This window comes from Oryx dammah, unplaced genomic scaffold, assembly GCF_014754425.2.
Source record: "Oryx dammah isolate SB20612 unplaced genomic scaffold, SCBI_Odam_1.1 HiC_scaffold_12, whole genome shotgun sequence".
NCBI classification, from domain to species: domain Eukaryota; kingdom Metazoa; phylum Chordata; class Mammalia; order Artiodactyla; family Bovidae; genus Oryx; species Oryx dammah.
Window position 1 is genome coordinate 15,856,151 of NW_024070196.1, and position 144,179 is coordinate 16,000,329.

At 39.2% G+C, this 144,179-nt stretch overlaps 1 protein-coding gene across 3 annotated transcripts; it reads right to left on the reverse strand.

The window, feature by feature from the left end:
* Positions 1 to 21,071: 21,071 nt before the first annotated feature.
* IL15 (interleukin 15) lies at positions 21,072 to 111,987 on the reverse strand. Of its 3 annotated transcripts, none has more exons than XM_040250460.1 (7): positions 110,243 to 111,987; positions 36,160 to 36,258; positions 34,961 to 35,058; positions 33,587 to 33,671; positions 26,542 to 26,586; positions 24,474 to 24,611; positions 21,072 to 21,476 (listed from the first exon to the last, which is right to left on the reverse strand). In XM_040250460.1, exons 2-7 carry the CDS (start codon positions 36,169 to 36,171, stop codon positions 21,366 to 21,368), a joined length of 489 nt encoding a protein of 162 aa, XP_040106394.1. In that variant the 5' UTR covers positions 36,172 to 36,258; positions 110,243 to 111,987; the 3' UTR covers positions 21,072 to 21,365. The 3 variants fall into 3 exon arrangements, with proteins under 3 accessions (XP_040106394.1, XP_040106395.1, XP_040106393.1); XM_040250461.1 differs by lacking the exon at positions 110,243 to 111,987 and adding an exon at positions 84,835 to 85,348; XM_040250459.1 differs by lacking the exons at positions 21,072 to 21,476; positions 24,474 to 24,611; positions 26,542 to 26,586; positions 33,587 to 33,671; positions 34,961 to 35,058 and having other exon boundaries at positions 36,179 to 36,258.
* Positions 111,988 to 144,179: the final 32,192 nt, after the last annotated feature.

Here is a 144,179-nt window from a genome sequence, read left to right on the forward strand (position 1 = left end):
TTGATTATATAACTCCTAAGTAATCGCCTCATTAGAGTAAAAGGAAACGACAAAGTACTCAGGGGAAGAGGGACGGAAGAAAGTTATTTCCTATCTACTCTGTACTGGAGTCAGCATCTAATAAACAACATTCCTGGTAGTCGAATAATATCGTTACTGCTTTCAGAAACAAGGAAAGAATCCCAAAGCAGCTAGGCAGCTTGCCAGGGCTCCAGTGACTGAGGCCACACCTGGTTCCGTGTCTCTCTAGGTGGTGTCCATTCAGTAATGGTGATGGCATTCTGGAAAAGCTCAGAGGCAAAAGCCCACTGATGTCAAACCCTTGTTTCTCAAAGGACAACCCATGAACCAACAGAATTGCATCTCCTGGGAGTTAATGAGCCAGGTTTTGCATTTTAACAAGATCCTGAGATGTACATTAAAGTATGAAGGCAAGTTTTACAAGATATAAAACTGCCTGACCCTTTGAGTTGATAGGGAGAAAAAGGGATTCTCAGAGGGGCATCTTGAAAACTTTGATTCCGGGACACTCTGTGAACCTGATGAACACTAAGGCCCTGCTCTTGAAAATAATATATGCATATGGATACACACTTAGATGTGGGCTTTCTTGGCAGTTAAGTGGTGAAGAATCTGTCTGCAATGCAGGAGACTTGGGTTCAATCCCTGGGTTGGGAAAATCCCCTGGAGAAAAAAATGGCAACCCACTCCAGTATTCTTGCCTGGTAAATACCATGGAAAGAAGAGCCTGGCGGGTTATCGTCCCTGGAGTCAGAAAGAGTTGGATATGACTTAGCAACTAAACCATAAGATCACACTTAGATTTATTTCCTGAGTGTTAGAGACCTCTGAAAATACACTCATGGGCAACCCAGTTATCTGTAGACTCCAAGGTCAAGACACCTTTGAGAGGCAATTAAGATAATGGAGAAATCAAAGCAATAATAAAGAATGCAAAAAGTGAAAAGCCAAGACAAAAGAAAGTCTGCTCTTTCAATCATCAACACTATATACAAACTGAACCACTTACACCTTCCTAGAAATTGGCAGAACATTTTCTTTAACTCATTTTAATGTGGACACAATGGATTTTCCTAGATATTTTGTCTCCATTTATTTCTCTCATTACTCACCTCTTCTCAATGAATTTTATCCATAGTTATTTGGAGTTTCAGTCCCAGGGTCAAGATCTTTCATATTGATAAACATTTTTTTTTTCTACAATGGTGTTCAGATATCACATTCTTAGACTTCTGGATATAATTTGAATTATGTTTTCAAAAAATAAATTTCAATTACCTCATAACTATCTAGTTAAATATAAAGCTGGATATTTTGGCTATTGTCTTAACAACGGAAGTCTGCAGCAAAAACAAATACTTCACTTACTTTGAATATCCTGATCAAGTTCTCAACCCCTTTCACCATTTAAAAAATATTTCTAAAGCCATAAAGTCATCAAATGTTGACTCCTTCCTTTGCCCTTTTGCCTTTTCCTTGGGCTTCAAAAAAAAGTTTGCTTTTATCCTGAAGAGATTCACTTCCCTCCAGAATAACTCTCAAGGCATTTGAAGCCAGTTCTGGATAGATAAAGGTACAAAAGTAGATTTTATCCATCCTCTCTTCTTTAATAAAGTTTTGATCCTTCCCAGGTCTTTCCTAGTGCTTTTGTATAGTCTTATTTGTCCTTTACTGGTGCCTTTCTCTTCCCTATAAAAAAAATATTCTTGTTGGTTTTGAATTTTGCTAATGTTTCTTTTCTCTTCCTTACCATCAGTGCCCCTAGAAAAGGATTCACTGTCAATGTAATTTCATATTGGTTATGGATCCCTCACATAAATTTCTTTACAAAACTCAGAATAACTATGAATCAGTTGCTGCTTTCACAGACAAAAAATACTATAAATAGTTATAAGTACCTCAAAATGTCTGGAGAAAAAAAAATCTACAGCTATTAAGTTGATTTAAATCTACATAACTGTTTAGTATTTGATTCTTTATTAACAATCTCATAAAATCACATTTTATGCAAATACTGACCTTACAATACAAAAGAGCCAGTTATTTTTCCAGCAAAACACTGGTTTATTTGGGAATGGTGGTGGTAGTGGTTTAGTCACCAAGTCATTTCTGACTCTTGCGACCTCACGGACTGTAGCCTACCAGGCTCCTCTGTCCATGGCATTCTCCAGGCAAGAATACTGGGGTGGGTTGCCATTTCCGTCTGCAGGGGATCTTCCCAACCCAGAAATCGAACCAGGGTCTCCTGCATTGCAGGCAGAATTTTTACCAGCTGAGCTACCAGAGAAGCCCTTATTTGGGAATAGAGTAATCGTGATTTGGGCCAGGCTGAGTATTGCGAACCATAGGTAAGACTAGGGAGCAGAGGGAAAGTCGTTGCTTTTATAGGGGCAAAGGAAGTTGGGAGAGGCCGTTTCAAACAGTTCAGTTAATACCATTTCTCATTGGCTGAGTACGGTGGTTTCTCATTAGCAGGCCTGTTGATGCACAAGGATAAATTCTTTTTTTATCCTGCAGAGACTCATAAAGTAAGCTTCCTCCTGTTTGGGATCTGAATGAGAGCCCCCTCATTAAGAATCCCTGACTCCATTTATTTTTTAATTTTTCAAATTTTTGGCTGTGTAGTGAGGCACGTGTGACCTTTGTTCCCCAACAAGGGATTGAACCCATATCCCCTGCTGTGGAAGTGCAGTGTTAACCACTGAACTGCCAGGCAAGTCCCTCCCCGACTCCATTAAAATGATGTTTCCTCTATTTATTTTCACATAATTAACTAATACTAATAATTAAATTTTAATAAAATAAATGTTTGCAAAAGATACAACTAATGAATCAAACCACAGATGGGACATTTTCTTTTCTTCGTTTTTTAAAATAATGTTAAATGGAATAATTAACAACTTAAAAATAGGATATTTCAAAGTTAAAGATACTGGTCACATTTAGTAAACTATTTCATGAATGAATTTGGGGAACTATTATGCTGCATGGCTTGTTCTCTTTTTTCAGTTTTAAGTGTTAAACACAAATCAAAATTGAGGTAAAATTTTTCTTCTTAATCTTTGCAATCACTGTGTTATCATTGTCTATTTCAAACTATTTAAAAAATATGCAAGATCAGAGTGGTGAACACATCAACTGTATGAACACGCCTGGACTGTTTGGAAGTCATGGTCAATTGAATCCACTGGGGTTGATGGCCAGCCATGTAACTGAGGTCTCCAAACTAACTTTCATGTAAAATACAAGGCTTATTAAAAGCTAAGAGGTAAATTTAAGCTAATTTTCAGGTTTTGTTGTTGTTGTTTAGTTGAACAGTCATATCCAACTCTTTGAAAACTCATGGACTATAGCCCATCAGGCTCCTCTGTCCATGGAATTCTCCAGGCAAGATTATTGGAGTTGGTAGCCATTCCCTTCTCTAGGGGATCTTCCTAACCCAGGAATCAAACCCAGGTCTCCTGCATTACAGAAAAATTCTTTACCATCTGAGCCACCAGGAAAGCCCAATTTTCAGGTTTCATGTGTATTATTACAATTATAACCTAAGCAATTCTTTGGGCTTCCCTGGTAGCTCAGCTGGTAAAGAATCCCCCTGCAATTCAGAAGACCCTGGTTTGATTCCTGGGTAGGGAAGATCCCCTGGAGAAGGGATAAGCTACCCTTTCTAGTATTTTTGGGCTTCCCTGGTGGCTCACACAGTAAAGAATCCGCCTGCAATGTGGGAGACCTGGGTTCGATTCCTGGGTTGGGAAGATCCCCTGGATGAGGGCATGGCAACCCACTCCAGTATTCTTGCCTGGAGAATCCCCATGGACTGAGAAGTCTGGCAGGCTACAGTCCATGGGATCACAAAAAGTTGGCCAAGACTGAGTGACTAAGCACAACACAGCACAAATAATTCTTTAAGACTTCAATTCAGTTCAGTCGCTCAGTCATGTCCGACTCCTTGCAACCCCATGAACCCCAGTACTCCAGGCCTCCCTGTCCATCACCAACTCCTGGACTCCACCCAAACCCATGTCCATCAACTCGGTGATGCCATCCAACCATCTCATCCTCTGTCGTCCCTTTCTCCTCCTGCCCTCAATCTTTCCCTGCATCAGGGTCTTTTCAAATGGGTCAGCTCTTCGCATGAGGTGGCCAAAGTACTGGAGTGTCAGCTTCAACATTAGTCCCTCCAATGAATACCCAGGACTGATCTCCTTCAGAATGGACTGGTTGGATCTCCTTGCAGTCCAAGGGACTCTCAAGAGTCTTCTCCAACACCACAATTCAAAAGCATCAATTCTTCGGCGCTCAGCCTTCTTTATACTCCAACTCTCACATGCATACATGACTACTGGAAAAACCATAGCCTTGACTAGATGGACCTTTGTTGGCAAAGTAATGTCTCTGCTTTTCAATATGCTATCTAGGTTGGTCATAACTTTCCTTCCAAGGAGCAAGCATCTTTTAATTTCATGGCTGCAGTCACCATCTGCAGTGATTTTGGAGCCTCAAAAAATAAAGTCAGCCACTGTTTCCCCATCTATTTGCCATGAAGTGATGGGACCGGATGCCATGATCTTCGTTTTCTGAATGTTGAGCTTTAAGCCAACTTTTTCACTCTCTTCTTTCACTTTCATCAAGAGGCTCTTTAGTTCTTCCTCACTTTCTGCCATAAGGGTGGTGTCATCTGCATATTTGAGGTTATTGATATTTCTCCCGGCAATCTTGATTCCAGCTTGTGCTTCCTGCAGCCCAGCATTTCTCATGATATACTCTGCATATAAGTTAAATAAGCAGGGTGACAATATACAGCCTTGGCGTACTCATTTAAGACTTAGATTTCCCCAATTATTTTTCAGGGAAGGGCATCACTGACTCCATGGACATGAATGTGAGCAAATTCTGAGAGCTAGTGAAGGACAGGGAAGCCTGGAGTGCTGCAGTCCATGTGGTCACAGATAGTCAGATACAACCGAACAACAACAACAGTTCTTCCACTGGCATTCCTTAGAATCAGTGGCATATCATGATCCTAAAGGCAGACAGACTTTCAGTCAGTTTTATTATTGTTTTTAGTTCTCTAAAGACAATGTACCCGCTTGAAGCCTTGGTAGAACACTGCTTGCAAATATTCATTCCCATGAACAGTTTATGTTTGTTGAAGATAAAATAAAAGATGATTAAGAAATGAGATGAATCCTTAGACAAGTTGGCTTCATTGAGAAAAAAAACAAAAACTGGCTTTATGGCCTCCTGGAAAGGCAAACTCCTTCAAACAGGAGAATTCCAAAGTCCAATCAGATGCCCTGGAGAATTATGATCTCATTGTGGTGACAAAGTGTTATACTTTGTCTTATTTTTTCTGGCTGAGAGTTCATAAGACCTTTCTGAGGGAGTAAAATTTTCTCTCCTTTGCAAAACTACACACTCTTAAGCAAAGGAAAAATCCCGTCTACTATGGCCATATCAAATGCCGTTCAACTGAGAAATTAAGAAATAGCATCACTGTGGTCATTTAGATGAAGTGTGTGGTTTCTGTTAACTTTGTTTTCAGGGAGAGCAGCTTTAGCAATACTCTTAACCTGAGAAACCCTGAAAAATCAGGGCCCAGCCACCAGCAAAGACAATAACCATTTAAGAGCACTGCTTTATGCCTGCAATTTGAATTCAGTGCCTCTTCTATAGAAAGCATGCTATTTTTCTCATTATGCTGTAATGTGGATAAGAGGTCTGTGGTTTTTCATTCTTTAATAAACTCTGGGACACCAAGAGCTTACATTATATTGAAGACTGGATTTCTTTTCAGATAAGATGTTTAAAGCAATGCTATTAATAATGCTGTGTATAACAGCTGCCTGTATTTATTCATAAATAGAGCATAAACATCTTACTTGTCAAAAGGAGAGGATTTTCTTTTACTATAAAAAGATAATTAATTCAGACTGAATAAACTTAATGGCGCATTTGCCATCTGGGCAAAGCAAACAAAACACCAGAATAGAATTGTGTGAAGAAAAAATAATCAAAATATGGAATAAAAATACATGCTTAAACTCTGTTTTGATTTCTTTAACAACAAATAATTTTCCACCTCAAGTATTATGCTCATGCCTCTTTGAAAAGAAATATAAAAGACAATAAGGCATAGAAAAATACACAGCTGAATGTGGACAACCTGAAGAATTTCAGGTTGATTTCTTTCCTTCTTTTTGGTCTTTAATATATTACAAACATAAGCAAAATCTTTCATAGGTTCTGCCTCTCTTCACCTATACCTATGAGAGTCAAAAACTCTTATCAAATAAGATAGTAAGATAAAAGTGCTTTGTGAATGTTTAAGCACCGTGTATGGATATGAGAGTTGGACTATAAAGAAAACGGAGCGCTGAAGAATTGATACTTTTGAATTGTTGTGTTGGAGAAGACTCTTGAGAGTCCCTTGGACTGCAAGGAAATCCAACCAGTCCATCCTAAAGGAGATCAGTCCTGGGTGTTCATTGGAAGGACTGATCCTGAAGCTGAAACTCCAATACTTTGGCCACCTGATGCAAAAAGCTGACTCATTTGAAAAGACCCTGATGCAGGGAAAGATTGAGGGCAGGAGGAGAAGGGGATGACAGAGGATGAGATGGTTGGATGGCATCACCGACTCAATGGACATGCGTTTGAATAAACTCCGAGAGTTGGTGATGGACCGGGAGGCCTGGCGTGCTGCGGTCCATGGGGTCACAAAGAGTTGGACATGACTGAGCGACTGAACTGAACTGAACTAAACTGAAAGCACCACGGAAGTGTAAGAGGATCATATTATTTCCAGTAGCATCCGTGTGTCCTTAAGAGGATAGAACCCATAGACCACTGGGGTGAGGGGTCTTTGACTTTATTAAATCAACTCAGAAAACTAAACCTGGCTGATGACCGTGATGTTTAAAACCCTTGAAAAGATGATACTTGTCATGTGGAACAATCACTGTACTGACATTCCTGGCTTACCTTTAGGCTCTTAACTGTCACTAAGATTCAGAAATGTTGCTTCTTTCATATTATCTCCTTTAAAAAAAATCAGCTTTTGTCTCTTCCAAGACACTGTACAGCCTGATCCCACGAGTCCCTTATTGCGTTGCTGAAATTGTGTGTTCAAAGATTCCTCTCTCTCCAGCTGGTCCTGCTGCTCTTGCTTCTTTCCACCTCTCGTTTTAACTGTGCCCTATTGAGTGCTCTCTTTATATCCTGGTGCCTTCCTCTACCCTATTTTTCTTAATGATAATGAATGGGCTCCATTCCCTCAAATAGTTTTCATTTTAAAAGGATGTAGAAAGTCCTTCTTTCGAGAAGCCTTCCCAGTGTTCATATTTGGACCACACATGACTGTCCTGGGATCCCAGTGCTAGACAGACTTGGTGCTAATCCTCATGACACTAGCCTCTTAGGTCAGAGGTACTGCAAACAGCTTTGTTGTTTTGGGCAGTGAACAATTACTTGCTAAAGTTGATTTCTATCAGCTGTTGCGAACAGTTCATTAAATGACTGCAATCCTGAGGCCCATATAAGATGATGGTATTAGAAATAATTTTATTATGCTGGAATTTAGTGATAAGGCAATTTTGACTCTGACTCTTCTTTCAAAGGCAGAAACAATGCCTCGTATATTTTTCATGTGTGTCTGAATAAGAATCCCCTTTTTTGGAGTATAATGAAAAACTGTATCAGAGCCTATGAGACCGGTTGATACTTATCTTACCAGCTTCTTTCAGTGCTTTCTCTGACCCTAAGCCATCTGGCCTTTCTTCTGCTCTTTAAACATGCCATCATCCTTCCTGAATGAAGGTTGGTCAGACTGTTTCTCTGATTGATTCTTTTTTTTTTTAATTAAAAAAATTTTTAATTTTAAATTTATTTATTTTAATTGGAGGCTAATTACTTTACAATACTGTATTGGTTTTGCCATACATCAACATGAATCTTCCACGGGTGTACATGTGTTCCCCATCCTGAACCCCCCTCCCTCCTCCCTCCCCGTGCCATCCCTCTGGGTCATCCCAGTGCACCAGCCCCAAGCATCCTGTATCATGCATCAAACCTAGATTGGTGATTCATTTCTTAAATGATATTATACATGTTTCAATGCCATTCTCCCAAATCATCCCACCCTCACCCTCTCCTACAGAGTCCAAAAGACTGTTCTATACATTTGTGTCTCTTTTGCTGTCTCGCATACAGGGTTATTGTTACCATCTTTTTAAATTCCATATATATGTGTTAGTATACTGTATTGGTGTTTTTCTTTCTGGCTTACTTCGCTCTGTATAATCGGCTCCAGTTTCATCCACCTCATTAGAACTGATTCAAGTGTATTCTTTTTAATGGCTGAGTAATACTCCATTGTGTATATGTACCACAGCTTTCTTATCCGTTCATCTGCTGATGGACATCTATGTTGTTTCCATGTCCTGGCTATTATAAACAGTGCTGCGATGAATGTTGGGGTACACGTTGTCTCTTTCAATTCTGGTTTCCTCGGTGTGTATGCCCAGCAGTGGGACTATTGGGTCATAAGGCAGTTCTATTTCCAGTTTTTTAAGGAATCTCCACACTGTTCTCCATAGTGGCTGTACTAGTTTGCATTCCCACCAACAGTGTAAGAGGGTTCCCTTTTCTCCACACCCTCTCCAGCATTTATTGCTTGTAGACTTTTGGATAGCAGCCATTCCGACTGGCATGAAATGGTACCTCATGTGGTTTTGATTTGATCTGATTGATTCTTTATAATTCATAGCAGAGCTCAGATATCACTGTTTCAAAGAAGCTCTCTGACATCTTGAATACAACTGCTTTTCTCTCCATATGCCCAACTGGTTCCCTTCCTAGAACTCAAAATACCTGAATAAACACTTGACTGATTAATTTGATAATATGGCTTTCCTGTTGGAATGTAAACTCCATGAAAACAGAGATAATGTCTGTCTTATTCACAGATGTAACTGCAGAACCCATTATAAAGTCCACACACAGTAGGTTTTCCATAAATGGAGTTACAACATGATTGATGGAATGAACTCCTTAATGATAACAATGATGAGGACAAAGTGCCTAGAGACTGACAAGGGATTCTCTGATGATCACTTTTGGGGAGTGTTGATATAATTTGTAAAAATTAAAGGTACAATTTTCAAATCTGCTTCTGTGTAACAATTTTCTTTTTAATTTCTCCAACAGTTAACTTAGTTTGAAATCCAGGATTAAAGTAAAATATAAGACAAAATTGTGACTCCTTATTAATGATTCATTAATTTTTCTTCTTTGTTGCATCAGAGAGATTATACAATTAGGAGAATTTTCAATAAAGCTAAAGTTTACCTTGCATAATAAATTCCTCAGTGAAGATGAAATTTAGTCATCAGATATTCAGAAGCATTGAACCATATCTCTATGGAAATGGGATTTCTTCTGGGCAAAATATTTATACATGACATGCAGATGTTAATCGTGACTCACATATGAATACAGAGAGCTTATACTAAGCCTGATATAATGCAGATGAAGGGGAAAATGCATTTTCAGGATAGTTGTGTGTGTGGGAAGAGAGGGATCAATCACATTCTTTGATTTTTATATCATATGTCAGTTTGAACTTAGAAGCCATTGACTTTGATGGATAGAAACAGTAACACATCAGAACATATAAGTCTTTCTCACAACATAACAATAGCAACAGAAGCAAAATAAAACAATCGCACAGATTCTCTAAGATAAAGAATGAGAGCCTATAAAACTAAACTTGTGACTGGGCTTTAAAATCTCTGGAATCACAAATTATATATTGGTTCTGTTTGTATTCCTTGCCCTCTGCCTTCTAGTCCTTTTTGCTTATTGCCAGGAAGAGTATACAAATAATATTCTCTCATGTATCTTTTTCTTTATCTGAAATTAAGAAAAGGCAAGAATGTAATTTATCAGTATGACTTTGGGCTGCAAACCTGATTTTTATTAGACTTGCTTTTACTATTTGAGATCCTAGGTCTACGAATTTGTGCTTTCTTTATTATATGTAACATAAGACAAATACCTTCAGCATTTAAGGCAGATGAGACATAAACATTGCATTCCAGTCAGGCAAATAGCATTGGGCTGGTTAATTAAGGAGAACGGCTCAAGAAAGGAAAGTTTTGAAACACAAATGAAAGACTAATTTGGTAAGAATACAAGCATGAGAAATAAAATTTAGATTGTTTTATGTGATTGCTTTCTTTCTTAAGTTAGCTAAGAATGTTTCAAGAAGTTTCACGTATATGCTTTGAGTTTCTTAAGATTAACTGAAGTGATCCGTATTAAGTAACTAATGTGGGAGGAATTCTAATTTTGAGTGCTGGAAAATGCCAAATTTTAAACCCACTCTGTGCTTATATAACCAGAATAGATGCCTGGTCACTGTAAACTGCTATTGGCAATGTGACCACCATTATGGTTTTCCTTCCTCCATCCCAGCAAGTGGTGAAGGGAGGCTAACCTTGACTGGGAACTTGCTGTTAAAAATGGCACATTTTTCTATTTTCCATCAATAAAAAGGCTAGGGAAAAAGATAAAACCTTAAGAATTTTTCATCGTATTGAGAGTAGACTGGAGCAAGCCCTCCCCTTTCATTCAGGCCAGGGAGCTGAGATATCCACCCACCGTGGAGCGTGTCTTCTGATCCTGCCTGACCAGAAGTGCTGGACGCAACTGGTTGTGCAGACCAGTGGCTCTTGAGCCAAGAGGCAGGTGGGCAGAGCTGACTTTGCCGAATAAAGCCAGCGTCCCTGCTCTGTAGAGAAACTTGGGGGTGTGGGTTAGCTTGAGTTAAGACAAACAGAAAAGAGCTTTACTGACTTTAGTGCTGATTCTCCCACTGCATCCTGGCAAGCATTCTAATTCATGGCTCTACTCATTGCTGAATGCAGCCTTCAGCCTACCCCACCAAGAAGCCTTAACCGGAGCACACAGGGAAGTGCAGAGCCCTTTCAACAGCCTGCGCTCAGTGGCACTTGCGCAGACAGCACAGCCCTTGGCTTCCCCAGTCTGCAGGGCGAAAGGAGCGGCCTCACCTGATTAGGGAATTCAGTGCACGCTTTGGCTTGATTTCAGTCCTCAAGCAATGAGCTGTGCAGGCCTTGGGTCCCATTCCGCTGTGAGGGTATGGAAACTAATTCATAACCTCATGTACTACTGACAATGGCACCCCTTCTGGACCATCTAGTAAGTCTGACTAGAGAATGTAGGCAACTGCAGAGCCCATTCTCCAGCCTCAGCTTGGTAGGAAGCCAAGTGAGTAGTCCTGTCCAACTGTTCTCAGCCAGTTACATCCCATCAAGCCCCACACTCAAAGTCGCCTTGCTCCAAAATAGACCGTAAAAGCAGCTCCTACCTGCTTAAGGACATTAGCAGCAGACACATCCAGAAACCCAATTTGAGCTGGTTGTTGAAGAACTATCTCTGCGAAAGCAACCTGTGCAACCTGGAAAAGGAGCTGTATTACTGAATGCACAGACACTAAATTAAAGAATCAAAGACCATGAAAAATCAGGGAAATACGACACTTCCAAAGGAAACTATTAAAGCTTCAATAAAGCCTAAAGAAATGAAGATCTATGAATTAGCAAACAATTCAGAATAATCCTCTTAAGGAAGTTTCAGTTCAGTTCAGTTCAGTTCAATCGCTCAGTCGTGTCCAACTCTTTGCGACCCCATGAATCGCAGCAGGCCAGGCCTCCCTGTCCATCGCCAACTCCCGGAGTTCATTCAAACTCATGTCCATTGAGTCGGTGATGCCATCCAGCCATCTCATCCTCTGTTGTCCCCTTCTCCTCCTGCCCCTAATCCCTCCCAGCATCAGAATCTTTTCCAATGAGTCAACTCTTCACACGAGGTGGCCAAAGTATTGGAGCTTCAGCTTTAGCATCAGTCCTTCCAAAGAACACCCAGGACTGATCTCCTTCAGAATGGACTGGTTGGATCTCCTTGCAGTCCAAGGGACTCTCAAGAGTCTTCTCCAACACCACAGTTCAAAAGCATCAATTCTTTGGCACTCAGCTTTCTTCACAGTCCAACTCTCATATCCATACATGACCACTGGAAAAACCATAGCCTTGACTAGATGGACCTTTGTTGGCAAAGTAATGTCTCTGCTTTTGAATATGTTATCTAGGTTGGTCATAACTTTCCTCCCAAGGAGTAAGCGTCTTTTAATTTCATGGCTGCAATCACCATCTGCAGTGATTTTGGAGCCTAACAAAACAAAGTCAGCCACTGTTTCCACTGTTTCCCCATCTATTTCCCACGAAGTGATGGGACCAGATGCCATGATCTTCGTTTTCTGAATGTTGAGCTTTAAGCCAACTTTTTCACTCTCCTCTTTCACTTTCATCAAGAGTCTTTTTAGTTCCTTTTCACTTTCTGCCATGAGGGTGGTGTCATCTGCCTTGGAATACGGAATGAAGCAGGGCAAAGGCTAATAGAGTTTTGCCAAGAGAACGCCCTGGTCATAACAAACACCCTCTTCCAACAACACAAGAGAAGACTCTACACATGGACATCACCAGATGGTCAACACTGAAATCAGACTGATTATATTATTTGCAGCCAAAGATGGAGAAGCTCTATACAGTCAGCAAAAACAAGACCAGGAGCTGACTGTGGCTCAGATCGTGAACTCATTGCCAAATTCAGACTTAAATTGAGGAAAGTAGGGAAAACCACTAGACCATTCAGGTATGACGTAAATCAAATCCTTTATGATTATACAGTGGAAGTGAGAAATAGATTTAAGGGATTAGATCTGATAGAGAAAGTGCCTGATGAACTATGGATAGAGGTTCATGACATTGTACAGGAGACAGGGATCAAGACCATCCCCATGGAAAAGAAATGCAAAAAAGCAAAATGGCTGTCTGGGGAGGCCTTACAAATAGCTGTGATTTAACATACACATACACAAATCAATCAATATGATATAGCACATTAATAGAATGAAATTAACCGTATGGCAATTTTAATAAACGTTGGAAATTGGCTTCAAAATTTAACATTCATTCATTCATGATTAAAAAAAAAAAAAACAAAACCTCTTAACAAATTAGGCATGGGAGGAACATATCTCAACATAACAAAGGCTATAAGTGACAAGTCCCCAGTTAACATCATACTCAATTATAAAAGGTTGAAAGCTTTTCCTCTAAAATTAGGAATAAGACAGGGTGCCCACATTGCCACTCCTGTTCAGCAGAGTACTAGAAGCCCTGCCTAGAGCAATAAGACAAGAAAGAAAAAGTTATCAGCATTGTAAAAGTGAAGTTGCTCAGGTGTGTCCAACGCTTTGTGACCTGATGGACTGTAGCCCGCCAGGCTCTTCCGTCCACAGGTTTTTCCATGCAAGAATACTGGAGTGGGTTGTCATTTCCTTCTCCAGGGGATCTTCTTGACCAAGGGATTGAATTCGGGTCTCCCAAATTGCCGGAAGACTCTTTACCATCTGAGCCATGGGGAGCCCCTTGAAATTGTAAAAGAAGAAGTAAAACTGTCTATGTTTGCAGATGACATGATTTTTTGTTGTTGTCGTTAAATAAACTTTTACTCTATACAGAAAAACCCCACAAACTCAACCAAAAAAGCTGTTAGACCTAATCAATGAATTCAGTAAAGTTCCAGGATACAAAATTAAAATACAAAAAAAAGCACTCTTGTGCTTTAAGAAGCACTCTTGTACTTTTGCACTCTCAGAAGTAAATAATTAATGGCTGAGAGAAATAAAATTATAATCTTTAGTTTGCTGGAAACAGAAAAGCACATTTGGAAAACATTTACTGGAATACAAAGAGGATGGATAAAAATCAATTTTGCCTGTTGTCTAGATAGCTGTTTCATTCTTCAGTTGCCAGCTTGAGCATAAATTGATACTCAAATTAGAAGTTTGACTTATCATTAATCAGAGAAATAAATACGACTTCATCTTGATGAAGTCTGGTATAAGAAATGAAAATTCAAATAAAAAATCATCCCATATGTGTCATTTTTTTTTGTAGGACCTTAATATAAACTTAGTCAATCATATAATAAATTTCTACAAAGGACACAAGCTCACTCATTCTTATTTTTAATGGAAATTTTCTGAAGAGAAAACATTAGTTTAATGTCACAAAAGTGTATTCCCATATCATTAGTAACACTTCCCATGATTCTGTGTTGTTGTTTATTTACTAAGTCATGTTCGACTCTTTTAAGACTCTGTGAACTGTAGCCTTGCCAGGCTCCTCTGTCTATGGGATTTTCCAGACAAGACTATTGGAGTGGGTAGCCATTTCCTTCTCCAGGGGATCTTTCCAACCCAGGGATCAAATATGTGTCTCCTGTTTGGTAAGCAGATTCTTTACCACTGAGCCCCCTGGGAAGTCCACTTCTCATAATATTCACATCTAAATTCAACTTAATTTTAATTTTAGGATAGCAGTTTACATCTGAATTGTAAAATTTTCCTTTTATGCATGTAGAAAATTTTTATTAAACTGTTTAGGGGACTAGAACCACTCCAGTTAATTAAGCTATACTACATCCACTGCAATTTTAATATATCAATAAAGGATTTGTTGTTATAGTTCAGTGACTAGGTCATGTCCGACTCTTTGTCACCCCATAAACTGTAGCACGGCAGGCTTCCCTGTCCTTCACTGTCTCCTGGAGTTTGCTTAAACTCATGTCCAATGAGTTTGATGCCATCCAAATAGCAGAGGAGGAGTTTGTCTCCTCCTCTGTTGCCCCCTTCTCCTCCTGCCCTCAATCTTTCCTGGCATTAGGGTCTTTGCAATGAATTGGCTCCTTGCATCAGGTGGCCAAAGTAAGCATCATTCCTTTCAGTGAATATTCTGGGTTGATTTCCTATAGGATTGACTGGTTTGATCTTGCTATCCAAGGGACTCTCAAGAGTCTTTTACAGCACCACCATTTGAAAGCACTCAGCTTTGGCACTCAGCTTTCTTTATGGCCCAGCTCTCACATTTGTACATAACCACTGGAAAAATCATAGCTTTGACTATATGGATCTTTGTTGGCAAAGTGATGTCTCTGTGTTTTAATACACTCTCTAGGTTTGTCATAGCTTTTCTTCCAAGGAGCAAGTGACTTTTAATTTCATGGCTGCAGTCACTGTCTACAGTGATTTTGGAGCCCAAGGAAATAAAATATATCACTGTTTCCACTTTTTCCCCATCTATTTGCCATGATGTGATTGGACCAGATGCCATGATCTTAGTTTTTTGAATGCTGAATTTTAAGCCAACTTTTTCACTCTCCTCTTTCACCCTCACCAAGAGAGTCTTTAGTTCCTCTTCACTTTCTACAATTAGACTGTTATTATCTGCATATCTGAGGTTGTTGATATTTCTCCTTACAATCTTTTTTTTAATTTTAAATTTATTTTTTTAATTGAAGGATAATTGCTTTACAGAATTGTATTGTTTGCCAAATATCACCATGAATCAACTATGTCAGTCTCCTAGCAATCTTGATTCCAGCTTGTGATTCATCCAAACCAGAATTTCACATTATGTACACTGCAAATAAGTTACATAAACAAAGTGACAATATATAGCCTTGACATTGTCCCTTCCCAATTTTGAACCAGTTTGTCATTCCATGTCTGGTTCTAACAGTTGCTTCTTGACCAGCATACAGATTTCTCAGAATGCAGGTACGGTGGTCTTGTATTCCCATCTCTTTAGGAATCTTCCACAGTTGGTTGCGATCCACACGGTGAAAGGTTTTACTGTGGTCAATGAAGCAGATTTTTTTTTTCTGGAATTCCCTTGCTTTTTCTATGATCAAACTGATGTTGGCAATTTCATCTGCCTTTCCTAAATCCAGGTTGTACATCCAGAAGTTCTCAGTTCATGTACTGCTGAAGCCTTGCAAGGATGTGAAATGAGTGTAATTGTAAGGTAGTTTGAACATTCTTTGGCAGTGCTCTTCTTTGAGATTGGAATGAAAACTGACCTTTCCCAGTCCTCAGGCCATTGCTAAGATTTACAAATTTGCTGGCATTTTAGAATTTAAATAGCTCAGCTGGAATTCCATCACCTTCACTATGTTGTAAAGAACAATATTGCATAGGAACCTGGAATATTAGGTCCATGAATCAAGGTAAATTGGACATGGTCAAGCAGGAAATGGCAAGAGTGAACATCGACATTTTAGGTATCAGTGAACTAAAATGGACGGGAATGGGCAAATTTAATTCAGATGAACTGTATATCTATGTATCTACTACTATGGGGAAGAATCCCTTAGAAGAAATGGAGTAGCCCTTATAGTCAATAAAAGATTCTGAAATGCAGTTCTTGGGTGCAGTCTCAAAAATGACAGAATGATAGACTGTGAAAAAAATTCAGTAGCATTCTGCACACTAACAACAGATTTTCTGAAAAAGAAAGAAATCAGTCTCATTCACAATAAACACAAATACTTAGTAATGTACACCCGTGGTGGATTCATGTCAATGTATGACAAAACCAATACAGAATTGTAAAGTAAAATAAGAAATAAATAAATAAATAAATAAATAAATAAAAAATAAATTCAACTGAAGAGGTGAAAGTACTCTGTAAACTATACCACACTGCTGAAAGAAACTGAAGAAGAAACAAATTCATGGAAAGGTATCCTATAGTCATGAACCAGAAGAATATTTTTTAAAGGCAGTACTACCAAAAGCTCTCTATAGACTCAATACAATCCCTCTCAAGATTCCAGTGGCCTTTTTTAAAAATAGAAATAGAAAAAACACTCCTACAATTTATATGGAATCACAGAATTTCCCAAATAGTCAAAGAAATTCAGAGAAAAACTAAGCAAAAGGCATCACACTTCCTGATTTCAAGTTGTACTATAAAACAATAGTCGTCAAAATAAAAGAATACTGGGATTAAAAACAATAGGCCAAAGAAATAGCATTGAGAACCCAGAAATAAAACCAGGCATATATAGTCAACTAATATTTGATAAGGGAGCCAAGAATACTCAATGGAGAAAAGAAGATCGTTTCAGTAAATGGTGTTGGGATAGCTGGATATTCACCTGTAAAAGAACAAAACTGGACCCCTATCTTACACCACTCACAAAAATGAAATAGAATGAATCTAAAACGTCTATGTAAGATATGAAATAATAAAACTTTCAGAAGGAAACATATGAACAAAAGCTACTTTACATGGGTTCTGGTAATGATTCTTTGGATATGACACATAATGGACAAGCAATAAAAAATTAAAAAATAAAAAGTTGGGACTATGTCAAAGTAAAAAGCATCTGCACAGTAAAAGAAACTATCAACAAACTGAAAAAGCAACCTATAGAACTGGGGAAAATATTTGTGAACTATATATCTGATAGAGGGTTCATATCCAGAATACATAAAGAACTCATCCAACTCAATAAAAAACAAACACAATAAATGGGATAAGGACCTGAATAAACATTTCTCCAAAGAAGATGTACAAAACCAACAAAGAGGCTCAAATCACTAATCATCAGGGACACCAATTAAAACCATAAGAAATTACATGCACATCTATTAGAATGATTTCTATAAAAAGACAACAAATATCAAGTGTTGGCAAGGATGTGGAGAAAAGGGAAATCCATGCATTGTTAGTGGGATTCTAAGCTGGTGCAACCACTGTGGAGAAAAGTATGGAGGTTTCTCAAAACGTTAAAAATAGGAGAACTGCCATATTATCCAGCAATTCTACTTCTGAAAACATATCCAAAGGAAACAAAAAGACTAACTTGCAAATATATATGTGCCCCTATGTTCATACTAGTATTACTTACAATAACCAAGATATGGAAACAACCTAAGATATAGATGAAGAGAGAGAAACAGAGAGAGAAAGGAATATTATTTAGCCATAAAAATTAGGAAATTCCACCATTTGTGACAACATGAGTAGAACCTGAAGACATTATGCTTAGTGAAATTAGTCACACAGAGAAAGACAAATACTGTATAATCTCACTTATTTGTGAAATTAAAGCAAAACAAAATTTAAAAAGAGAGAGAGAGATCAGACTCATGGTTACCAGCAGCAGAGTGCAAGGAGGGGAAATAGGAGGAAAGTGGTCAAAAGATACAAACTTCCGGTTACAAGATGAATAATTACTAGGGATGTAATGGACAACATAATTATGATAGCTGACATTGCTATATGTTATACAGGAGAGTTGTTGAGAGTAAATCCTGTAAGTTCTCATCTCAAGGAGAAAATTTTTTCCCTGTTTTTTCCTTTTTTCTCTTTATTGACAATCTATAGGAGAAGGTGATGTTAGCTAAACCTATCACATTAATCATTTTACAATATATGTAAATCAAAATTCACGATTGAACTTCTATAGTGATGTATGCCAATTTATTTCTCAATAAAACTAAAAAAAAAAAAAAAAAAAAACCCAAACAAACACACAAACAAAAACCTTCCAGGTGATTTTGATATCATCAGGTACACTTCAAAAATACATATTTATATTAAAGTAGCTAACGATTGCAATTACCTTTTTGATAGTCATATCAAACTGTCAACTTACACTGAGTTATTAGTGCATAAAAACCCTAAAATCTTTTTGGCTGAATCCAGCTGCATCCTCCTATTCTTTACTCCTGCAGTTCATTATTGTGGCCCAAGTACAGAACTCTTTGTATATCCTTATTAATTTTCATCTTGTTACACTGGCACTCCCTTCTAGCCTGAGGGAACTGTAAATCTTCATTGCATATTCCACAGATTTGATAAACACACCTATCTTTATCCAAGTCAAAGACCAAAATGTACCACAAGACCCAAAATAAAAATCTTAAATCTTGTATGGAGACACAAAAGACCCAAAATAAAACAGTGGAGGCATGATCATGGCTCTGTTTTACAAATGTCATCATTCCATCTAGAATATTTTCATCTCAGAGAAATATACTATCATGTTTTAGGCATTATTATTCACTTCTATGGAGACTCAACTAAAAACAGAATTCCTATAATGCATTGGGTTTTAATGAACATGGTAAAATTTCCTTAACATATTAAATGATTTGATCTTTAATGAATATCCAAACATCTGTATTTCAGCTTTTAAAATTTATGCTTAATACCTTTGATACAATAAATAAAACAATTTCCCTGTCAAAAAAATTCCTTTTCAGATGAAACTAAAAAAAAAAAAATGCCAAAAGCTCAATGGCTACCAAATATTATTTGTCTGGATTTAGGTCAAGGGACAGACTGAGAGCCAATACATGACTCTTTGAAGGTCAAATGGAATACAGATTTCTCCAAAACTATCTTGAAAGAAAATATTAAGCATACATTGACTGAAAGAATGAGATACAAGAGCATGGATGGGGCATTAGACTACTAAAGAATAATTCAATAGAGAAATGGTTTGCACTATGACATGGAAAGAAATCAAGTTCTTAAGATTAATTCCTACTCTTTGATCTCTCAGTAAAGTCTGCCAGAAGTGAACTAGAGGCAAGAAATCTGTGATGAGATGAGCATATTTCATTTCAGTCAGTTCAGTTTCAAGAGTTTGAAAATTATAGACAGTATACTAAAAAGTAATATAAACAATTATTTCATGCCACATCATGTTAGGTCTCATCAGCAGTTTTTTATTATACAAACATGACAAAAACAATGTAGGAAAGTAAAATACTTGTACATGAGGGAAGAATGAAATATAAACATTGTTGCAACCATTAGCTTTTGATACACAATTTCACCTATCAGTAAAGGTTTATTATAGCCACAGTAAAGGTTTATTATAGATGGACTGATGCATATTCCCTGCCAGGCACTTGCAAACTCTCTTCATAACAATAAGAGCTTTAGTGGTGCCTCAGTGGTAAAGAATCCACCTGCAGTGCAACAGATGCAGGCTCAACCCCTGGGTCAGGAAGATCCCCTAGAGAAGGAATTGGCAGCCCACTCCAGTATTCTTGCCTGGAAAATCCTCTGGACAGAGGAAACTGGCAGGCTACAGAGTGTTGTTGTTCAGTCGCTAAGTCATGTCTCTCACTCTTTGCAACCCCATGAACTGCAGCACGCTAGGCTTCCTTGTCCCTCACCATCTCCTGAAGTTTGCTCAAATTCATGTCCATTTAGTTGGTGATACTATCTGACCATCTCGTCCCCTGCTGCCCTCTTCTCCTCGTGCCTTCAATCCTTCCCAGCATCAAGGTCTTTTCCAATGAGTAGCTCTTTGCATCAGGTGGCCAAAGTATTGGAGCTTCAGCTTCACCATCAGTCCTTCCAATGAATATTCAGGGTTCACTTCCTGTAGGATTGACTGGTTTGATCTCCTTGCTGTCAAAAGCACTCTCAAGAGTTTTCTCTATCACAACAGTTTGAAAGCATCAATTCTTCGGTGATCAGACTTCTTTATGGTCCAACTCTCACATCCATACATGACTACTGGAAAAACCATAGCTTTGACTCTATGGACCTTTGTTGGCAAAGTAATGTGTCTGCTTTTTAATACACTGTCTAGGTTTGTCACAGTTTTTCTTCCAAGGAGCAAGCATCTTCTAATTTCATGGCTGCAGTCACTGTCTGGAGGGATTCTGGAGTCCAAGAATATAAAATCTGTCACTGGTTATACTTTTTCCCCTTCTATTTGCCATGAAGTGATGGGACTGAATGCTATGTTCTAGGGCTAAAGACTATGGGGTTGCAAAAAATGCTGGACACAACTTTGCAACTAAACAACAACAATAGCAAGAAGAAGGGCTTTGTATATCAATAATGAAATTATTGGTTTCTACCGAGTTCCTCCTTTCTTGTTGGTAGTCAATTCTCCTTCCAAGTGCTACACCTAAAGAAGAAGTAAATGAAGGTTGGTAGTCAATTTCCACATTGGTTGGGGCATCCTCTATGCCTATAGCCATAGTACCAAGTGGTACAGCTTGTTAAATAATGACTGTCATCCTTGAACCAAAAACACCCTCTATTTTCTTATAAGATGTAAAATATCAGTGCAATTTCAAAGGATAAAATATGTACACAATTTTATTCAACATTTTACATTATGCTACAGATATGTACAATTTCAGTAATAAATTAAAAATAAATGAACAAAATAAGTCTGTCCTTGGCAGACAATGTGGTCTCATTGCTATGTTTCAACTTTTACCGTTATGAATCCATCCCAACCAAGATCCTGAGCATCGTCTTGCCAGGAGAATTTGTTTTGGCAGCACATTTGAAATGCTGAGTGCTTTGTTGCCTCTAAGCCGTGGAAAGATGTTTGTTAATAATAGAAATGTGGAAAAGGATCAGCTGCAATCAAGAAGTGTTGATGAACATTTGCACAATATGTATAAAACTCTTCAAAAATTCTTTGATACTTTTTTCCTCCAGTTCCTCACATTCTTTGCATCCCAATTCTGTTTTATTCTGCAAATAAAAAGAAAGGATTAGATTGGAAAATCTAAAATATGCCTTTCCTGTGAATATCATATCATTTGAACCACATGGTGAGGTGTCCAGACATAAAATATTTGGCAGATTAATTACCATATTAGGAAGAACTAAGGGAAAAGAGAACTGGAGAGATTTGATAAGGACTGATTTTTTCCTAGAGTGAATTAAGGACAGTGAAAAATATAATTTTAAAAAAAGATCTATTGAACCACAAACTTCTTGCTTAGAGGCCTTCAGTAGTTTCTGGTCATCTACCCTAGCATGAAGTCCTTGGTCCCCTGCATGGCATGCCGGCCCTCCTTGAGCTGTTCCTTACCTATTTATTTCACTTTTTCCACAGCTCAAAGATTCAGCCCTAGGTACACTGGGCTCATGCCTTTTGGTCTCATACATACATCAACCTGTTAAGTGTTTTTTTTGCTGTCTTTGCTTTTCTCTCTTCCTTCCACACTTCAATTTTAGCTACAACCACTCACACTTAAGATCACTCAGGAGCTGTCTCCACTGGGAAGGCTTTTCTGAACCTGGGAGCTCTCGAGGCTGGACTAAACATCCCATCTGTTCATTCTTAGAACTCCGTATTTAGGCTCTCTCTCATATCACGTCATGTGTTAGGCTGATATTAAGGAGCTTTATGCTTCTCAGACCACTGTTTGCTCTAGGCTCTTCCAGGAAGTCAAGGCTATGTATTGTTGCTTCACACAGGGCCTGGCACATGATATTCAGCCAATTATTATTGGTTAATTTGAACTATTTTGATGAATACCATAAATTATTGTACTTTAAACACAGTTTCTACAAGTGTAGCAATCTACAAAACAAACTTTCCCGGGATCATCTGAACTGTGAAAGCTGTTTCAGGAAAAATCAAAATGAGAGTTTTCCATCCATTAAGCATTTAAAATTCAAATTCATCAACGTTTATCAAGCACATACCCTCTGCCAGGTGCTGTCATATTCCATATAATGCTGTCCTATTTGATTCTGAAAGTAATCATATCAGATAGGAAGGCAGAGATAGTAAATAACTCATTTAGTTGACACAATCAGTGAAATTCTCCACGTCCAGGTCTTCTGACTGTGCATTTGGGCCACACTATGTTACGATGAGGGGGACTATAAAAATGCACATTAAAGAGTTCCCCCATTGACATTTGCTATGAATTATCTGTTGCATGGCTCAGCCTTTCCACCAATAAAAGAGAGATAACATATCACAAGAGTATTTTAAACATCAATATATTCATTTCAGAAATAGATCAGCATTCTAGTACATGTCAAGCATTGTCCTAGGATTTGGGATACAGCACTAAAAACAAACAAACAAAATGGAAACAGAACACCTGCCCCTCTGAAGCTGAAATTCTAGTAGGAAAAATCAGACAATATCCAGCAAGTAAAATATATAGCATTTAAGATGGTGGGACATATAGAGAGGGGGGTGAGGCGTGCTCAGGTGGGGGCGGGATTGCAGTTGTGAAGAAGTGACATTGCTGAGAGATGGTGACATTGAAGTAAAGACCTAAAGCTGCTTGGTACTTTAGGGAAAATCAGCGGTGTCCAGCCACACTAGCTCAGGGTCTCTGCTCTTTCAGTTGCCTCTGACTGAACATACTTCCCCATGGCATCCTTGAAGCTCATTCTCTCTCATGTTTTTGCCAACTGTCAGCTTTGTAAGCAAACCTTCTCTAGAGTCTCAGTGTCCTTATCTGCCTCTTTTGTGGCCACTACAGTTATTAATAAACACCTGACCTACTATTTATTTGCTTATTGATTACTACGTGTTTCCTCCTTTTGTAAGAGCAGGAACAATATGTTTGTTTTAACTTCTGTTATCATGAGGGCCTACAATGGGTCCCAAAGCGTATTTGTTAAGTGACCAAATTATGATGATGGCTTTGTTTGTTTATGAAACTTTTTCTGTCCACTTTCCTTTGGTCACTGGTGTTTCGCCATGCAAGCCATAATCGTCTGTACTTCAGGGCCTTGCACAGCTGATGCTCCAGCCTAGCATAGGGGGTCCTGGCATTTGCTCTCCAGGAGCCCGATACTGCTCTTGCTACCTAGGAGTATACCTTATACTCCAAGTATTCAGATTTTTATGATTATTTTTTTGCAACATTTATCCTTTGAGTAGATAAGAAGGTAGACTCTGGAGAGAAATTGCTTGGGGATTCCTGGCTCCTCATTTTACTAACTGCATGAACTGGAGAGAGAGATGCAAGCTCCCAGAGCCCCAATTTTTTAAACCTCAAAACAGAAACAATGATAACCATATCTCACAGATTGATTGAGAGGATTCAACGAGTTACCATCTGACCGTGGAAGAACAGTATCTGGCACAGAGTAATAACACAAGTATTACTCTATGGACGCTCAACAATTGGGCATCAGACATAAAGAACCTTCCCTGTTGGCTCAGACATAAAGAATCTGCCTGCATGCAGGAGATCCAGGTTTGATCCCTGGGTTGGGAAGATCCCCTGTAGAAGGAAATGGTAATTCACTCCAGTATTCTTTCCTGCAGAATTCCATGGACAGAGGAGCCTGGTGGCTTATAGTCCACAGGGTCACAAACAGTTGGATAGGACGGAGTGACTAACACACACACACACACACACGCTTAACAATTATGTAACTATACCTGGTGATCAACACCTTGAGGTCAGTGACCTCTCTGTCTAGTTCACCTTTGTCATTTCAACACATTTCAGCACACCCCTGGTGCACTGAAGCACACACTGTGGAGCACGTAGGAAATGTTTGTTGAATGAATAAATCAAGAAAAAGTTTAGGATTCTGTGCACAGGAGTGATGGTGCAGCTTCTGGCAGCCATTCTGCTGGAATTAACTCCTTTTCCCAAGTGCTCCCTCCAAGGGTCTCCATGTCCATTCCCATCCAGCTAATGATTGCCCCCAGTCAATCCAAGAGCATCTGATGCAACTCTGGACAACTACTGGATAACTCACCTCAATAGAAGATAAATTGCTGTTTGCTAGCATAGTAAGATTTTCTATTATTTCATAAATGGTGGCATTTTTGGACTCGTGTAAAATAACACGTAACTCGAGGAGAAAGCACTGCATCGCTGTTACTTTGCAATTGGGCTAAAACAGAATTACAAAGAATCATTTTTGAAAACAATTATTTTCCCATTATTTCAGTTTCACACAGATGCAATTCTGATTTTGTAAAAAGTCAATTCAACTATTTTATAAAGAAACACAATACTCCTAAGACGTTTTACATAGGAAACAGCTTCACTTATTTTTCTCTTTTGGCTTTGAAATCAAAACAAAAATAAACTGAGAACAAAAAACAGTCAGGAAAGATGGGGATACTGTGCAGAAGAAGGAACATAAAACTAGAAAATGTAGAAATAATACGCCACTTTTTCCCACTAAGCACATTTCCTCTGTCTAAAGGGGTGATAATATTGACCTGGAACTCTCAAAACATGAATATAGATGGTGCATATGGAAGAATTTTTTTGAATCAGACTGTATGGTTAACATTTTAAATATTAGTAGCTGCTAATCATACTATTCCTGCAAGTTCCAGTGGCACACAGGATTCCAAGAAATTTCTTAGAAAAATCAAAGCAGGAGGCTGGCCAAATCAGAAAGGTACTTTTCAGGTCTCATAAAAATACATTTCCCAAGATGATTACTTTAACAAAAACCTAAACTTCAAACCAAAGTATTTAATGAGCATGTGGGGGATTTGACAGAGACTGTCTGATTTCTTGTTCTCAATGCCATGCGTAGTGCCTGGAGCTCTGCAGGCACTTGGCAAGTGCTTACTGAATGAATGAAGGAGGGAAGGAAGGAGAGGACACGGCCACCTGGCTGGCACTGGAAATACTCCTTATCCTCCCATAGCCACTGCTCTGGATTGAAAGGGTAAATACTGTCACCATGTCAATAAAATAAATAACAACTAAAATATAAATAATAAAACTGAGGTTCAGAAGTATTTAGTGTCTTCCGAGGCAACAAAGCTAGAAAGTGGCTGAGTCAGGGTTTAAATCTAAATTTCGGTCTCAGCTTCTTGCTAGCTACAACCCCAGGAGCAGCAAGGTTATCTTCTTACAAAAACAGCAGTCTCAGGATTCTGAGTGTTGGCAGTTAATTGACTGCTTTCTACTTTGAAGAAAATGCAAAGAAAAATGGAAAACATGTTGAAGCCAAAAGAGGAGCCTGTTTCTAGTGCAGCAGCACTATATCCAAGGATTGATAGATACCTGTCCCCCCTCTCCCCTAATTTCTGGCTGTGGCTTCTTTCCAAAGCTTAAGAAGTCTCGGTAGGGTAAACCTTCTATTTCGGAGAAGTTCTAATTAAGGAATAATAGAAGACTCGCTGTTGTGAATACACACAACACAGAGTTTGTTTTCCATGAAGAGAAGATGTCAGGGATTTGTGCCTTGGTTTTAGTAACCAATTCAGAGAGAATGGACCAGCAACTCAACAGAAATTCTATATGCCTTAAGCAATGTCAGCATATTAATGAAGCGATTTAAGATCATTTTTGTATTCTGATAGATTTTATGGGTTGTTTCTTTTCTCACATAACAAATAACCAGTCAGAATCCTTTTCTGACAACTGTAGAGATTCAGGCAAAATGTAGAACAGGAATATACTTAACCAATTTGTAAAAAATATGATTAAAAGTCATAGCACTGGATAAAATTGATATGTTGGATATTTTAAAATTGACTAACTTGATTCTTGCATCAATTGCATTATGTTTTACTTGCATAACAGAATAAATATACTATGTTTTGTTTGACATTGATAGAAAAAGGCTTATTCATGTCTTGATTTGACAAAGATGCTACAATGTAAATAGCATCTATATAGCTCTTTCTCCCTAAAGTGCTATAATCTCAACAATTGCATATAAAATTCATTGATCATATGAACACCCCAAACATTAGATTTTAAAACTATACATGTTCCAATAAATTTATAAAAATATATTTCCAAGCCTTTGAACATTGGAAAAGACAGCAATGTTGAAAACAAAATATACTCACATGAGCATCACTTTCAGTATATAAAGTGGCATCCATATGTATAGACTGAAAAGAAACAAAAAGAAGCAATATGAGAAACTATTCCCTGCTCGAGATATGATGGGAACAACCTACTGAAAACATGAAATTAAACTTTATAAATTAAAGTATTTATTTTGAGATAATTTTATTCATGTGAAGTTATAAGAAAAATACAGCAAGATCTTGTGTGCGCCTTCACCACTTCCTCCAGTGATGATGTTAGAAACGCTCAGTCGTTTCTAACTCTTTGTGACCCAATGGACTGCAGCACGCCAGGCCTCCCTGTCCATCACCAACTCCCAGAGCTTGCTCAAACTCATGTCCATCAAGTCAGTGATGCCATCCAGCCATTTCATCCTCTGTCATCCCCTTCTCCTCCTGCCCCCAATCCCTCCCAGCATCAGGTCTTTTCAAATGTCAGTCCTTCACATCAGGTGGCCAAAGTATTGGAGTTCCAGCTTCCACATCAGTCTTCCAATGAACATTCAGGTCTGATCTCCTTTAGGATGGACTGGTTGGATCTCCTTGCAGTCCAAGGGACTCTCAAGAGTCTTCTCCAACACCACAGTTCAAAAGCATCAATTCTTCGGTACTCAGCTTTCTTCACAGTCCAACTCTCACATCCATACATGACCACTGGAAAAACCATAGCCTTGACTAGATGGACTTTTGTTGGCAAAGTAATGTCTCTGCTTTTTAATATGCTGTCTAGGTTGGTCATAGTTTTTATTCCAAGGAGCAACCATCTTTTAATTTCATGACTGCAGTCACCATCTGCAGTGATTTTGGAGCCCCCCAAAACAGTGTCTGTCACTGTTTCCCTAATTATTGCACCTATTTGCCATGAAGTGATGGGACCTGATGCCATGATCTTAGTTTTCTGAACTTCGATTTTTAAGCCAACTTTTTCACTCTCCTCTTTTACTTTCATCAAGGCTCTTTAGTTATTCTTCACTTTCTGCCATAAAGGTGGTGTCATCTGCATATTTGAGGTTATTGATATTTCTCCCGGCAATCTTGATTCCAGCTTGTGCTTCATCTAGCCTGTATTTTGCATGGTGTACTCTGGATATAAATTAAATAAACAGGGTGACAATATACAGCCTTCACATACTCCTTTCCCAATTTGGAACCAGTCTGTTGTCCCATGTCCAGTTCTAACTGGTGCTGTAAGCCTGCATACAGATTTCTCAGGAGGCAGGTCAGGTGGTCTGGTATTTCCATCACTTGAAGAATTTCCCATAGTTTGTTGTGATCCACACAATCAAAGGCTTTGGCATAGTCAATAAAGCAGAAGTAGATGTTTTTCTGGAACTCTAGTGCTTTTTCAATGATCCAATGGATGTTGGCAATTTTATCTCTGGTTCCTCTGCCTTTTCTAAAACCAGCTTGAACATCTGGAAGTTCACGGTACACATACTGCTAAAGCCTGGCTTGGAGAATTTTCAGCATTCCTTTGCTAGCATGTGAGATGAGTGCAATTGTGCGGTAGTTTGAGCATTCCTTGGCATGGCCTTTCTTTGGAATTGAATGAAACTGACCTTTGGCCTGTGGCCACTGCTGAGTATTCCAAATTTGCTGGTTTATTGAGTGCAGCACTTTCACAGCACCATCTTTTAGGATTTGAAATAGCTCAACTGGAATTCCATCACCTCTACTAGCTTTGTTCATAGTGATGCTTCCTAAGACCCACTTGACTTCACATTCCAGGATGTCTGGCTCTAGGTGAGTGATCACACCATCGTGATTATCTGGGTCATGAAGATCTTTCTTGTACAGTTCTTTTGTGTATTTTTGCCACCTCTCCTTAGTATCTTCTGCTTCTGTTAAGTCCATACCATTTCTGTCCTTTATTGAGCCCATCTTTGCATGACATGTTCCCTTGGTATCTCTAATTTTCTTGAAGAGATCTCTAGTCTTTCCCATTCTATTGTTTTCCTCTATTTCTTTGCAATGACCACTGAAGAAGGCTTTCTTATCTCTCCTTGTTATTCTTGGGAACTCTGCATTCAAATGGATATATCCTTTCTTTTCTCCTTTGCCTTTACCTTCTCTTCTTTTCTCAGCTATTTGTAAGGCCTCTTCAGACAACCATTTTGCCTTTTTGCATTTCTTCTTCTTGGGTATGGTCTTGATCCCTGTCTCCTGTACAATGGCACTCTGTCTCTCAGATCTAATTTCTTGAATCTATTTCTAACTTCTACTGTAAAATTGTAAAGGATTTGATTTAGGTCATACCTGAATGGTCTAGTGGTTTTCCCTACTTTCTTAAATTTAAGTCTGAGTTTGGCAATAAGGAGTTCATGATCTGAGCCACAGTCAGCTCCCGGTCTTGCTTTTGCTGACTGTATAGAGCTTCTTCATCTTTGGCTGCAAAGAATATAATCAATCTGATTTTGATATTGACCATATGTAGATGTCCATGTGTAGTCTTCCTTTGTGTTCTTGGAAGAGGGTGTTTGCTATGATCAGTGCATTCTCTTGGCAAAATTCTGTTAGCCTCTGACCTGCTTCATTTTGTATTCCAAGGCCAAATTTGCCTGTTACCCCAGGTATCTCTTGACTTCCTACTTTTGCATTCCAGTTCTCTGTCAAGAAAAGGACATCTTTTTTGGGGTGTTAGCTCTAGAAGGTCTTATAGGTCTTCATAGAACTGTTCAACTTCAGCTTCTTCAGCATTACTGGCTGGGGTATAGACTTGGATTACTGTGATATTGAATGGTTTGCCTTGGAAACGAACAGAGATCATTCTGTCGTTTTTGAGACTGCATCCAAGTACTGCATTTCAGACTCTTTTGTTGACTACGAGGGCTACTCCATTTCTTCTAAGGGATTCTTGCCCATAGTAGTAGATATAATGGTCATCTGAGTTAAACTCCCCCATTTCAATCCATTTTAGTCCATTGCTTCCTAAATTATCAATGTTCCCTCTTGCCATCTCCTGTTTGACCACTTCCAATTTGCTTTGATTCATGGACCTAACATTCCAGGTTCCTATGCAATACTGTTCTTTACAGCATCGGACTTTACTTCCATCACCAATCACATTCACAACGGGGTGCTGTTTTTGCTTTCGCTCCATCTCTTCATTCTTTCTGGAGTTATTTCTCCACTGATTTCCAGTAGCTAATTGGGCACCTACTGACCTGGGGAATTCATCTTTCAGTGTCCTATCTTTTTGCCTTTTTGTACCATTCATGGGGTTCTCAAAGCAAGAATAGTGAAGTGGTTTGCCACTTCCTTTTCCAGTAGACCACATTTTGGCCTGCATAACATGGCACAATATCATAATCAGGAAACTGACATGGATACAGCCCACCGACTTTGTTCAGATTTCACCAGTTTTTGTGTGTATGTGTATAGTTCTTTACTATTTTATCAGATGTGCAAATTCATGTAACCACTGCCATATTTAAGATACAGAACAATCCATTACCGTAAGAAAGATTTCGTTACTCTTTCATAGCTGAATTCACTTTCCTCCCGAAACATTCATATCCCCCCACCGTCCTTCTATATACCTGTCAACCACTTCTCTGCTCTTCATTCCTATGAGATCAAGAATATTATATAAATGGAATCATACAGTAGGTAACCTTTTGAAACTGGCTTATTGAAAAAGTTAATAGATTTTATTTTTTAAGCGGTTGTAGGTTTGCAGGACATGGCCAGAAAAGTTCCCATATGGCCCCAGGCCCCTTCCCAAGTTGCCCCTATTATTAATATCTTATATTAGGGTGGTACATCTATTATACCTGATGAGTCAGGATTGAGACATTTTCAGCTAAAGTCCATAGATTATATTAGGGTTCACTGTTGGTACTGTACACCTACAGTTATTGAAATTGTGTAATGACATGCATGGATCATTATAGTTACATACAAAATTGTTCCACTGCCCTAAAAATCACCTGTTCTCCAGACTTTCATCCATCCCTTTTTCCTAACCACTGGTAATCACTGATGATTTTATTGTATCCAACCTTTTCCAGAATGTCATATAGCTGGAATCACATACAGTATGTAGCCTATTTTAATTGGCTTCTTTCACTTAGCAAATGGGTTTTAAGGATCCTCTTTACCTTTTCATGGCTAAGTAGCTCATTTCTTTTTATCTACTGAGTAACATTGCACTGTATGGATGAACTACAGTTTGTTAACCCCATTTACTATTTTTACGCAGTTGTGTGTGGATCTCCACTGAAACCAGCTGATCTGGAGATTCTATTTGGGGAGCTTGTGAATTCAAAGTATTTAATAGTTATAGGAGAGTTCACATTATCTATTTCATCTTGGCTACATTTTGATAGGTTGTGGTTTCTGAGAAAATTGTCCATTTCCTCTAAATTATCAAATTTATGAGACTCAAGTTGTTCATGGTTTCTCTTTAGTATCCTTTTAACGTTTGTGGGTTCTGTAGTAAGACCCCAATTTCAGTCCTGATATTAATGGTGTCTGTCATCTCTTTGTTGAGATTTCTAAAGGTTTATCAATTTTATTGATTCTTTTCCACAAGTAATGAGCTTTGTATTTAGTTGATTTTTCCCTATTGCTTTCCTAACTTGAATTTCATTACTTTTTGTTGTTGTCTTTATTACTTCCTTCCTTCTGCATGGGTTAGATTTATTTTGCTCTTCTTTCCCCAGTTTCTTGAGGCACTAATTTAGATTGGTGATCTGAGATCTTTCCTCTTTTCTAACGTAATCATTTAATTTTCTCAGTTTTCCACTCAGTAATGCTTTAGCTAAATCCCACAGATCTTCCTATGGTGCATTTTTGTCTTCATTCAGTTCTATATTTTAATATCCTTTGAGACTTGCTCTTTGACCCATGGGATGTTTCTAAGTGTATAATTTAATTTCCAAGTATTGAGATTTTCCCGTTGTATTTACGTCATCGACTTCTACTTGTGTTCACTGTGGTTGGACAACATATGCTGCATCATTTCAGGTCTGATAAATGTGTTCAAGTTTCTTTTATGGCTCAGGATATGTCCAGTCTTGATGAGTGCTGCCTGAGAAGAATGTTTATTAGCTGTTGTTGTGTGAAATGTTCTATCCATAACATTAGATATTGTTGGGAGACTGTGCTGTCCAGTTCTCTATCTTTTCTGATTTTCTGTCTAGTAATTCAATTTGTCACTGAGGAAGTGCTAAAATCAACTATAGTTATGGAATCATCTGCTTATCCTTTGGGATCTATTATTTGTTTTTGCTTCTTACATTTTGAGGCTCTGCTGTTTGGTGGGAACGCATTGAAGATCATTATGTTTTCTTGGTGATTAATCTCTTTTACCAAGGTGTAATGTCTCTCCTGACTCTAGTAATTTTATCTGCTATTAAGTTTACATTATCTGATATGAATAAAGCCATTTCTGATTTTTAAAATTATTGTGTGAATGACTGTGTGCGTGTGCCTCAGTTTCCTAGAGCTGCTGTAGCAAGGAACCACAAAGTGAGGGCCTTCAAGTAACAATTCATACTCTTACAGTTCACAGCCAGGGATTCAACTGAGCCTGTTCCCTCTGAAGGTACCAGAGAACTGTCACTCTCTCTGGCTGCATCACACCAGTCATTCCAATCTTCTTTGGCTGTGGCTGCCTGTTCTCACAGGGCCTTCTTCCCTGTGTCTATGTATCCTGTTCTCTTCTTATAAAGACAATAGTCAAGGATTTAGGGCCCACCTAACCTCACTGTAATCTCATCCTAACTGAGTATATTTGCAAAGACTTCTGTGGTCTAGGTGAATGTGAATTTAGGGGTGGACACTATTCAGTCTACTACAACATGACATATTCTTTTCTCTTTCTTAATTTCAACCTATCTATTTCCTTGTAGACAGCACAAAGTCAGTCTGTATTTTGTCAATGATTTGGCTGATCTATGTCTTTTCGTTAGTATTCTTTTTCTCCTCTCCTTCTAGGATGATAATGCCAGGAAGGCTGGATCTTTTATGGTCCCCAAAATCCCTGAGGCTTTATTTACTTTTTTCCAATCTGTTTTCTCTCTATTCTACCCTCGAGTTGACTGTCTTCCCTCTGTCATATTCATTCTGCTAATGAGCCTTTTCAGTATGTTTTATATCTCAGCTATTGTATTTTTCAGTTCTGTAATTTCCATTTGGTGTGTTTTTACATATTGTATTTCTTCGCTAAGACTTTCTGAGTTGTTTTTTATTTTCAGTTGTTCCAAGGATATCCACAGTTGCTTGCTGGCACATCTTCACAATGGCTGCTTTGAAATTCTTGCCAAATAATTCCAACATCTAATCCATCTCAGTTTCAGAGTCTGTTTCAGACTCTCTTCTTATTCAGGTTGTGATTTTCCTGCTTTTTGGTTTGAAAACTGAGTTTTCAATATAGTCTGGTATTTAGGATATCATGTAAGGAGACCCTGGTCCTACATAAGTCCTGTAGTTTAGCTTGCAGCCAGTCTGTGTAGGCTTAGCACAGAGGGGCTGACATGTTTGTATGCTGTGATTCCAATGATGGTTTAGTTTTCAGAATTTTTGTGGGGCAAATTTGGAAGGTATGGTACACCTGCTGCCCCTGGGATGCTCACTGGTCCTCTTGTGTTGCCTATACAACAATACAGCCCCTATTCTCTCCTCTACAGGTTCTGCCAGAACAACCTGTGTCTCCAGAGGGGGTTTTCCAGCCCATAGAACAGATAGTCCTTCCCTGGGTCAGCCTATTTCCCCTATAAGGGTCACCAAGTCACCTGGCTTTTCTGCTAATGAGCCTCTCCAGTCTGTTTTATATCTGGAGGATATATCTGTTATATATCTGACAGGAAAAGGGAGTCTCTCTGGCCTGTGGTCACATAGAGCTCTTCATGCTAGGCCATTCATAAATTGAGGTTTAAAGGTAATTGCTATCTGAAAATTCTAAATAAATGAGGCATACCAATTCTATTGAAACATGATTGTTTTATGTGAGATTTCATTAAGACCGACAGCAAAACACAGGGAGAAACAGACTCCATAGCAATTATATGAAATATTTTATGGAAAAATGAGTACTTACTTGAATAAGATGCTCAATTGTTTTCAAATCATGTATTACATACTGCCAGTTTGCTTCTGTTTTGGGAAGACCTGCACTGATACAGCTGAAAGCAAAACCAAAGAGCAAAGCATTGTGAATGAACATAATACTGTCTTGATGAATACTACAGGCAAAAGAGCAATCAAGACCTTTTCATTCCAACAAGTGAAAAAAGGAATCCTATCTTTGCCTTTGTGCCTCGGAGATGAATATAAACACTGAACATATAGTATAATTTTGGTGCTTTACTCTAGCTTGATGACCAACCTGGATTACAGAAAAATCTAATTCAGAGGGATACTTTATAGATAAGCTGGTGCAATTTATCACATCGAAATAAAAACATTGCTTGATATGTGGCAGTGCCCAGACTATGTTTTTGAATGAATTATTACTTTCCTTTAAGTAGAGGTCCCATCAGACTTTTAAGTCTAATAAATGGGTAAAATCATTTAATAAGCAATCACCTCACCTTTTTCATGTAAGGATTTTGACAGTAAATATATGCCCCTTACATGCACCTTATAGCAGCTTTCTCCATAAATGTTATGGACTCGGGCCTAGTCACAAAACTAGATCATACAACTTACTTAGTTTTGCAAAATGGAATTTAATATCAGGACAAAAGATACACACACTGACCAAGTAACTGCAGAATAATTCTTAGAGCTTCAGGAAAAATAGTTGCTCCCTGATGGATCCAGGAAAGAAGCATGCAAGTCAAAACTATTCTGTTTTTGAGAAGAGGAGTTACCTGCACAAATCTATGGTTCCCCATAACATGAAGGCATTAGCAGAATAAAACTGAATTGCAAATCAGATCACAAAACTACAAGTTGGGTGAGTGCAGTATATTAGTTTTCCTCTAACAGAGAAGGAAAAAGTTAATAGGCATGGAAAAATATGAATATTTATTAAGAGGAAAATCAAAAGGCTTAAATGAAGAAACAAATGTTTCAAACTGAACTAAGATAGGGCTCAAAGGATAGCAAGAGTCAATGCCAGGGGTAGATAAAAAAGTAACATTGGTAAGCCCTCAATATCTATTTTCTTACTGGTGTCAAAATCACACAGGATGTTAATAAAGAGTTTCCTCCCAAGTTAAGTCAGATACCAAGAAGTCCAATTTATTTGCAGGATGTAATAGTCATTTGGAATTTTATAAGAATATAGAAATTCTCTGTAGGATGTTTACCAAACCTCCTCTGAATCTCCATAATCTGCTATCATACCTCACATACTAAGAACCTAAAGATTTAAACAATGAACATGAACCAATTTAATAGAGAAGATATTGAAGAGCAATGATGCTGGTTATTAACATGATGATTCTATGCTGAAAAGTAAAATTACCCCAAAATGAAGACATGAATGCCAGCCTCTGTTAAAAAATGACTGTTCAGAAGTAAACACAAGTAGCATTGGATGGAAGTACTTCTCAAATATGGTTTCTGAAAAATAAAATTATAGACAAAGGGGTTAAACTTCTCAGTGAAAAAATGAGATTCAAAACGATACCTTAGCATATTTTTAGGTTCCAAAATATAAACATATCAAACTTTCAGAATTCCTTATTGGAATTAATGAAATTAGAATGTATCTTTTTTGCTTTCTCCCCTACCTTCAACTTTGTCTCCTACATGCAAAGTTCTTTAATACATATTTCTCCAGATGCATTTCAATAATAATGATGCATAGAAAATATGTATATTTACTAATTTACCTATATGGTAATGTAATTTGTTTCTATTATCCTTAACTTCCTTCTCATCCTTATTTCCTTTTTTCTTCTTTTTTTCTTACTTCCTTTTTAATTGTCCAACATATTTCATGTTAGTTATATGAATTACTAATATAGGTATGCTAGTTATATATTAATTTCATTTAACAATATGAAAATTAATTACATATTAATATCATTTGGAGACAAACTGAATAGAAATGGAACCAACCAAAGATACTCTATGCTATCTTAAGAGCTGATATATAATAAATTTTCTGGGTGATTTAGGAAGATTACTTATCTCAGAACTTCCTGGAGTTTTGATATTTCTGTCTGCCTCTTTCATGTGGTCAAAATCTTTATAGTTTCAGAGAGCAATGCTTTTTCTATTTTTTGGCCATGCAGCATCGTGGGATCTCAGCTCCCTAACCAGGGATCAAACCCACAGCCCCCTGCATTGGAAAGCAGAGACTTAACCACTGAACTGCCAAGGAAGTCCCCAAAGAGCAGTGTTGACTTAACCTCTAAGAATCTGTGCTCCGTGTTATTCACACTGAAAGAATGAATTACACAACTTATTGATTAGACATTTAAAGAACAAAACAGAGTGAGATAAGTGCAAAACAACATGAAGAGCACATCAAGGTGTTAATAGACTTTAAAAACCTAGTTTATTTATTTTCAAAGTAAGAATAACCCATATGTCAACAGACATCCGTGACATCCCAAAATCTCCAGAGAAGAGCCATATAAATTATTATGAAGTATCTGAGACACAAGTGACCTTTTAAGAAAAGTCCATATACTATCTTCATCTAATTTTTCTTACCAAAATTCTCATTACTCAATGCCAGAGTAAATCTTTCAGTATTGAAGAAGAGCTGGCTATGGCAGTGGGTTTCCAGCAGCCATCCATCCAGAATACTTCCTACGATACAACCCAGAGTAAAGATGATCCATTAACAACACAAGTGGACTAGTAGTGGGGAAGAAAGGGGAGAGAATTAACAGTTACTGAGCACCAACTTCTTCACAGTCACTCTATTAGTCACTCAGAAATTCGTGTCTCATTTAATCCTCAGAACACTCCTATGACGGAGGGTTAGCAACTTTCGGGTGAGCCGCCCAGGCCCCACAGGAAGTGCGAGACAGCCACGATTTGAGACCAGGTTTGTCTGATTACAAAGCCCAAGTCCTTCCCACTATATTAGGTTCTTGAATTGACTGAATTCCAAAGACATATTAATGAAAAGTTGAAGCAGCCAAATACCTTAACGCATATAAACTACTGGCTATTAATATAATTTACAACAGCAGTAGCTATTTCTATAGACATTGATAGATGTCTTCAGTCTTTATATCACTGTTAACTGAAACTCACTTGAGAATTTCATAAGTAACAAAATCCTGTTTTCTTTAATTCAAAGTGATGAAGTATATGAAGATGACACATTCCCATACCCAATTCCACTTTATTTAAAAAAAAAATAAAACCAAAATATATAAAATTTAAACAACTATTTTGGCCATCATTCTAAAATAGTATGTATTTGTCGACTTCCCCTTCAAAAACCAAAATCTGCCATGTCTCTCAACATAAGTATTCACTGAAATTAAGTTTTGTAGATTGAAATAATTATTTTCAGATGTTTTTGAAATGTAAAAATGATTACCTTATAATATATGATGTATAACTCTTTAAAAGAAAAACTAGAATTTAACTAAGTATTAAAAAAGAGAGTGTATTTCCAATAAAAATGCCATCTATTCCACAACAAAATATTAAGCCTAATCTTCCTATTACACATAATCTAAACCACTCATTCATCAGTTTAATTAAAGCAACCTCTGTTACTCTCATCTTAATCATTCTCTTTGTCTGTGTTATCTCACTGCTCCAAATTATTTGCAAAACTTTAAAATTATCTTCACCATTTCACTCAAACTCTTTTAAATTCCCTACTTCCTTTTTAGTTGTAGGATCCCCCACTCCACATTGTTCAAGAAACAGGATTTACTGAGCTGGGACCAAGCAGTACAAAGGGTGATACAATTGTTAATGAGGCCTCATGAAGCTGCTTGAGTAAGCAATGAGTATTTCAATCCTGGGCTTTTGCATCAGTGCCTCTGCACACGCGCAGGATGTTAAAATCTTACCAGTCAGACTTCCACTGTCCTGCCCACCCACTAGCAGCTGGTGTAAGTCAAGGACAACTAACAGCGTTAGTCAGAATGCTCCATGCCAAGTATGGTAGAATAAGTAGGAAATGACCTCAAAGACTTCTAAGAAATAATGATAATAAAAACCAGTGTTACTTGAGGATATTTTTACTGCTTTGTTAATTTGGCAAAAGAACTGATTTTCTAGCTGACAGAAAGACAGATTTTCATAACAGCTTTGGAAGTTTTGACATTCTATACTTCTGTGGATCAATAACTTTACTAAGAATGAGAGTGTGTATAATCCAGGAGAGTAAAGAAGATCCAAAAAGGTAAAATACTCTGTAACTTTCTCTTTGAGTAAGACTCAGTGTTAACATTTAATATAATCATCACTCACGATGGCAATACTAATTAAAGTAAGAATTGTTTACCAAGTGCTTTTAAGTCTACAAAATTATTTCACATACATTATCATATTCAATCCTGGCAATATCTTTATATGAGAGATATCACTCTTACTTTACAGTGAAGAAATTGAGGTTCTGAGAGGTTAAGTGACTTGCTTCAGATAAATGTCATACGTGTGGCTATCAAAATTCTACCTCACAATCCAGGTTGCATAGGTAGAAGAGAGATGCAAGAAATAATAAACTCTGGTTGAGAAGTGGAGGTCCTTAACTATAAAAAGCAGCTGATCCATCCCGTATGAATCATAAAAAGTCACTGCTCTCTGATAGTTTACAAACAGATCTTTCATTTGTGGTTGCCAAGGGGGAGGAAGGTGGGAGAGGGATGGACTGGGAGTTTGGAATGAATAGATGCAAAATAGTATACACAGAATGTGTAAACATCCCAAAGTCCTACTGTATAGCACAGGGAACTATATTCAATATCTTCAGGTAAACCATAATGGAAAAGAATATAAAAAAGAACATATGTGCTTATTTATATATGTGTGTATGTGTGTAACTGAATCACTTTGCTATACAGCAGAAATTAACAAGATGTTGTAAATTAACTGTACTTCAATAAAAAACCAAACGTTTCAAACTGTTGTGACATGAAATGAAACTCAAGTCCTTTCACAAACATCATCTCATTTGACCCCCACAAAGTACCTGTTAGATAAGTGACTGAAACCAGGTTAATTACTTTCTGAGAATAGAAGTGTAGTGATGAAATAAACTGTCCACTTCCTTATAATGTCATATTTGTGGAGAACTATGGAAGCAGGGTTTAATCTTGGCACACAGTTTGCATATGGTCATGAAAGGCCCTAACAATCAGCATCTTTGACGTGTCCTTCATTCACCTGCGTACCTAGATCCAGGAATAAAACAGACTAAATCCAAGCCCTACTCTCAAAGAGGTATCAGAGTTTAAGCTGATTTTCTTTGGATTCCTGTGACAGGGTCTTAGTGCAGGGCACTCCCTGAACTTATGGCAGCAATACTATCTATTTCATTGCCTAAGAGTTAGACATCATGAAAAGTGGACAATCCACACAACGGGGTGGCTCCAGTAGCTTTAATTCTGGAGTGACTTGTGAAAACAATTGTAAATATTCTGTGTGCTGAGTTGCTTCAGTTGCGTCCGACTCTTAGTGACCCTACAGGCTATAGCCTGCCAGACTCCTCTGTCCATGGGATTCTCCAGGCAAGAATATTAGAGTGGGTTGCCCTCCCTCCAGGGTATCTTCCCAACCCAGGGACTGAACCCACGTTTCTTAAATCTCCCGCATTGGCAAATGGTTTCTCTACCACCAGCACCACCGGGGAAGCCCCTATTCTATACCAATAGTAGTTTTTCCCAGTGAGGACAAACAATCGAGCATACTGCTGTTTTCTTTTGCTTTATTCTGTTTAATTATTTACCTGCCTAGTCACACATGCAAAATAAACTTAAATAGACTCTGCAAGAAAAGAAGGGCTATAAGTATTGGTTGATTTGGTACACATATTCAGCTAGTCACTCGAAAAAAACTAAAACCAAGGGCAGACCAAGGTTGAATGCTTATGTGGAATATAAAAAATGTAAGATTAGATGGCTGTCCTTAACCATTTTAGTATGCACTTATTGAGTACTTACTACTTGCTGGACGTTTCGGTATGACCAAGGGCATTCCTATTCACAAAGCAAATCAGTGAACACAGAAGCACCTTGGTTTCAGGAAGAAAGATGGACTATATATAGTATACATAAGTAAATGGATTATATATTTCATTAAAGAGTGGCTAAATGATACAGGAAAAAGAAAAGAGGTAAGAAGGACAAGGTTGCAACTTTAAGAAGGGTGATATTCTAGAAGTCAAGTGAGAAAAGTACATTCAGGAAAAGGAAATGAGGAGCATGTCAGATGTGCTGACAGGTCAAGGAAGACACCGATTGAGTGCTTAGCAACATGAAGGTCATGGGTGACACTGAAAAGAGCACTTAGAGGGGAGTAATGGAGGCAGAAGCCCACGTGAAATGGGCAGCAGAGAAAGGGAAAGGATTCTAAATTGCTAGTGCAGACAATTCATGGGGTCGCAAAGAGTCGGACACGACTGAGCGACTGAACTGAACTGAACTGAAGCGCAGACAATGTTTTGAAGAATATTGCTCCAAAAGGTGATAATAGATGGTAGAAAGTGAAGGAAATAACAGCAGATTTGTATGCTGCGGTAAAAGCTGATTATGGAAGACAGGGGAACAATTGTCAGAGGGACACTCTTAAACAGGGCTTCCTTGGTGGCTCAGATGGTAAAGAATCTGCCTGCAATGCAGGAGACCGGGATTCAATCCTTGGGTCGGGAAGATCCCCTGGAGGAGGGAATGGCTACCTACTCCAGTATTCTTGCCCAGAGAATCCCATGGACAGAGGAGCCTGACAAGCTATAGTACAAGGAGTCCCAAAGACTTGGATACAACTGAGCGATTAACACACACACAAGAGAGGGGAATGATTGTTAGAGTGATATTCTTGAATAGGCAAGTGAGGATGATATCTGGGGTATTGTGATTTATAATATGTATTTGGTCTTCATTCTCATTTCTGGCCCACAGCTCCTAAAACCCTAGGAATTTTCAGTGATGACAGTAATAAGGAGTCTTTGAGAGTGATGAGATCTTTTCTTATGATAATGAGGTGACTGATGTTTGGAGTCCATCCAAGGATGTGGGCTGGTTTCAGGGAGAAACCAACTGTGAGAACCAACTATGTGATCGGAGAAGGCAATGGCACCCCACTCCAGCCCTCTTGCCTGGAAAATCCCATGGACGGAGGAGCCTGGTGGGCCACAGTCCATGGGGTCTCTGAGTTGGACACGATTCAGAGACTTCACTTTCACTTTTCACTTTCATGCACTGGAGAAGGAAATGGCAACCCACTCCAGTGTCCTTGCCTGGAGAATCCCAGGGACGGCGGAGCCTGGTGGGCTGCCGTCTAGGGGGTCGCACAGAGTTGGACATGACTGAAGTGACTTAGCAGCAGCAGCAGCAGCAGCAGCAGCAACTATGTGATTAGAGGGTTGAAACTTTCAGTCCTATTTCTGCCCCCACCTCACGAGAGGAGAGAGGAACTGGAGATTGAGTTCAATCACCAAGGATCAGCGATTTAACCAGTCATGTCTATGTAATGAAATGTACATAAAAAAATCAAAAGTATGGGTCTGGAGAGCTTCAGGGTTTTGGGGGCCATGTGGAGGTGCAAGCAGAGGGCATGGAGCTCTGTGCCCTTGCTTCACACCTTGTCCTGTGCAGCTCTTCCGTCTACCTATTCCTGAGTTATATTTATTTCTTAAAAACCAATAAACTGGGGGTGTTGAGGACCTCTGATTTATAGCCAGTTGGTCAGAAGCATAGATAACAATTTAGACTTTCCACAGGCAACTGAAAGCTCATGATAGAAGGCTGGGAGGGGGCCAGTCTGAATGGCTGAACCATCAACCTGTGGGATCTGACTCCTCATTTGGGTAAAAAGTATCTGAATTGAGTTGAATTCTTGGACATCACCCTACCGGTGTCTGAGGATTGCCTGTTAGTCATAGGGCAAATCCATCCTCCTCACGTTGAAACTGAGTGCTCAGAACATCAAAAGAACATTTTATACACAAGGAGGTCCAAAATTGGTCACCTTTTCAATATGATCTTGGGAAGGAAGGCTGAGTAGAAGGAAACCTAGATGCACAGGCTGAGAGGCAGGTGGATGTGGTGGTGAAATTCTTGACATTGCTTCGATTTTCTGTTAACTAGGACTAAAGTCATCAACAGACAGCCTGGGAAGGAGGTGTTATGGGTTGAAGATAGGCGAATACATGAAATAGCTATCAACGCATAGAGGACAGTGCATAGATGTTAAGTATTTTACAAGAGCCTAGCCTAATGGACTTCCCTGGTGGCTCCGACGGTAAAGCATCTGTCTACAATGTGAGAGACCTGGGTTTGATCCCTGGGTTGGGAAGATTCCCTGGAGAAGGAAATGGCAACCCCCTCCAGTACTCTTGCCTTGAAAATCCCATAGACGGAGGAGCTTGGTGCAGGCTACTATCCATGGGGTCACAAAGAGTCAGGTACGACTGAGTGACTTCACTTTCACTAGCCTAATGAAAGTTCATGGCCATGAATGGCCAGAAAGTAAGATGAGTCAACATGCTTGTGTTTCCTACAGCCACATTACTACATACAAAGAATACCTAGGCTTGGAGTAGGTAGAGAAACGGATTTAGTCATGGTTGCATATGTCAATGGAGAAGGCAATGGCACCCCACTCCAGTAGTCTTGCCTGGAAAATCCCATGGCTGGAGGAGCCTGGTGGGCTGCAGTCCGTGGGGTCGATGAGGGTAAGACACGACTGAGGGAGTTCACTTTCACTTTTCACTTTCATGCACTGGAGAAGGAAATGGCAACCCACTCCAGTGTTCTTACCTGGAGAATCCCAAGGACGGGGGAGCCTGGTGGGCTGCCACCTATGGGGTCGCACAGAGTCAGACATGACTGAAGTGACTTAGCAGCAGCAGCAGTAGCATATGTCAAGCAAGTACAACCAAGAGAAAGGCAAGGGATTTTAGAGTATACGTAAAGGAGTATAAGAGACATGTGTCTAGGTAATATCGCTTTTTTATTATTGTAATTGTGGAGCTTCATAAAGGAAGGGTTAAAGGAATCATGGGGCTTTCCTGATGGCTCAGTGGTAAAGAATCTGCTTGCCAAGCAGGAGATGTGGGTTTGATCCCTGGGTGGGGAATATCCCCTGGAGAAGAAAATGGCAACCCACTCCAGTATTCTTGCCTGGGAAATCCCATGGACACCCATTGGGTTATCACCCATTTGATAATGGTGTGAAAGTAATGGGAGGAAACTGTAAACAAGACTGTCGCTATTGTATAAAGCAGGAGTCAGTAAACACTCTCTGTAAGGGGTCAGATAGTAAACATCACACTTTGTAAATCCTGTAGTCTCTGTTTCAACTATCTAAGGCTGACACAATGTGAAAACAGCCATATACAATGCATGAATGAATGGGTATATCCAATACAACTTTATTTGTCAAAATAGACTGCTGATGGATTTGACCCACAGGCCAGCCTCTGACACTTACGGATTTCCTGTTGCTGCTGCTGCTGCTGCTAAGTCGCTTTAGTCGTGTCCGACTCTGTGCGACCCCATAGATGGCAGCCCATCAGGATCCCCCGTCCCTGGGATTCTCCAGGCAAGAACACTGGAGTGGGTTGCCATTTCCCTCTCCAAGGCATGAAAGTGAAAAGTGAAAGTGAAGTCGCTCAGTCGTGTCCGACTCTTTGCAAACCCCTGGACTGCAGCCTCCCAGGCTCCTCCATCCATGGGATTTTCCAGGCAAGAGTACTGGAGTGGGGTGCCACCGCCTTCCCAATTTCAGTAGAATTGAGAAAGTGATATCTTTAACATCTTAAATTGTCCTGTCATTAAATGTACTGGCATTTTTTCAGTAATTTCTTTCAAGCTGATTTCAACTGACACCAATACTACGAAATTTTCAAATAAGAAATTTCTTAAACACACAATCTGTGTTCAATATTAAGGCTAAAAAAATCCAACGTGAACTATGTTACCATGAGTTACTACTGTGACTTTTAAAAATTACTTCCATTTAAAAACAAGACTTGGTGCACTGGGATAACCCCGAGGGATGGGATGGGGAGGGAGGTGGATGGGAGGGTCAGGATGGGGAACACATGTACACCCATGGCTGATTCATGCAAATATATGGCAAAAACCACCACAATATTATAAAGTAATTAGCCTCCAATTAAAATTAAATAAATAAAAATAAAAACAAGATTTGAAGTTGGCATTTAATTTTCATGACTCCACTCAGTATGTTATTAAGGCCTATGAATCACAACAGTTTATCAAAACAACAAAAATAAATGATTAAGTAAGATTATTTTAGTATTTAAAAAATGCTATTTCATATAAGACCTATAAAATAATATAGACATATATTTTAAATAAAACATCATGAAGTTCTTGGAATACTTAAGACAAATTGCTTAACTATACTGAAATGCTTCCAAACAAATCACAGCCATTTAAATATCACACTGCCAAGGACAAAGGTAGTTACGAAGTTTGGACACCTTAGTTACCATGACAACTCAAAAGGCCTTAACTAGACAGATGGTATTACAGAAAGTGAATATAGAAACACCTAAGGTAGTTTATCACCAAAGACAACAATGATGTATGTGTGTGTGTATGCACGGTAGCTGTTCAGTCGTGTCTGACTCTCTGCGACCCCATGGGCTGTAGCCCACCAAGCTCCATTGCCCATGGAAGTCTGCAGGCAAGAATGCTGGGGTGGGTAGCCATTTCCTTCTCCAGACAATGAAGCATATACGTAGCTAACGGGCATATACAAACGATGCTCTCACCACTCTTTGATAACAGTTCCACACAGCAATATGTTCATGTGCGTTTTTTATCATTTGGTGAAAGTGTTGTTGAAAAATGTTTTGGGTAAATGTTTTTGAGAAAGGCTAACTCTAGGGCAGGTGTAAGTAGACAGCTTCTGCAGAGAAGCACGACTTTAATACTTAACCTACTGTCCAGAAAAGGTCAATAAGATCTATTTCTCTAGCTTAGTTTCCAAAAGCACTTTTTTCCAAAATCTGGTGAAGATGAAACCGTAGTACAGAAGAACACTAGTATTTGAGAAAGAGGATAAAGAACATTCTTCCTACCAGACCTCAGAAAATTTAAAATCCACTGAATGTTTGTGAAATAATAATGTGAAAATACATTCTAGGAAACTAAAAAAAAAAGTTATCCAAGAAAAAGAAAAATATGGGATATAAGAAATCATGGAGCCCAACACATGTAATATTCACACTTGGGTATAAATAACAGCCACATTTTTTAAAGTTTTTTTTTTTTTATATAAATCTCATTCATTCATTTAATTTTGCAAAAATGTGAGATTCTTGTGGTAGTAACCTTGTGTATCTTGTTCATTACTGAACTCCAAAACAAAAAAACATACTAGGTACATAACAAGCACACATCACATTTGTTGGATTTTATTTTTCACTTCTTTACAATTACACTGCCCCCATAACACACACACACACACACACACACACTCAAAACTCAGACTCTTACCTGCACTTGCTTCCCTATCCAGCAGGTGTCCCAGTCGGCCACTGTAATACTATCCTAAAGAGACTCTAAATCTTCCTCCACCGAGTTTTCTCCACATTTCACCTTTCTGATACTTTTATTTTGCCAGTGTCCAATTCCAAGCTACATAGTATTGTTGGAAAAAATGTTCCCTTATAAATTTTTGAGATGCAATCTTTAATTGGGCCTTCTCTACATCCTGCTAATGATTTCTGGTTCTTTCTGACATTCCCCACTATACATTTAAAATCAGTTTTATTGATATAATTTCAAGGTGATAAAACATACCCATTTTAGGTATATGATATGCAGAGTTTTGATAACTGTATACACCCATGAAATTGCTCCACAACAACAGAAAACAGCTATAATCATCAAAATTTCTCCCATGACCCTTTACAGTCCCAACCTCTACACCAGGCAACTCCTGACCTAATATGTACTTTTCCAGATAGCAGTGTGGAAGGAAAATTCCATGTGGTAAATACTGTGAGAAAAGAAGAGGAAAACTCATGCTAAGATTATTACTTTATTTGGTGAACAGGCAGCACATTCATGATGATTAACTGCAGAAATCAAAAGTTCAATACAGAAAAAAAAAATCCTGGATATATTGTAATTTTCAAGCTTAAAAATAAAATAAAGTAAAATGAGGCAAAGAAAACCTAAGCAAACTAACAGAAGGTAATGGTAAGCATAAAAGGAGAAAATTAAACAAAGAAATCACAATAAGAAGTTTACACATAAAAAGTAACGTAGCAGTAGTAAATCTAAATATACGAGTACATTCACCCATACATGAAACGATGTGATTAGAAACTACATTTGATTACTAAAAGACACTCAGATTGAGTTTTAAAAATAGAGAGGCAGAAAGATAATAGATAATGTTTTTTTAATATGGTATTTGTAAAAAATTAAACAAAAATAAAATGTCACAAAAAGCTTGAAAATGAAAGTACAAGAAAAGATATGCTAAGCAAATATGAGTATAGTAATAATAATACCATAAAATTAGAATTCAAGGCAGAAATTCAATTAGAATTCTAAGCAATACAAAGATAATGGATATGGATGAAAGTTACAATCTGTAAGAGGATATAATAACCATGAAGCTTTATGCTTCTAAGAATATAGTTTCAAATATATAACAATATAGCTTCAAATTATATAAAGGAAAATCTAATAGAAAAACAAGGAATTATTTAAAAATCTTAAACTCTGCTCAGAAATTTAAACATAAAAAAAATGAGTAGGGCTGTGGTTTGGGTATGTGAGTTAGCTAATTCTCAAAACATCACCACCACCATCACCTTGTAGCATTTGCCAATTTCTGTTATGTAAGTACCTCACCATACTGATTTCAAGTCACAGTGTTTTAACAACTGGTTCACAAAATTTCTGCATATTTAACCATCGGCTCTCACAAGCCAATTAGAGCTGGCTCTAGCACACCACTGCCTGTGGTAAATTTTAAAACACAATGAACAATGTTTTATGTAGGGTGTATGTATATTAGATTAACTATAGATAGATGAAATATTCTACCTCATAGACACAGCACATAGAAAATAAATACATAGGACATTCCTAAGAGGTTGCTTATGACATATTCCTAAAGCATCAATGTGCTAAACTTAATGTCTCAAAAAAAATTACACAAAAATCTGAAATCAGATTCTATATGCCACATGCTATAAACACAAATCAATAATATCAATAATATTGGATGATTGAATTTAATATTGAATTAAAATAATATTAATGCTGTTGAATTAAAAAGCAATAAAAATAGAAAATAAAAAATGTATACACTTGAAAATGTAAATTACCCTTTTAAATAGAGCTGGTATAAAAGAAAATCAATTTGAAAATTACATGTCATTAAAAAAACATTATGGAAAAAGCATAACATATAGATTCTATAGATTCTCACAGAAAATAAGTAGATTGAAATACTTTACTATTTATTAATCTCAAGAATGTATAAAATAATTTTAAAAGGAGAATTAAGTATTACTAAAGATAAAAAGAGTAATAAAGTAGAAAAAGGTAATTAGTATAACTAAGAGATGTATCTTTGAAAAATAAATCTGACCAAAACTAAAAAGCAAAATGTCAGATTACATACATATGTATTAAAATACAAAAAGGCAATTAGTAGAATAATTTTTGTAAATTATGTTCATGCAAATCTATTTGAACACTGACTTTCTAAGAAAATTATCAAAATGGACTCATGAAAATAAGGAAAACTTAGTTAAAGATTGATCAAAATATATGTAATAAAAGGGGCTTTCTGGTGGCTCAGATTACTAAGGAATCTACCTGCAATGCAGGAAACCCGGGTTCAATCTCCAGGTTGGGAAGAACCCCTTGAGAAGGAAATGGCAACCCACTCCAGTGTTCTTGCCTGCAGAATCCAGCTGACAGAGGAGGCTGGTGGGCCACAATCAATGGGATTGCACAGTTGGACACTACTGAGTGACTAACACAGACATGTATTAAAAGACTGAATTCTTTATGAAGGTTTTTACCAAAAATTCAGGAAATTTACAAATCCTTATGGTAAGTACAGTATTATTCTAATTCATGGGCACCAAAATCTAACATCAAAACTGTGTAATGATAACCTAGGAAAGAAAATCATATAGCAATCTCTTATAGGAACACAGATACTAATTTCCAAAATATTAAATTTTACTAAGTAGAGAAGTTTGTTCTTGAAAAGATGGTCAGCATCAGGAAGTTTACTTGTGTGCATGCACGTGTGCTACGTTGCGTCGGTCATGTCTGACTTTTTGCAACCCTGTGGACTGTTACCAGCCCGGCCCCTCTCTGCGGGATTCTCCAGGAAAGAATACTTGAATGGGTTGCCATGCCCTCCTCCAGTACCTGCGTCTCTTATGTCTCCTGCCTTGGCAGACGAGTTCTTGACCATGGGTTCTTTCCCAGGGCGCCTTAGGAAGTGTGGGAAGCCCTTAGTTGTGTGTTCACGACATTAACAGATAAAAAGAGAAGAGTCATATGGTTGTCTTTGTAGATGGAAAAAATAATTTGAGAAAATTCAGCACAAAATTTTTAAAATATCAGAATAAGATCCAACTGAAAAACAGTGTCTAATACAAACCTGTAAGATTCCTATCTGGGGTCATTTACACAAAGTACAGGCCCTGAATGAGGAGACACACACTCAGGGCTGCCAGTCAACACTGACATGGTCACAACTATACAGGTTTGAATCCTCACATTTATACTCTAAGTGACTTCAAGACATGCAGATGCCTTAGTTCCTTTTTTTCCCTCCAAATCATCAAAATGGAGATGATCATAGAACATACCTCTTATGATCATTGTGAAGATTACTGTGAAGATTAAAATTTATATTTTGCACAAGGCATAGTAAGGACTCACAACATCATCTATGAATATTAACACTGGGATCTCATCAACAACTTTTGAGAAAAATATGGCAGGCACCATTATTATCAGCCTCTGTTCACAAAAGGAAGGGAGTAAAACTCAGAGAAGTGAAATCATCTGCCCAACATTACACATGGTAAGCAGAAACATAATTGGAGTTTATTCCTGGTTCCTTCATTCATTCACTCACACATTCATCAAAAATATATTAAGCCCCTACTATGTGTCAGTCATTATCCTAAGGACACAGCACTGAAAAAAGGAAAAAAAAGAAACAACCCAGGAAGTCAGGACATAACTAAAGGAGTGAAAATATATGTATATATGTATATGACTGACAAAACACAACTACCATGGAAAACAATAAATACAGTACTTGTGAGGTTAACCTCTATTTTACAAGAGATGGGCAAGAAAGACCTCACTAATAAGGTGACATTTATCCATCTAGTCAAGGCTATGGTTTTTCCAGTGGTCATGTATGGATGCAAGAGTTGGACTGTGAAGAAACCTGAGTGCCGAAGAATTGATGCTTTTGAACTGTGGTGTTGGAGAAGACTCTTGAGAGTCCCTGGGACTGAAAGGAGATCCAACCAGTCCATTCTAAAGGAGATCAGCCCTGGGAGTTCTTTGGAAGAAATGATGCTAAAGCTGAAACTCCAGTACTTTGGCTATCTCATGCAAAGAGATGACTCATTGGAAAAGACTCTGATGCTGGGAGGGATTGGGGGCAGGAGGAGAAGAGGACGACAGAGGATGAGATGGCTGGATGGCATCACCAACTCGATGCATGTGAGTTTGAGTGAACTCCAGGGGTTGGTGATGGACAGGGAGGCCTGGCGTGCTGCGATTCATGGGGTCGCAAAGAGTCAGACACAACTGAGCGACTGAACTGAACTGAACTGAAATTGAAGCAAAGTCCTAAAGGAAGAGAGTGAGACAGTGTCTGAGGAAACAGTTTTCCAGGCAGAGGCAACAAGGAATACAAAGACCCTTGTATGGAAAAAGCTTGCTGGGAAAGGCAAGGAGGCTCTATTTTTAATCCTTTTGACCTTGCTGCATGGCATGTGGGATTTTAATTCCCAGACCAGGGATCGAACCTGTCCCCCCACCCCCCCCCCCCCCCCCGCACCCCACCCCCTGCCTGCAGTGGGAGCATAGAATCTTAACCACTGGACCCAAAGAGGCTGTAATTCAGCCAGAAATTTAGGAAGTGAGGTGAGACGAGAGTAGGGGACAGTGGCAAGAGGTATGGACTTGGGTAAGGACTTGAGCTTTCACTGGAAAATCTATTTGAAACATATTGAGCACAAGAAGGCTGTAAACTGGTTTAGATTTTTATTATTTATTTATTTTTACAATTAATTTTTTTTTATTTTAAAATAATTTCAGAGTCACAGAATGGTTGTAATAATAACAGAAAAGATTCTTATTTACCTTTCAGCCAGTCTTTCCAAACAGAGGAAGGAACCTTTTACATTTCTCTACTCAAACACAATCTCCTCCCTGCTGCTAAATGTAACCACTATTCCATTTTTAATGGGAATAAGTTTGTTCCTTTTTCACTCTCCTATTTCTCTGTCTTTTAAGTCTTCTTTAATCTCCACCTCATCTCTTTTTGTTCCTAACCATTTATTTGCTGAGGCTGCAGAATTGTCCTTTCTGCTCTGGTTTAGATTGTTAAAGCTACACTCTGGCTACCATATTGAGAAAGACTTTGCTTGGGTAAGCACAGGCTTGGGGAAACGACTGGAATATTGCTACAGTAATCCAAGAGGACAGTAATGGAGAGAGGGAGAATGTATACCTTGAAGATACAGGATTTTCTGCTGAATTGGATGTTAGTTATAAAAGAAAAAGAAATGTCAAGGATGACATCGAAGATTTGGGCCTGAAATGGCAAGAGCCAGTTCACTGTTTATTCAACTGAGGGAGTCAGGGAGCGATGATCTAAGAGAAAAGTCAGGAGTTCAGTTTTGAAAAGATTAAGTTCCACAAGTGTTAAGTATCCAATTTTATCAAGATGTTAGGAAGAGAGCAAGAACTGGATTCCAGGACAAAGACCACAAAAAGAATACTGGGAATGTTGATAATACACTAAATAAGCAATAAAGTGTGTGTTAGTCACCCAGTTGTGTCTGACTCTTTGCGACTCCAACGACTGTAGCCTGCCTGGCTTCTCTGCCCGTGGGATCTCCCAGGCAAGAATACTGGAGTGAGTTGCCATTCCCTTCTTCAGGGGATCTTCCTGACCCAGGGATAGGACCCAGGCCTCCTGTATTGCAGGCAGACTCTTTAAATAAGTAAATATAAAGGGAACCAGAGAGCTGCTGTCTTCACTCTCCAGTTCTGTTCACCAGACATTTAGGGAGCATTCTCTGTGTGCTTGGCATTAAGATTACAGAGGTGAATAACCACAGTCCCTGTCTGTGAAGAAATCACAGAAAGCAAACATACTTTCCTTGGTGTTGTTTAGTCACTAAGTCATGTCTGACTCTTTGGCAACTCCATGAACTGTAGCCCGCCAGGCTCCTCTGTCCATGGGATTCTCCAGACGAGAATACTGAAGTGGGTTGCCATTTCCTTCTCCAGGGGATCTTCCCCACCCAGGGGTCAAAATCATGTCTTGCATTGGCAAGCAGATTCTTTAGCACTGAGCCACTAAGGAAGCCCAATACTGTAAATGCTAAACCAGTTTGGATATCCAGGTCTGTAGGTAGAGAAAGCCTCCTAGAGGAGATGACAAAAACTGATTACCTTACATGGTAATTAAAGTTAGCCAATCTTAGAAAGGGGAAAAGGGATTTTCAAGCAGAGGAAATAGTGGGGGAAGACATGGAGGCAAGAAATACTGTGAAGCATTCAGGTAAACTCCAAGCACTTCAATTTTACCAGCCCATCAAGTTGGAGAAAGGGGGTAAAAGTGGAATAATTGAAAGTTGCTCAGTCGACTCTTTGAGGCCCCATGGACTATACTATTCTGGCCTGGGGAATTCTCTAGGCCAGAATACTGGAGTGGGCAGCCTTTCCCTTCTCCAGGGGATCTTCCCAACCCAGGGATCGAACGCAGGCCTCCCTATTGCAGGCGGATTCTTAACCAGCTGAGCCACAAGGGAAGCCCAAAAGTGTTATGAAAGTGGTATGATCAAGGATAAATGAGTTGTCATGGAAAACCTTGCTTGATAGAACTTGCTGCTCACTGTATTCAGAAGTGCGAGGCACAATCAAAATTTGCATTTGATTTAGATATCTTGACCACCCTGAAGAGAATATATTTAAAGGAAGTAAGAATGAAGGTAGCAAAACAAATCAAACATTATTACAGTAGATAGTTCATGTGCTACAGTACATAGTTCACGTTTGAAGAAGCAGTAATAGGAATTCCAAAGTAGTAACAGTGTTACTTGGAGGAGGCAATGGCAACCCACTCCAGTACTCTTGCCTGGAAAATCCCATGGATGGGGAAGCCTGGTAGGCTGCAGTCCATGGGGTTGCAAGGAGTTGGACACGACTGGGTGACTTCGCTTTCACTTTTCACTTTCATGCATTGGAGAGGGAAGTGGCAACCCACTCCAGTGCTCTTGCCTGGAGAATCCCAGGGATGGGGGAGCCTGGTGGGCTGCCATCTATGGGGTCACACAGAGTCGGACACGACTCAAGCGACTTAGCAGCAGCAACAGTGTTACTTATTAGAGTAACATTTCCCAGAAAAATTGACAGGTTGCATTGACTGTCTGGTATGTAGAGGGAAAAAGCAGGAAGAGGCTTGAATGACTCACAGGTTTTGGGTTTGGAATGTCAGAGTAGTGGAGCTACTAATTGAGACTGGACATAAGACAGAGTTGGCTGGAAGGGAAGATGATTCACTCAGGGTGAAGCTTGGGAGGGTGGTGGGATAGCAAAGATAATGGTTTGGCAGACAGATGATATGCAAATTAGAATCTTAAGACATGGCAGCACTGAAGATATAATGCATGGGCTTAAAACTGAGTTCAGATCAAGCTAGGAGACCATATAAAGAGAAAACTGCAGTGAGAAATGGGAAGAATGATCTTTAAACTTTCTTCAGATGATAGCTTTGGTGAAAGGCTTCTAATTGCTTGGGGTTAGTCACAGCTAACATGATCATGGGACAATGGAAACAGTGACAGACTTTATTTACTTGGGTTCCAAAATCACTGCAGATGGTCACTGCAGCCATTAAAGAAATTAATGATGCTTTCAAGAAAAGCTATGACCAACCTAGACAGAATATTTAAAAAAAAAAAAAAAGCAGAGACATTACTTTGCAAACAAAGATCCATAGAGTCAAAGCTATGGTTTTTCCAGTAGTCATGTATGGATGTGAGAGTTTGACCATAAAGAAGGTTGAGTGCCAAAGAACTGATGACTCTTGAGAGTCCCTTGGACTGCAAGGAGATTCAACAAGTCAATCCTACAGGAAAGCAATCTTGAATATTCACTGGAAGGACTGATGCTAAAGCTGAAACTCCAATACTTTGGGCACCTGATGTGTAGAGCTGACTCATTAGAAAAGACCCTGATGCTGGGAAAGATTGAAGGCAGGAGGAGAAGGTGACGACAGAGGATAAAATGGTTGGATAGCATCACTGACTCAATGGACATGAGTTTGAGCAAGCTCCAGGAGATGGTGATGGACAGGGAAGCCTGGCATGCTGCAGTCCATGGGGTTGGAAAGAATAGGACCTGGCTGAGCGACTAAACAACAACCACAGCGTGATCCTGGGCTTCCCAGGTGGCTCGGTGGTAAAGAACTCCCCTGCTAATGCAGGAGACGCAGGTCCAGTCTCTGGGTAGAGAAGATCCCCTGGAGGAGGAAATGGCAACCCACTCCAGTATTCTTACCTGAGAACAGAGGAGGCTTGCAGGCTAGTCCATGGGGTCACAATAGAGTTGGACGCAACTTAGCAACTGAACAACAAAAACATGATCACACAGCCAGCAATTACAGCTCTCCTGTGGACTCAGCACAATTTGTTTGAATGTACAAAGCACATTTTTTCAATTCAAACATTTCTGAAGTAGGGTCCCATCTTATAAATGATCTCTAATCTCATGTCGAGAAAAGCTGATTTTCCAGGCGAGAGTACTGGAGTGGGGTGCCACTGCCTTCTCTAGTCAAAAGATAGGTGCTTCTTAAAGACAGTGACGGCATCTCAAGGCAAGTTCTCTGGGAAGGAGACTCTGAAACAGATTTACGTGCAGGATGTATATTGAGAAGTATCTTTGGGATCACTCTGGGGTAGGGAAGGAGAAATAAAGCCCAGTAAGGCCCAGTCTCTCTCTGGGCCCTGGGGAGCACTGAAGCTGGAATGGCCCTTGACGTGGTTGATCTTGGAGAAAACAGGGCTTTTGAAAGACTCCCCTCTCTGCAAAGAACACTGGGCGCGCAATGCCCCGGGGGTGGCTGTGACCTGGGCAATAAGAGGTTCTCCTAGAGAAGACTGTCCAGCAACTGGCACTCCCAACCATGCGGACAGCAAAGTCATCACTCCTTAAGGAAAATACAGCCATAGCATAGCACCCACTGCAAATGATTCTTAAGAATGAAGGAAAGACAGCACTTCTATCTCCATGTGATTTGATCTTAATAGGATCGTGAAGTTTCAAACATAAATATTCCTTGGAACAAGCCATTTTAAAATCTGTCTTAGTAAAAGGTTAGGTCACCTGGAATCCCATCCTGTTTGGCATAAAGTGTAGAAAGAGAATTACCCTGCAACATTTAAAGTAATATATAAGATTTTTTAAAGACATTCATTAAAAAATTCTCAGAGACTGACTGAAACATTATTTGGGACAAAAGACTAATAATGGTCAAGTTCTAAATTTCTGAGCACTTAGAATGAGGTAGATTTATCATGTAATTAGTAGCTCTGAAGTTCCAATGCTCCTATTTTACACGGCAAGGAAGGAACAACCCCAGCCCTGTAGTGGAGGCATGGAGGGTGACCTCAGCCTTGTGTCACATTCTGCCTCCTAGTTGGCATCTCAGGTTAACAGCAGGTCCTATCAGCAGGCAGGCTGCCAGCACTCCCCTCAAGCTACCTTGACTCCAATGACAGCCTAACCCCAGCAGACCTCATGGGGACCTTATCCATGACTCTCAAGGACCCAAATACCAAGCCTGGTGCCTTGATTCCTCAGGGCTGTCAGCTACTTTATATAGATAGTCTATTTGTGTATATTGCATGCTAAGTTCCATCAGTCATGTCTGACTCTTTGCCTCCCTAAAGACTGTAGTCTGCCAGGCTCCTCTGTTCTTGGGATTCTCCAGGTAAGAAATGTATTGCTATGCCCTCCTCCAGGGGATCTTCCAGACCCAAGGATCAAACCCATGTCTCCTCTGTCTTCTGCACTGGCAGGTGAGTTCTTTACCACTAGTACCACCTAGGAAACCCAGATGCTCTATTTAGATATGTGTTAATGAAGCAACAGTTAGAACTGGACATGGAACAACAGACTGGTTCCAAACCAGGAAAGGAGTACATCAAGGCTGTATATTGTCACCCTGCTTATTTAACGTATGCAGAGTACATCATGAAAAAAGCTGGGCTGGATGAAGCATAAGCTGGAATCAAGACTGCCAGGAGAAATATCAATAACCTCAGATATGCAGATGAAACCACCTTTATGGCAGAAAGTGAAGAGGAACTAAAGAGCCTCTTGATGAAAGTGAAAGAGGAGAGTGAAAAAGCTGGCTTAAAACTCAACATTCAGAAAACTAAGATCATGGCATCTGGTCCCATCACTTCATGCCAAATAGATGGGGAAACAGTGGAAGTAGTGACAGACTCTATTATTTTTGGGGGCTCCAAAATCACTGCAGATGGTGACTGCAGCCATGAAATTCAAAGACACTAGCTCCTTGGAAGAAAAGTTATGACCAACCTAGACAGCATATTAAAAAGCAGAGACATTACTTTACCAACAAAAGTCCATCTAGTCAAAGCGATGGTTTTTCCAGAGGCATGTATGGCTGTGAGAGTTGGACTATAAAGAAAGCTGAGCTCATCCGTACATGGATTTTCCAGGCAAGAGTACTGGAGTGGGGTACCATTGCCTTCGGAGGAGGTTAAAACTGCACTACTTCTGGTAATGCATTCTGAAGGTAAAGGAATACTTCCTAAACCATCAACCAAAAAAAAAAAAAAATCAATCTACTCTGCCACAGGAAATAATAACTTTTCCTTCTATTCTCCCTATAGAAAACATTAAGAATCATTACCACATAAAAGAGGAAATCTGAGTGTATGCAGACAAAAACCCAGCTTAGAGTATTGTTGTTCTTCCAAGGCCTCTGTTCTTTAGTTGGGTGCTTATTTTATACAAATTGAAAACATGAGCTCTTTAATTTCTCTTTTTTAAAAATGATCAATGACACCTTTAACATCTAAAAGCTATGCACTCTCTCCTCAGAAAAATGCATATAAACACATATCCAAAAATTTGGATGAAATCATATGAAGCTAAAACATCAAATCCTCTAAAGGTTTCAGAATACCTTTTTTCTAAATTGTTGGCTCTGCAAAGTGATTTTTTTAAAATGCATATACATAGCACATACATAAAATACATTCGTTTATCTCCTACAGTGCCTAGCATTGCAGTTAACACGATGGAAGTTTTAATAAATGTCCACTGATTTCAATTACCCAAGAACTAAGTAGTCAACAGAAGACAGAACCATCCTTGTAATTCTTTACCTGGTCATATCTTACGCTATATTATGATTTCCTTTTTTAAAAAAAGACATAATTATTGTTACTGTGGGTTCAGGTTTAGAGCAGACGTAAAATTAACATTAAACCACAAACTCAGTATGATATAACTATACATGCAATTAAAATTCACGTTTAGGTGAGGAAAGTACCTGTAACAAAGGCAGTACTCAATAAGTATTTGTGGATTATGAATACATGAATATATGAATAATAAATAAGACAGGAGAAAGGCTGCTGCCAATGGAGGTTTTTGGATGGTTGGGGGCAATTGAGGTTAGTACTGAAGAGTGAATATGATTTGAATAGGAAGAAGGAGGCTATTCCAGCTAATATAGCCCCAGCATAAATTATACCATCCAAGGATGAAAAAACTTAAGAGGAGTCACCAACTGGAAAGTAACGAAGGAAATCACAGGAAATACATTTGAATAGGTGAATTGGAGTGAGACTGTACACGACCTTCCAAGTCAAGGTGAAGAATCAGATATTTGTTCTGGACAACAGAATACAACTTCAGTTTCTTAAGACAGTGAAGTTACCTAACAATTATACTTTACAAGAATTAGTCAGTAATTAAACCCATAACTGAAGAGAAAAAAAAAATCATTCATCATTTTTTAACATCAGCTAGTATGATACTCAACCAAGTGTTTACTTATTAGACAAACTATTACCTTAATCTGAGTGATAGCTCTTCTACTTTAAAAAAAATTAGCTTTTGTTTCCTGGTCATCAACAATCATCCTTTTGTTCCAAGACAATAGAGACTGTTGATTATTAAAGAGTGAAATTTGTAGGTGATGGCATGCTGAACCACACGTTAATTATTAGAAGGGTAAATAGAGGACTGGGTCATAACTAGTTGAGATCCCAGCATAAAATTCTCCAGTCTTTCCATCACATATGCCCAATAGGAACTTCCATCTGGGTTGTGACTGTTGTCTCTCATAATATACATAATGTATTATATATACATCATTAGACTTATCAAGTATGCATGGTGTTTCTGCATTTTGACTGGCCTACTAAAGCCAGCCTTCATTCAATCTCTCTATAAATCCCTTCAGAGTACATTTGGTTATGGTCCTCTTTAGAACTCTAACTATTGATAAAAGTGAAAAGTAAACAATGTTTTTCTTTCCCAGAAAATTTGTACCACCCCCTCTCCAGCCAAAAACCTTATTCTTCCCCTTCAGCACCACCTTCTCCACTGGCAAAAAAAATATTATTTCAATGACTGAAAGTGGAAGTAAACTTGAGAAAGCGAAGTCGCTCAGTCATGTCTGACTCTTTGCGACCCTGTGGGCTGTAGCCCACCAGGCTCCTCCGTCCATGGGATTCTCCAGGCAAGAATACTGGAGTGGGTTGCCATTTACTTCTCCAGGGGATGTTCCCCACCCAGGGATCAAACCCAGGTCTCCCGCATTGCAGGCAGACGCTTTAACCTCTGAGCCACCAGGGAAGCCCCAAACTTGAGAATGCTGTCCTAATATATAGATAAGGACAAAAGTGAGCCATAAGTTGTTAAATAATTTTGGGTTCAATCCCCCGTTTAGGAAGATTCTATATGCCACGGAGCAAATAAGCCCCTGTGCCACAACCACCGAGCCTGTGTTATAGAGCCCTCATGCCACAACTACCGAGCCCAGGTGCCCAGAGACCGAGTTCTGGAAGAGAAGCCGCGGCAGCGAGAAGTGCACACACCCAAAGGAAGAGTAGCCTCCGATCACAACTAGAGAGAGCCCACAGAGAGCAACGAAGACCCCGTACAGCCAAAAAATAAAACGAAAGAAGTAAATATAGAAAAAAGAAAACACTCACAGTATGTCACAAACTATCCCTGAAGGAAGAAAGTACATTAAAAGAACTAAGTATTAACATTAATAATCTCTGTAGCAGAACATACCATTCAAATATATCTAACATATCTAACGTTGGCTTCCCTGGAGGCTCAGAGGTTAAAGCGTCTGCCTGCAATATGGGAGACCCAGGTTTGATCCCTGGGTCGGGAAGATCCCCTGGAGAAGGAAATGGCAACCCACTCCAGTATTCTTGACTGGAGAATCCCACGGATGGAGGAGCCTGGTGGGTACAGTCCACGGGGTTGCAAAGAGTCAGACATGACTGAAGCGACTTCTCTTTCTTAATTTTAAAAAATTGGGGACTTCCTTGGTGGTCTGGTGGTTCAGATTCTGTGTTTCCACCGCAGGATGCATGGGTTCTATCCCCGGTGGGAGAACAAAGATTCTGCATTCTGGATGCATGTCCAAAAAAAAATTAAGAGTTCAGAACAAAAATTCAGAAAGCAGCAGTGGAAAAAAAGTGTTTAAAAAAACTGAACAACTGTATAGAGGAATTAGTCTTCAGCATAAATTGCTTCAATATGAGCTGTAAATTTGTGAATTCTATTCAAATACACAATCTGCATGATGCCAAGAGAAAATAGTAATTCTTGGCCTCAGAAACAACAAAATGGATCACTTGATGTCAGGGAGTTTTGTACAACCAATGGAGATTAAGTTCTGCACTAATGATCTCTTATCAAGAAACTAATGACTTAACTTGAGCTCCTGAAGAGTCTGTGGATTATTATCTGAAAAGAAAGAAAGCCCCATAATAGGGTAAAAGGCCATGCAGAGTAACTGCCTTTGGAAGAAAAAAAAAAAAAAGCTTTCTCCGTTTCCAACAGAAACACATAAAACATAAATTATACGGGAATGCAAAATATGTTAAAAATCTTGTTTCTTCACTTCGATTCCTTCGGGCACCCATTATCATGCTTGAACTGAATATTTACATCAAGTAAACACCATTAGCAGAAAAGATGATGAAAGAAAATTCTTTCCCCACTCAGAGCATGTCAACATCTGGGCTACCATGGGTCATTAAGGAACAGGGAAATAGACCCTCTAGACGGCCACCTACCCTTTGATTTTTTTTTTAAAGGAAAATGTGAAGAAATATCTGTATTGTTAGATTCCATTGGGATACTGGACAACCTGTTTCCAGGCAAAGAAAAGATTACTGTGACTTCTATTAACCCTTTTAAAAAATGTCTTCATCTTTTAACTCGGGTTAATGAGACATGCCAACTCTTAAGAAAACAGAAGGAAAGGCACAGTGTTTCACAGTGCATCTCACGTAAGAGTTTTGAGCAACAATCAAGTGGTGTTCTGGGGAAAAGAGGAAAACGTACAGTGAGAGAAACAGGCATTCTCTCAGGCTTGGCTTAATTAAGGTAAAACAAGACCACTTAGAGTCACAGAATTATTGGGCGGGTGTTAAGGCTGAGCTGAGTACCAGAAATGTCAGCCAGTAGGATACATAGCCAGGTGACGTAACCACAAAGGGTAAGTGGAGAATGAGAAATTTTAATAAGGAAAAACTGGCATTAAAGTATGCTCATTTCAATGGAAAAACAAAACAAAAACCTCTCCAAGATGTTTAATTAATGCTCAGCGAGGATTTCCCGGTCTGAGGCACTTCTTAGGAGTTATGCCTAGAGTAATAAAAGAGGTGAATTACTGAACATAAATGATGTTTGATCCTTTACAGTGCAAATAGCCAAGGAAAGAACTACAAAAGCTTGATTCTAATGTACAGCAAGGATGAGCTGAACAAGACTAGAAGCACGCCAGCAACGACTGACCACCAGAGGCATGGCCGAGAGGGGATATCCCTCACCCAAGGTCAGGGGCAGCGGCCGAGAGGAGCTACCCCTCACCCAAGGTCAGGGGCAGCAGCCGGGAGGAGCCACCCTACGCCTGAGGTGAGAGGCGGCGGCCGGGAGGAGCAACCCCCCGTCCAAGGAGCGGCAGCTGCGTGGGCACACGAGGGTCTTAGAGGAGCTAATCCATGTTCAAAGTCAGGAGGGGCAGCCGTGAGGAGACACCCCTCGTCCAAGGTAAGGAGCAGCGGCTGGGCTTTGCTGGAGCAGCCGTGAAGAGATACCTCATGCCCAAGGTAAGAGAAAGCCAAGTAAGACGGTAGGTGTTGTAAGAGGGCATCAGAGGGCAGACACACTGAAACCATAATCACAGAAAACTAGTCAATCTAATCACACGGACCACAGCCTTGTCCAACTCAATGAAAGTAAGCCATGCCCCGTGGGGCCACCCAAGATGGACGGGTCATGGGGTAGAGTTCTGACACAATGTGGTCCACTGGAGAAGGAATGGCAAACCACTTCAGTAATCTTGCCTTGAGAACCCCATGAACAGTATGAAAAGGCAAAATGATAGGATACCAAAAGAGGAACTCCCCAGGTCAGTAGGTGCCCAATATGCTACTAGAGATCAGTGGAGAAATAACTCCAGAAAGAATGAAGGGATGGAACCAAAGCAAAAACAATACCCAGCTATGGATGTGACCAGTGATAGAAGCAAGGTCTGATGCTGTAAAGAGCAATATTGCATAGGAACCTGGAATGTTAGGTCCATGAATCAAGGCAAATTGGAAGTGGTCAAACAAGAGATGGCAAGGGTGAACGTCGACATTCTAGGAATTAGCAAACTAAAATGGACTGGAATGGTTGAATTTAACTCAGATGACCATTATCTACTACTGTGGGCAGGAATCCCTTAGAAGAAATTGAGCAGCCATCATGGTCAACAAAAGAGTCTGAAATGCAGTACTTGGATGCAATCTCAAAAACAACAGAATAATCTCTGTTCGTTTCTAAGGCATACCATTCAATATCACAGTAATCCAAGTCTATGCCCCAACAAGTAATGCTGAAGAAGCCAAAGTTAAATGGTTCTATGAAGACCTACAAGACCTTTTAGAACTAACACCCAAAAAAGATGTCCTTTTCATTATAGGGGACTGGAATGCAAAAGTAGGAAGTCAAGAAACACCTTGCTGCTGCTGCTAAGTCACTTCAGTCGTGTCCAACTCTGTGTGACCCCATAGACGGCAGCCCACCAGGCTCCCCCGTGCTGGGGATTCTCCAGGCAAGAACACTGGAGTGGGTTGCCATTTCCATCTCGAATGCATGAAAGTGAAAAGTGAAAGTGAAGTCGCTCAGTCATGTCCGACTCTTAGCAACCCCATGGACTACAGCCTACCAGGCTCCCTGTCCATGGGATTTTCCAGGCAAGAGTACTGGAGTGGGGTGCCATTGCCTTCTCCAAGAAATACCTGGGGTAAGAGGCATTTTGGCCTTGGAGAATGGAGTGAAGCAGGGCAAAGACTAATAGAGTTTTGCCAAGAGAATGCACTGGTCATAGCAAACACCCTCTTCCAACAACATAAGAGAGACTCTACACATGGACATCACCAGATGGTCAACACCAAAATCAGATTGATTATATTCTTTGCAGCCAAAGAGAAGAAGTTCTATTCAGTCAGCAAAAACAAGACCGAGAGCTGACTGTGGCTCAGATCATGAACTCCTTATTGCCAAACTCAGACTTAAATTTAAGAAAGTAGGGAAAACCACTAGACCATTCAGGTATAACCTAAATCAAATTCTTTATGATATACAGTGGAAGCGAGAAACAGATTTAAGGGACTAGATCAGATAGAGTGTGTGATGAACTATGGACGGAGGTTCATGACATTGTACAGGAGACAGGGATCAAGACCATCCCCAAGAAAACGAAAAGCAAAAAAGCAAAATTGCTGTCTGGGGAGGCCTTACAAATAGCTGTGAAAAGAAGAGAAGTGAAAAGCAAAGGAGAAAAGGAAAGATATAAGCATCTGAATGCAAAGTTCCAAAGAATAGCAAGAAGAGATAAGAAAGCCTTCCTCAGCGATCAATGCAAAGAAACAGGAAAACAACAGATTGGGAAAGACTAGAGATCTCTTCAAGAAAATTAGAGATACCAAGGGAACATTTTACCCAAAGATGGGCTCGATAAAGGACATAAATGGTATGGACCTAACAGAAGCAGAAGATATTAAGAAGAGGTGGCAAGAATACACAGAAGAACTGTACAAAAAAGAGCTTCATGACCCAGATAATCACGATGGTCTGATCACTCACCTAGAACCAGACATCCTGGAATGTGAAGTCAAGTGGGCCATAGAAAGCATCACTGCGAATAAAGCTAATGGAGGTGATGGAATTCCAGTTGAGCTGTTTCAAATCCTGAAAGATGATGCTGTGAAAGTGCTACACTCAATATGCCAGCAAATTTGGAAAACTCAGCAGTGGCCACAGGACTGGAAAAGGTCAGTTTTCATTCCAATCTCAAAGAAAGGCAATGCCAAAGAATGCTCAAACTACCGCACAATTGCACTCATCTCACACACTAGTAAAGTAATGCTCAAAATTCTCCAAGCCAGGCTTCAGTAATACATGAATCGTGAACTTCCAGATGTTCAAACTGGTTTTAGAAAAGGCAGAGGAACCACAGATCAAATTGCCAACATCTGCTGGATTATCAAAAAAGGAAGAGAGTTTCAGAAAAACATCTATCTCTGTTTTAGTGACTATGCCAAAGCCTTTGACTGTGTGAATCACAATAAACTGTGGAAAATTCTGAAAGAGATGGGAATGCCAGACCACCTGACCTGCCTCTTGAGAAATCTGTATGCAGGTCAGGAAGCAGCAGTTAGAACTGGACATGGAACAACAGACTGGTTCCAAATAGGAAAAGGAGTACGTCAAGGCTGTATATTGTCACCCTGCTTATTTAACTTATATGCAGAGTACATCACGAGAAACACTGGGCTGGAAGAAGCACAAGCTGGAATCAAGACTGCCAGGAGAAATATCAATAACCTCAGATATGCAGATGACACCACCCTTATGGCACAAAGTGAAGAGGAACTAAAAAGCCCCTTGATGAAAGTGAAAGAGGAGAGTGAAAAAGTTGGCTTAAAGCTCAACATTCAGAAAACGAAGATCATGACATCTGGTCCCATCACTTCATGGGAAATAGATGGGGAAGCAGTGGAAACAGTGTCAGACTTTATTTTTCTGGGATCCAAAATCACTGCAGATGGTGACTGCAGCCATGAAATTAAAAGACACTTACTCCTTGGAAGGAAAGTGATGACCAACTAGACAGCATATTCAAAAGCAGAGACATTACTTTGCCAACAAAGGTCCATCTAGTCAAGGTTATGGTTTTTCCAGTAGTCCTGTATGGATGTGAGAGTTGGACTGTGAGGAAAGCTGAGCACTGAAGAATTGATGCTTTTGAACTGTGGTGTTGGAGAAGACTCTTGAGAGTCCCTTGGACTGCAAGGAGATGCAACCAGTCCTTCCTAAAGGAGATCAGTCCTGGGTGTTCATTGGAAGGACTGACGCTAAAGCTGAAACTCCAATACTTTGGCCACCTCATGCGAAGAGTTGACTCATTGGAAAAGACTCTGATGCTGGGAGGGATTGGGGGCAGGAGGAGAAGGGGATGCCAGAGGATGAGATGGCTGGATGGCATCACCAAGTCAATGGACATGAGTTTGAGTGAACTCTGGGAGTTGGTGATGGACAGGGAGGCCTGGCCTGCTGCAATTCATGGGATTGCAAAAAGTCGGACACGACTGATCGACTGAACTGAACTGAACTGATTGAGCCCCCAAAGAAAGGCTGGTGGGACAGATATTCTGTCAAAGGAAGGTGGTCTGATGAAAGATGTGTCCAAATACACTGTGCAAACACAGCGCTGAGTTATGAACTTTTTAATAACACAGAGGGCAGAATTCATAAAGACAATTTCCAATCAACTTTTATGAGATTTCCTTTATAGCCAAGTTATAAGCCATCTCCATGCAGGAAGCTTTACTTTCCATCAAGTATTTGACAGAAACAGAACCATCTGACAAGTCTCTGATACTCAAAGAACAAAAAAATAAAAGCAGTGATACAATATTCATTCAGTAGAGTGAAGCAGATAAAACACAGGAGATAGCTCACTCTGGACATGATACTGGTGGCATTAGGCTTCCTGCCTCTAACGATTGTAGTCACACGCTCCCTCTAGCTATAATAAAATATTGTTATCCAGCTAGAAAATCAACACATTGGCTTCCAAAGCACATGGACTCACTAGTTTTCCTATCAGAATCCCACAGCTTTATGAAGCCATGCGCTGACAGAATGGCAGAGTAAAAAGAAAATAAAACCAAAAGAAAAACAGATAAACAGCTGTTTCCCCTTGCACGAAGGCATCACTGCAAACATATAGTAGTAAAGGTTCTTGCATTGTGAAAAGTCTTTTTGTTCCCTACATACTGAATGGGAGCACGAATGGTTTTGTTCTGTTTGGGTTGCTATTTTCCAAACTTTATTACCAGAAAAATCATTCCCTAGATGCATGTTGCTCATAATATCCTCCCCTCTAGGGAGAGAAGTTATAGCTCAGACCCCATTTCTTATTTAACCGTTCACTTAATTTTCTTTAACAGTTTAAAATGTCCTGTGGATGCTATGACTTGGGCCATCAATTTGGGGGAGAGCCTGTCAGAATGACACCAGTATTTCATATAACATATTTCACAAAGAAAGGCAAAAACAGCTTTGCTAAGACAATGTGTGATAACTATTCTGGCTCTGGTTTGCTATTATGATGCCTGTGTCTCAATATTTTGGTAATTTATCCTAGATAGCAGGAATATGAATGTCTCATCAAAGTGAGAATAATCATGCCTAGCCTGTAACCAAATAATAAAATAACCAGTATAAAAGATATGTCTGGTAAAATGGAGAAAAGGCAAAAAAAAAAAAAGAAAAGAAAGAAAAAATGAAACACTTGAGAAGAGCAGAGCATCAAAACTGGAAGCGAAGAAAGAGTTTCATTGTGTGAAGGAAGAAAAACAGTCCTATAACTTGTCAAACCCCACGTACATTCTAATCAATTTTATTATTATAATAGTCACACACCCACCTCCTACAGAAATGGAAATAAAAATAAACAAATGGGACCTAATTAAGTTTAAAAAAATAGTCACAAACATTTATCTGTAAATTTTCTTCATATGTTTTGTTGAGATCCAACAAACTGTAGGTAGTCAAACCAAAATAAATTAAAAGTCTCTAGCAACTTGGAAACTAGCCAAAGTAGGTTGTTCATTTTACAGTTGGGACAATGAGGTCCAGAGATGTCTACTGACTTGTCCCAAATTACTTAATTACTGAGTAAATAATAATTATTAAAGTAATTATTATTATGGAAATCCAGAATGCACACTGTTTCACACATAAACTATACTGCTCCTAATACAACTGAGCTGGTTCCCACAACTGTGAGGCTGGATCCAACCTCTAAATCATGGGGAAAAAATAAATTCTCTCATTGTCTTAATGGGGAGAAAAAACAAGATTCACAAGCAGTCAACAAAGAAATCAATAGTACTCTCAGAAAAAGTTACACTCAATAGCCTAAGTAGTATATATCACATATTCAATATAACACTGTATGCTGTATATGTGTGTGTATGCACCAGATCAAATATTCTACTCCATGTGGTCTCTAGTTAATGGTAGCTTGGTATCCTCAAGAGTGGGAATTTTCTTCATTGACTTTATATTTTTTGCAGTTCCCTTAGCACACTCTTAAAGGAATTATAGTCATTCACTTCAATTACCTCTGAAAAGAATATGAATAAAAAAGAAAAACTACAATTGCACTCTGATTTCCAAAAGAAACTGAAATGAGTTTGACTCAGTTAATCAAGTCTTTAAAGTGCATTTCTAAGATAAGCAGAGAGGAGACAGGGTGCAAGCAGAAACCACAGTTTGAAATACAACAGGGCAGATTAAACTGAAGTCCAGTGCAAATCATGGGAATATGCAGAGCATAACAAAGCCTAATTTAGGTTACTCTTGGCCATCTGGATATCCTATTTTGTAGGTCCAGTGCTCATGTAAAGCTTGTGCTGGCACCCTCTAATGCAGTACTTTTCACAGCAGTATGTAGAACCAACACAGTCTGGCTATGTAGCAATAATGTTGGTTCCCATAATGCCCGTGTATAAAATTAGGCCCTCTGATGAATGTGCTATGGGGACAAAGTTCTGTAGTTCAACCAAATCCAAGCTTGCCCAACTCTGTCAATTACTACTTTGGAGGAACAGGGCATGACAAGCAAAATAATATACCTCACCCCGCCCCTCACTACCAAATCCTACCTTAAAATGTGCATATGGTGAGGTACTACCCCTGTCATATGGAGATGTTATATGGCACAGTTGACCTTAACAGGGAGATTATATGAGGGGAAATGGGCAAGGAGGACAACTAATTTAATCACATGAGCTCAGAACGTTTTCTGGATGGTGGCACAAAGGGATGCCAGAGAGATTCAAGTCATAAGAAGGACTATACATGCCTTTGCTGGTCTCACGATGAAGGGAGTCATCTGAGAAGGGATACTGGTGGCTTCTAGGACTCATGTGTAGCCCCTGCTGACATCCAGCAAGGAGACAAGGACCTCACTCGTACAACCACAGGAACTGAATTATGCTCACAACGAATTATGCTGAATAATTAAATTTAACTTAAATGCTTGGCAATGGATATTTCTGGAGTTTCAAAGCCTCCACATAAAAAGCCCAGCCTAGAAAACACCTTGATTTCTACCTTATGAGACCCTGAGTAAAACACCCAGTCAAGCTTGTCTGGACTTCTGATCTACATAACTGTGATATAATTAATGGATGTTATTTTAAGCCACTAAGTTTGGAATGATTTGTTACACGGCATAGAAAACTACTACATAGGACAATTTACTTACCTCCCAAAGCTTGTAACAAGCAAAGATGACAATATAAATCATAAGAAGCTGTAATGAGGAGTAAAGAGATGATGCACGCGATAAACCTAGCAAAGTAAGTGAAAGTGAAGTGAAGTCGCTCAGTCGTGTCCGACTCTGTGTGATCCCGTGGACTGTAGCCCGCCAGGCTCCTCTGTCCATGGGATTCTCCAGGCAAGAATACTGGAGTGGGGTGCCATTTCCTTCTCCAAAGTAATTAGCATGCAATAAGAAATTAAGAAGCAATTACTGTACTTTTAAATATTTTATGACATTTCAAAGATATCTGTCACATTTTGGAAGTCAACCATTCTGAAATCCCCTGCAAAATTGTTCGGCTATTATTTCTGCCAAGGTCACCAATACCTTAAACAGACTTTACAGGCATGTGTAATTGAAATGTCATGTGAGATAACACATTAAATTAATCAGATGATTCACAAAGTACATTTGAAAATAATTTTGGCTCATTTGTGTATTTTCATCTTATACATGCTCCAATTCAGCAGAGCATAAAAAACAATAATAATATTTTTAAAGATATCTTTAAACAAGATTAGGATCCTGATAAATAAAGTCACAAGTGCTCTAGGTTCTGGTTCACTATTACAATAAAGAACAACTGAAGAATTACCTGAAACCTGTGCAAGGCTAATATCAACTTTAGCAAAACACTCTCAATTTTAGGACCCAAACAGGAAAGAGTAAGTGCCTTGTGAATGCTCAATTTGCTTACATGGTTTGACTAGTCAAAATAATGCATAGTTATGAAAGTGGAAATGTGGCTTGAGAGAAAAGAGCAGAAAATTAATTATGTTGGAATATTAGGAATAGGATAAGAAATGAGAGTACTCTGAAGGAAGATAAACCATGTAATAAAGTTAGAAAGAAACTAGAATACTTTGAAAGAGGATAAACCATATAGTAAGATGAAAAATAAAGTGAATCTATGAGACCACTGTTAGGATGAGAGCAAAATATTACATATAAATGACACAAATGGACATGAGTTAAGAAAAGACATTACACAGTGACAAAGGGTCAATCTGACAAGAAGATAAAACATTCATAAATATTTATCCACCAACATAAAGTGAAAGTGAAGTTGCTCAGTCATGTCCGACTCTTTGTGACCTGTGGACTGTAGCCCACCAAGCTCCTCCGTCCATAAGAACACCTAAATATATAAAGCAAATATTAATGTACCCAAGGGGAGAAAAGGAAAAAAAATATAATAATAGCAAAGGACTTAACATCCCAATGATATCAGTGGATAGATCATCCAGACAAAATATCAATAAGGAAACCCTTGATGTAAACTACATGTTAGGTCAGTCATCTGACCTAACAGACATATACAAAAGATTCTATCCAAAAGTAGCAGAATGTTTAAAAGTCAGAAGATAAGAAATTGTGTTCATCTTCAAGAAAAATAAAGGACATTCTCTATCATGAGAGACTATAATCAATATATGTAATTTGTTTTCCCTGCCAATAGGAACATATATATCAATAATTACTTTAAATGTAAATGGATTAAATGCTCCAACCAAAAGACACACACTACCTGAATAGATACAAAAACAAGACTTATATATATGCTGTCTGCAAGAGACCCACTTCAGACTAGAGACACATACAAACTGAAAGAGAGATGATGAAAAGAGATATTCCATGCAAGTGAAAATCAAAAGAAAGCAGAAGTAGCAATTCTCATATTAGACAAAATATACCTTAAAATAAAGAATATTATAAGAGATAAGGAAGGATATTACATAATGATCAAGGGATCAGTACAAGAAGAAGACATAACAATTGTAAACATATATGAACCAAATATACAAGCACCTCAATACATAAGGCAAACTCTAATAGACATAAAAGGGGGAATAGACAGTAACACAATAATAGTAGAGAACTTTAACACCCCACTTATACCAATGGACAGATCATCAAAACAGAAAATAAAGAAACACAAGCCTTAAATGACATATTACATCGAATTAGATCTAATTGATATCTTCAGGACATTCCATCCAATGCAGAAGAATACATTTTCTTCTCAGGGGCACACGATATTCTCTAGGATAGATCACATTTTGGGTCACAGATCAAGCCTTAGTAAATTTAAGAAAAACTGAAGTCAAATCAAGCATCTTTTCTGACCACAACACTATGAGACTTAGATACCAATTATAGGGAAATATATATATATATATATATATATATATAAAATACAAACACATTGAGATTAACCAATGCATTTCTAAATAGCCAACAGGTTACTGAAAAAATAAAATGGGAAATAAAAAAAATTTTTAGAAACAAGTGATAATGAAAACACAATGATTCAAAACCTATGGGATACAGCAAACTCAGTTTTATGAAGGAAGTTTATAGCAATACAATCCAACCTCAAGAAACAAGAAAAATATCAGATAGATAACCTAACCTTATACCTAAAGCAACTGGCAAAAAGAAGAACAAAAGAACTCCAAAGTTAGTAGAAGGAAAGAAATCATAAAGTTAAGAGCAGAAATAACTGAAAAAGAAATGAAAGAAACAATAGCAAAGATCAGTAAAACTAAAAGCCGGTTCCTTGAGAAGATAAACAAAATTGACAAACCATTAGCCAGACTCAAAAAAAAAAAAAAAAAGAAAACAAAACAAAGGGAGAAGACTCTAATCAACAAAATTAGGAATGAAAAAGGAGAGCTTACAAAAGACAATGCAGAAACACACAGGATCATAAGAGGGGTAGGATGGGATGGGAGGTGGGAGGGAGGTTCCGCAGAGAGGGAAATACGCATACCCACGGCTGATACATGTTGATGTATGGCAGAAACCAACACAACATTGCAAAGCAATTATCCCTCAATTAAAAATTTTAAAAAGTAAGGAGACTAAACAGCTAGAAGTGACATGAAAACTACTCAGCTCTGCTCAGTTGCTCAGTCATGTCTGACTCTTTGTGACCCTTCAGGACTAGATCCCTCTATTCAACGGGATTTTTCAGGCAAGAATACAAGAGTGGGTCACCATTCCCAACTCCAGGTGACCTTCCCAACCCAGGGATCAAACCCAGTCTCCTTCATTGCAGGAAGATTCTTTTACCTGCTGAATCATTGGGGGAAGCCATTAAAACTACCAGATTAAAAAATAAAACAAAATTGCTCCCCATCTCTACTCTATTATCTCTAAGCCTTGGCTATACACTGAAATAAAAGGAAAACTGAATTAAAATATATTTATCTTTTTGTTATGAAGGAATAAAAATGACAGCTAGTAAGAGGTAGGACTTATTTCTATTGTTAAACCACTGAAGATCAACTAATGGGATGTAAAATTCAAATTAGTAGATTTTACCCATATACAGATAGAACCTTTACTCATAATAAAAGCATAAGTCAGAAGAAGCTGCAATATTTCCTTTATCTTATTTCATATAATTATTTACTAGTAATGATTACCAAAATTAAAAAAATACAACTGTCAGTCTCTGTATATAGAAAGATTTTATCAAAGGTAAAATGAAAACTCACCATATTGCAAAGATGGCCACAACAATCCCTTCATCCCTGTGCCTTTGTGCAATGTAATGTTACTTCTCCTTCCATAGAGGGATGGAATCTCTTTTCTGTCCCATTAACCTGGGCTGGCCCTATCTCTATAACTTGCTGAGGTTGAGAAGATTGGCAAAAATAAAAAGGAATTTCCAGGGCTAGGTTGTAGGAAGCCATGCCTCTCTGTTTTCTCCATCTTTGAATGCTTCCATTGCCATGAAAGAAAATCCAGCTAGACTGCTAAATGAAATAATCATATATAGAGAAAAACTCAGATCACAGCCAGCCCCATGGGCCCAGACATGTGAGTGAGGACTCTTGAGTAAGTCCAGACAAGACCAACAGAGAAACTGACCAGTCAACAAGCAGAATTGTAAGAAATAATAAAGCACTGTGGCTTAAGTCCACTAACTTTGGATAATTTGTTACCTAGCAACAGATAACTGATTCACTGTATACAAATTTCTAAATTGTAAGATTTAGAAAATATGAGTTAGTAATCTCTAGTTAATAAATCTTAGCCTATAATGTTAAACCATCTAACTTTCTACAGCACTTTGCAGTACATTTCACAACCTAGTTTTTCCCCTAACCATAACCTTATGAGCTAGTTATTATTAATATCCAGACTTAAAGAAGAGAAAACAAAGGCTGACTAGTTTACTTAGCTAAAACTGTGCCCACAAAACTATCCTCACTAATCTGTGATCTTCTTTAGGTAGGGGATGTCTTACTCATCTTTGAATCTCAAGCACACGCAAGATGACAAACATAAAGAAGGAAATTTTTAAAAGGTTGGATGGATGGATGGTTGGGTGGATGGTTGGATAAATGGATGGATGAATCAACCCGTTACTTCCTCTACTCTTATAAATATTTTTAAAAATTGATATACATGGAGCCACCCTCATGCACAGCCTATCCAAACTCTTTCTTTGCTAGGTGCTTGGCTATTTTTCACTTGAGTTAGTAATAGATAGCTTGTATTCCTGATTGTCTCCTTGTAAGTAAAACCTAATATATCAATGTTTTTCTCAAAACTTAGTACCTAAAACTAAACACAATAATGAATTTATCTAAAACTCCTTTCTGTAATCCGAATTCTGCATCTATAAGAAAGCAATGCTTTGTAAATTTCAAAAGTTTATCTGAAATAAGGTATCACGTTAAAGAAAACAAATGAAATAATGTCTTGGTTCTAATGGGATGAGATTGAATTTCTCTATAAATCTGTTGTAAGAAGCAAAATGCCTTAGTTAAACTTAAGATCAATAAAACTCAGTCGGAAAATATAATTATTCTCTTGTGATCTACTTGAATTGAGGGAATAAATGCACTCATTAATTTTAGCTAGTTTAAGAGGCTTCTTTAAACTGTGCCATTGATTTTGGTTAATTTAGATAGAATTAAAGAACTCAAGTTGTTTTATTAAATACTTTTTATAATGCATTTATTTTGGTCAGTTTTAAAAGATTATAACACCCTTTAATCCCATGGTTAAAACATAAATAATCCCCAATCCTTGATGCCAAGTGCAGCTAGCTACAATTATGTGCTGTTTTGTTCTATCATTTACCATGATGCTCTCATAAACCAAACATAAGCCAAACTTTACTTTACATTAATTTCTTTAGAATTATGAACTTAAGAATTTTCAGAAACTATTATGTTAATTCTAACAATTTTTTAAGTCTATATTAATTTGGGGCTTCCCAGGTGGCACTAGGGGTAAAGAACCAGCCTGCCAATGCAGGAGATGGAAGAGATACGATTTGATATATTAATTTGGGGTTTGATCTCTGGGTTGGAAAGATCTCCTGGAGGAGGGCATGGCAACCCACTTCAGTAATGACTTTTCAAAACATATATAGGCTAAAAATTAGGAACTCTAGATTTCTAGCCTGGACATGTCTGCCATCATTCTGTTCTCTGACAATAAATTATAGCAGGGGTTTGGGAAATATGGCTTGATGGGGAAAATCAGGTTGAAGCTTCTGTTCTACATTTTAAAATTAGAAAAAAAAAGAAATTAAAAAAAGAATAATATGTAACAGAGACAACAGTTGTCTCACAACAATTAAAATATTTACTATTTGACACAAAAAAGTTTGATCGCTATCAATGGTATTTCCATACAAATAGACTATCACTTTCTCAAACTTCATTAATCTAAAAGCAAAGCTTTTCTGCCGAGACAACACCTTCTGCTAACTTTTCATTCAACTTGCTTCGACCATGACCCCTGGCTCAGAAGCACCTGTTGCCAGAGCCTCTCTCTGAGCCCCAGTAACCATTTCTGTGCTTTCGTGTGTCACCACCGCTATTTTCAACAACTTAGTCAAAACTTGCATCACCTTAAGGCTGAATTCCCATAACGATAACCTCTGTTTCACTCTTTAATTCTGCTGTCTGTGCCTCTAATGGGTTGATTTAAAACAACTTTATTATCATCATAGATCACTTAAACTGTATCAAGTTTTCCATTGCTTAATATTGTATGTATAAATTATACGGCATTGTTCAAGTTTATGGTGGGCTGCCGTCTGTGGGGTCACACAGAGTTGGACACGACTGAAGCGACTTAGCAGCAGCAGCAGGGATAGGGAGGGAGCTTGGGTTGGTCATGTACACACTGCTATATTTAAAATAGATAACCAACAAAGGACCTATTGTATAGCACATGGATCTCTGCTCAATGTTCTGTGGAAGCCTGAATGGGAGAAGGGTTTGTGGGGAGAATGGATACCTGTATATATATGGCTGAGTCCCTTTACTGTTCACTTGAAACTATCACAACATTGTTAACTGGCTATACACCAATATAAAATAAAAAGCGAAAAAAAGGAAAATAAACCCCAGGTAAAAGGACCTATTTAGGAGTTGAGATCTTATAGGACAGAGGTACAGCCATAAGAGGAGTTTACAAAGAAGTCTGAATGATTTAAAGAGTTTCTTTAATAAAAGGAAACATTTCTTTAAAAATAATAAATAAATTATATAGCATTTTCAAAGTCCTACATGATCAGACACCTGCATTTTTAGCTTTCTTTTCCAATTAAATGGTGGCCAATAAAAAGCTGCAGGGGGTGTAGCTCAGTGGTATATTGCATGCCTTGCATGTACGAGGCCCCAGGTTCAACCCCCACCTCCTCCATCTGCGTATTTTGGGCTTCTCTTACGGTTCAGAGGTAAAGAATATGCCTGTAATGCAGGAGACACAGGAGATGAGGTTCAGTCACTGGTTGGGAAGATCCCCTGGAGGAGGAAATGGCAACCCACTCCAGTATTCTTGTCTGAAAAATCCCATGGACAGAGGAGCCTGGTGGGCTACAATACAATGGGTCACAAAGAGACAGACAAGACAGCAACTTAGCACGCACAAATAAGAAGTTACTTACCTCCCTTCAGTTAGACTCCTCACTTTATTGTATTCTACTTATGCTCTCCATCTTCCAATATATAAAAAAAGGATTTTTAAACTATTATTTAAAATCATAATAAAAGAATAATTACTAACAAATATCAAGTACTGACTACTTAGTTACTGTTCTACGCTATTACATTTACATAGTATGAACCAATGTTTTTGTCACAACTTTGTAAGGAAAGGATTGTTATTATCATAATTCTAAAGTTAAGAAACCAGAGGAACAGGGTTTCCTGGTCCAAAGTTACACAGCTAGTAAGTGTCAGCACCAAGGCAGGAAAGCAGGAAGGCTGGCTTGCTTCCTTGCACCATGCTCCTCTCAGAATGAAACTAATGTCACCTCCTGTTTGGAAAATTCCTACCTCTTGGCTCTCCGGAGCCTCCTTGAAAATGAAAGTGGGTCTAAATAGAGTTTCTTTTACAGTAGAAGTAGACAGGTAGAAAATTCTCAAGGTCAGAAAGATGTGATCCAAGTGAATGTTTCAGCCAGCAGAGAGAGAAAGCTAAAACAGGGAGGAGACGACAGATGCGAGATAAGCTTTCCACTGAGGGATCAGCACCCTTGGTGCAGTGGGTTGAGAGTACACTTGGTGGCAAGGCTTAGTCCTGGCTCATGCTTTGGAATTCCTGATGGATATCAACAAAAAGGGTACCCCCCCCCCACTAAACAGGCAGCCAAATGTGATAGAAAAATAAAGGTGAGGATTAACTAGGCAGAGGGAAGGACTGAATTAACACACCCAAGCCTCCTCACTGGAAAGGGATCCAGAAGTTTCTGCCAAAACCCACAAAAGAATGGTGAGGATAGCTAAGGAGAGAGCCGTACTTGTATGTGAGAGGCAGTGGCGAGGTGACATAAAGGAAGATAAGCCAATCAAAGCAGAGATAGTTTAAAAGCATTGCCTGAATAGGTAGACCGAGGCTCAGAGGATCTGCAGGATCTAACTTGCAAAAGATCCTCCATTGGATTTCCCTGGTGTCGAGTGGTAAAGGATCCACCGGTCAATGCAGGGGACATGGGTTCAATTGCTGGGCTGGGAAGATCCCACATGCTACGGAGCAACTAAGCCCCTGAGCCACAACTACTGAGCCAGCACTCTGGAGCTGGTTCTCCATAGCAAGAGAGGCCACCATGACTAGAGAGCAGCCCCTGCTCGCTGCAACTACAGAGAGCCTGTGGGCAGTAACCAAGACCCAGGGTAGCCAAAAGTCAGTGAACAAACAAACAAAAATTTTTAAATGTTTTAAATTAAAAAAAGGATCCTTCATTCCGAAGAAAAGACTTCTTAACAAGGGTGTGGTTACATTTCCTGGCATATGTAGTACTAAGTATTACCTCTATCACAAAATCAATAATTTAACAAGTTTTAATAAAACCACAGTGTTTTAACCACAATTATACAATATGTATTAATAAAAGGCATACCTTCTTTCTGCACATTTTAATGTACAAATTACAGTTCTGTAATGTAAGTTTACTACTACTGACAGTAGACAAATCTCCACTGCCTCATAAAAAATGTTAAGATTTCAGATGAGGTTTCCATAGAATATTAAAATAATCACCTGTATAAGAAAATTAGAATTAAGATAAAATGGGGTTTCCCAGGTGGCACTAGTTAGTGGTAAAGAAGCAGCCTGCCAATGCAGGAGACATAAGAGACGCAAGTTCCATCCCTGGGTCAGGAAGATCCCCTGAGGAGGGGATTGCAACCCACTCCAGTATTCTTGTCTGAAGAAACCCATGGACAGAAGAGCCTGGCGGGCTACAGTCCCTAGCATAGTAAAGAGTCAGGTAGGACTGAAGCACTCATGCAGAAGATGAATAAGTAAGCTTACTATAGTAAAATAGATGGTAATAGATTGGCAGTGAGGTTCATGCTTATATACATTGTGACTAGCCCTCCATACATATATGGGCAGATGACTAACCAGTCAGAGTATTTTGACAACTTCTTGAATATTATGCACATTAGGACACCAAGACAAAAATAAACACGCTCCACCTTATGAGAACTTAAACATCTCAAAAATTAGTATCTAACTCAACTCCACCCTTCCTTCCTGAATACAGAGCCTTGAAAAGCAGAAGACAAACTTATTTCTTAATCTTGCTGACTAGTAGAAGCAAATACATTTGTTTTGAAGGTGCGTGACTTACTAAGAGTGGTGTTCTGAAAAAATAGGGTATGAATTAAACCACACAGCACCTGCTGTGTCCATTTTACAAATGACAAAGCTGCGAGGAGCAGTAGCGAGCCTGCGTTTGTTACAGTGCTCCTAAGTGCAAGAGCTGGGCTTCAAATTCTAATAGTGTCCCACAATGCATTTCACAAAATTCAGCATCCATTCTCTTAAAGAAAGTAATTCTTAATTAAAGGAATAGAATAGTTACTTCTTAACATAATCAAGTCTTCTTTAAACTAACACCAACTTCTAGCCTACTAACAAATCACTGTGTCCTCACTGTATTCAGGACTAAGAATAAGATACCCTGGTGGCTATTCTTTGGAACTTTTTTGGGAATTTCTGATTAATAAAGTAGAAAAAATATGAAATTCTAGTTAAAACTACTCAGAAACATAAGACCATCACTTTTATAAATTCAACAAGTATTTAATACAACAAAGCTAAATACAGTACTTGAGATATCACAGACTGAAATGGCAAGTTCTTTGAGATGGTTTGGAGCAAAACAAATGATAAATAACTGAATAACCATAATTTTCATATTCATCATTCTGTATTTTAGCAATATGTAGAGGAAATTATATAACACATTATTGACAAAAGTGTACAATATGATAAAGACTATATTAGAACTATATAAAAATCAATAAAGCTAAACTAAAAAGCAAAAAAGACAAATAATTTGAGAAGTATACTTTATTCCTGGATAGAAACACTATGTATTCAGAGATATTTTTCCGAATTATTTCATAGGAAATGAAATTGACATTACAATCTTTACGTTCATCTCAGAAAAATCTACTAGTGAAAACAGTGAGAATAATTTTGAAGTAGTAAAGTAATTAACCTCCAATTAAACAAAAAAAAAATAAAAGAAAAGTAATAAAGAGGAACTAGACCTAATAGATGTGAAACAAATATATAAAAGCCTGATTTGGGGATAGGATTTAAAGCAATTTTTTAAAAATTCAACAAAATAAAATTGATAGAGTTGACAAAATAAAAATTAATATTTCTATAAGTTAATGTACAATAAACCAAATGAAAGGGAAAACAGTTAAGAAAAGTGAAAAAAATACTAAAATGTACTTGTTCCTTATGTTTTTAAAGGATTATAAAATTTGGTAAGAAAAACAAAAATATCTCTAAATATAAATAACAAAGATCATTGCAGTAAAAATACAAACAACAAACGAACACTTTATGGAATCCAATATCTACGGTAATCAAGAAAGCAAATTAGACTCAGATGCATTTTTTACTTTTCAAATCTGGGGAAAAAGTTACATTTTATTGACTTTAGGAAGTGATCACTATGTATGCAGGTGTCAAATTATAACGTTGTACAGCTGAAACTTATGTAATCAAAAATTACAGTTTGTTATTTTTTTTATAAAAGTAATGTACATAGTTGAAAAACAAAAAGAAAAGATATTCATTTTAGAAACTGTACCCTGATTCCTGTCCCTGTTCACCTGTTTCCCTCCACCTTCCTGCCTTGATTTAGGCAAACATTTTTAGTTCTTGCAAATACTTTAAAGTTTCCTTATGTCGAATTTTGTCAAAGGCCTTCTCTGCATCTATTGAGATAATCATATGGCTTTTATTTTTCAATTTGTTAATGTGGTGAATTACACTGATTGATTTGCAGATATTGAAGAATCCTTGCATCCCTGGGATAAAGCCCACTTGGTCATGGTGTATGATCTTTTTAATGTGTTGTTGGATTCTGATTGCTAGAATTTTGTTGAGGATTTTTGCATCTATGTTCATCAGTGATATTGGCCTGTAGTTTTCCTTTTTTGTAGTATCTTTGTCAGGTTTTGGTATTAGGGTGATGGTGGCCTCATAGAATGAGTTTGGAAGTTTACCTTCCTCTGCAATTTTCTGGAAGAGTTTGAGTAGGATAGGTGTTAACTCTTCTCTAAATTTTTGGTAGAATTAAAATTAAAAGCTTCTGCACAACAAAGGAAAATATAAGCAAAGTGAAAAGACAGCCTTCCGAATGGGAGAAAATAATAGCAAATGAAGCAACTGACAAACAACTAATCTCAAAAATATACAAGCAACTCCTGCAGCTCAATTCCAGAAAAATAAACGACCCAATCAAAAAATGGGCCAAAGAACTAAATAGACATTTCTCCAAAGAAGACATACGGATGGCTAACAAACACATGAAAAGATGCTCAACATCACTCATTATTAGAGAAATGCAAATCAAAACCACAATGAGGTACCACTTCACACCAGTCAGAATGTCTGCGATCCAAAAATCTGCAAGCAATAAATGCTGGAGAGGGTGTGGAGAGAAGGGAACCCTCCTACACTGTTGGTGGGAATGCAAACTAGTACAGCCACTATGGAGAACAGTGTGGAGATTCCTTAAAAAATTGCAAATAGAACTGCCTTATGACCCAGCAATCCCACTGCTGGGCATACACACTGAGGAAACCAGAACTGAAAGAGACACATGTACCCCAATGTTCATCGCAGCACTGTTTATAATAGCCAGGACATGGAAACAACCTAGATGTCCATCAGCAGATGAATGGATAAGAAAGCTGTGGTACATATACACAATGGAGTATTACTCAGCCGTTAAAAAGAATACATTTGAATCAGTTCTGATGAGATGGATGAAACTGGAGTCGATTATACAGAGTGAAGTGAGCCAGAAAGAAAAACACCAATACAGTATACTAACACATATATATGGAATTTAGAAAGATGGCAATGATGACCCTGTATGCAGGACAGCAAAAAAGACACAGATGTGTATAGCGGACTTTTGGACTCAGAGGGAGAGGGAGAGGGTGAGATGATTTGGGAGAATGGCATTGAAACATGTATAATATCATGTAAGAATCGAATTGCCAGTCTATGTCCGATGCAGGATATGGCATGCTTGGGGCTGGTACACGGGGATGACCCAGAGAGATGTTGTGGGGAGGTGGGTGGGAGGGGGGTTCATGTTTGGGAACGCATGTACACCCATGGTGGATTCATGTCAATGTATGGCAAAACCAATACAGAATTGTAAAGTAAAATAAAAAATAAAGAAAGAAAGAAAAAAAAAGTTTCCTTATGAAATGCAAGCAAATTTAGTAATATATACTTATATTTCCACATTCTTCAAATAAAATTAAATAACAAGCAGCACTTCACATGAGGCTGAACATATTTTTTATGAATCAAAACACTATTTGTATTATTTATTTGACTGTAATGGGTCTTTGTTGCTGAACAGGCTTTTCTCTAGTTGCAGAGAGTGGGGGCTTCTCTAGTTGCAGAGAGTGGGGGCTACTCTAGTTGGTTAACGGGCATCTCATTGCAGCAGCTTCTCTTGTTGCAGAGCGCAATCTCTAGAGCGTTTGGGTTTCAACAGCCGCGGCACATAGGCTTTAGAGCACAGGCTCAATACTTGTGGCACACGGGCTTAGCTGTCCTGTGGTACGTGGGACTTTCTTGAACTAGGAATTGAACCTGTGTCTCTTGTACTGGCAGGCAGATTCTTTACCATGCAGCCACCAGGGAAGCCCACTATTTGTATTTTTTAATGCTCATTTATCTTTGCCTACTTGGCTCAGTTGGTAAAGAATCTGCCCACAGTGTGGGAGACCTGGGTTTGATCCTTAGGTCAGGAAGATCCCCTGGAGGAGGGCATGGCAACCCACTCCAGTATTCTTGCCTGGAGAATCCCATGGACAGAGGAGCCTTGCAGGCTACAGTCCATGGGATCACAAAGAGTTGGACACAACTCAGGGACTAACACACACTGTTCTATTGCTTTGTGTTTCTTTACACTCCCACAATTCCTAAAATACATTTAAGAGAGAAAATTCCTGGTCATTTGAGAGGTAAATATTTTTTCCCAGCTTATCATTCTCCTTTAGAATTTCTCCAGAGTTTTTCTTTTGTTTTGGCTTGTATTTTTTGCCAACCAAAGGATTTCTTTTAATGAGTCAGAGCTACCTTTTTTTCTCTCTCTCTTTTAGATGCTGGAATTGAGTGATAGAAAATGTCCAGCTAGATTCCATTTTTCTTTTTAAGTATTAAGTCATTTACAAATAATAGCTTTACTTACACTTTTTATTTATTTATTTATTTTTAGTTTTACTTTATTTTACTTTACAATTCTGTAAAATTTCATACCTCAAATTCCTTTGCCTTTTTTGGTTTTGTTAACTAATATCTCTGGTACGACATCACTAGCAGGGCTAAGAGGTAAACACAATCATCTTGTTTGTTCTTTGAGCAGAAATAACAGAAATACCTCTAGCATTTAGCCATTATGTTTGTGTATGTGTATGTGTGAACATACAGTTTATTGTTTTGTCATGGTTATACAATGTTTGACTCTTTCTTTATTGAGCTATCTCTCTTTTTTAAAACATCCAGAATGGTTGCTAAATTTTATCAAATGAGTAGAAATTAACATATGATTTTTCCCTTAGATCAACTATTACGATGAAATATTTTAATAGACTCATAATCTTTCATCCCTGGAATGAACTTTACTTCATCATGAATACATAATTCCTTTAATGAGCTGCAAATAATTTTCTGAAGAGCTTTTCATTGATATTCATAAATAAAATTGAAAATAGTTTTCTTCTTGTGAAATTTTGTAGGTGTCAATGATAATCTTCCTTCACTAAAACAAGCTGAGTTTACATTCCTCTGGAAGGGTTTAAATCACACTGAAGTACTTTCTTCTTTTAAAAAATCATTAGGTAGGGTATAATATACAAATGATACATACTGTAATATCTAGGTAACAATTAACATCTTGAGCTACAACTTTTAAAGATACATTTAATATTTAAGGGAAAAATAATGAGTGAAATAATATTAATAAATTAGTAGAGGAAATAAGGATAGCAAAAAATTCATTAATCCATATAAAGTCAAGAAAGGAAGGATAAAACTACATAAAGAGATGAGTCAAGTGGAAACAAATAGTAGACTGGTAGATATGAATCCAACTATATCAGTAATTTTATTAAATGAAAATGGGCTAAATACTCTATGTAAAAGACTAGGATTGCCAGATTAAGTTAAAAACAAAAATGTAAAACAGCTACCTCTTGTTACAGGACGCACACCTGTAATGTAAGGACAATGCCAGAGTGAAATGGAGGGGAAAATATGTATCATGCAAATGCTGAAAAAAATAAGCTGGGGCAGCTCTACTAATTTTGGATAAAGCAGACTTGAAGGCCAGTCACTTACTAGAAAGATAGGCGGGCATTTCATACCCTGTAAAAGGTCCATCCACCAGGGGGATATCATGATAAAAAATGCAGCCTCCTAAAAATTATAGCTTTAAAGTTTATAAAGCAAAGCTAGTAGAACTCGAGAAAAGAGAAAAAGGCAAATTCACCATCATCTGGGTGACTTTAAAATATCTCTCTCAAAAGCTAACAGAACAGAGACAGAAAATTCATCAAGGATAGAGTAGGCCTGAAAAAATAAAAAAGCTTGATCTACCTGACATGTATGATATATTGTACCTCCAAATGGAAAAAGTCACTCTTCTACTTCTGGAATATTTGCCAAAGGTGACCGACCATGTGCTGGACCACAAAGCAAGTCATTATATTTAAAGAAATAAAATTATTCAGTGTTTATTATCTGATAGAATTCTGGCTGTGAAATCAATAATAAACTCTTAGTTTATTTTCTCAATTCTCAACTGTGTGAAAAATAAACAATAGACTTCTTAAAGAACTCACGAATCCAAAGAAATTCCAATGGAATTCAAGCAAACAAAAAAGATATGACATCATCATTAGGCACAGAAAAAGGATTCTAGTAAATAGTGCACTTCCAAGAAAGCAAGAGAAGGTAAAAATGGGAAAGCAGCAGGCCAAGGGTGAGGCCCCTAGAAGGAAGTGCCCAGGCATGCTGGCCATTCTTAAGTGCACAGAGCCATACAAACAGCAGCTTTGCAGTCACCCCCAGGCAGAGGAAGGGGCAAGATTTGCAAGAATGTGTTACTAACTCCTACAATCCACAGGGCAAAGATTAGCCAGACAGCCTGTTAACTTGCTGACATTTCCATCATGAGGAAACCCCATGCAGGAAATCCAGGATATGAGCTGGTACCCGACTCCACCTGTCACTGAGGGACACAGCCACTTCGTACCAAGGCATTTCCTTCCTTTTTGAAAAATGTGCTTTCTGAGATCTGCCGCTCATGGGGACAAAGAACCTTTCTCTGTTTCTCCTGGCAACGACTCCCCTGCTCAAGCTCAGTCCCCGCACAGAACCGGGCTCTTTCTTTCCCATTGGTGATTGCTGACAAATGTCATCACATGGCCCTCTCCATACTTCCATTTCTCACAGTCCCTCAACGGAACTTCCTGTGCAAAGGTTACGAGCCTCAGGTGCTTTAGTCTACAGCCCACGTTACAGCTTTTCACTTCAGATTTTACAGCTTTTTCACTATCTCTGAGTTTTGCTTTAGACTTAGTTTGTGAGTCTTTCCTCAGTCCCATTCTATTAATACATGATTTCCAAGATGAGAATTACATTTGGTCCAATCCACTGCTCATCATGGAAGCAGAAAAGATTGCTTTAAAATTGTTAAATGTCAGCAATGAAGAGAATGTAGTATCACCAAGACTCACAATGGTATGATGAAGACGTAAATCTGTACATATTTTCTGGAATATGTCTGGAGTACCATTTATAACTTTAAACATTTGAATTCTCCTAGAAAATTTTCCTAATAAAAATTTCAAAAATCTGGTCACAGATTTATTAAAAACATATACTTACTGAAGTTCTGTTTTAATAACTACAAGTTAATGACATTATAGGTTAAGATATATTTAAATTGAAGTATTATATACACATGAAAAATGATATCAACTTATGTAATATCACAAGGAAATGCCACAGTTAGCTGTTGAACAGACAAAAGTACAAGGCAAATTGTCAATATTTTTTATATCAACCATGTAGAAAAAAATAGCCCTGGAAAGAATCATGTAATAATCTGCCTCTTAGTTATTGCATTACTGGCAATGTTTCTCTCACTTTATACTTTTCTGTACTCTTCACTCTTATGATAGTGAGCACATGTTACTTTGATAATCAGAAAGATAATAAATAAAACAAAAATCTTCAGACACTCTCCCACAGATAAGAACAGCTATTGCAGGCCCCCATAAACCATCAAAAGGGTTGCTTTTAAGGACCCCAAAGGAAGCTGCTCTGCATTTTTATTAAGAATCCCTAAACTCAAGAAACCACCTGCTCAAAAAGTAGGAATAAAAAATTCCAATAAACTGAAAGTACTTTTGTTATGACTTCAAAAGAACTGAGGGGATATTCCTGCTTAATTTCTTGCATATTTCAAGTATGATTTCATTTAATGAAAATTCCCCTGGTTTTTGCCCCAGAATTGATCATAATGGAATTTTTAAAATAACATGTTTATTCATTTTCATAAACAGTGACAATTTAGAGCTATGTTGCTGTGACAACAATGTCCCAAGTTCTATTCCTCAACATCCAAAGGACTCTCCATCTTCTTCTTTGAGCCTTCAGTGGTAGCAACACATAAACTGTTTTTATCTCTTAAGACTGTCAGTAAGTTGTTTCTCAAGTTTAGGGAATTCTTAATAAAGATTCTAGGAAACAGAGCAGTTTCAAAGAAATACATGAAGTTAGAAGATATGTCTTATTTTGTAGGTAATTATAAACAAAGGACAGTTTCTGCATTCTTTTTCTTTCAATTTATATTTACTTTATTATTTCTTATGCCAGAAATGATTGCATAAGAAAGGAATTACTTTTTTTCCCTCTTAGGATTCTTGTAAAGGGTTTCACTTTTCATAAACCCCTGTATTTACTCTACTGCATATTCTGATCTAAACACATGGTACAGAAATTTTTCTAACAGAGTTATTTATATTATAACTGAAAGTAAAATTAAATCATGTGTTCACTTTATCAAAAAGAAGCTAGTTCCTTGGATTTCCATTTCTGTGACTTTATTTTGTTTAGTTCTCGAGACTACTTGATTTTACATCGCTCTCACTTTTCAAAAGTTTCAAATAGTCACTCTAGAACTCTAATCTAGATTATTCTCTGATCTCCTTACCTTTGTAAAATCATTCAGAGATTGGACCGCTGCATTACCTTTACTATCTAATTCTAAGTACACTAGTTTGTTTTAAATTGACTTAATAATAGCAAAAAGTGAGAGGCAGAGTTTCTTCAACTAATATGCCAAGGGTCAGAAAACTGACCCACAGGCCAAATTTCACTTGCCATCTGTTAAGTTTTGTTAGGATAAAGCCATGCCCATCTATGTCTATACTTTCCCAATACTTTCAGTATATAGTGGCAGAGTTGAGCAGTTGCAAGAGACATCATTTGGCTGGAAAAGCCTAAAATATTTACCGTCTGGGTTTTTTCGGAAGAAAATTTGCCTACCTCTGTTATGTGCAATATTCTCTGTCCTCAGAAAATGCTTTCAACCTTCTGTGACAAATGGCATTTTAGTTTTTACTAAGATGCTCACTTCTTAAAAATCTCAGGTACGTATATAATATCCCCTAGTTTGCCACATCTTCTTTATTGTTAATTGCATTATTACATAAATGGGTCTATACTGCACGATGTAATTCTTAAAACCTTACTTACATGACCTCCTATATGCTGGCTATCTGCTAACACTGACTTCTTGACTTCCTGTGACATCACCAACATGGCACATGATGAGACATTATTTTGAAGAGCCACGTGACCATATATAGGAATGGATTCTGTAGGAGTCAAAGGCAGGATAAAGAGATTAAAAATTATGTACTGAAGATTTTCCTTCCTTGAATTTATAATTACTTCTGCATCTAATGATGCTGGAAAAGACAGGAAGACTCATGGAGAAAGCTTCAGAAGTCAATAGGAACATTTTAAAATTAATTGTCCCTAAAATCTTCAGTCTTCCTCATAATTTAACTCACAGCCATGCTGAATATAGCTGCTTCATTTGGGAAAAGAAATAATCATACATTATTTAAAAGGAGGATTTTTTTACTCTTGCCCTGGAACTGGTGATGAGAACCAAATATTGGGGATAAAGAAGCATTAAGCTGCCCTACATTCGAAAGAGAGTTTTGTAGATTTCTAGACACCTACTCCAGGGAGAATTCAGAGGCAGGCAAACCCTTCCTCTACTTCTCCTTCCTCAACACCATCAACTCCAAGACCCCATGACTGGTCCATATACAGAAGACTAAAATACTAGCATGGGAAGTGAGAGGCAATGATTGGACTCACCAGCCAGCAACAAGACAGGAAGTACTGTGGGACTATACACAAGACACACTGTTATAAACTGAGCTGTCCCACCAAAATTCTTGTGTTGAGGCCCTAGCCCCCATTGTAACGGTATTTGAAGATGGGGTTTGGAAGGTGACTAGGGTTAAATGAGGTTGTAAGGGTGGGACCCTCATGATGGGATTAACGTGGAGTTATGAGAAGTGGTATTACAGCACTTGTTTCCTTCTCTCTCTACCCTTCATGAGGACACAGCAAGAAGGCAGCCATCTGCAAGCCAGGAAGGGAGGCCTCCCCCAGCGAACTCAATCAGCTGGCATCTTGATCTTGTGTTGTACCCCTGGGGACGGATCTGAAAAGGCAGGAAAAGCCCAATTCTGGAACCTTCCACACAGAATGTATCAATAATCTGTTCCTGTTAGCTAGGAAGGGAAGCAACAGCTAACAGAGTATAGCCAAGTTAAGTCAGGAGCCATCTGGTATGTCTGTCCTTCACCACCCTTTACGCCCTCAACTTCCAGCGGTTAAAATCAGAAGGAGGTTAAAAAGCATGAAAATGTCAACCACACCCTCTTCCCTCAACTGGTTCCACAGGCCTAACTTGAGCTAAGTGGACAGCATCTGGAGATGAGACTGGAATTTTAAATGGACTAGACAATTCAATAATCGGAAGTGACCAAGATGCCACCTGATCTGACAATTTTGTGAATGGATAATTACAAACAAATTACGAAAGAAGCTGTACCTGGAACACTGAAGAGTCAGCATACCTAGGTCTTTGATACCATGTGCTATGAAGGAAAAAGGAAGAGGCGAGGACTGTTCAAAAAAGAGTAACACATTTTGGATCACTTTAAGGCAAATTCCTATTCTATCATTTCTCCCACTTTTTAGAATTCACTTTTCTAGTTTATTCCCTTTCAAATTCCCTTTTTAACAATCTTTCACCTAATCCATTACTATCATATAACAGTAAGAATAACAAGAATTCTTATGAAGCTTTTTGTTGAAAGAAAAAAAGATTTTTGAGAAAAATGTTGATCTTAAGACACAGCCACTAACAAACCTTTCTCTCTCTCTCTCTCTCTTTTTTTTTTTTTTTTTGGTTTCTCCTCTGCACCATGTTCATACAACAGCCAACTCCTTAGTTCTGGTTTCTCTTCCTACTTGTATTATCTGTATGCAGGTCAGGAAGCAACAGTTAGAACTGGACATGGAGCAATGGACTGGTTCCAAATAGGAAAAGGAGTACATCAAGGCTGTATATTGTCACCCTGTTTATTTAACTTATATGCAGACTACATCATGAGATGGATGAAGCACAAGCTGGAATCAAAATTGCCAGGAGAAATATCAATCACCTCAGATATGCAGATGACACCACCACCTTTATGGCAGAGTAAAGAAGAACTAAACAGCATCTTGATGAAAGTAAAAGAGGAGAGTGAAAAAGTTGGCTTAAAGCTCAACATTCAGAAAACTAAGATCATGGCATCTGGTCCCATCATTTCATGGCAAATAGATGGGAAAACAGTGGAAATAGTGGCTAACTTTATTTTGGGGGGCCCCAAAATCACTGTAGATGGTGAGTGCAGCCATGAAATTAAAAGATGCTTACCCCTTGGAAGAAAAGTTATGACCAACCTAGATAGCATATTGAAAAGCAGAGACATTACTTTGCCAACAAAGGTCCATCTACTCAAGGCTATGGTTTTTCCAGTGGTCATGTTGCACTGGAGAAGGAAATGGCAACCCACTCCAGTGTTCTAGCCTGGAGAATCCCAGGGACGGGGGAGCCTGGTGAGCTGCTGTCTATGGGGTTGCACAGAGTCGGACACGACTGACGTGACTTAGCATAGCATAGCATAGCATGTACGGATGTGAGAGTTGGACTGTGAAGAAAGCTGAGCGCCGAAGAATCGATGCTTTTGAATTGTGGTGTTGGAGAAGACTCTTGAGAGTCCCTTGGACTGCAAGGAGATCCAACCAGTCCATCCTAAAGGAGATCAGTCCTGGGTGTTCATTGGAAGGAATGATGTTAAAGCTGGAACTCCAGTACTTTGGCCACCTTATGCAGAGTTGACTCATTGGAAAAGACTCTGATGCTGGGAGGGATTGGGGGCAGGAGGAGAAGGGGACAAGAGAGGATGAGATGGCTGGATGGCATCACCGACTCGATGGACATAAGTTTGAGTGAACTCCGGGAGTCGGTGATGGACTGGGAGGCCTGGCATCCTGTGATTCATAGGGTCACAAAGAGTCGGACACGACTGAGCGACTGAACTGAACTGAACTGAAGCATGCACTAAATCTTTCCTCAGAAAAGTCTTGTTAGAGAAAAAAAAAGGTCAGATGAACTAAATACGTGTTAGTGGTGTGGTGCATTTACATTCTGGGGCAAGCTCTTCACTGGGCCAAATTCTGGGAACAAACATTTTATACTTTGGCCTGCAATGGTCTAGTTAGAAACACATAAACCCCTTGATATAATTTTAAAATTCTCATAAAGAAACGGATTGCCAGTCCAGGTTCAATGCATGAGACAGGGTGCTCGGGGCTGGTGCACTGGGATGACCCAGAGCGATGGGATGGGGAGGGAGGTAGGAGGGGGGTTCAGGATGGGGAACGCATGTACACCTGTGGCTGATTCATGTCAAAGTATGGCAAAGCCACTACAATATTGTAATTAGCCTCCAATTAAAATGAATAAATTTATTAAAAAATAATAATACTTCCTGAAAAAAATAAAATAAAATTCTCACAAAGAAGTCTATTAAACTTTTCCATGAGTAGAGCAAAGTCTAAGACAACAGAATTAAAGGATAAAAGAAAGTTGGGTCAGTCCAAATGAAGTTTTTATAGTGGGTAGCCCTGAGCTCAATTTTGAAGAACATAAGAATTGTGATGAGGGAATAGAGAGAAGTAAGAAAAATAACAAAGGAATAATACCAAGAGAAAGGAAACAGAAAGATTGGAGAGAAGACTTTACCTTTTAGCCCTTCAAGAACAAAAGAGTATTTTCCTCTTATCCCTTAAGCTCAGACATTCTCTTGTTAACTCATGGCTTTCCAAGAGAAAATCAGATAGACTTGATTTTGGGCGTCCTTAGTCCTATTACGCAGTATCTATCTACCTAGAATAAAAATATGAAATACATAATAATTTTAAACTCTCTAAAGTTATATATGGAAAGCTATTTTGGTGACCTTCTGATCCTTCAAATATTTGCAGTTAAAGATAAATGAGCTCTAAACCAAAAATATCCCAAGTACGTGTTTCAAATGAGTGTTCTTTTTCCTTCTTCAGGTATTTATAGAAAAAGATCCATATCAAAATTATTCTTCATCATAAAAGTCAGCCAATCATTACTAAACAATTTTCCAGTACTGCCACTACAGATAATTGTTTAACTATTAAAGTGTATGTTGTGATTTATAACTGCCATAATGGCACCAATCTCCACATGGTTGCTTGGTGCTGCCATGGAAGACATACCTCATCTGCTGTGACATGAAATGCTGTGTGACAATTTATACTGATGCACATTTCTTATTACCTGCTGATAATAACCTATCCGTGAAAACGACAGCTTAATTATACAGCACATCTCCCGCTGGCAAATAACTGGATTCAAACATTTCTCTTGCTTCTCACCCATCCCTAATAGAAGCAGAAAGAAGAATCATTGCAATCCTCAGAAACAACACTTAAAATTAAGAAAAAAAAATCTAAGTCAAAGTTGATCTTTTATTAACCACGTATGTACTTTAGCCTGATAATTCCTCAGCAACCCATTTCCAGTTCACGAGAGCTGGTTACCATTTTCCTATGCTTTTATATTTCTTGCTGATTAGGCCTCTGATATCTCCCATTCCAAATATTGGGCTTTTTATGAAATGGGTCAAATGATTTATCCTAAGCACTGAATCTCTGAATCAACACCATGGCCACAGATTTGCTGTAGTAATCCCAAAGGTCTTGTTTCTAAGGCATTGCTTGTAGGTTCCTTCCTAACAAGTATATTCAGCTTCTCAAGTCTACAGAGCAAAGCAGTAGTGCTTACAAAACTAGGTGGTTGGATGTTTCTATCAGTTAAGTTTATTTAACTGGCAGCATGCTTGCATTCCTAAGTTCCATGTGGTCCATGGAGCTGCTGGCTTTCTCTTCCCTGGACTGGACGGTGGAACTTCCCAACCTTTTCAGCACTGGTGGGTTCCTTCTTTTCCACTAGAGTTGTGTGTCATTATCTGGGAACAGCCAACAGAATGGCTGCCCCTCATTTAGGAGACTTAAGGCAGTTTTAACTCTCTACCTCTTCTTCATTGGTCTCATTAAATATTCTTTTTTTGAATGAATTTTTATTGGAGTACAGTTCCTTTACAATGCTGTATTAGTTTCTACTGTAAACAAAGCAAATCAGCTATACATATACATGTATATTCTCTTTTTTGATTTCCTGCCCATATAGGTCACCACAAAGGATTGAGTAGAGTCTCCTGAGCTAGATGGTAGGTTCTTATTAGTTATCTGTCTTATACATGGCATAAATAGTGTATATACATCATTCTCAACCTCCCAATTCATCCTACCCTCCCCTTTAACCCTTGATACATATATACAATGGAATATTACTCGGCCATGAAAAAGAAAAGAACTGGATCATTCGCAGGGATGTGGACGGACCTAGAGACTACCGTACAGAGCGAGATAAGTCAGAAAGAGAAAAATAAATATTGTATATTATTGATACTTATATATTAAATCTAGAAAATGTTACAGATGATTTTATTAGAGACACAGACATAAGATCATTAAATATTCTTATTTAATAGCTACTAAAACTACTACTATGAATACACTGCTATTCCTTTATTCTTTCTAAACTTTGCTTTCCATTTTTCTCTGCTTTTTACTTCTTCCAAGCTCCTCAGCTTTTCTTCTAAGAAAATAGGCTATTAGTTTAGTTCAGTCACTCAGTCATGTCCAACTCTTTGTGACCCCATGGACTGCAGCATGCCAGGCTTCCCTGTCCATCATCAACTCCTGGAGCTATAGACATCATCAAATATTCAGTGTGCCTCCATGGGATTGAAATACTCAATTCCTTCTATGAGATTACATATTTGTTAGAGTCTTTAAGAGTTTGACCCTTTCTACTGGGTGTCCTTGTACAAGATGCCCAAGATAGCTGCATTTTTGGAGTTTAAAATGTTAGATTTTTTTTGAGAGCTTTTTTGTTTGTTATCACAGAGGATTATAAAAAGGTAAATGTAGGAGGCTGCTTCTTGCACCAGAGCTATCCCTAAATAACAGAGGCTGCACTATTAACTTCCGTGAACAAAGGAAACTAAAAAGTTTTATAGAATATAGCTATGGGATAGAAAATTATCTTCATTCAGCTATAGGACAAAGCCTTCTAAGCAAATAGCATTAAAAGTATCACAACCATGTGCTGGGATCACAAACATCCACCTTTGTAGAAATAAAACCTCTCTCTTTGGACTCATGTAAATAATGGTGATGGTCACTATCTTTTCTCTTACTGGACTCCTAGCATCCTTCTATTTTTTTCATCATTAGAACATTATGAACATTGCTCTTATCATTAGAACACTAATTCTCTCCATCATAACTACCAGACAGCAGGGCACCAACAGCAAAAGACTGGGAAGGATACTTGGGAAGCAAGGTATCAGAAGAGCACAGAGCCATGGAATTGTTAAATCCAGTAAAGAGTCTTCAGAAGACTTGATGCTTCTGAACTGCGGTGCTGGAGATAACTCTTGAGAGTTCCTCGGGCAGCAAGGAGATCAAACCAGTTCATCCGAAAGGAAATCAACCCTGAATATACATTGGCAGGACTGATGCTGAAGCTGAAGCTCCAATACTTTTGCCATCTGATGCGAAGAGTCGACTCATTGGAAAAGACCCTGATGCTGGGAAAGATTGAAGGCTAAAGGAGAAAGGGGCAGCAGAGGATGAGATGGTTAGACAGCACCACTGATTCAATGGGCATGGAACTGAGTAAGCTCCAGGAGACAGCGAAGGACAGGGAAGCCTGGCATGCTGCAGTCCATAGTGTTGCAAAGAGCTGGACATGACTTAGCAACTGAGCAACAATGGCAACAAAGTATCTTCAATCTGAAGGGTGCCCCACCCAACACATTTGGAAAACTCTATCAAGAGCCAAGGACTTTGTCTTTCAGCTGATAATACTAAGCTAACAAAGATAACAATTTAAGAAATATAATATTACACGGAACAATATTAGTGGGAATTCCATAAAAGAGTGACAAAAACTGGAAAAATCTATGCCAGATGGGGAAAGCCTAATGGAAGAACTAAGAATTTAAACAAGAATTTTAAAAAATAATAAACACCTTGCAGTATGTACCCGTCAATCTCAATCTCCCAATTTATCCCTCACCTTCCCCCAGAATGCATCTTTTTTTTTAAAGTGGGGTATAGTTGCTTTGTACACACTACTATATATAAAATAGATAACTATTAGAACCTACTGAATTGCACAAGAAACTCTATGTAATACTCTATAATGACCCAAATGGGAAAAGAATATAAAGATTAAATATGTATATATGTATAACTGATTCATTTGGCTGTATAGCTGAAACTAACACAACATTATAAATCAATTATACTCCAACAATTTTTTAAAATAATAAATTACTGGAGCAGTAAGAAGGATTTTGGAAACATGAGTCAAGAGGAAGAAATTGTGAAGAAATAAATGGGTATAATAAATATTTTTTAAATAAGTGATAAAGTAAGGAATTAGCCAAATAGCTTGAATGCAGGATGAAAACTACTATAGAGTGAAAGAATGAGCTACACGGTTACATCAGGCATTGTCCTCAGAGGCATTTGGGCCTAACAATTACATAAGGAAAAGGAAGGAAGAGTCAAATGACATGGAAGATGAAAGCAGAAATTTCAACTTCTGTCCACTTGTGGTCTGCAAACAAAAAAAAAAGGGACAGAAATGAGAATATAATAATCAAGATGTTTCTAAAATTGCAAATATAAGACCTCAAAATAAAGAGGATAATAGAGTAGCAAAGAAGATAAATCAAAAACTCAGAGTCAGGAATATTTTAGTGCATTTAAGAATATTCAGGCCAAGGAGAAACCTTGGAAATATTCATTACAGTGAAAGCAGACAAAAGTCAGACAGACATCAGGTTTCTTGAAAGAAAATACCGGATGCAAGAAGATAATAGAGTCCCCACAGTGTGGAAGAAAAATAGCCTTGCACCTAGAATTAAATATCCAGGGAAACCATTATTTAAATGTGCAGACAAAATGACTATATCCACAGGCATATGAGACCTCTGAAAAATTCACCCTTCATTTACCATTTGTGAAATAATTTTGAGAGGAAGCAAAAAGATAGAGGAAACAAAGATAAGTAAAGAAGAGTGTGTGTGTGTGTGTGTGTGTGTGTGTGTGTGCGTCCAAAGTTTCTCAGCTGTCTCCGACTCTTTGGGACGGTATAGCCCTCCAGGCTCCGCTGTCCTTGGGACTCCCCAGGAAAGAATACTCAAGTTGGTTGCCATGTCCTTCTCCAGGGGATCTTCCCGACCCAGGGATCAAGCCTGTATCTTTTATGTCTTCTGCATTGGCAGGTGGGTTCTTTACCACTAGCACCACCTGGGAAGCCCTTCAGTTCAGTTCAGTTCAGTTCAGTCGCTCAGTCGTGTCCGACTCTTTGCTACCCCATGAATCGCAGCACGCCAGGCCTCCCTGTCCATCACCAACTTCTGGAGTTCACCCAAACTCACGTCCATCGAGTCAGCAATGCCATCCAGCCATCTCATCCTCTGTCGTCCTCTTCTCCTCCTGCCCCCAATCCCTCCCAGCATCAGAGTCTTTTCCAATGAGTCAACTTTTCGCATGAGGTGGCCAAAGTACTGGAGTTTCAGCTTTAGCATCATTTCTTCCAAAGAAATCCCAGGGCTGATCTCCTTCAGAATGGACTGGTTGGATCTCCTTGCAGTCCAAGGGACTCTCAAGAGTCTTCTCCAACACCACAGTTCAAAAGCATTAAGAGTCTATTAATATTTAAATAAGCAAAACATAAAAAGCACTTAAAATACTGCTTAGCACATAGTGAGTACTCTGTGAAAATGAGTTGTTACTTATTTTGGTCTTCAGTTTCTGATTAAATAGTTGCATTGAAATCTCTAAAAAGTAAAGAAAATGCTTTTTAAATTTCTATATGTGTGATGTTTACTAGAGATTTTTAGTGGATATCATTAATCCATTCATGTATTTATTTGGAAGACCCCATCGAATTTTATCAAGCTCTTATTTAAGATAAAATAGATAACTAATGAGAACCTATTGTATAGCTCATTTCAGTTCCGTTCAATTCAGTCACTCAGTCATGTGCAATTCTTTGTGGACCCCGTGGACGGTAGCACGCCAGGCCTCCCTGTCCATCACCAACTCCCAGAGTTTATTCAAACTCATGTCCATTGAGTCAGTGATGCCATCCAACCATCTCATCCTGTCATCCCCTTCTCCTCCTGCCTTCAATGTTTCCCCGCATCAGGGTCTTTACCAATGAGTCAGTTCTTTGCATCAGGTGGCCAAAGTATTGGGGTTTCAGCTTCAGCATCAGTCCTTCCAACGAATATTCAGGACCGATTACCTTCAGGATAGACTGGTTGAAACTCCTTGCAGTCCAAGGGACTCTCAAGAGTTCAACACCACAGTTCAAAAGCATCAATTCTTCAGCACTCAGCTTTCCTTATAGTCCAACTCTCATATCCATACATGACTACTGGAAAAACCATAGCTTTGACTAGATGGACCTCTGTGGGCAAAGTAATGTCTCTGCTTTTGAATATGCTGTCTAGGTTGGTCATAACTTTTCTTCAGAGGAAAAAACATCTTTCACTTTCATGGCTGCAGTCACCATCTGCAGTGATTCTGGAGCCCAAAATAATAAAGTCTGTCACTGTTTCCACTGTTTCCCCATCTATCTGCCAGGAAGTGATAGGACCAGATGCCATGATCTTAGTTTTCTGAATGTTGAGTTTTAAGCCAGCTTTTTCACTCTCCTCTTTCACTTTCATCAAAAGGTTCTTTAGTTCTTCACTTTCTGCCATAAGGGTGGTGTCATCTGTATATTTGAGGTTATTGATATTTCTCCCAGCAATCTTGATTCCAGCTTGTGCTTCATCCAGCCGACCATTTCTCATGATGTACTCTGCATATATGTTAAACAAACAGGGTGACAATATATAGGCTTAACATACTTCTTTCAAGATTTGGAACCAATCTTTTGTTCCAATGTCCAATTCTAACTGGTGCTTCCTGACCTGCATACAGATTTCTCAGGAGGCAGGTAAGGTGGGCTGCTATTCCCATCTCCTTCAGAATTTTTCACAGCTTGTTGTGATCCACACAGTCAAAGGCTTTGGCATACTTAATAAAGCAGAAGTAGATGTTTTTCTAGAACTCTCTTGCTTTTTCCATGATTCAACAGATGTTGGCAATTTGATCTCTGGTTCCTCTGCCTTTTCTAAATCCAGCTTAAACATCATGAAGTTCACAGTTCATGTACTGTTAAAAGCCTGGCTTGGAGAATTTTGAGCATTACTTTGCTAGGGTATGAGATGAGTGCAATTGTCAGCTGTTTGAGCATTCTTTGGCATGGCCTTTCTTTGAGATTGGAATGAAAACTGACCTTTTCCAGTCTTGTGGCCACTGCTGAGTTTTCCAAATTTGCTGGCATATTGAGTGTAGCACTTTCACAGCATCATCTTTCAGAATTTGAAATAGCTCAACTGGAATTCCATCACCTCCACTAGCTTTGTTCATAGTGATGCTTTCTAAGGCCCACTTGACTTCACATTCCAGGATGTCTGGCTCTAGGTGAGTGATCAGACCGTCATGATTATCTTGGTCATGAAGATCTTATTTGTACAGTTCTTCTGTGTATTCTTGCCACCTCTTCTTTTTTTTTTTTTTTTCCACCTCTTCTTAATATCTTCTGCTTCTGTTAGGTCCATACCATTTCTATCCTTTATGGTGACCATCTTTGCATGAAATGTTCCCTTGGTATCTCTAATTTTCTTGAAGAGATCTCTAGACTTTCCCATTCAATTGTTTTCCTCTATTTCTTTGCGGTGAATGGATCACTGAGGAAGGCTTTCTTATTTCTCCTTGCTATTCTTTGGAACTGAACTCTGCATTCAGATGGGTATACTTTTCCTTTTCTCCTTTGCCTTTTGCTTCTCTTCTTTTCATAGCTATTTGTAAGGCCTTCTCAGACAACCATTTTGCATTTTTGCATTCTTTTTTCTTGGGGATGGTCTTGATCCTTGCCTCCAGTACAATGTCACAAACTTCCCTCCATAGTTGTTCAGGCACTCCGTCTCTCAGATCTAATCTAATCCCTTGAATCTATTTCTAATTTCCACTGTATAATTGTAAGGGATTTGATTTAGGTCATACCTGAATGGTCTAGTGGTTTCCCCTACTTTCTTCAATTTAAGTCTGAATTTGGCAATAAGGAGCTCATGATCTGAGCCACAGTCAGCTCCTGGTCTTGCTTTTGCTGACTGTATAGAGCTTCTCCATCTTTGGCTGCAAAGAATATAATCAATCTGATTTTGGTATTGACCATCTGGTGATTCCCATGTGTTGAGTCTTCTCTTGTGTTGTTGGAAGAGTGTGTTTGCTATGACCAGTGCATTTTCTTGGCAAAACTCTATTAGCCTTTGTCCTGCTTCATTCTGTACTTGAAGGCCAAATTTGCCTGTTATGCCAGGTATTTCTTGATTTCCTTCTTTTCCAATCCAGTCCCCTAAAATGAAAAGGACACCTTTTTTGGGTGTTAGTTCTAGAATGTCTTGTAGGTCTTCATAGAGCCGTTCAACTTCAGCTTCTTCAGCAATGCTGGTTGGGGCATAGACTTGGATTACTGTGATATTGAATGGTTTGTCTTGGAAACGAACAGAGATTATTCTGTCATTTTTTAGATTGCATCCAAGTACTGCATTTCTGACTTCTGTTGACTATGATGGCTACTCCATTTCTTCTAAGGGATTCTTGCCCACAGTAGCAGATATAATGGTCATCTGAGTTAAATTCACCCATTCCAGTCCATTTTAGTTCACTGATTTCCTAAAATGTTGAGGAAATCTCAACATTTGACCACTTGCCATCTCCTGTTTGACCACTTCCAATTTGCCTCGATTCATGGACCTAACATTCCAGGTTCCTCTGCAATATTGTTCTTTACAGCATCGGACTTTACTTCCATCACCAGTCACATCCACAACTGAGTGCTGTTGTTGCTTTGGCTCCATTTCTTTACTCTTTCTTGAGTTACTTCTCCACTGATCTGCAGTAGCGTATTGGGCACCTACCGACCTGCGAGTTCATCTTTCAGTGTCCTATCTTTTGCCCTTTTCATACTGTTCATGGGGTTCTCAAGGCAAGAATACTGAGGTGGTTTGCCATTCCCTTCTCCAGTGGACCATGTTTTGTCAGAACTCTCCACCATGACCAGTCCATCTTCAGTGACCCTACATATCATGGCTCATGGTTTCACTGAGTTAGAGAAGGCTGTGGTCCATGTGATCAGATTGATTAGTTTCCTGTGACTGTGGTTTTCAGTCAATCTGCCCTGTGATTATTGTTTTTTATGTTAGCTAACATTCTATTTAGTGTGAAAAAATGCTATTGATTTTCCATTATTCTTCTGCCTGGCAATCTTGCTGAACTTGCCTACCACTTGTAGTAGTTTGTTAATATTCACAACTTTCATTTATAAACAATGATAATTTTATCTCTTCCCATTTAATCTTTATATCTCACATTAGTTTTTACACTGAAGCAACACCCACTAGATGAACAGTGCATGCTCTGGAGAGATATCTGGGTTAAAAGTCTAATTCCATGTCTCTGTGGAGCCTGGCCAAGTCACCTAAACTCTTGCGGCTTCAGCTGCATCACTGGAAACGTGGTGAAGATGTAAACACCTTAAGGAGCTCGGGAGGGTTACACAAGTGGAAGGGCTTCGCATGTGGCTGACAGTAAATGCTAACCACAGCCCTGTTTCTGTATACACCAGGGACTAATCCAAGGAACCCCATGGATACCAGTCTTATATAAAATGATGGAATATTGGCCTATAACCTATATACATCTTCTTGTATACTTTGAAGTGTGTTAGTCGCTCAGGCGTGCCTGGACTCTTGGCAGCCCCAAGGACTGCAGCCCACCAGGCTCCTCTGTCCATGGGATTCTCCAAGCCAGGACACCAGAGTGGGTGGCCATTTCCTTCTCCTTTGAACCATCTATAAATTACTTGTAATACCTAACTAAATATGAATGTTATGTAAATAGTTGCCAATGAGCCACAAATTCAAGTTGCTTTATGGAAACTTCTAGCAATTTTTTTTTTTAATTTTTTAGTTTTTTCGATCTGCAGTTGGTTGATCCTGAGGTTATGGCACCCAACAAATAGAGAGGGCCAACTGTTCTGAAATATTTATTACATGAAATTAAGAATGGGAGATACCTAACCCAATCTTGGAGTCTTAGGGGAAATAGTCCCAGAGAAAACAATATCAAAGTGAAACACCTGGACCAGGTAAGTGAATCAGGACAAAGAGGTGAGGAAGAGATGTTGGATGAAGTATTCTCAATGAGGGATGTGCATGTCTGTGCATTTAGCAATGAAAGAAAATATGGATTGTTCAGAGAACGGACAGTGTGTCCTGGGTAACTTGGCTCTTCATATACAAATATTCATTGCTCCACTAGATAATAAGTTCCTAAAGGCATCATGTTTGGTTCATGTGTTTATCTCTCACAGCACTTGGTAGACAGCCAAGCACAGAGAAAGTATTCAATAAATCACAAATATCTGCTATTGTTTGGGAGAGTTTCTGGTCTGTTGTTATCCTACCTGATTCAAAATCATCCCTACAAGCCAATGCTTTATGAACAGAGGCTGAGAAATGTGTCTTAAATTAAGAGAGGTCAAAGTATAGAAGAGAACTATATCAATATTAAATCTAATATGCCAACATAAAACCACGTCTGAAGTTTTAGAGGTCCTTCACAAAACAATGAACATGAGGATCTTTATTTCTAGAAGTAAAGTTAAAAATATGAAATATAGATTTTTTAAAAAGTCACATTTAGAATTACTGCAAATTTTAAAGTGACAAATATATTGCTATGACTGCACATTTGTCCTCTTGGCCTCCCAGGGAAAGAAGTATCAAATAAACTAAGTATTAATGCTACCACTATTTTTACAAAAGCTTTCTCATCTTTTGTGTACTATTGAATTTTTTTTTCCAAAATACTTAGCAAATACTGTTGAAATAGGAAAACAAAAGAATTTCTGTTTGAAGGAATATAGAAAATAGGGTGTGGCTTGCTTCTACTTCCTTTCATTTACTGAAGCATTTACTTTGCAATTGATAATAAAACTGGAAAAAGAAATATTAAACAACCCTATTTTTTTAGTCAGTTCTAAAAACCATCCTACTAATCTAAGAAGCTTATCTGTATTATCTAAAAATGAATGTCAAGATTCTATCTGTAGTTTGGCCCAAATTAGACTCTCAGAAAATTATATCTCCCTTCCTCATCCTGACGATAAAAGCATGTGCTGGGACATTCAAACAGCTATGTGATCATTCATGATTCATTTCCAGTCAAACTCCTTTTCTCAAAACCTAGTATTATTACCTGACCCCTCAGCAATATGTGAAAGATTACTGACAACAATAATAACATTATTAGAGTTTTACCATGTACCAGGCAAGTGCCTGGCACATAAGGACACAGTGTTTTCCAAACTTTAGCCCTTCTAACTCCATCATGATTCTTGTCATCCTTTGCACCTCTGGTATCATTTATCTGAGGAGAGGGGTAATAAGAACGTGAGTCAATATAGAAAATACTGCAGATACTTAGAGAAGCATCCATCAGTGGGGAGAGCACAAACAGGATGTGATCAGTGTTTCCAGCTGGCTAGAGAGGAGGTAAGCCGATGCAGGAGAAATAAAAGACACAGGCTTAATCTCTGGGTCGGGAAGATCCCCTGAAGCAACCCATTCTTGCCTGGAGAATTTTACAGACAGAGGAGCCTGGCGAGTTGCAGTTCATAGGGTCACACAGAGTTGGACATGACTGAGGCGACTTAGAATGCATGCACAGAGACCAGGTAAACTTGAGGTTTTGTCGAGAGAACTACATTAGAAGAAGTAACTCATAGAACACATGGGTGGTTGCCAGAGGCAGACGCAAAATGTGTGCAGGGTGTCAAAAGGCATAAATTTGTAGTTAGAATATAAGTAAGTCATGGGGATGTAATGTGCAGAATGGTGACTATAAGACAATTGTGCCATGCTCGTCTGTTTCAATCGTATCCAACTTTTTGCAACTCTTTGAGGCTGTAGCCCACCAGGCTCCTCTGTCCATGGCATTCTCCAGGCAGGAATACTGGAGTGGGTTTGCCATACCCATCTCCAAGAGATCTTCCTTACCCAGGGATAGAACTCATGTCTCCTGTGTCTCCTGCACTACAGGCAGATTCTTTATCACTGAGCCACTGGGGAAATCCCTGGGTAACAATACTACAGTGCATAACTGAAAGATGATAAGAGAGTAAATCTTAAAAGTTCTCATGATAAGAAAAAAAATGATAACTCTCTATGGTGACACACATTAACTAAACTTATGGTGGTGATCATTTTGCCATATAAACAGAAGTCAAATCATTGTCATACACCTGAAACTCATAGAATTTACATGTCAATTATACTTCAATTAGAAAAAGAAAAGATTTGTGTGTAAGAATAGGCCTATGGGGGATATGGAATCCATCACAACAGAAGCAGACAGTGTGGATATGATACATAAGCAAGGGTTAGAAGATGTGAAAAGCCTAACATTCTCTTTTGAAGACCTGGAAATTGACTAACCCTTTCTTGAAGATCCTTTCTGAACATCTCCTTTTCTGGAGTGGCCAGCTCAGTAGTGGGCCTCTGGTCTCCTGTACATACATTTGCCTCCTGGAGAAATATTCCCACAATTGGCTTCAGTCAGTAATTCCTGACGATGAACTCATAAACCAACATCTCTTGGACTAATAGCCCACCCAGTCTTTAGTGCAGTACTTCTAATGAGTCACCGGACATTTTTGGTTTTCTGTTTCATTTTTTTCTCAATCTTGAGGTTTCCAAAATGAAACTCATCCATTTCCCTGACTCCCCTCACATTTTAGCCACAACCCATATCAGTTCCTACAGTGTTTACTTTTCCTAACTCCCAAGATTAAAATCTGAAAGTCTTCAGGAGCCTCCCTGCACTTTGAACCTCCAACTGAATGAAAGCCGGTCAAGGGCTTCGAAGAGTGCCTGGCCCATAGTAGGCACTCAAAATTATTACAAATAAATTCTATGAACAAATAAAACATATGAATAAATTAGACCTTCCTTGACATAGCTCTTGTTTTATTCTCCATTACTTTGAGCATATCGTATTCTTTGGCATTCATTCAGCAAATATTTATGAGGCACTACCATTTGCAACCCACTCCAGTGCTCTTGCCTGGAGAATCCCGGGGACGGAGGAGCCTGGTGGGCTACCGTCTATGGGGTCGCACAGAGTCGGACATGACTGAAGCGACCTAGCAGCAACAGATGATGGAGATATGCCAATGAACAAAATAACAAAAATGCTCTCCTATAGCTCATGTACAAATGGGGAAAGGTGGGAATTAACAAACATGACTGAATAAAACATCATCCCTTATCTGAAAATCTTGCATTGAAAAGACTCTAAGAACTGAAGGTTTTGCTTAATTTGTTGGTTAACAAAACAAGAACTGGCATACAACTATTCAGAATCTGTATCTGTGTCTCTTTTGAGTCGCTTCCTGAATAAGCTTACTGCATACCATGCTTGTCAGAGGATATATAGCAGAGGCATTATGTCACTACATTAGTCTGTTCTTCTAGGATTGCCATTGCAGAATACCATAGATTGGGTGGCTCACACAACAGAAACTTATTTTCTCATAGTTCTAGAGGCTGGACGTACAAGATCAAGGTGCTGGAAGGGCTGGTTTCTGGTGAGGTCTTTCTTCCTGGCTTGCAGGCAGCCACCTGCTCACTAGGTCTGCACACAGCCTTTCCTCTGTACATGTGGGCTCCTAGGATCTCTTCCTCGTCTTACAAAGACAGCATTTCTAGTCCATTAGGGGCCTGCCCTTTTGACCTCACGTACCCTGATTTACTCCTGAAAGCACTGTCTCCAAATGTCATCACACTGGAGGCTGAACTTCTATGCATGGATTTGGTGGGGAGAGGGAGAGACACAACTCAGTCTATCACAATTACCTTTCCAAAAGCTGAAAAAAATCTGAATTCCAAAGACATCTGACCCTAAGTGTTTTGGATAAGGTAGCAGAAACCTGGTGGTATATCAGGTAGTTATGGGTGTCTGGAGAAATGTTTGAGCTGAGAGAGAGTGTGCGTGGAAATGCAACAGGAAGTACGCCCGTCAGGGAAAGCCTCCCAGCAAGGTGGGTATTTGAGCCAAGCCCCGCACAAGGTAAGGGAGTGGGCCACATCTGAGAGGAGGAAGCATTCTAGGCAGAAGAATAGCAAGTTCAAAGAGCTGGAGACAAGAACAGAGCAGTGCACATGATGAATTGAAATAAATACCATATATCAATGCATATATATATGGAATCTAGAAAGATGAGACTGATGAACCTATTTGCAAGGCAGCAACGGAGACACATATAGAAAATGGACTTGTAGACACAGGAGGGGAAGGAGAGGGTGGGACGAATGGAGAGCATAGCAGGGAAACATACACATTACCATACTTGCTGTATGACTCAGGAAGCTCAAACCGGGGCTCTGTGACAAACTAGAGGGGTGGGATGGGGTGAGAGACGGGAACGAGGTTCAGGAGGGAGGGGACATATGTATACTGATGGCTGATTCATGTTGACAGATGGCAGAAACCAATACAATATTGTAAAGCAATTATCCTTCTATTGAAAATAAATTAAATACATTTTAAAAAGAAAGGTTGTCAGAGTTACCAAAGCTCTGAGCTAAAAGAGGAGGAGAAGATGAGGTAACAGAGGGACAAATCACTGAGGGCCTTACTGACTACTGTAATAGAATTTGGCTTTTACTGAAGTAAAATGAGAAGGCAATGGAGCGTTCTGAATAGAGGAATGGCGTGACCAGATCAAGGCTTTAACAGGATCACAACGTGTGACAGATGATTTCCAAGATGATGGCCACTAATCAACATCTTCCTTCTATGAACAAGCGTAACATACAGCCCAGCAAGAGGCTGAGTCTATGTCCTCTCCTCTTGAATCGAGGTGGCCTCCAGACTTGCTTTTCCTGATAAAATGAGACAAATGGGACAGTCTGGGAATTTCACACCTAAGCTTTCTGAGCCTTGGCAGTTTCCGCTTCCTCTTTTATAGAAGCTGGATACTGCATGAGGAGTCTGACAACCCTGAGACCACTATGTTGCGAATGAGTCCAATCCAGTCACGTAGAAAAAGCGAAGTGGAGAAGAACAAAGGAACCCAGGCAACAGGCAGAACTGAGGCCCCACATATGACCCAATTTCTTGTACAATCTCAGACAATCCTGGACCTTTGGAGTCATAATAACTGAGATCACAGACATTCTGACATAGAGACAAACCATTGCCGTGGGGTCCTGTCCAAATTTCTACACTTGGAACTTCAAAAATATAATTCTTATCTTACACTACTAAATTTGGGGGTAGTTAAATACATAGTAATTAACAATTGACTGAAACTGATATGAGCTCAGGGGAGGAGTAGACACCTGAGGAGTATATAGCAAGGATACTCACTGTTAGTGAGCCTAGAAAGGGTGTGATGAAATCATTTCAGAGGCTGGAGAGAAGGTGATCCCATGCTTCATAACTGCCTGCAATAATATGGACAAAAGAAAACGTGTCTAATAGAAACTTGTGGACTTGGCTAAGAAAATTTCTGAATGTGATAATCGGCTTTACTCTGTGACCTAGGATTAATTACAGGAAGAGAAAGAGGAACTAAAATGTTCAAGTTGTATTTAGAGGAAATCATTCAAACTAGGACTTGTTAGGTTGGAAAACAAAAATTACTGTCCTTCTTGCCTCTGGAGGCAACACAAGATTCTCAAAGAAGCAGTCTTAGAACAAAGATCAAATCCAGCGTCTATTAATACAGTGTCCCCTGAGGTTAAAGATTAAATCAAGCATGCGGCTGGAAGATGTCTCATTAAGACCTAGAAGAGATTTAAGGTGGCACCTCACAGACCCTGTCCAGGAGGAAAAGCAGTTTCTAAAGACCTTGAAGGTTTTTCCTACAGCATTCTGACTCACAGTCAAGGTCAACTGCAGCCTGTCTCAAGAGTTTTCTGGGTATGCCTTTTCCAATGGACTGATCCTTAATAGACAAATGGGAAGCCTCCAAGGTTTATAAGAAAAATGTACCCCCCATAAAAGCACCACTAGCTAAACAAAAAGAAGGACACCTGGGTGTGTGGCAGGAAGATGAAGAAGTCTTCCTGGGTGTGTCACTCCCAGTAGCCTTAGAGGAGCTGTGTGTAGCCCAAATCGCAGAATCATGACAAATAACATGTTATTGTTTTTTTTAAGCCACGACTTACTGGAGTGGTTTTCATTTGTCTGTAGATAAGTAAAACATAAGTAAAAACAGATAGGGAGGGACAAGAGTTGCAAAAGAGAGACCCACTCTGGCCACTGTACCATGAGACAGGATAATAGTGACCTGGACCCGGGCAGTGAAGGTGGTGAGCAGGTCAGATGTGGGATCTATTTTGAAGGCACAGCCAAGTGATTCAGCAGATTAAATGGCGGGGTGTGAAGGGGAAGAAAGGAATACTCCACGGTTAACAGTTTGATTGGTGATCTGTGCAATTACAAGAATGGACTTGTCATGGGTGTAGCAATTGTGGGGGTAAAGTCAGGAATCCAGGTCTTTACCATCTGGTGGCTCAAACAGTAAAGAACCTGCCTGCAACGCAGGAGATTTGGGTTCGATCGCTGGGTCGGGAAGATCCCCTGGAGAAGGGCACGGCAGCCTACTCCAGTATTCTTGCCTGGGAAATCCCATGGACAGAGGAACCTGGCGAGCTAGAGTCTAAAGGATCCCAAAGAGTCGGACATGACTGAAGCGACTTAGCAGGCAAAATGAGAAATGCAGGTCCTTGAGTAGATGATAGGAACAAGATATGTCCCTGAATGGACTTCGGGCTGGTTTCCTTAGCTCCAATTCTTTCTTTTCTTCAATAAAGCCTACCCTACACTAATTTTCCTAAAATACTGCCTATCTTATAATGTTCCAGCAATGTGTTTTGCTGTGTTGCTTAAGTTTCCTACCTGTTTTGCATACCTCTGCTTAGCTGTTAAACTGTTCAATGATCACTGAGGTCAACAGAAGTTAACTACGTGTCCAACCCCTGGCTGGGGACATGGTACACACTGTCCTGTCTTTACTCAGAATGTGTGTAGAGACAGACACATAATCAGATGAATTCACAGAGAGAAACGCTATTACAGGGGAATGCTCGTGTGCCTGCTAAGTTGCTTCAATTATGTTCAATTCTTTGCGACTCTGTGGCCTATAGCCTGCCAGGCTCCTCTCTCCATGGAATTCTCCAGGCAAGAACACTGGAGCAGGTTGCCACGCCCTCCTTCAGGGGATCTTTCCGACCCAGGGAGTGAATCTGCATCTCTTATGCCTCCTGCATTGGCAGGCAGGTTCTTTACCCCAGTGCCACCTCGGAAGCCCGTAGAGGAATGTAGACAGCACCAAATAAACTCAAAGAAGGGAGAGAATAATTTTTCCTGGGCAGTAGAAAGGGGCAGCCAGAGTTAGAGAGGGTGGGCTTTGTGAGCAGGACACCTGGCTGACAAGGAGTGTTGAGGAATATGTATGGCAAGTGTGTCTGGAGCACAGAAGAGGTGATGGAAGTGAAGTTACAAAGGCTGTTGAAGCCTGACTAGAACCTACTGCCCACTCCTATCATTGGGAAGACTCTGTTGCAGCCAGATTCCCTCTTTCATCTTCTGCCCCACAAGGCGCACTCACGCATGGGTGTGGACACACAGATGCTTGCTTTGAAGCACAATGAGCCCTGGCAGTCCAGAAACCATGGGAAGGGGCTGTTGGGAATAAGGCTGAACTAGATCAGAGCTCGTCAGGGAACCTCTATGACTTTCCAAGGTCTGAACAACCACAGAGAGTTCTAAAGAAATGAATTTCCAGATCCACTACTTCCATAGGAGCCCCCTTTTATGAATGATATGCCTGAAATGAGCCTGAAGCAAGCAGATTTCTAGCAAGTTCTCTTTTCCCACTTCCTCTTTCATAATGATGCTTGTCCCATTTTACAAAAGAAAGATGGATCTCGCCCCCACTCAGAATTCTACTCTGTGCTTTGCCTGTCCAGGGTGTCAAACATAGGGGAAAGGGGGAAATTGCTATTCGAGACACTTTCTTTAGTCAAAGCAGTGATATCCACACTGTCCACACCTACTCTGATAATATTTCTAATACAGTTTAGTTCTATGCTAATAACTAGAGAGAGATGCAATGGCACCCCACTCCAGTACTCTTGCCTGGAAAATCCCAGGGACAGAGGAGCCTGGTAGGCTGCAGTCCATGGGGTCCCTAAGAGTTGGACACGACTGAGCGACTTCACTTTCATTTTCACTTTCATGCATTGGAGAAGGACATGGGAACCCACTCCAGTGTTCTTGCCTGGAGAATCCCAGGGACAGGGGAGCCTGTTGGGCTGCCATTTCTAGGGTCGCACAGAGTCGGACACGACTGAAGCAACTTAACGGCAGCAGCAGCAGCAGTAATTAGTTATCAAAAGTGAATGGGTTTTGGTTAGTTGTGTACTAATGACTATGCTTAAAATAACATAATAATGTTCACAATATAAATATTAATATTTATTTTAAAATGAAATCTCAAAGTATATGCTTCTTTTTGGTGCTGAGGTGTATTTGTGTGTGCACTTCGTTGCATCTAACGCTTTGCAGCTCTGTGAACTGTAGCGTGCGAGGCTCCTCTGTCCATGGAATTTTCCAGGGAAAAGTACTGGAACGGGTTGCCATTTCTTACTCCAGGGGATCTTCCTGACCCAAGGATGGAACCTATGTCTCCTGCATTGGCAGGCGAATTCTTTACCACTGCGCCATCTGGGAAGCCCGCCAACGGGTAAGGAGAGCAAACAAGTTGGAAAAATATATAGCTAAATATCTAACTAAAATGTTCAATTAGAAAATAATTTGAAAATATTAGCAGTCAGTGCTAAAAGTGTGCAAATGATACAGATGACGCTTGAATAGCGCAGGGTTGGGGCTCCAACACTCTGCTGTATGGAAAATCTGCTGTAACCGACAGCAAGCCCTGGGTACCGCAGTTCCTCAGTGTCCATAGTTCTGCATCACAGAGTCAACCAACCACGGATACTGTAGCACTGTGGCATTTACTGTCAAAAAAAAAGTCTCAGATAAGTGGATCTCACTGTTTAAACTTCTGTCATTCAAGGGCCAATGTACTTCCTCTCCCAAAGTTGTGTCAGAAGGCATATGAGCAAAAGAGCCAGTAAGGAGACTTCAGTGGTGCAGGCTTCACTGCCTATGTCACTGGGCTGGTATGTCACAAAGATCATTAGAATCCCCACTCCCAACCTTAGAGTCATCATATTTTCCTCTTCTGGAATCATTTTCAGTTTCACTTCCTTTACTTAACCAAACACTTTCTGTCACTCTCCTTCAGCATTTGGAAAAGACGCAACTTAGAACATGGCCACCTAATAGGCATTCTGACTTTTTCTTATTCCTTTTCATATGGTCCATATACAGTCCTCTGCTCTTCAAAAAATGACCTGCCATGCACCATTAGATTTTCAGTGGGATAAAACACTGGAAAATATATGTGGATGCATACTCTGCCTCCAGATATAGAATATGTACAAATACTACCACTGGATTGAGCTGAGGTCAAAGAGCATTTTCTTTCCTATTTCTGATTCTAGCACTGAATAACTTAAAAAAAGGGTAACATTCCCTGACATACAGCAAGTTAGTAAGTAATAACACATACGAAGTTGACTGCAGTTATTTTAGTAAAATTCACCGTTAATTAGGAGTAAATACTACTAGCAAAACTCACAAATGTTCTCTCAACTTTCCTATGGGATGTTTCCACCCAATCCACAAAATAGGATACCAGCCAGCATGTGAACAATACTCAACTCAATAGTCTCACACAATAATCTGTAACCACTGGATCAATAAATAAAAGAGCTAATATTGAGCTAAAGAAAGAAGCTGGCTTCTTGCCAACCCTCAGACCATAAATATCTTCTGAAAAGAAGTCTTCCCATACAGTTGACTACACCCACCTCCCCTCTGTTATGTGAGTGTCTTCTGAAGACTCCCTCAATCCCAGCCTTCTACTTGGATGAATGGATATATAGGTAGATAGCTAGATACAGACATACATCAATCCACATTTGCCTACTATTTGTCAAGCTCTATCAGCAAAAACTAGGTGAAATGGACAAATGTTTTCATTCAGGAACCATGAAAAGATTTTCTTCAAGGACCAAACTCATATAGACATCCATGTGATGTGACTACTATTTGCTCCTAAAGGTAATCTTTAAATATATAATTAATAATGTTAGTATGAAAGTACCATATAAGTGTTACTATAAAACCAGTGTTCCATCATCTCACACTACATTGCAATGAAATCATGGCTGACTGTCACTGTCAAATTGTGAGAAATATTTCTATGGAAATAATAGCCTTCATAAATACTGGTGTTCTTAAATCTCTACCACTTTCTCACTCTGTGACTTTGGGAAAGTTATTTAATTACTCTATGGTTCAATTTCTTCAGTTATAAAATACAGTCCCTACCACCACAAAAGTTTACTATGATATATTTTTTTTTAATACACACATATTTAGAACAATGTCTGGGACATAATGAGAAGTCAACAAGTGTTAGCTATGATTCATATTATTTCCCATAGTTCAAGTTGTGGACCTGAACAGGACTCTCTGCATTATCACTAACTAACCTGCAAAGGAACTGTTACATAATGAATAAAACTTAGTATACTCAATGGGAGACAGGAAGAAAAGGCAGTTTTGTAAGTTTTTAATGTTTTTCAAACTGTTCTGTGTTCGAGATCCATTCAAAAAGATCATTAGAGTTATGGCTATTTTCCTCAGAAAAAGTCCCTTTATTCACAGCCTTCCTGAAGTCCTGGTTTGATAGCAAACCTGAGATGGAGACCCTTCTAGGATTTAAATTTTTCAATTATCAAACTTTAGACCACTGCTTTCCCCCCTTCCTCCAAAGAAATTGATAAACATGTATTTCACTGACACACATTATGTCCTGAGATATAGCTGTTGACATTTACATATTAATTTCATGGATTAAAACAAAAAGCATCAAACTGTTTTCTTAAACCCACCAGTAAGCTGTAGGAAAATTCCTAATTCCAGAAACTATAGCTTCAAATCAGATTCTGGAGTTCCCATTCCAAATCAGCAGAGAACGGTGAACATTCTGCCTACCAGAAGTCCAGGCCAGCACCCAACTTAACCCCTCTGTCACCCTGTCCTAGAGCAGACAATCCTGCTGGAAAGGCCATTCTGAGTATGATCAAAACTCTGAGAGGAGAAAACTGAGGAAGAAATACAAGGATGTGCCTTTCCTGTCTACCAGAACAAACCTTCACAATCTTCTAGACTTCTTAACTCTATTAAGTAAAATTTTAATTTTTTTCACCACTTTTTAACTCTAAAATGGCTATTGCTTTGTCATCAGTCCTTTCCTTTCTCTATCTTTATGTTCTACTCTTTGTATCTGCTCCCTCTTATCTATCATGCCTACTTCACTGCTTTCCAATAAAATGACAGGCGTTTAATGTATCTTGTACCTTGATGCATTATCATAGAACATCCACCTCTGCAGAGCAGGATGCTGTAACCACCTAGATCTCATCTGTTTATTCAATCAAGTCAACTAAGCCGCTTTAAACACACTGACAAAATGAGACTGCCTATCAGTTATGAGATGCTATCAGCAGTGTCATAACATCAGACAGTAGTTTTTAAAAACATAGTGGAAATCGCTAGTGACAACCACTTTACTTCCAGTTTTGAAACTTCTGATTCACCCTATTTAAGAACCTATTACAAGCATCATTTAAAAATTAACCTTGGTTTGCGTATACTTCGACGTTAAGAAACATTTAAATGCACAAATCAAGTTAAATTCAATACACTATAAGCTAAATTCAAATACGTTGTATATGCTTGCAAAATCTCAACAACACTTGGAAAAATTAACTGGATTTTCATTTAAAGCCTCTTTGAGTAAGCAGTTCACAGCAGTACAAGTCTCCTGCGTTTCTTTGAAGTTTCTAGCACTGATTTTCCGGAAATAATATAAAGCCAGGCCAGACTGTCAAAAGGTAACCATCCTATAAATTCCTCTTCCAAGGCAGGTAAGTGTCCTGGTCAAAAAAGAGGAGGGCAGTTTGACTGACAAGCATAGAGTCAGACGTGCAAGCTCACGCAGGAGTTGGCACCGGTCGGCGAGTTGGCAACAGTCGGTGGGGGGGTTGGGAGGAGGGAGGGAAGAAGCGGGGAACTGCAGTACCTTACTTGAACTTTCTGAGCTGGATGAGGTGCAGAACTCAGCGCTCTGTGCGGCGTGACTTCCCTCTCTCCGAACCCCGCAGCTCGGCGCGGGCAGCCGGGCGCGCTTCCCTTGCTCTCCGCCTCCCAGCGCGGAGTAGGTGGAGCGCACGGCACCCGGCGACGCGGAAAGAGCGGAGCGCACTGTGGGGCCGCGGGATCCGCGCGGGACCCACGAGTGGACCAGCAGTCTGTGCTCGGCTGGAAGCGGAGGATGGCGTGGAGAGCCCGCGACAGGGATAAAGGGTCAGAAGGGGAAAACCCTCTGCGCCCAGCGCCAACGAAAACCGAAGTCGCGGTCAAGAGTTTCCCCCGTAAGAGGGCGGGGCGGCCCGGCTGGCAGCTAGTCGGCGGGGAGACGGGTGGGTCCGGCCAGTGCTGGGAGGGGACCGAGACGAAGGCTTTCGGGGAAAATTCCCTTGCCCTTTCCAGCCACCAGCACCTCCCCTCCCGAAGCGGAGAAGCCAAGCTCTGTACCTCCATCGACTCCGGGCTGCAGGGTCAGGGGCGGCAGGCAGTGCAGCGGGGCGGGCGCGGTCACCCGGCTCCCTTCCCGGGCGTCGGGCCTCTGCGGCCACAAACAAATCAGCTGGGGTTTCCCTGGGCGCCTGGAACCCACGGAGTCCCAACCCCCAACGAAAAGAAAAGTGAAAGGGAAAAGAGCGAGGAGGAACGGCGAAGATAAACACCCCAGGGGCTGGGGGAGGGGCGGGCGGCAGCAGCTCTTGGCCGGCTGCCCCAGGTGTCTTGGCTCCACGCCCCCTGGGAGGTGTCCGCCAGTGCCAGGGGGCGCAGAACCTGGAGGGCAGCGGGGAGGAAGGCAGGCTAGGCGCTCCAGCCCCGCCTCCTGGGACGCTGGCCCTGGCCTTGGCCTATGCCTCCCTCGTGGGACACATGCAGGGAAGGAGCGAGAAGGAGATCCGAGGTCCATCTGCCGCATCCACGGGCCCATGGCAAGCGAGGCTGTCCGAGCTGCGACTGAGACCTGGGCGCGGCGCAGGTCCAAGGCGTCTGCAGGAGAGGGAAAATGTGTTGGGTCGGAATGGGCGGCCACCTCAGACCTTGACCCTCCCTGTAGGTAGGCTGGAAGAAGGAAGGCTCTGAAGTTCTACTAAAGAAACCATGGAAGGAAGACATCTGGACGACTACTTTGTCCAAGGCAGTTGGCACGGAGGGTGAACGAATTTGAAGGGAGCCTGTCTGCCGGCCACTTTCCCAGTCTAGCGCATAGTCCAGTGTGACACATTATAATAGAACCGTGTGAAATGTTATTGTAGGGTGTTACTGCTGAAAGAACCAAGTTCCTTGAGGCGAAGATTCTAATGCCTCAAAGCGTGCAGAAAAGCTTTCAGTGTTTTGGAGGCACTGTGGAGAACCTTCCACACATTGTGAATCACTGAAAATCCCTAAGGGAAGGGTGCTTCCCCAAATTTTTCAGAGTTCTGTCATAGGAAAAATAAGGCTCCTTGGAGCTTTTTCTTTTGCATCACATACATGTTAAAAATAAAATAGAAACATATTAGAAGTGATTTAAATATTAAATGTTCCTAAAGTTCCATATAGAATCACTTCACTTTTTATGAAAAATTTGAGCTCTAGGTAGTCACTGTCAACAAAATGAGATGAAAATGTAAACACTCTTTCACAACCATTCAAAATTTTACCATAGTTGGAAATTATATTTAAAGAAATAAAGCAATTATTCTTTTCTGTTCAAGATAATGTAATACTGATTTTTTCTATGATAATGGCAGTGATTTAAAATCCAATCACACTTGGCCATGGCAAAGTTAAGTCCCCTACATACAAACTTTCAAGTTGCAAACTTTCAAAGATGCAAATGTGCGTTCACATGTCCAATCATATGAGTTAGTTCATCTGTCTGGCATACATTATCATGTATGTGCATTGTCTACAAGTGACTGTGCTTTTTGCACTTTGCTGTACAGTACTGTATAGAGTATAGTAGCTCAGTATATTTCAACCCAGAATCTCCGGAAGCAAGGTAAAAGTAACAGTGATGTAGTTGGTACTGATACCTGCTACTGTACTTTTCAAGTTTCTGTACTATACGATTTAAAATGTTTATTTTTCGCATTTGTTATGTATTATTTGAGTGAAAAGTGTTATAAACCTATTTTGGTACATTACTGTATAACTGACTGTGTTAGTTGGGCACCTAGGCTAACTTTGTTGGACTTAAGGCACACGCTCTGGGAATGGAACTTGTTTGTATGCAGGGGCTAACTATACACTGAAGCTCTGATTTGCAGAACAAATATGCATCCTGAGATCAGGCTTGCCCAGGATTGGATTCTGTTACAATAGACATAGCAGCCCCAAAGGCAAAGCATGTGTATATGTGAATATGGAAATCAATGACGGAGAAGTGGATCTGGGTCTGCTCGTCGACTTGAACTGCTCCAGTCTTTCTTGGCTCCTGAAAGATGAACTCCCATACCTCCTTCAGCTCTCCTACAGATGCTGTGTGATCTGCAGCTGACAGCTGAAGCAGTTGTCCAGATAGTAAGGCCCCTCTTTGGCCTCACTCAGCAACAACTAGTGGAAGGAAATATCACTGCCACCAGAGGTCAGGTCGTTACAGGCTGCACTTGGCTGCCTAAGAGCACTTTAAAAAAGTTACTCTTAGCTGGAGCTCACTAGCAGGCTGGTGGCTCTGGCTGTCCCCAGGGCTGAGAGACATCAGTGTCTGACAGCACACTTTTAATACGTGGCCGTCATGAATTTTCTGAGCTACTGGAGAAGTTTTCATGGTGCTGTGAAACTGATGGGAATTTTCTTCATGTAGCCAAACTGTAAAATACAATCAGTATAAATGGTCTCTGGATGTTGATTGAGCTTCTAACACATGTAAACTCTAGAACAAGATGGACTGAATGAAATATGAAGCATTTAGTCAGGAGATAAAATAACACAAATGACAAGAAAGTTGAGAAATGGAATATTTCCTGCCCTATGGCTCAGTGGTAAAGAATCTCTGCCTGCCAGTGCAGGAGACACATGGTAAGCAGGTCAGGAAGACCCCCTGGAGTAGGAAATGGCAACCTACTCTAGTATTCTTGCCTGGAAAATTCCAGAGATCGAGAAACCTGGCATCTACAGTCAATGGGGTTATAAAGAGTCAGACACAACTGAGTACACACACGTCACATCATCAGTGAGCAAGGATGTCACAATCATCAGCGATTGCAACCCTCCAGTGCGAGCTGGTGAACCCTAAGAGCACTCAGGAAGGAGAATACCTTAGAGCTAGCAGCCCTGGGACTACAGCCACTCCCTATGGTGAGCCTTGAGGAAAGGAAGCTCAGGATGTGAAAAACACTGGAAACTGGCCCCAGGTAGCTGAGATACAAAAGAAAGGAATGATTTCAGTGAGCTTAGACTCTTGCATCTTCCCTTACATAGAAACCTCTACGTTCCTTAACTTGGGATATCTGGTTTTCTTTAATTAACAGCAATCATATGACGTTCAGACTACCTGCCCTTTGTTGCAAAACTTGTATATAACCTGGCTCCTCCCCTTGCCTCCTCAGCACAGTTCTCTCAGGGTCACTTGAGATGCTGTCTCCCAGGCTCAAAGGTCTAAAAATTCCCATTGAAAAAAAACGTAATTATCAACTTTTAGGTTGTGAATATTTTTTAAGTTGACAAATTAATTGAAACTGATGGTGGCCATAGGAGAAACTTTGCTCAACTACATACTTGCCTCCTGAGCATGTAGGTCAAATTTGTTTTCTCAATTACACACAAAAATGTATATTTGAACTGGTTATATAAGTCCGTGCAATTCAATGAGGTTGGGTTTTCAGCATGTTTTTGTTGCAGTGCCTCAAAAAGAGAAATCTAATGTATGCAACTTGTATTTTCAGTTTCCACAGGCTGTTTGGCAGGGTATTAAAAACTGCTCACACCAATGAACAAGTAAACCCCACTGTATAAATTAAAAGCAAAGGCAAAGATTGATGAAATTGCCTAAAGCTAACTAATAAAAGTACCATGTGGAAAGAAGTAAAAATTAACTAAATCTCACAGAAGTGATGATAATGACCTTTCTTTGAATTAAAAAAATAATAAAATCATAATGGAATAAATTTTAATATCTGATTTTTCATTTGAAAGACAATATTACCTAATTGGCTAGTTTTCTTTAAAATAAATGGCTAACAAATGTTTTCTGTAGCTTTGGTGACTACGTCGAAGCAGTTGAAAGTTAGCTCATCTGACTTAGTGTTCAAAGTCCATGACTGTGACCTTATTTATGGTTCTCCTAAGGAGCAGATCACAGAACAAGAAAAAGCTGACCTTCTGGTCTGTGTAAAACATAGACTGGGACCCCTCAAGGTGCCATTTTGGTTAAAACCTTACCTTGAGGTTGCTTCCAGTCTTTTTGGTGGTCCTGACAACCAAGAACAACATTCCTCCTCTTAAAGAAAGTTTTTAAGCGTTTCTTAAATTACTGCTTTCTCAGAGATAGAGCAATACTAGCTACTATTTCTATAGTTCCTAGAAGTGTGCCTACTAAGACAAATATTAGCTCATTAAATCCTCGTGATAATGCTATTGATGGAGAAACCAAGGCCACAAGAAATTTCACAGTTTGCCTGCAATTCACATGCAATTGGGTGGTCCCCTGCAAGGATCTGATCTTGCGTGGTCTAGCTTGGGTCTACCTCTAACCCCTGCCACCTCTAAACTGACCCAGCCTCCACAGCTTCTGAGAAAAGAAGCCTTTGCTCTCAGGCAGTATCTGACGGTTATATTTTGTTTGCTCTAGAGTAATTTTAAGTGCCACCAGGGAGGAAACTCATCAGTTCCCTTGAATTTCTGCTTCCTGATCTCCTTGTGTTTCTGTAATGAAACTGCCATGAAGTTTGCAGCTCCTTTATGAAAAAGATTATTTGAATAAAATCACTGACAACAGGCTGGCAGAGCTCTGCTGCAGGTCATAAACAGAAGAACTAGGGGCTGATACCTTCTGGCAGATGCCCATTAAAGATGGTGATTTTGTTTGGACTGCAGAGTCAAAGGGTGCCCATGGCAAATAAGGAGAAAGGGCACCTAGTGTCAAGCTGTAAATGAATTTAAAATAATTAAGTAACGACATAATACTTAATATGATTAAAAGTATATAGTATCTTAAATGTTTTGTTATTTAGTAAGAAGAAGAAAGGGTTTAAATAGAACCAAGAGATAATTTAATGTGCTAATACTACTACTCTGAACAGTCTTCGAAGACTGATCTTATCAATCACAATCTAGTTCAAAATACATTAATTACCTTACTTAGATTTATGAGAGTGTACTATAAATGTACACAATATGACTGGGTCTTTTTGACATTTATTTCAATGACTAATTATAAAAAGGGATTTCATTTTCATCAGATATACTTGCTGAGGATGGAAAAGACACATTATTTGAGTTAGTCCTCCAATTTAAATGAAGCACTTTTTACAATACGTCATAATTTTAATGAAAGGGTGTGAACCAAAGTTAACACCAGTAAGTCAACATCAGCAAGTTAAATGACATTGATTTTGATTTTGATCATATGGCTAGCAAATAGGCCCTACATAAATATTTGAGTTTATTTTCGTTAAAAAAAATAGTTTCATCATTTATTGGTTTTAAATTCTTGCTAAAATCAAAACTTTGAGAATATATAGATATGTGTGTACGTATGCATATAAATACTGCTACTGCTGCTAAGTCACTTTGGTCGTGTCCAACTCTGTGCGACCCCATAGCTGGCAGCCCACCATGCTTCACCATCCCTGGGATTCTCCAGGCAAGAACACTGGAGTGGGTTGCCATTTCCTTCTCCAATGCATGAAAGTGAAAAGTCAAAGTGAAGTCGTTCAGTTGTGTCTGACTCTTAGCAACCCCATGGACTGCAGCCTACCAGGCTCCTCTGTCGATGGGATTTTCCAGGCAAGAGTGCTGGAGTGGGGTGCCATTTCCTTCTCCATATATAAATATATATGTACACATATACATATGTATTGTACCTATACATGTGTATGTATGCATTTAATACATACACAAAGAAGAGAAGTTAAAAGCAAGAGAGAAAAAACAGATATACCCAACTGAATGCAGAGTTCCAGAGAATAGCAAGGAGAGATAAGAAGGTCTTCTTAAATGAACAATGTAAAGAAATAGAGGAAAACAATAGAATGGGAAAAACTAGAGATCTCTCCAAGAAAATTGGAGATCAAGGGAACATTTCATGCAAAGATGGGCACAATAAAGGTCACAAACAGTAAAGACCTAACAGAAGCAGAAGCGATTAAGAAGAGGTGGCAAGAATACCCCAGAACTATTAAAAACAAAAGAGGGGGTCTTAATGACCTAGAAAACTATGATGGTGTGGCCACTGAGAGCCCGACATCCTGGAGTTTGAAGTCAAGTTGACTCCAGGAAGCATCACTGTGAACAAAGCTAGTGAAGGTGACGGAATTCCAGCTGAGCTATTTCAAATCCTAAAATATGATGCTGTTAAATTGCTGCACTCAATATGCCAACAAATGTGGAAAACTCAACAGTGGCCACAGAAATGGAAAAGGTCAGTTTTCATCCCAATACCAAAGAAGTACAATGCCAAAGAATGTTCAAACTACAGTATGATTGCACTCACTTCACACGCTAGCAAAGTAATGCTCAAAATCCTTCAAGCTAGGCTTCAACAGTACATGCACCAAAAACTTCCAGATGTATAACCTGGATTTAGAAAAGGCAGAGGAACCAGAGATTAAATTGCCAACATTCATTGCATAATAGAGAAAGCAAGAGAATTCCAGAAAAAACATCTGCTTCATTGACTATGCTAAAAACTTTTACTGTGTGGATCACAACAAACTGTGGGAAATTCTTAATGAGATGGGAATACCAGACCAGTTTACATGCCTCCTGAGAAACTTGCAGGTCAAGATGCAACAGTTAGATCCAGAAAGGGAACAATGGACTGGTTTCAAATTGGGAAAGAATTACGTCAAGGCTGTATATTGTCACCTTGGTTATTTAACTTATATGCAGAGAACATCATAGTAAATGGATGAACCATAAGCTGAAATCAAGATTACTGGGCAAAGTATCAACAACCTCAGAAACAGCAGAAAGTAAAGAGGAACTAAACAGCCTCTTGATGAAGGTGATAAAGGAGAGTGAAAAAGCTGGCTTAAAACTCAACATTCATAAAACTAAGATCATGGCATCCAGTCCCATCACTTCATGGCAAATAAATGGGGAAAAAATGGAAACAGTGACAGACTTTATTTTCTTGGCTCCAAAATCACTGCAGACAGCACTTGAGTCATGAAATTAAAAGATGCTTGCTCCTTGGAAGAAAAGTTATGGTAAACCTAGACAGCATATTAAAAAGCAGAGACATCACTTTGCTGACAAAGGTCCATCTAGTCAAAGCCAGGGTTTTTCCAGTTGTCACGTACAGGTACGAGCATTGGACTATAAAGAAAGTTGAGTGCCAAAGAATTGATGCTTTCGAACTATGGTGCTGGAGAAAACTCTTGAGAGTCCCTTGAACAGCAAGGAGATCAATCCAGTCAATCCTACAGGAAATCAACCCTGAATATCCATTGGAGGGACAGTTGCTGAAGCTGAAGCTCCAGTGCTTTGACCATCCCATTCAAAGAGCCAACTCATTGGAAAAGACCCTGATGCTAAGAAAGATTGAGGGCAGGAAAAGGGGGTGAAAGAGGATGAGATGCTTGAATGGCATCATTGACTTAATGGACATGAGTTTGAGCAAACTCCAGGAGATAGTGAAAGGCAGGGAAGTCTGGCGTGCTGCAGTCCATGGAGTCGAAAATGTCAGACACAACTGAGCGACTGAACAATAGCATAACAACATCATTTGTGAAAATTAACACAAATGATTCATAGCCCCAATTGGAAAAGATAAAAATATATAAACTTTCCAGAAGAAAGCATAAAAGAAAATGCTTTACAATATAGATGTAGGTAAAGATTTGTTAGCAGACCAAAAGTACTATGAATGAAACAAAGTGAAATAATTGGATGTCATCAAATTATAAACTGTTTTTCTCCTTTTAAGGTCCACAATGACTACCAGGATACTAAAGCTTCTAGGTACTCTTGCAATAGTCTGAAATAGCTTATTTCTCAAATTTATTGGTTAAAAAAAACATTTTTGCAGTAGAACCCCAGTTAATGAGCAGAACTTGTTTTCCAGAAAACGCACTTGAAAAGTGGTATTGAAGAGACATCACTTTCTCCTAGAATAAACTCCATTATCAATGCTAATTGAAGGAGAGCAGCCATAACAGCCAAATAACTATGTTCACCACCAGATATGCTCTGCATTTGATTCACTTACACTTTAGTGTGATGCTTTAAATGTTTAGGAGTTATATACATGCCTCTATGGCAATAAACATCCAGTATTTGAAATAATTATACAACTTAATTGACTATTCACCTACTAACACCCATTTACAACTTGATTTGTTTTTGTTAAAATTTAAAAGTCCTCATAAACAATTTGACTGGAGAATCTGAAATTTAAACTGAAGCCTAACTCACTCTGGTTAAAGGAGTCTAAGAAACATTATTGCCAGGAATGGCTTTCAGTTCAGTTCAGTTCAGTCGCTCAGTTGTGTCCAACTCTTTGTGACCCCACGAATGGCTTTAGTTGTACAAAATCTTAAAAAGGGAATTCCCTGGCAGTCCAGTGGTTAGGACTCAGTGCTTTAGCTGAGGGGGACTGGGTTTGACCCCAGAACCAGGAACTAAGTTCCCAGATGCTGCCACTACCCCCCAAAGAAAAAAGCAGAAATAAACTAGAAAGATGATTTACGCTTTATGAAATATGCAAGTAATGGCAGAGCTCAGAACAGATCCCTGGAGGTCATGAGAATTTGTCACCCTCAAATATGCCTCAGGCATAGGGATTATCTTGAGCTGGTTATTTATAAGAAACAGCAGACATAGGGAAAGCTCTGAAAACCAAGTAGTTATCCTTTTCTAAGAGAACTATATATTTATTAGAGAAAGCTTGATTTTTAAGGGTGTCTTCATCTCTGTACCAAGAAGCAGATGAGAAAGACTTCTCTGGAAATACTTATGACTGGAGAAGGCAGGGACTTAAATCTGTATAAGCATCACACCCTTGTTTATTGTGCTTTTCCTGGTAACCTCCCATAACTGGCTCCCCCATACCACACCACAACATCATTCTTTTGTCTTTAACTGGAGATGATATTTAAGATGGTGGCTGGGCAATTTCAGAGAGTTACCCAGTTTTCTTGGGTATCGCCCATGTATACAGGAGGTATACATTATATTAAACTGCCGCTTATGGGTCTCAGCCAAGAACCTGGAGGGTTGAGGGAAAATTATCTTTCCTCCCCTACATGCCTTAAGAAGCAACAAGGCTATCACTAAAATTCCTCACCTATAGATCTTCAATTAAAAGGGACAGTCATGATGATTACATTCCATAATGTCCCTAAGAAGAACTCACCAAAAACCAGCACTGGTTCAGTGTAAGAAAGTGTTGTCGATAAACTCTGTGTTAATTAAATCATGGAAGTAATCCTTCTTGTGTAGTTGAAACAGCAAAGTAAAATTTAGGTAGGTGCAATATAATACCTGGGCTTCCTAGGTGTCTCAATGGTAAAGAATCCGCCCGCCAATGCAGGAGACACAAAGAGACGCAGGTTTGATCACCGGGTCTGGAAGATCCTTTGGAGAATGAAATGGAAACCCATTCCAGTATCCTTGCCTGGAAAATCCCATGGACAGAGGAGCCTGGAGGGTTACTGTCCACAGGATCGCAAAGTCAGACATGACTTAGTGTCTAAGCAGCAGCAGCAATATAATACCTATTTGAATTCTTGTCTGATATAGCACACAGAAAATAAGGTGTATTCCAAGAAACCATGTCATAGCTTACTATTTGATTGCAGAAACTTACAAAAACACTGAATGAGCATTTCTCTGAAAAATGGCTTTCAAAAAGGAAGGTTTGGTATTTTTTGTTCTTTTTGAAACATGAATAAGAAATGAGGTTCTAGTGCAAGCAAAGGAAAATCTTATGTTTGTAAAATCAACTTTTATGCTCAAACATAGTGAACATAGAAGTGCTGGGAATAATTATGCATAGTATTTGAAGGTACTTTCATCTCTACATGAATAAATAATGATGGTATGTAAATTGTGTTAGAAGTCTTGCTGCTACATTTGCTGGTCTCACCCCTCAGATACAAACCTTCCCTTTAAAATCCACATTGGTTTGCATTTATACCTAAGTGCTTCCCTGATGGCTCAGTGGTAAAGAATCCGCCTACAATGTAGGAAACCCAGGTTCGATCCCTGGGTGGGGAAGAGCCTCTGGAGAAGGAAATGGCAACCCACTCCAGTATTCTTGCCTGAAGAATCCCATGGACAAAAGAGCCTAGGGGGCTACAGTCCATGGGGTCGCAGAAAGTCGGACACAGCTGAGCGACTAACATACCTAAGTTTACTGTGCAAAATCTAAGATCTGAGTATTCAAAATCAGCTTTGATAGACCTAACACTAATGTTACCAAACCAGTCTTTCATGAGCATTTATTTATTGCTAACTCTGCACTCAGAATCTACTACATGCCACAGATTATACAGAAGTAATATAAGGTATAGTTCTTCCTTTCCAAAAGGAAAATACATGACCTAATTGCTACCATTGAGAATTTTACAATATGTTGTGGTTGATTTGTGTATGTTGGCATAACCACAAATAGTGGCTTGCAGATAACCCTATCTGTTCAAATTTTCTATCATAATGACTTTGAAGTAATATCACAATGTCATTTCAATTGACTAGCTTTTATCCCCCTATGATACTTTACTGAGAATTTTGATGTCAGGTGTGTGCTAATTCTTATGCACTCAAAAGGGGAGAGTAAAGCAAACCTGTAATTGAAGGCTTAAAGTCTGATCTATTTAAGCAAGTATCATTAGTCATACAAATTTATCTCCCAGATGTCCATTCACTGAGATTAGATGTTGTGATGTCAGCATGATATCATATGGAGAATATTGAATTGTTAAGCTCTATAATGTGAGCCTAGTTTTAAATCTGTCTGGCCAAAGTGGACACTATTCATTTAGAAACTGAAAATCTAAGATAAAGTTGTCTAGGCTCTCACAGAAATTAAGAGGTAAATCCAATATTTGAACCAATCTCTATTAGCAAAGCTTCACCTTCTCTGATAGAAGAAGCACCTTCTGGGGCTTCCCTGATAGCTTGGTTAGTAAAGAATCCACCTGCAATGCAGGAGACCTGAGTTTGATTCCTGAGTCAGGCAGATTCTCTGGAGGAGGGTTAGGCTACCCACACCAGTATTCCTGGGCTTCCCTTGTGGCTTAGGTGGTAAAGAATCTGCCTGCAATGTGGGAGACCTGGGTTTGATCCCTGGGTTGGGAAGATCCCCTGCAGAAGGGAAAGGCTACCCACTCCAGTATTCTGGCCTGGAGAAGTCCAACGATGGTATAGTCCATGGAGTCTCAAACAGTTGGAAATGACTGAGCGACTTTCACTTTCACTTTCACCTCTAACATACTGCAAGCTAGTTGAGTATTGGCCCATAAATGATTAACAATTGCTATGTTACTTACTACCTATGCTATGTTAGCTATATCCTTGCAGCTTTATATGCATCATTAAAAAAATATATTTGTATTTGGCTATGCCACATCTTAGTTGAAGCACTCAGAATCTTTAGTTGTGACATGTGGGACTTAGTGCTCTGACCAGGGGTTGAATCTCAGCCTCCTGCCGTGGGACTCAGGGTCTTAGGTACTGGACCATCATGCATCATTTTTAATCCTAAAACTAAAGTCAACAAGATAGAGATTATCATCTCCAGTTTACATATGGTAAAACTGGGTTTCAAAGAGATTAATGTGCCAAAGGTCATATAGCTGGAGAAATATATACAGTTCCATTTCCTTAATTCCAACTGTGTTTCAATAAAACACACACAGATTTGCATACACTTGGAGATTGAATCCAAAACCACCACAGGGAAAAGAAAACTAGCCAATTAAAATGATCTTGTGATATTACTTCAAATTGTGAAAACAGTGTTGTTTTCTGGGAACCTATGGAGCTTTCAGCTTTGCCACTGAGCCATCTGATCTTGTTGTATAGTCTGAATTCAATAGTCTTTTATATGTGGAGGGGAAAAAAATCACATCCACAACAGAGTTGCAACAAAATGTCTCAAAATAAGCAATAAAATATTCATTTTTATTGGGTATCTTTTTGAGTTAACAGAGAGAAAAGTAGACGATGAAGTGTTATTTTGATGTGCAAACTTTAAAAAAAAGATGTCAAACACATTTTTACAATACAGGACAGCAATCAGAGCTGAACCTTAAGGTAATTGCCTATAAAAAGCAGATACTAACTTCTCAGGCCAGTATTTTTAAAAGTACTGAGTTTTAAAAAAAAACAAATAATCATTAACCAATCTACTGAGTGCCATCTCTCTTTACAGTTTTGACTGCAGCCATGAAATTAAAAGATGCTTACTCCTTGGAAGAAAAGTTATGACCAACCTAGACAGCATATTCAAAAGCAGAGACATTACTTTGCCAACAAAGGTCCATCTAGTCAAGGCTATGGTTTTTCCAGTGGTCATGTGTGGATGTGAAAGTTGGACTGTGAAGAAGGCTGAACACCGAAGAATTGATGCTTTTGAACTGTGGTGTTGGAGAGGACTCTTGAGAGTCCCCTGGACTGCAAGGAGATCCAACCAGTCCATTCTGAAGGAGATCAGTCCTGGGTGTTCTTTGGAAGGACTGATGCTGAGGCTGAAACTCCAGTACTTTGGCCACCTCATGCGAAGAGTTGACTCATTGGAAAAGACTCTGATGCTGGGAGGGATTGGGGGCAGGAGGAGAAGGGGACGACCCAGGATGAGATGCCTGGATGGCAACACCGACTCGATGGACATGAGTTTGAGTGAACTCCGGGAGTTGGTGATGGACAGGGAGGCCTGGTGTGCTGCAAGTCATGGGGTCGCAAAGAGTCGGACACGACTGAGCGACTGAACTGACTGAACTGCCAATTACATCTACCCTAAAGAACACACCGGTTTTGTTGCTTCCTAATCCTGTCCCTCCAGGTGTGTGCTTCTATAGCTCTTTTTCTGGTTAATACTTGACACATTAAGCCAAACCTTTTCTCACAGGCTGCCTCAAGAGCGTTCCCCATCAAGGAGCTTTCCATATTAACTTCAATTCAGATTAAATATCCCTTTGCACTTGAGAAAACTTGTTTGTGGGTTTCACGTTTGCTCTCATATTAATTCCTCACTGAGATGGTTGGTGGTCAGCTTCATTATGATTAGCCTCTCAAAAATCAGATAAATTAATGTCTTAGAGTTGGGACAGATTGAAGAGAACTCGGGTGTTGTTTGTTTGTTTAATAATCTCTGCCTTGAGCTGCTAGTTTGGGGATTTGAGATGAGTGTCTTCCACATGCCAGGGTGTAAGTTTACACTAGGGAGCATGGGTGGAGGGAGGGAGAGAGAGAGACCTACCTGGGTTCAAATACCAGATTCACCATGTCATTTCTGTATGATCTTGGACAAGTCCATTCTTATCTATAGTTTCATTTACAGAACAAGTATATTATACTTTCCAAGCTGTATGAAAATTAACTCCAGATAATTTGTATGACAAAGTTTTCATTTGCATCAACAAGTTGAGGTCAGGCTGTCCCAAGGAGAGGCCAGCTGTTGGGTTGTCAGGAGCCCCATCATAATAAATTCAGCAAATTTAATATGGTCCAGACTTTTGCTGTGGCTCAGTCAGTAAGAATTTGCCTGCAATGAGAGAGACCTGGGTTCAATCCTTGGGTTGGGAAGATCCTCAGGAGGAGGGCATGGCAACTCACTCCAGTGTTCTGGCCTGGAGAATCCCCATGGGCAGAGGAGCCTGCTGGGCTATAGTCAGTCCATGGGGTCACAAAGAGTCAGACACAACCAAGTGACTAAGCACAGACTTCCGTTATATAATTTGATGCCTAATAGCCTTTGGATCTTAGGATTTTATAATATCACACACCCTGATTCTCAATAGCCCAGTGAAATAACCATGCTATCTTATCAAGACACTTTTCCCTAGAGAGTGCCTAAACCGAGAGTACCAACAGGTCCTCCCTTTTCTCTGCTTCTAGCACCCAGCAACCTTCCCTCATTAACACTTTATTCCTTTCCAATGGTATGATGGAATCAAATATAGCCAGGTCTGTAAAGTGATTCATTTTTCTCTCCTCTTCTCCCTTCTCCTTCCATCCCCGCTCTCTCCTCCCTTCTCCTCTCTCCACCCGCACCCTACCTCCTATTTGACTTGAATATAGAAACACATAATACATGCATAATACCTAAAGAAGGACATAATATCACCTGTAATCTTACCATTAAAAGCTAAGAAATGTTAAGCAAAGCATGAGTCTTTTTCTTTAACGTGATTCTTCAGAATATAAAAATAATGTATACCTTTTGCACCTAACATGTTTACATTCCACGTCATTTGACATCTTTCAAAACCCAAGTTTAATGAATGTGTAGTACAATGCTTTAACCATTCTTTAGTTGGACATAGAAACATTGCAATTTTGCAGTGTTAATAATTCACGTTATAGCACTCGTGCATGCTAAGTTGCTTCAGTTGTGTCCAACTCTTTTGAACCATACAGACCGTAGCCTGTCAGGCTCCTCTGTCCTAGGGATTCTCCAGTCAAGAACACTGGAGTGGGTTGTCATGCCATCCTCCAGGTGATCTTCCCAACCCAGGGACCGAACCTACATCTTTTATGTCTCCTGCATTGGCAGGCAGGTTCTTTACCACTAGCGCCACCTGGGAAGCCCTAACATTTTGGTAATCAGTTTTAAACACACATATTTCTCATGCTTCTGGTTATGTTTAGCACAGAATTCTAGCTCTAACTCTAAAGTTAAAGTCTTTAACTTTAAAACACTGATTTTTTTTTTCAGAAATTTACCTATCATGAGCACAGAAGGCACCCGTTTCTCTGCACAGATATTCAGATATATAAAAATACAAAATATTTTTGTATATTCAGAAATACAAAACATTCTAATTAGCTGAATCAGGTTTTTTTTTTACAATTAATAATCTGTATATAATCATAAATCTATACCCTTTCCAAAATTATATTTCTGAACACTTATATCAATACTTATTGAATTAGTGACAATTCCAGAATCATTTTAAATAAATACAGGTGACTTGCTTCATTATTTTATTGGAATAATTTTAGTATCTTAACCTTAAGTATAATTTGCCTGATTTTTAAAAAAATTCTTTGTTATACAAATGAAGTAAGTATATTCTTATTTAATAAGTTAATTTTATTATAGATGAAAGTGAAGTGAAAGTCGCTGTTGTGTCTGACTCTTTGTGACCCCATGGACTTTACAGTCTATGGAATTCTCCAGGCCAGAATACCAGAGTGGGTTGCCATGCCCTCCTCCATAGGATCTTCACAATTCAGGGATCGAACCCAGGTCTCCCACATTGCTGGTAGATTCTTTACCATCTGAGCCACCAGGGAAACCTTTTACTATAGATAGAGGTATTTTAAAGTTATTAAATGTTTTTAGGGTACAGTTGATATTATCTTGTGGTGGAGAAGGCAATGGCACCCCACTGCAGTATTCTTGCCTGGAAAATCCCATGGACGAGGAGCCTGGAAGGCTGCAGTCCATGGGGTCGCTGAGGGTCGGACACGACTGAGCAACTTCACTTTCACTTTTCATGCATTGGAGAAGGACATGGCAACCCACTCCAGTGTTCTTGCTTGGAGAATCTCAGGAATGGGGGAGCCTGGTGGGCTGCCGTCTATGGGGTTGCACAGAGTCAGACACAACTGAAGTGACTTAGCAGCAACAGCAGATATTACCTTGTAATTGAACTTTGGTTTATGTGAATGATAAGTTACATTTTCTCCTTTGACATATTTAAATGATATATAAAATGTATCTTAAGATTAAACTATACTTGCAACTTTTATTTCTTTGCAATTCTGAGTTCAATAGTTATTCAGTTGATTTTAGAGATATGCATTCACACTCATAGATTATACTGGTGTTCTTACTCATTTTCTCTTTTAATCTATAGGATATATTTATGTACATGTACATTTAATTTTTCTGTACTATGTTATTTGGAATATTAATTTTTACTATTGTTTTAGCCTCATTGATGTTTAAAAATTTTTTATTGAAGTGTATTAATTTTTGCTATATAGCAAAGTGATTCACTTATATATATATTCATTTTTATATTTTTTGCTATATAGCAAAGTGATTCACTTATATATATATATGTATTCATTCTTATATGCTTTTCCATTAGAGGTTATTAGAGGATATTTAGTATAGTTTCCTGTGCTATACAGTAGGACCTTGTTGTTTATCCATTGTATTTTAAATAGTTTGTATCTACTAATCCCAAACTGCCGCTCTATCCCACCCACATCCCCTCTCTCCCTTGGCAACCACAAGTCTGTTTTCTGTGTCTTAGCCTCACTAATGTTTTATCTGTCATGAGTAAAAAAATAACTCTCCTCAAAGTAAGTTAACTTGAATTTTAAGTGTTTTGATAACATTGAAAAAAAATTCAAGGTTCAAACATTTGAATGAGAGAAGCCCAGGTTCAAATTCCAAGCCTGTGATATTTAGCACAGGGCTTCTTTGAAGCCCAATCTCCTCTTCTGTGGGCTTCCCTGGTGGCTCAGATGGTCAAGAATCCGCCTGCAATGTGGGAGACCTGGGCTCGATCCCTGGGTCGGGAAGATCCCCCTGGAGGAGGGCATGGCAACCCACTCCAGTATTCTGCTGGAGAATCCCCATGGACAGAGGAGCCTGGAGGGCTACAGTCCATTGGGTTGCCAAGAGTCAGACAGGACTGAGCAACTAAGCACACACTCCTCTTTTGTGAAGAGGGAGATCACGCTACAGATGTTAGCATTCAGGAAGGGTCCTGACATGTACCTGTGATCCCATGGCCTAGTATAGGAGGTGCCCAGCAAGCCTGGTGTCAGTGTTCCTACCATCTGCTTTCCTCCTCATCACCATCTATACCTTCTTTAGTTGTCTACTTCTATTCTTCATCATCTCCTTCACCTTTTTTATTCCTTATTCTAAGACAATTTTGAAACTTGCCTTCAGTGCACTGATGAAAATTTTCTGCATCCGTGTTTTAACAGGGCCCATTCTGCTCTTGCCTTTGTATTATCAGTCATCTTTCCATCCACCTCCCTTTTATTCTCAGCTTATTTTTGCACAGCATCACTTGTCCCCTCAGCGTGTTCTTTATATATGGCAGGTATTCATATTTCTTTGGAATGACAACTTCTTGAATCCTGTTTAGACAAGCTAAACAGTTGTCTAAAAGTTTCTTTTGCTTCCTCTCATAAATCACTTTTCCCAGAAATTTAATTTTCCTGAATTTTCAGGATAATATATTCCTCTTCTTTTATGCTACTGTTTTTTTCCCCCCTAGAGGGACCATATGATGCTTTTTTATCAATTTTTAACACTGTTGAACACTTGGTACATAAAAGAACATGTGCAGCATAATAATAGAGTTAGCAACATAACACAATAATAGAGTAAGTAACAATATAACAAAACAGTAATATTACTAGGACTGCTGAAGTGTCCTGGAAACCCTCTCCAATTACCTCCCTTTGGGCCCCAGTTTTTAATATATCTCAGACCTTTTACCTAGCATCTTTTTCCTTCTTTTTGAAGTATATCCTTCAGATGTTCTTTCAGTGAGAATTTGTTGTGGTTGAGTGCTTAGTACATAAAAATGTCTAATTTGGCTTTCTTTGAAAGGTGTCTTTTGTTGCATATGATTCCAGGTTGAAAGAAACTTCCAGCATCTTGAAAATGTTATTCTAGTGCCTTCTGGCTCCTGTTGAGAAGTCAAATGTTAATCTAGTCGCCATTCCTTTGTTCATAATCCATCTCTTCTCTGTTTTTCTAAAAAGTTGCTATATTATTTGTTGCTCTGCAGTGTTTTTTGCTTTTGTACCTACAAGTGATAATATATTCTATTTGGGATTTGTTGGTATTCCTCAGAATGAATTCATTAGGACTCATGAAATTCTTATTATTCATTACCTATTTAAATATCCCTTCTGTTTAATGTAGTATTTTTTCAGAGCTTTGATTAGATACATTGTTGGACTCATTCATTCTCTCTTCCATGTCTCTTAATCTCTCTTTTGTACTTTTCCATCATTTTGTGGGTACCAATTATATGATTTCTTAATTAATATCTTCTGGCTTCATTAATTCTCTCTTAAGGTATTATTCTGTAAACTTAGCTTTCATTTCACTGACTGTATTTTTTCATTTCTAAAAGTTCAATTTTACTTTTTCTCAGCTATGCTTGCTGGTTTTGGTAGATGCAGAGTTGTACCGTTCTTTTTGCTTCTCTGTTGTCCCATGGTAGATGTGGGGAAAGAGGGAGGGAAAAAATCTCCCTTTAGAAGACCAATGAGAAAGCAAAGGTAGAGGAAAATGCACATAAAATACATAGAATACATTCTTTAAGATTTTAGAGAGTCTTAGATTTCTCTTGGGATACTGTTGTTTTTCCTTTGGGTGCCTAGTTGCTTTCTTTTTCTGGGCTCCCATGCCAGTGACTTCATGCCAAGAACACGTGTTTATCCTGGTCCATTACTATTGTTTTCCAGGTTTATGTGCTTATGTGCTTTCATACAGTCCTACAAGTGTCTCCTGTCTTCTTTATTTGGGCTGATCCCTTCACTATAATTTCACAGTTCCTACCCTCCAGGATCAACAGAAGCTGCTACTGAGCTGCTGACCGGCTCTGGTCCAGCACTTTGTGGTCACCTTTTAGAGTCTATGAAGTCAGAGTTTATAGGAACAGTTCTTTTGCTAAGTGTATGTCTCACAGCTGCAAAGACGGTCAAACCTGATTAATAACCTTCTCTTTCAGTCAGATCTGAAACTTACCTAGTAATTATGATTTGACTGAAACTCTTAAACTCTCAAACTCTCAACTGTTCAACCAGAGCACAACTATCACAAATGATCTACAAACTGATAAAAATGTGAAAAGCCAGTATAACCAGTTTTATCTTTTACTCCTGAATGTGTACCTGTAATATTGGTGTAGGTTGATTCTCTCTCTCTCTCATTCCCTCCCTCTCCACATTCTGCTCTGCTTTCAGAAAGGAAAATTTTGTTATAAAATGCCTTCGTTTTCAAGACTTTTTCAGAATTTCCTTGATCTTGTAGGGTTGCTGGAAACCACTGACCTCATAAGAAGATCTTAACATTGTCAGTGTGTTCTCCATTGCTTAGGCTGAAAGAGAAATGCCAGGTTGGTTCTGTTTAGTTCCACCTCAGTCAGGAGGAGAGATTTCTTTTCATACCTTCATCCCCACATAAAACATTTCTACACCTAGGTGGGTATACAAGAGTCTAGGATTGCTGCAAAGCAAGTGGGACACAGTCAGTTTTTCTAATGATTTTTATTATTTTTAAAAACAGATATTAAGTTGTGAGATTATAACTATTTATTAATTTTTTGGGACCTAGTGACTTACAAAAGGATCTGTAAGTTACTTCTTTTGGTCCAGGGGTGACACAGAAAAATTACTGAAACACTAAGACTGCCATAACTGAAAAAAATTGGGGAACCTCTGATCTAGCCCAATATTCCATCTAATACATGTGGCAGATTCTGAACATATTCACAGACTTACAGATGAGATATACCTATAACAAAGACAGAAATAAACTATAACATATTAAAAAAAAATGATGTAGTGACTAAACTACTCCCAAATCATGCTTTAGTTTAAAATCTACCAAGCACAGCATGTATCAGAGACTTCATGGCTTCTTAAATCTACCCTGCCTATATCTGCTCAATTCAGCACTAGGCCATTTTACTTTTCTGCTCACATCAAGAAAAATCTCCCATTGGTTTTGATCTCCTATTTTGTTCCAAAGTCTGTAACAAACAAGTTTTGGGAAATCCATGGAGATGAGAAACACGTATAAAAACTATTGTAGATTTCCTTTTATGTGCACGTTAATAACAGTATACATTGTCATTCCTGTGCATGTAATCTCTAAGGGCTTATTCATTCATTCAACAAGCTTTTCTTGAGTGCACACCAGATAATCATTATATTAAGCTATTGTTAAATGTTCCATAATGACAGACATTTTATTTAGCATAGATGTTAATCATAGTGAATCTTTTAAAAAAAAAAAAAAAGCATATTTTAAGTGAATTAAAAAATAAAATTTTATTTTTCTTTACTTAACTCATGGGTCAAGTTGTTTTTAAAAATCAGAGGACTAGTAGTTTACAGATCAAATTAGAATTACATTTTGTTGAATATTTAATAAATGAATATTTGGCTATAAAAATACTCAAAGTGAAAGTGAAGTCGCTCAGTCGTGTTCGACTCTTTGCGATCCCGTGGACTATAGCCTACCAGGTTCTTCCGTCGAAGGGATTTTCCAGGCAAGAGTACTGGAGTGGGTTGCCATTTTCTTCTCCAGGAGATCTTCCCAACACAGGGATTGAACCCTGGTCTCCTGCATTGTAGGCAGAGGCTTTACCATCTGAACCACCAGGGACAGTGGTTAATATAGAAGAAAATGTATAAGTCTCATTTAGTACACTTCCTCACCTTTTAACATCCAAATTCCATTTTCTGCCTCAGAAGTCACCCTTGCCTACATTGTGGGGTGTATCTTTCCATTATTCTAGGCATTTAAAGACACACAGAGTGGGATCATATTATAATACATATATATATATATATACACATACATATATATAGGGCTTCTCTGGTGGCTCAGCAGTGAAGAATCTGCCTACAATGTAGGAGATGAGGGTTTGATCCCTGGGTTGGGAAGATCCCCTACGGGAGAGCATGACAACCCTCTCCAGTATTCTTGGCTGGAAAATTCCATAGACAGAGGAGCCTGGCAGGCTACTGTCCCTAAGTTTGCAGAGTTGGACACGAGAAGCGACTGAGCACACACATGCACATATATACTTATATATAATTTTACTCTCTACTGTCATTTGCTTATTTCTGCTCATTTATAACTTCTGAGGCATTTTACGTATATATACATATATATAACTTATTTCTTTTCCCAAGTTTTATTGAGTTATATTGACATAAACATTGTATTAATTGAAGATGCACAATATAATTATTTGATATATTATGACATGTGTATTGTTAAATTAACATTCATCATGCACAGTTATAAATACCTACATATATACATATGTATGTATATACACATACACACATCTTTTTAATTAATTCAGTTTTCCATGGTTGGATTTACCATAATTAAGCCAATTTCCTGAGATTTTTATTGATATTATAATGATGTCTTATAGAGTATCTTCAATCATATATCTTTGTGCACATAGGTGAGTGATTTTGTTGAATATATTCCTGAAAGCAAAGTTCTTTGGGACAAAATATATGCATGTTTTAAATCTTGATCGATACAGCCAAATTGCCTTACAAAGTGGCTATAACCACTTGTATTAATATTATCAATGGTACAGCAGAATGCTACTTTCCCTGTAAAGATTTATGGAGAAATGTTTACAATTTTATTTGTGGCCCAAACATTGTGACTGTTCACTCAATAATAGAAAACTGTTTTTCAGATTTAATGTCCAATATTATTAACACAATTAGCCAGATTACACATATGTATACATTTTTCTCAGTCAACAGCCAATTTTTCAGAGTGCTGTGTTAAAGGATGCAACTAGGATTATGCCTTTGTCAGGCACTTAAATTTCTAACAGTTTTTTCTTTATTTTAAAGTTATGATGTTAGGTGCATAAAGGATTCATGAGATGTACTGGTAGGTTGTACCTTTATAACAATGTATAAGGCTGTCACGTTAAATTTCTTTTGTCTGACTGGGAATATTTGTTTCCTGATAGTACTATAAAACATTTATTTTACTTAGTTGTGTGTATCCATTCTTTAGCTTTGAGACTATTGGTTTCATATTGTTTTATGGGTGCCTTTTTGCAAAGCCCTAATGACTAGAATTTGAATTCTTGTTTTTAAAATTTATTTTATGTCACTTAATCTGGAAACTTCTATCTTTTGAAAGGAATTAGATGCAATTATTGATATATTTAGATTTATCTATTTTATGCTTTCTACTTTTATTTGCTCCTTTTTGTTATATTGTTGACTTGATGAATTAGTTTTCTTTGGTTTTGGAATTCCATGAGTGTCTATATTTTTGTTGTGATTCCTGGGGTCGCAAAGAGTTGGATATGAATGAGCAACTGAACTGAACTGAACTGAAAGTATAATTTACATATAAATGAGGTACAAGACCTTGCATGTACAGTTTGATCAGTTTTGAAAATGCACTTTTTTGCAAATGACAATTTGGCCCTTTTAAAATATTACATTAGAAAAGGCAAATTCAGGACAAGGAAATGTATGAATGACATAAACCTTGACTGTTGTAGATACATTCCTGTCAAGATGGCCATCCCCTAAGAAATCTCCCTCTTGTATTATCCCAATCAATCTCAGTCTTTCAGAAACAAGCATGATTCTCATTTCTATAACCATTAGTTAATTATGCTAACCCAGAATGTCATGTAAATGGAAATATCCAGAATGTCATGTAAATGGAAATATACAGAATGTGCTGTTTCATGTCTGCCTTATTTTAGTCAGCATATGCCCAAAATTTTTGTCCATGTTATTGTGAGCATTGGCAATTCATTTCTTTATTTTGCTAAGTAGTATTCCATCAGTTGGTAAAGAATCTGCCTGGAATGCAGGCGACCTTGGTTCAATACCTGGGTCAGGAAGAACTGCTAGAGAAGGGATAGGCTACCCACTCCAGTATGGAATACCAGAAATTGTTTATTCATTGATCTGTTGTTGGATGTTTTGTTCATTTCCAAATGTCTGTTATTATGAATTAAACTACTATAAACATTCTTGTATAAGGTTTTCTTTGTGGATATAACAAAAGGACTATAAAGAGTCTGGGATTTTACCCTTTTGAAACCTAAAAAGTTTGCTTGGCATAGTTTCATGAACTCTGGCATACATCAAGAGAATACTGAGTCAAAGATAAATGACTCTGTACCTTGGGCACGATAAGCAGCTTGAGTATCTGTATATTTGCATCAGTTCCCCTTGCCTCCGAGTCTTATGAGATGATATGGTGGGACTTAAGTGGGTATTATGCATGCAGTAGGTTTGTGACAGGACCAGATGCTGACAACACCAAAATGCTGGTAAAGACATGGAGTAACATGAGCTCTCACTCATTGCTGGTGGGGCTGCTGAATGGTCAGACCCCTTTGCAAGACAACTTGACCATTTCTTACAAAACTAACCATATAACCCAGAAACTGCACTCCTAGGTATTTATCCAAATGAACTGAAAATTTGTTGTTGTTGTTTTTCAGTCGCTAAGTTGTGTCCAACTCTACAACCCCATGGACTGCATCACAACAGTCTTCCTTGTCCCTCCCTATGTCCCAGAGTTTGCTCAGACTCATGTCTATTGAGTCAGCGATGCTCTCTAACCATCCCACCCTCTGCCACCCTCTTCTTTTGCCTTCAGTTTTTCCCAGCATCAGAGTCTTTTCCAATGAGTTGGCTCTTTGCATCAGGTGGCCAAAGCTTTATGTCCACACAAAAACCAACACGTGAACGTTTATATCAGTTGTATTCAAAATTGCCAACATTTGGAAGCAATCAAGATGTCCTACAATAGGTGAATGATTAAATAAGTCACATATTCAAACAATGGAATATTATTCAATGATGAAAAGAAATGTGCTACTAAGATTTGTAAGACATAGTGGAACATCAAATGTGTACTGCTAAAGAAATCAATCTGAAAAGGTTACATGCTGTATGAACCCAGATATATGACCTTCTGGAAAAGGCAAAAGTACACAGAAAGCAAAAGGAAGAGAGGTTGCCAGAGGTTTAGTGGATGGGGGACAGGGACGAACAGGTGGAGCACAGGACGTTTTAAAGGCAGTGAAGTCATTCTCTATGACACTGGAATGATGGACATGTGACGTCAGACATCTGTCTAAACCCACAGAATTGTATAATATAGCCAACTCAGGGACTTCCCTGGCGGTCCAGTGGTTAAGACTTTGCTTTACAATGCTGAGTGTGCAGGTTCAGTCCTTGGTCAGCAAGCTAAGATTCCACATGCCCCAGGGCCAAAAAACCCCCAAAACACATAAAACAGAAGCAATACCTTAACAAATTCAACGAACACTTAAAAAACAAAGTCCCCATAAAAGAATCTTTAAAAAAAAAAAAAAAAAAGTGAACTCTAAGGTAGACTGCTGCTGCTGCTGCTGCTGCTAAGTCGCTTCAGTCGTGTCCAGCTCTGTGCGACCCCAGAGATGGCAGCCTACCAAGCTCTTCTGTCCCTGGGATTCTCCAGGGAAGAACACCGGAGTGGGTTGCCATTTCCTTCTCCGAGGCATGAGAGTGAAAAGTGAAAGTGAAGTTGCTCAGTCGTGTCCAACTTCTCGATCCCGTGGACTGCAGCCCACCAGGCTCCTCCATCCATGGGATTTTCCAAGCAAGAATACTGGAGTGGGGTGCCATTGCCTTCTCCGCTAATGTAGACTAAGGGCTTTAATTAGTTAACAGTGACTCATCAATATTGGTTCATCAATTGTAACAAGTAATAAGTGTAACCACACTAATGTAAACTGTCAATAAAAGGGGAAGCTACGTGTGGTAGGTTAGTAATGGAAGATGGTAGGCAATATATGGAACTTTCCATACTTGCTGTGTACTTTTTCCATACCCCGAAAACTGTTCAACATATAAAGTGTACTTAAAACAAAATACACACACCTACCATGCCAAAGGAGGCAAGAATATAAAATGGAGAAAAGACAATCTCTTCAGCAAGTGTGCTAGGAAGGCTGTATAGCCACAGGTAAATCAATGATGTTGGAACACACCTTCAAAGCACACACAAAAATCAACTCAAAATGGCTTAAAGACCTAAATATAAGACGTGACACCATAAAACTCCTAGAAGAGAACATAGACAAAACATTTCTCTGGTGCAAATTGTACCAATATGTTCCTAGATCAGTCTCCTCAGACAAGAGAAGTAAAAGCAAAAATAAACAAATGGGACCTAATCAAGCTTAGAAGCTTTTGCAAAGCAAAGGAAACCATAAACAAAACAAAAAGACAGCCTACAAACTGGGAGAAAATATTTGCAAATGATGTGACTGACAAGAGCTTAATTTCCAAAATATATCAAGAGCTCATATAACTCAATAACAAAAACCCAAACAACCCAAACAAAAAGTGGGCAGAAGACCATAATAGACATTTCTCCAAGAAGACATACAGATAGCCAACAGATGCATGAAAAAGATACTCATCATCACTAGTTATGAGAGAAATGCAAATTAAAACTGCAGTGAGGTACTGTCTGACAGCCATCAGGATGGCCCATCATTAAAATGTCCACAAATAACAGATGCTGAAGAGGATGTGGAGAAAAAGGGACCTACCTGCACTGTTGGTGGGAATGTAAATTGGTGCAGCCACTAGGGAGAAGCCACAGTATGGAGGGTCTGCAAAAAATTAAAATTAAATGGAAAAGAATATGAAAAAGAATGTGTGTTTTATATATATATATACACATATATATGCATATATGTGTGTGTGTAAGAATCACTTTGCTGTATAGTAGCAAACTGTAAATCGATTATTCTTCAATAAAATAAATTAACAAAATAGAAGAGAACAAATAAACGCATCTCTTGAAAAGACTGTTTGGAACTAAGATTGTCAGTGTCTCCGGTCACCCAGCACACAGGAACACCCAACCTAAAGGGAATCCACAACCGTATGACCCCTGCTTTTTATGCCATATTGATTTCTGGTAAATTTTCCTATGAGTATGACACCCTGTTTGTTACTCTGATTAATCTGTCTAGAAGAAGGTTAGAACTATTTATTTGTCTTGCATAACATTTAATAAGGTTACTCTCAACAGAACTCCAAACGCCAGGATAAGGACAGCCTACAGTACTGACCTCCACCATGCTCTCCCTCCCATGGTTTGAGCCAAGCCAGCTGAACAAATGCCAGAAACCATCAGAGCATACCTTGAAAATCCAGTGTTGTTGTACATTTCCGTATTGATATTTCTACTTGGCCTAGATATGGCTTGATGTATTAGCAATTACATAGCTTCTGTCTTAGCCTGCAAGGAAGAGGTGTAAAGTAATTCTACCCATCCATCATAACCCTGGCCAGTGAGTTGAGGCAAACTTGAATCTCTTCCATATCCAAAGTGGTGCCATTGATTACTTCAGTTAAAATCAAGGACAAATATCACATAAGTTGGAATTGAATGACTCTCAGCATAGGGATAAATAACTAGACAGCTTTCCCTTGGAGAAACTCTCCCAAATAACCAAAGATAGGCTCATTTTGGAGAGGTCTCTACAGCCATCTGAGACATACGTGATCTACTTGTAGTGTTTCCTTAATTACATGCATCCTGAGGTACAAATTTTCAAGTTTTTAAGATGGAGGCAAGTTAATGTCTGGCTTCCACACACAATATATCATTTCAGGGGCACATATATTACCTAGAAAGACAAGGTTGTTTTCAAGTTTGAGGGCCGTCCAAATGGGACCCATACAAGTCAAGAAGGTACCACCAGTGTGGTCTTCTGGTTGACTGCTGGGTTCTAAGGTTCCCACTTCAGCTTAAATAGTTGACTCACTTCCTAATTTTTTTTTGAAAGGACTCAAGACAGACAGCTCAATCTGTGCTGTTTGTCTACACCACCTTCTGGGAAACATCGGTCTGCTCCACAGAAGTGACTGAGAAAGTTAGTGGAAAGATATCTAGATGTGATGACAAGTGTTTTTCTTGGAAAGTAGAGGGCTTGGGATCATTCCCTGCTATTCCTAATATACTTTATAATACAATTAAGGGAAATAGCAATCAAATTATGGCCAGAACTATCTGGTAATGGTTGGCAGACTCTGCACTTGGTTAAATTCAAGGTATTTGCAACAGTTTGGTAGAGCTGGAGCAGGGCATTTTCCTTCTTGAAGAAAGTTCCAAGAGTAGTTCTAAAAAAGAAGCATTATTAATATCCTGCCTTCCTCCATACCACCCTGCATCTATCTAATATTCCTTCAGGTGCTGAGACTGTTACTCTCCCCCAGTCATTACAAAATTGGTATGTCCCATTCTGGTAGCTATAATTTCACTTTTTTTTTTTTCCCTCCCCAATCATCTCTTACTCTCACCTGTATTTTCCATAGAGAAGGTCGGGTGCTAGAGGAACAAGGGTATTTTATTTTATTTTTTATTTTTTATTTTTTAACAAGGGTATTTTAATAAACCTTATAGAAACCCATTATGTGCCCCATATGGCCTGCATGGGCCATGGTAGGGGGCTCAGCAAGCAATACTCTCAACCAAGTGGTCATTATCTTTAGGATCAAAAACATTGTCAGTTCAACAAGTGAATCCAGGTGTCTAAAGCAGAATCAAGTTTGAATCACTTAGATTCCCTTTTTATTGGTTTACCACCACAATGATATCCTGTGTGTGTGTATGTATGTATATGTCAAGTACATATATATAGATCTGTGTGCGTGCGTGTGTGTGTGTGTGTATCACACTTGATTTACTATAAGGAAGAAAAAGAAGCATCATATTTGGGGATGTTCAGAGCAGAATCCCAAATATTCAAAATCAGTTTCCATGAACTCCCACCTCTTCTGTGGGACCTATACAAGTCAAGAAGGTTGATAGTCCCTCCTGTGTGGTCTTCTAGTTGGCTGGGTAGGTCTTAGGGTTCCCACTTCACCTCAAAAGGTGACTGAGAGAGAACTACCTCTTTCTGGGGACCAAACTACCCACATTAAGCTTTGTGAACAAGGAAGAGATGATAAAGGTAGAGTTTTAAATATTTTTGAGATTATTTTTGAGGAGCCATTCCAGTACTCGAATATACTAGATGTCTCTGGACGGTGGGAAGTATGGAAAGTCCATTGGCTATCTTGATCATTACCCTTGTTGAGTAGCCCTTGTGATAAAAGGTATGTTATCTCCCAACTGTAAGTGACCCAGAAATAAAAAACATGACATAGATTAGCTTGAAAGGACAAAATAATGTGGCTAGAATTGACTGATCCAACTGGAAGAATAACACTAGCATCTGAAAAGTGTCAAGAGCAGTGAGGCACTACCAATAGCCCTAAAAGGGTTCAAAGATCTCATATAATCTGGGAAGAGCAGGGGTAATGCCCTGTGTGATGTAGTCTTCTTCACTGCAAGACAAACAGATCAACTCACGGTAGGAGACACAGGTCTGGTAGTGGTGCCCTCTGAATCAAAACTCAAGAGTCCTTTGCTTTGTGCCAAGTCTCTGATGGCACATACGTTGTTCTGTCTGGTACAATGGTAAATTCAGCAGCAATGGTGGCATCTAAGTAAAGAAGTCCCAACTGGTACCTTAATTTCATGTAGTCTCATCAGAACACAGGCCCTTACTATGAGCATCCACATGTGTGCTCAGTATCATTATTAACCATGATTTTATTCCTATAGTTTATGGCTCTGAAGAGACCTGTCTTTAATCTGCCACCTGTGGTTTTCTAAATGGCAGATCAAAGAGCTAAACCACTGACAAAAGTCAAAGAGTCAATAAAATACAATAAGGTTTATTGAGTGCCATATTGGACAAAGATATGTGAAATGCCTTGAGTCCTCAGCTGAGCAAGTTCAGTTCAGTTCAGTTCAGTTGCTCAGTTGTGCCCGACTCTTTGTGACCCCATGAATCGAAGCACGCCAGGCCTCCCTGTCCATCACCATCTCCCGGAGTTCACTCAGACTCACGTCCATCGAGTCCGTGATGCCATCCAGCCATCTCATCCTCAGTCGTCCCCTTGTTCTCCTGCCCCCAATCTCTCCCAGCATCAGAGTCTTTTCCAATGAGTCAACTCTTTGCATGAGGTGGCCAAAGTACTGGAGTTTCAGCTTCAGCATCAGTCCTTCCAAAGAAATCCCAGGGTTGATCTCCTTCAGAGTGGACTGGTTGTATCTCCTTGCAGTCCAAGGGACTCTCAAGAGTCTTCTCCAACACCACAGTTCAAAAGCATCAATTCTTCGGCACTCAGCCTTCTTCACAGTCCAACTCTCACATCCATATGTGACCACAGGAAAAACCATAGCCTTGACTAGAAGGACCTTAGTCGGCAAAGTAATGTGTCTGCTTTTTAATATACTATCTAGGTTGGTCATAACTTTTCTTCCAAGGAGTAAGCGTCTTTTAATTTCATGGCTGCAGTCACCATCTGCAGTGATTTTGGAGCCCAAAAAAATAAAGTCTGCCACGGTTTCCACTGTTTCCCCATCTATTTCCCATGAAGTGATGGGACCAGATGCCATGATCTTCATTTTCTGAATGTTGAGCTTTAAGCCAACTTTTTCGCTTTCCTCTTTCACTTTCATCAGGAGGCTTTTTAGTTCCTCTTCACTTTCTGCCATAAGGGTGGTGTCATCTGCATATCTGAGGTGATTGATATTTCTCCCGGCAATCTTGATTCCAGCTTGTGTTTCTTCCAGTCCAGCGTTTCTCATGATGTACTCTGCATAGAAGTTAAATAAGCAGGGTGACAATATACAGCGTTGACGTACTCCTTTTCTTATTTGGAACCAGTCTGTTGTTCCATGTCTAGTTCTAACTGTTGCTTCCTGACCTGCATACAGATTTCTCAAGAGGCAGGTTAGGTGGTCTGGTATTCCCATCTCTTTCAGAATTTTCCACAGTTTATTGTGATCCACACAGTCAAAGGCTTTGGCATAGTCAATAAAGCAGAAATAGATGTTTTTCTGGAACTCTCTTGCTTTTTCCATGATCCAGCAGATGTTGGCAATTTGATCTCTGGTTCCTTTGCCTTTGCCTTAGCTGGGACTGAGCTGGACTGTGGCTGTAATCCAGTAGACTATCAGATTTCAGCTTGGGCAAGTCATAAGTGAACAAGGCCCAGGCATTTAAGTGAATCTCCTTGAATCAAGAGAATTCAGTGGCTTTGCTTCAGGCAATACAGTAGGGGTAGGTAGAATGTTTCTCCCAGTGAGATAGCTGCCACTTTTTCTTGTAGAAATGTTATTGCTTTTAATTCATAATTTAATATTATATCAGTGAACATATTGTGTATCATTTTAATCCTTTAAAATTTATTGATATATGCTTTATGATTCAGCATATAATCTGTTGTTTGTCTGCCAATAAGCTCATCCAAAGATATCTTCATCTTTTTATTATAGTTTTTCAGCTTTCCACTTGACTTTTGTAATCCATCTCTCTGATAAAATTCTCTATCTATAGTGGAGAGAATAATGTCCCCCCAAAAGATGTCTGTGTCCTAACTCCTAATACCTGCGAATGGTATGTGATATGACAAAGGGGAATTAACATTTCATTTAGGATTAAGACTGCCAAACATCAGACTTTAAGGATGAGATTATCCTGGGTTATCCAGGTAGTCTCATTGTGATCACAAAGTTCTAAGAAGTGAAAGAGGGAGGCAGGGGAATTAGTGTTGGAATTAAAGAGAGCCTTTGAAAATGCTGCCATGCTGGTTTGGATGATGTGGGAAGGGGCCATAAGCCAAGGGATGCAGGCAGCCTTTAGCAGCTGGAAAAAGCAAGGAAACTTATTCTCTCCTAGATCAAAGGCAGCCCTGCTGATATCTAATTTTAGCCCATAAACCCCATTTCAACTTGAAAGATAATGAACTTCAGAACTTGAAGATAATGAATTTCTATCTTTTAAGCCACTAAATCTGTGGTAATTTGTTACAGCAAAAATAGGAAATGAATACACCACCAGTCCACCACAGGTTAGCCATCTCTCTCTACTACTATTTTTCACTTACATTTTAACATCCCTGTCTGATAACTTCAATATTTGGTCACCTCTGGTCCCGGTTCCAGTGACTATTACTTTTTGATAATTGGTCATTAATTCTTGCTTCTTTGCATGTCTCAATGTTTTTTTCTCAGTAGAATGCTGGACATCGTGAGTAAATAAACAGTAGAGACTGACTAAACAATATTTATTCCTAGAAAAGGGGATCTTATCTCTTTCAGGCTGCTAAGGTGGATTTGGACTGATCCCAAGCTTTGTTGTTGTTTTCATTAGACTCTATTTGCAACAGGGTTCAAATCTGATGCTGGATCAGAGCCCTCTTTTTAGTAGAGATGGGGGATGGGGGTGCCTGAAAGGTTTATCTCAGTTCTCTTGTGCCCACCTTTGAAAGCCCCATAAAACCACATCCAGAGATGGGTCTCTATCAGCTTTCCAGAGCTCCTTAGAATCATAGAAACCACTACCTTGAATTTAGCATGGGACTTCCCTGGTGTCTCAGACAGTAAAGAATCTGGATGCAGTGCAAGAGACCTGGGTTCGAACCCTGGGTGGGGAACATCCCCTGGAGAAGGGAATGGCAACCCACTTCAGTATTCTTGCCTGGGAAAATTCCATGGACAGAGGAGCCTGGAAGGCTATTATCCATGGGTTTGCAAAGAGTCAGACAAGACTGAGCGACTAACACTAGAGTAACTATAGCGTTTCTTTCTGTGCCCATGTCTTGTACCTGACTTCAGCAGGCTCCACATATTTGGTCCTCAGGAAGAGGTAAGGGATGTCCCTTTGCTTTGCTGTAAGTTTATTTTTGTTTTAGGTTTAAATGATTCAACAACAAAAGAGATTGCTAGTTATACACACTTAAACAATTTCAACTTTTATAGAATATTAGTTGACAATTTCAGTATACAGTCATTAAAAGAACAGGAATAGAGACAATAGAGCACAGCAACAGCACATACATCACCAGATTGGGCTGGTCAACACCCAGACTTGAACAGCACGAGGAAGTCCCTCACTAACAGCACTCTGGAGTCCCCGCTTGGATAGGGTCACTGATGGTGAGTCTACCCAACAGGTGCGACTTCAGATTGTGATTTGGGGGCTCCTGTTTATCATCCCAGGCCACAGACTGAAATCATCATCAGTAGCTTGTGTGCAAAAATGCAGCTCTGGTTTTCCTTTAACCTTTTTACAATGCTGTTTGCTTCCCCTGAGTCATAGGATTTTGTTAGACCTGGGAGCAGGGGGTAGGAGGGTTGGCCAGATCTCCAGGAGCTCAAAAATTCCAAAACTCACTCCCTTTCTTATCTAAAGTGCCTCCTGATTTGCTGTGCTTGCTGGTAGGCATGGAATTCAGGCAGTATCCAGGCAGGTGTGAGGCCTGCTCTCCTGTATCTGAAGTCTGGATAAGACTTCCTCTATTTTAAGTTCCCTAACACCCTCCCAGCTCTCTAGGAAGACAACTTTTGTCTCCTACTATGTCTGATGACCAGGATACCTGTAAAGGACCTACCTCGGCCCTCTTGCTGTCTTTAATCCAGTGGTCCCCTTCTTTTCAGCACCAGGAACTGGTTTTGTGGAAGACAATTTTTCCACAGACTGGTGCAGCTGGAGGGTGGTTTCAGGATGATTCAAGCATATTATATTTATTGTACACTTTATTTCTATTATGATATATAATGAAATAATTATACAACTCACCATAATGCAGACTCAGTGAGCTCCCTGAGCTTGTTTTCCTGCAACTTGATGATTACATTGGAGAAGGGGATGGCACCCCACTCCAGTACTCTTAGCTGGAAAATCCCATGGACAGAGGAGCCTGGTAGGCTGTGGTCCATAGGGTTGCGAAGAGTCGGACATGACTGAGTGACTTCCCTTTCACTTTTCACTTTCATGCATTGGAGAAGGAAATGGCAACCCACTCCAGTGTTCTTGCCTGGAGAATCCCAGGGACGGGGGAGCCTGGTGGGCTGCTGTCTGTGGGGTCGCACAGAGTCGGACACGACTGAAGCGACTTAGCAGCAGCAGCAGCAGCAGATGATTACATCTGGGGGTGACGGGAAAGCAATGGAGAACAGCTGTAAATATAGATGAAGCTTAGCTCATTAGCTCACCACTCACCTCCTCCTATGCAACCTGGTTGTTAACAGGCCACGAACCTGTACTGGCCTAGATGTTGGGGGTGCCTGCTTTAATCTTTTCACAAACATTCAGTGAAGCCCCATGGAAAGAGCTGACGCAGACTCCCTCTGTGACCGGGTTCCAGTCATTGAGATTGGCACGCAGCCCACATTGAGATTGGCACACAGCCCACATTGAGATTGGCACACAGCCCACATTGAGATTTTTAAATATTCAGTAAAAGTTTCTTTTCTTCTTACCTGTGTTAATGGGAGCTCCTTCCTCCTCTCTCTCCCCTGCAAAAGATGGAGTTAACTATTGTTGTTGCCGTTGTTCAGTCACCAAGTTGTGAGTTAACCATATACCTCTTCTTTCCTAGGAGGAGGGTGGGTTTCTTTCACATCATTAGACTGCCTTGTGATGTTAGCTGTCAGATGGGCTCAAACAGCAAAGCTACGACTTTTGTTGGTTATCCAGCTTCTTCTCATCTTCATGGTGGGCATGATGGTCCCATATAGCTTTCTACATCCTATATAAAAGCAGAAAAATTACATTTAAAATTTAACTCATGCATTTTAATCATCACATTTTCTCAGTCACTATCAATGATCCACCATAATACCCACAAGATTTTGAGAATATTCAACTTCTTCCCTCCCTCTTCATCATTGCCAAGTCCCAGGGTTTGCTGAAAACTGGAAAATTCTG

Bases quoted from the DNA above. Each gene is read 5' to 3' on its own strand.
- IL15 (XM_040250459.1), bottom strand. From the start codon at position 110,763: ATGGAGGTACAGAGCTTGGCTTCTCCGCTTCGGGAGGGGAGGTGCTGG. The intron at 36,259-110,242 runs GTACTGCAGTTC...GTTGTATCGTAG, and splicing joins GCTCAGAAAGTTCAAGTAAG to GAAGTATTCTGGATGGATGG.